The 120702-nt window shown below is 42.2% G+C and overlaps 2 protein-coding genes across 5 annotated transcripts in view; one reads left to right on the top strand and one right to left on the bottom strand.

The window, feature by feature from the left end:
* Positions 1-9620: 9620 nt before the first annotated feature.
* Positions 9621-75443, bottom strand: Map3k2 (mitogen-activated protein kinase kinase kinase 2). The gene is made up of 17 exons (XM_036205068.1): positions 74864-75443; positions 42584-42652; positions 40740-40858; positions 39194-39234; positions 38183-38282; positions 34562-34675; positions 33711-33798; positions 30467-30597; positions 29151-29230; positions 28159-28226; positions 27923-28015; positions 24167-24373; positions 19778-19926; positions 18891-19022; positions 17626-17755; positions 13600-13777; positions 9621-12366 (listed from the first exon to the last, which is right to left on the bottom strand). Exons 2-17 carry the CDS (start codon positions 42585-42587, stop codon positions 12141-12143), a joined length of 1860 nt encoding a protein of 619 aa, XP_036060961.1. The 5' UTR covers positions 42588-42652; positions 74864-75443; the 3' UTR covers positions 9621-12140.
* Positions 75444-107595: 32152 nt separating this feature from the next.
* Positions 107596-120702, top strand: part of Proc (protein C, inactivator of coagulation factors Va and VIIIa) — a 15265-nt gene continuing 2158 nt past the window's right edge. The window contains exons 1-7 of one of the 4 annotated variants that reach the window (XM_036205063.1): positions 107596-107672; positions 109719-109805; positions 110662-110825; positions 111507-111531; positions 111654-111791; positions 111895-112029; positions 119482-119627. In XM_036205063.1, coding sequence (XP_036060956.1) covers positions 107627-107672; positions 109719-109805; positions 110662-110825; positions 111507-111531; positions 111654-111791; positions 111895-112029; positions 119482-119627 — 741 coding nt within the window. In that variant the 5' untranslated portion in view covers positions 107596-107626. Of the gene's footprint in view, positions 107673-109714; positions 109806-110661; positions 110826-111506; positions 111532-111653; positions 111792-111894; positions 112030-119481; positions 119628-120702 lie in introns of those variants that run through there. The other 3 variants (XM_036205064.1, XM_036205065.1, XM_036205066.1) reach the window with 3 other exon arrangements.

The following is a 120702-nucleotide window of genomic DNA, read 5'->3' as shown; positions in this document are numbered from 1 at the left end:
CCTTGTCATTCTAAATGGAGTGGGCTTGGATGGGGGTGTGGCTCATAGGGTGTGCCTATACCAGAAACCAAAGAATAATCTTGGTGCCTCACCAAGGATGACACGAACAATAACTTTGCAAGGCAATTTTTTATTTAAAAGGGTCCACCAGAACCCAAAGGGGCTAACAAACACATCATAGCAGGCGATTCACGTGATTTTTGATTTGGTGACTGTCTTTTCCCCATTGGCTGGGGTCAGACCTCACAGCCGTTGACAGTTGTCCAATTTTTTGTTTTGTTTTGTTTTTCGAGACAGGGTTTCTGTGTAGCTTTGCGCCTTTCCTGGAACTCACTCTGTAGCCCAGGCTGGCCTCGAACTCACAGAGATCCGCTTGCCTCTGCCTCCCGTGTGCTGAGATTAAAGGCATGAGCCACCACCGCCCAGCTACAGTTGTCCAGTTTTTTTTGTTGCTGTTTGTCTTGTTTTGTCTTGTTTTTCGAGACAGGGTTTCTGTGTAGCTTTGCGCCTTTCCTGGAACTCACTTGGTAGCCCAGGCTGGCCTCGAACTCACAGAGATCCACCTGGCTCTGCCTTCCAAGTGCTGGGATTAAAGGCGTGCGCCGCCACCACCGCCAGGCCAGTTGTCTAGTTTTTAAAACAAGGCACAAAGGGAATGGAAGAAAAAGGGGAAAGGATCAGGTCAGCTGCTTGGAGCCATCTAATTCTGGTCAACTGCATATGTGTGTGACAGTTTTTTCCTAACATCTAGCAGATTTCAGCCTCAGCACCACATATCAAGTGGGGCAGCTCATGTCTGCTCTAATCCCATCACCAGCAAAGTGGAATCAAGAAAGCAGTTCAAAGCAGTACTTGGCTACCTTAATAGTTTCAGGCTAGCTTGAAATACCTGTTACATGTTTCCAAAAATAATAGTAGAGTGGTCCTGGAATAGTTCTAAGTAAAAGAAACGAAAACTGGTCTCACTGTTTATTTTGAAAGAGAAATAGATGAGATTTGCTGACTGAGATAATATGGGCAGTGTGGAGAAAGAAAAAGTAACACCCAAGATTTTTGGTTTCAACAACTACTAAAATGATGTACCTTGGGGTGTCAGCATTGCGGCTTGGATGGAAAGGGATTCTGGCAATCAGGAGTCAAGGAATACTAAGTGTTACAGCTCGGATCAAAAGTATTCTAGCAGTGGAAAGCCAAAGAATACCACAAATCACAGCAAACATAACCCTTGACATTCCTGCTCCAAGGAAAGGGTTCCCCAATGTAAACAGCTCTGCCTGGGCAGGGGAGGGCTTCCCCAGAGAAATTGTTACAGTTCTGCTTCCTAGGGGAAGCTTTCCCCAGCTAAAGTGTTACAGCCTTGCTCCACTCTGCTCCCGGGAAAGAAGGTCTCACCCAAACCTCTTTCAAGAGATTTTTTGGGAGGGAAGAATCCAGGAGGGGTGGCTGCCTCTATCATGGTGAAAAAAAAAGGCAGCAGCAAACTGAACAGGTGCAGGGCTTATATAGGGCTTCTTAGGGGTGGTGTTTTTCCAAGGAGAAATTTTTAAGAGTGGGAATTGGTCAGATTTCAGGCCTTGAGCTCAGATTGGCTAGATCTTGTGCTTAGAGATTGGTTGGTTTTCTGCTTAGTTGGTCGGGGGCCAGATTCGGCTCTGGTTTCAGGGCCGAAGTGTGTTTCTTTCACTGGCCCTTTTGAGCCTTTTGGCTCTAATTTCAGGGCCAGGGCATGTTTCTTTCACTGGTTCTGATTCTAGGGCCAAAGTATGTTTCTTTGGCACTGTTTTCAGGTCCTTGTTGAAAAATCAAGGAACTTGCACTTGGCATTGTATCTGTGGGAGCTCCTTTCAGGTTGTTTGAAGGTGCAGGAATTACCTGGCTAAACTAAATAGAGGGAAAATAAAAATGTCCTGGGCCTAGGGAAAGTGCTTCAGCCCTTGGAAGCTGGACCCCCTTGCAGCCATGAAAGGCTACATTCATTCTTAAGATGCCTCGGAGTCCTCTTTCCATGGATCTGTGTGAACCCACACACCCATGCAGCTACAAACAGCGACAGTCATGCTTTGATATTTTCCTCCCTCTTTCTGGTCCCCTTCTCACACTCTTCTACTTTCTTATCTAAGTTTTGCTGTTTAAATCTTGCCCCCTATGACATTCTATTATGAGCAGCAAACAGACTTACTACAGCCACCTACATCTGACTTGCTCCAAATCATCCTCCAAACCTGAACTTTCTCTATGTACAGTAAAAGGGCCAGTCAAATTCACCCTGGCCCTGAAACCAGAGCCAGTGAGAGAAACTGTGTATGAGAGCTGTCTCCTTAGTGGCCTTTTTCCTTCTTGGTGCCTCTGCTGGTCTCACCCAACTCTGCATTTTATAGGCTAAGCAGGTTCTCACCCTCTAGAGACTTTGCAGATCATACACTGGGGCGGGAGAGGGAAGGAGGGAATCCTACATTTATTGGGAGTGTGGAAGCAAGCACAGCACTGAGGTCAGTCCAGATGGAGGACTGTCTTCCTACTTTCAAGCCTCTTAAGTATTATTAATCACACTGCTGGAGGGATTCAGCTGTGGCTATCACATGCATCCCTGGAACCTCAGAGTTCTTTTGTTCTAGAAGAGTGCACCATAGATGGCTTCCAGAATTTGATTGTACCCACTGGCCTCAGGATGAGTTATCCAACTATAGGGTTCTTCTTACTTGAGATCTGTTCTCAGACAAGCATGGACAACACTGTCTCTCCCTGTGCATTTCCACACCTTAGTCAGCCCCCTGCTACCTGCACCCTTCAGTTTATCAGTATCCAGCCCCAGAACTCACCACAGCTGCCTCTCCGGACCTTCCCTTATGCCAAACAAATGGCCCCTAGAGCACCTCAGGTTTTAACAATAGAGTCCCTTCTCAAGATATTGTGACAAAATGGGAATTCTCTCTTCTGCTGGCCCATTTACCAGAGGAATCACTCTCTCACCAAACCCCACAACTGGAGTTGAGACTCATGAGGAATATAGGACTGTCCTAACAGGACTGCTTGGCTTCCATCTAGCTTTCCTTTTGAACTGGCATCTGAATCTCCGTCCCCTTCTGCTTTGCCCCTCCACCCCAGTATCTTTTTTGTGTCCTTCATGGCTTCCCCTCTATTTCTCTCCTTGGAATAACGTATTTTTCCTACTCTGAATCTCTTTCACCAGATGCCTTGGATGGTTTTTGTTGTTTTAAATTCTTAATGTAATCAGAGAACAACTCAGGGGTGGGTTCTCTACCTCCACCATGGGCTCTGAGGATTGGATTCAGGTCCCCAGGCTTGTGTGCCAAACACTTTAACCCACTGAACCATCCCCCGGCCCTGTGCTTGTTCTTAATCACTACTACATTCAACCTGGGCCATCATGTCCACACACATCTACTGAAGAGGCTTTATGGACATTATAGGTTTAGACATCGAGAGTTTCTAGGTAACTGCTAGGTGTCCAAAGAGAAAGCAAGCAAGAAGAAACTTCCGTAAACACACTGTCGAAGAACATATCTGTACACACAAATCACAGTGGGAATAAATACCAGCTTTATTAACACTCAAAGTGCCATCATTTATGTCCATCCTATAGTCCAGAAGATTACTGATAGTAAGCCTCTGTTCTACAATCCGTCCAAAGATGAACAGGAAAGAAAAAGTATGTCTTACTGTACTAAATATCGCAGGCCTTCATGCATGACAAATCTAAATAAAGATGTGTCAATAACAAATTGTCATATAAACAAACTCATAATCACTAACAAAATATAAACATGGTTTCTTTTATATTAAATTTTTAAAAAGCTATTTACCAGCAAGAGAAAAATACATAGAAATTATAAAACTCAAGAAATTTTACACATTTTTTACAATCACAATTTTGAATGAACAACAAACCCAAAAAAGTGTGTGAAATGTGGCACATACTACACTGTGTCTGGCTTCTGGTAGGTTCTAATCACATGGGTTCCTTTCAACCTAATAAGCTTAGTGATAGTCAACTTCAACTGTAGACTTTATTCCTAACACAAATCATTTATAACACCACATACTTGTAGAAGGCTTCCACTGAACATTGAATACAGTAACATTGTCAGACGGGAAACCTAATTTCCAACTCTTTTTCTGCCGGTTGCTTAAAACACACAGCACAGTATAAAGACACACTGTGTATTTGGAGATTCCTAACACAATGGTAGTCAACTGTGAAGAATCACAATGCCAATGCATTGTTTCACAAACTCAGTCTAACTTTGCTCAGTAAGAGAAAAATTAAAACTTGAAAACTTTGGAAATAAAGGAAATATTCAAAAATAATAGCCAGACAGGTTTAAAGTAATGGAAATATAAAAATCTTGACATGTCTTCAAGACAATTTAGTTGCTCACATTTTTTTAACAGCTCTGAGAAGTCAAATGCCATGTTAGTGGACAGTGTGGTTTGCTACTGTTTAACAATCCTGCATCCCACCCCCCAAAAAAGGATGTTAATTGCAAGAGTATTTTAACTGAGCTCTAAGCAAATTCTGTATCCAATTCTGGAACTACAAATGCTTAAATGGTTAAAACCAAAATTTTAAAAATAATTTTGACCAGCCAGATGAAAATATAGTATATTTATATATAGTAAATAATCTTTCAGAAAGCTTTTACATATATTTAATTATCATAAAGTTCTTTAAATTGTAGAAATGAAATGAAAATAAGAATTTACTAAGATATATACATGTACCTACACATGGAAAAGGACATCTCCACACAAACCCATAGCTCTTGATACAGAATACTTTCAACCTAGGAACTGATTCAGAATACAGGATAAACTTAGAATGCAACACTGAACTCCTGAGTTCTTCAACAAAGAAAGAACCACACAAGGTAACTCTGCAAGAGTAAGAAGGTCCTACTAAGTACTGTAGCAGCGTCGTAACTGAGGGCTACATCTGGAAGAAGTGCAAACACGAAGACAGTAGTTCAATGCACACACTCATGATTCGCAGACACTCAACATTATTGGTCATATAAATCAGTGTACAAATTAAATGTTTGGAAAATGTGCAAAAAAGTCAACATTGGTAAGAAACAAAAAAAATATTTATACATAATTATAAACTGCCCAGTATTCAACTGAGATTAAAAACATTTGCTGAAAATAATACATTAAATATAGAGAATTTAATGGATACATTTTAAATTTACATTAAGTCAAAGGGTAAATTTACAAATTGATAATCATAGTTTGTAAGATAAAAGTTTGTTTTCAAATTTATCCAAGTTTATTTACAATGAGTAAAAACAACCACATGAAATATAAGAGATGTTAGACATTAAAAGTATTTTTTGGTATTAACTTGGTTACAATATTTCAGAATGCAGGCTGAATTTAAAAACCAACAGCAATAGAAGAAATGTAAACCTTTCACTTACTAATTAAAAAAAAATAAATAAACCCACAACTGTTTGTCTTTAAAGAAGTATTCTCCTCCCTAGAGAATGTGGTTTTAATTCACGAGGGTTGGCCCACTTTCTTTTGCCCATGCGCCTTTCTGGCTTGTAGCTTCCCACTTGTCTACTCTCCTTACTGCAGGTGGGAAAAACAGTCTTTGGAAAAACGAGAACATGTCAAATATAGCCTGGAGTCAAAGCATCTACTAGAGTTTAACATATAATTACTTATCTTCCCTTCTAAGTAACGCTAATGCTAAAATCACTGATTACACTGGTTTTTGTTTTTGATTTTAGTTATAAAACATACAAATAATAAACACAAAAGTGCTTTTCAAAACAGTCATACACTTTTCTCAACTGGCATTACAAGATTCAGAAATCCTAAGCAGGGGACAGATTCTGTAAGCTTTGAAGAACTAGAGAGCAGATGCGTCTGTACGTTCCAAATGTCTATGGCACAAAGCAGACTGCAGTTCATGACCTACTTTTCTTCACAGCACTGTCTAATGTCCCTTAGTCAAACACAGCTCATAAATGTTAAGACACTAGAAAGAAAATAAGCCACCAATCTGAGGAATCAGATGTCAGTGTGAATCTACATACATCAGTGGTCAAAGACGTCAATAAGATTGGCACACATACAAACTGAAGTCTGCAGATCTATACAGCTCCACAGTAGTTGATGGAGATTTTGCATGTCTACATGCAAACACTGAGCACCTGTCCTTTTCCTTGAAGGATAGATTGGCATACAAATTCTACTAGCATCTGCTCTACCATTTATATACTCTTAGCTTACACATGGGCAGATTTAACAGGGCTAATCATTTTGGCTATATGTGCAGGGAATACAAAAGCTTTGGTTTAAAGTGATTCTGGTAATACAGACTGAGATACAAACAAACATCATCAGGCAGAAAGGACAGGAGTATTCTCTTATTTAATGTCTTTGCTGTTAGGAAACAATACCTTATGACTAATACTTTATGACTGTCTATTAAAATACACAAACACAAAAACCCATGAATTATATGAGACTGTATACAGGCAATGGACACAATGTATTCATTTCTGTACTATAGCTATGACTCCTCCCTTACCTTCCTGAAGCTCAACCTTGACCACTCTTAGTACCTCTGAGAAAAGAAATGTCTAGGTTCCCCTGAAACTTATCATCTCCAACTCTGCACAGTGAGAATGGAGAGAAGGATGGCCCTGGTATCTCCACAGCTCTTACGGCATCCTGTCTGGACAATGAGAGAAGTCAAAGTAACACGAGAGATGACTAAGAAGCAGGAACAGTGGCATCACAGCACACCTTCCTTAACCGACCAATAAGAGGTATAACGATATTTCCTTTTGATGACTTGGTAAGCTAAGGAAGTTGGTTAGGTTAGATAATGTCTGGCAGAATTTCTATTCCACAAAGTTCATGGAGAAATAGCTAAGATTGAATACTTTCTATTTAAGAATTATATATAAGCTAATTATTATACACACAAACACACAAATTGATTTTAACCTACTTTTAGCAACTAAGAGCTTGGCAATTTACAATAAATACCTTTATTAAACAATCATTTGTACTAGCTACTTACGGAAAATATACTGGCATGCCTACTTGAGGATGACCATTCTCACCCCACATTAGTAGATCATATATTTTCAATTGTTCTTCCAAGAACAGAGACAGATCTAACTGAACAACTACACTTTCCTTCCTACCCCTGCCCCAGCTCCAAACACAAATACACACACACACACACACACACACACACACACACACACACACTTCACAGAACAGTAAGCTAGAGTATTAGTCAACATGTTAAACACTAAGGATTAGAATTTGCTGTCCCTGGATTTCTTGCTCATTGCCTCAACATTTGTGAAAGGCGGTCTTTAGGGCAAGACAACAATCCTAGTTCTATGAAAGTCATAACCGAATAATAAGACACAAAGAACTTGGGACAGTGCCAATATGACTGAAAAATCAAGTAGTCAACCCAAAAATCAATTTACTATGTCTTTTAGAATAAGAATACCTTTCTATAGTTATTTTAGGACTTCACATCTAGTGGAGACTGCAATCAGAACTACTGTTTTTCTCCGAACTTTTAAAAAAGAGGTAGAGAGGGTAAGAGGAGGAAATAAGCAGTAAGAAACACATAGGGGCCAACACACAGTCCAATGAACTCTTGAGGCCCAGTGCTTTTGGAAAACTCTTCATTTTGTTAGGTAATTTGAATTACAAATATAAAATAAAATTAAGGCATACAGAGAAAAAGGCACTACTAAAAATTAACAAATTGCTTTTCATTAAAGTTTAACCAGTGTTAAAGTCAAATAAATATGAATGTAACATCTAAAAGTAAATGCCAAATTTAATGATTAAAACAATAGAGTCTCAAAAAACCTGATCTTAGCATAAGAAACACTTGGCGGGAGTTCAACCTCTGTCAAATATTTTGGGTATTTCAACACCTAAAAACTAAAATAAAGTTTGGGGTTATTTTCACCCTTAAAAACTAAACTAAAACAGTAACAACAGCTGGGTCAGGAAGAACCCCAAATGCTCCATTGTCAAAGAACAGTCTGGGGCTGTGCGGTGTAATAAGAACAGGTTCTGAGAAAGAGGTCGTCTAACCTGGGATATTGGGATAGTTATACTCTAATCCTTCTTGTTAATGTCTTTGGAGTCTACAATAGCCAACAATTGTCTAAAATTTCTTCCTTATTATTTCATATAAAAATCCTAGTATTTTAAACATCACTGCTAAACTTTCAGAGTTAGGGTATGCCATTAAGTAACTGTCTGCCCATACTCCTCAACTGTAAGTTCCTGAAGGATATTAATTTAATGTGACATAGCACATCACAATTATTGAGTAAGAAAATGAAAAAGATTGACCCTATTTTTTTTTTTAATGGACAAAGCTGGGTGTGGTGGCGCATGCCTGTTTTCCCAGCACCTGGAAAGCAAAGGCAGGAGCATTTAAGTTCCAGGCCAGCCTGAAACACATAGTGAGAACCCTGACTCCAAAAACACAAATTAAAATAAGACATATATTTGTGTACCTGGTTGACTCCAGCTGAATTGATATGAAGGTTCTCAAGACCCCAAATGAAACCTTTGGCGTGAACTCTGCCATTAGCCAAGGAGTCTGCATCATGCTGGAGCATCTGCCAATCTATTCAGGTTTGATTTTTATTTTCTTAGTGATTTCACACCTTTTATAACAACTTTATTTCAGAAGCAGTACAGATCAGACATGACCAATGTCAGAACTTAGTAGCAGAAAGCTACTCTAAAGATGTATTTTTACTTTTTATGTAATTTCTATTGGGACAAGGTAAGACTCAAATGAAAGCCAATTCAACTTATTCTGAAATAACAGTTTTAATTTCTCTTTTATAGTCCAGCATGTGCATTAATATTTGACTTCTCATATGTTGTAGATTGTGCCTCTTAATACTTTCTAAGGCAATAGTTATAGATGTTTTTAAAGTTAGAAATATATTTTTGTAAACAAGGAAAAGTGCTGAAATTTTTCAAGGCATTCATTCTGAAAACCTCAAAGTATGTATAACTTCAATACATTTAAATACCAATCCATCAAAAACTGTACTAGTTATGTTTTTTAGCTCTTTTGTTTGCACTGCAAAAGGTCTCCACTTGACTCACTCCTGTCCTCTCAGGGCCTGGGCAGAAGGTGCCTCCTGGAAGCACATCTGTCACTGCTAGTGGATCTAGCTCCAGCACCGGAAGTCTGCTACTGGCAATGCAGAATGCATGTAAAGGCACAAAGTCAGAAGTCTGGCCATTTCCCAGCCACAAAGAAACATTGCAGTACCAAAGAATCAGTTGTGCATTAAAAAAAAAAATACATTTAGAGTCATTTTTAAAAATTCAAACTTCATCTGTCAGACCATACTATTAGTCAGAAAAAAAAATGGAGTGTATTATTTTACTTCCTTTGACAAATTGTTTCCTTTCAAAAATTTCTTTTTTTTAAATTTACTATTGACCTTCCATGTCCCATACCCCTATCTACTTCAAGCTTTTTTGCTCTAGCAGGGTTTGCATTTTTATATATACACACATGTATATGTGTGTGTATACTTTTATACATATGTATGTGTATATACATATGTATGTATGTATGTATATATATATGTATGTATATAAACTTTTATTGTGTTTTTGGTACCTTCACAACTGGTCTGAAATAAATTCACATCATATTCAATATAATAACTCTGTAAACTATTAGTCTCTTTTTAAGTCTTTATAATTTTATTTTTCTTATAAAGCCAAAGTATTCTGATGTAGCTATTTACTACTGAATTTAGAAAAGAAATAGGAGACTGTTAAAAAGCTAATGACTGCTTTGAGTTCCAGTGTGCAAGTATCTTTTGGAAGAGTGTTTGTCTCTCTTCTGTACTGCACGTTACCCTGATGGACCAAATATGAGCCAAAGGGAAATCACAACCAGACTAGAGACAAACAACAAAACAAACAAACAAAATAAAACCCCAGCAATCCAGGTACCATAATTTTGCTCAAGTAGAAAAGATGCCCTCACTCATAAAAGATAAAGAAATTAGAACACACGAACACCTTAAGTTTCCAGCATAAGATTAGAGATTTGCTGAGGTGGGAGGCACCTAATGCTTGTTCTTTGTAAGGGGCTTCCTTTGCTTGACAGTGTACAGGAGAAGTGTTAACTAACATTTTGTGCGTTGACTCTTAGACTATTGGAATTTCAAAAATTATTACAGGGTATGCTGGATAGGATCTTGATACATTAAAGCCAGATCTACGTAACTTCAGAAGCCAAGTACTTAAAGAAATCTAAATAAACATACCTTGTAATAACAACAACAATTAAATCAGACTCTTTAGTCCCTTCTGATGAAAAGCATCCCATTCAGGGTCTCCTGGAAGACTGTTATTGTCTAGGTTTTTAAAAATAAACTACTTAGCACATGGTTTAATATGCTGAGAACTTTCAAGTGGCCAAATTACTGACACCTTCATGTTTTTCAAGTCTCATACTTCTAGAGGCAGCAGGGTCTTCCCCAGCTGAGTCTTTCCACTTAATGACATGGCTCTAAGTAGATGCTTACACTGAACTATCTGGCAGTGTTTTAACCTTCCCACTGCTAGCAAACACTCTGTTTTGGTATACTTTTCTGGGCCAAGAAGGATGAACTGACTTTTAAGGAAAGAATATACAGAGATGCAAAATTCAAATGGTTCAATACTCAAATTTATTATTTCTAAAGAGTTAGTGATTCAAGCACAACCAGCAGCTGTCAAAGGACCGACTGTTGCCTGCTGTATTGAGCTGTGCAACCCTGACTAATCATCATCTCTCAGGACCCTCATGGCCTGGCATCTTCCCTCTGAGATCTGTGTTTACTGCTTTGTGAATGGCTGCTTTCAGTTATAACTGGGTTTCATTCTAGGCACTTCTGCCTGGGAAGAGTCCTTGTGTACTAGTCTACTTAGCAGCACCCCAACCCTACCCACTAGATGCTCGTAGTACCTTGTCAGTTATGGCAACAAAGTGTCTCCAGGCACTGCCAATGTCAGGTGAAGTGGCATGACTCCCCACCACTAATCTCAGTTATACCTGATGTTTGTTCTTCTGAGGCCCCTCTGGCTTAGTACTCTGTGATCCCAGAACAAAGATTTTAGTTCATGACAGGAACTTTAACAAATGGGTATCTGAGCTAAAGACAGTTACCTATAGGAAACCAGGGGCTTGAAATAGGAAGATACTATATATACAATTTTTATTATTTCTTAGTTCCCTTCATTTTGGGACTTTCCCATCAAGTAAATAATGTTTAAAATATACTAAATGACACTTGGTTCTTTTTTCCATTATTTCTACTGACTGGCAAATGTGGTCTATTCTACTGCTCATACATCTAATGAGCAGTCGTCTGTGTTTTAGTTGAATTTACTCGTTGGCTTCACATAATCTGCTTTCAAATACAACAGTATTTTAAGCAGAAAGCTGTCTCTCAAGGCTTACAGATTCCAGTAACATGGATCCACTATAATGTATTTGCCTATTATACTGCTTAGGATTAATAAACATACCTCTTAGAGATTCGCATCTCCTAATCAAGATTCCTACTGAGCAAAAAAGCTTGATAGACAGAGGTTAGGATCTAAAGAATACAGATATAAGAAGGAACCTATATTCTTTAAGTTGAGTACCTACCCTAAACTCAAGTTTAGGGTTCCACCCCACAAATAAGGATCTATTTAAATACTATCACTAAAAACTACAAATTGTACATCACTTTTTCTTTGTCTTCCATGTCGGTGATACAGGGCAAGACTACAATCTTTATATATTCCAAATGATTTGTTTGTACTAAAAAGAGCAACTATGTACTAAAGTGCTTTATATCTCTGAACCACATCAGTACATTATAAAAATTTTAAAAAAAAAAGAAGTTTCAAGTTCTTGTAAAGAAAAAAAAGATTAAATATAAAAAATTTAGCTTACTATTATTAAACAAATTTAACCAAGAATCAAGAGAAATCTTTTCCCTCTTGTCTTTGTCTCCCCATCTCTCGTTTTTTATAAAAAGGAAAGTGCAGTAAGAGAGAAGGTGAACTTGAGGATGGAGCTGGTGGAGGTAGAGAAGCCGCGGCTGCTAGTGATAATGCACGAACATGTGCCGCAAGAGCTCCTCAGCTGATGGTCGCAATTTGGCCTCTACAAAAATCCGTTTCAGGAAGTCTCGAGTATAGTCTGAGACATGAGGTGGCAGCTTCGGGTTTGTTGGCTGAGTGGCAATCTTAAAGATGGCAGCCATTGCTTCAAATTCAGCCCAAGGTGGCTTTTCAGTTAGCATTTCTACCACAGTACATGCTACACTCCTAAAAAGAAATAAAAAGAAGCATTACCCAAGTAATAACTTTAGGAAAGAAAGCTGATTAGCCAGAAAATAAGAAACTAGGATAAAGACCGCATATAGTTTAATATTACTTATTTCAAAGATTCACTCAAAGGTTGATTAAATTAAAATGTAATTCAAACATGAAAATTAATGAAAGGCTGGAGCAATGTATACATTTCAATGAAAATATATCATAATTATCTATGATCACAAATGTATGGTTAGGCAAAGAACTTTATTATATTTGTTTTAGATCATTTTCTAACATGATGTTAATAATTTTGTCTCCATCATACAAAGAATACAAGTGTTATAAATTACTTGCCTTCAAGTTCCTAAAATCAATACATTTTTCCCCGGGTTGGAAAGTGGAAAATGGCCATTTTATGACCTAACTTATGTGACTGATTAATTCAGTTTTAAGATACTAACAACTAAACACACAGCCCCTGCCATGACAGAACCCCTGCCAGAGGTATAGGCACCAGCATAATTTCTCTTCTTCCTTACCTGGAAGACTTGCAGATACCTTAAATCATCCAGAATCCAATAATGTATTTTCCAAAAACAACAGAGCTAAGTATATTATGAAAATACCACATCACACCACCACCACAGCAACAGTTTTTATTTCTGTAAAGCAATTATCAATTTATTGTAAATAATTATATGATTGACATTCAAGATCCTTGGAAAATCTGATTTCGCAATCAAAACATAATTCAGCTATTAATGGAGATCTCCTTGTTCTTCAAACACATAAACAGAAATTACATGATGACCCATTCAGAACTGTAATGCTTCACTGTAAGGTTTTAAATTTCTAAGTAAATATCCTTGCAATGGAAAGTTTTCAAATGTTTATACATACCTTTGTGACTTAAAAAGAAAATCACTGATTCATTTTTTTTTTTAATTTTGTTGTTTTAAGACACTGACAGCCAAGAGTTCTTTAAAAGTTACTCAGGGGAATAAGAGCTTTCTAATGTTGAGGTTTGCTTAAGACAAAATCCTTCCTACAGAAGGAAAAATATTTCAAAGACTCAAGTATTTAGTCAAGTTAGCCTTGGTAAGGTATAACTGAAATGGAATTAATCATTACAATTCATATATCCTGCTTCCAAAGTACACAGGATAATTTAAATCTGGCAATTTCAAATGTGGGTGGAAATAGGAAGGTAAGTTTCCAGGCAAATCTGACATCCAAACTTACCAGATATCTGCTTTTCTGCCATAGCCTTCTCCGCTAATGACCTCAGGACTCATCCAGTATGGTGTGCCTGTGACAGACTTCATTCCTGTGCCTGAGAGACAGATGGTCTGAAGCCGTTTGCTAGCCCCAAAGTCTCCTAATTTGATATTGCCTGTGGAATCCCTTAAGATATTTGCTCCTAAAAATAAGAAATAGTCTTATTTTAAAGATTTTATTGGCATTCTAGAATGCATAATATTAAGTGGCAGAGAATTACTTTGCATATTCTAATCTGTCCCAAAATTAAGTTGCCTGTCTAGTCCCAGCAGTACCTGGCATGCCTCCATTAGAAAATCCTATTTACCTTGCATTAAGCATCTGCTTCTCCAGGTGTTTCAGAAACTAATGAGCTTCTCAGATAAAGGATGGGCAGGGCCAGGTGAGGTGAAAGAGAAAGGGGAAAGGGCTGAGAGTAAAGCTTAGCCAAGCACCAAGAAAGGCTCTGCTTCCATTTGTTTGCTGATTACAGATGGCTGTGAGCCACGATGTGGGTGCTGGGAATTGAACTCAGGAGCTCTAGAAGAGCAGCTAGTACTCTTAACCTCTGAGCCATCTCTCTAGCCCCCAAATGTGTAGCCCAGGCTGGCTTCAAACTGGTGATCCTCCTGCCTCCACCTCCTTCAGCAAATCTTATTGGCATGCGCCACCACAACCAAATTTGTTTGCTATAAAGCAAGAAGACCATGGCTGAAGATTATTTTCCTGGTAAGCCAGTTTCTCCTCAGGAACTTACAAAAGGACCTTCATAACCAAAACTTCTACCTACCCCATATTATTGAAGCATTAGTTACCTTGTATTTTAAGGTGTTCTTTTGTTGTTGCTGTTATTTTTAACTCAAGGCCTCAAACTTGAGATCTTCCTGACTCGGCACCCCAGCACTGGAATTACAGCTGTGCACCACCATGTTACACTTTTTTGTTTTAATGATTTCTATGGAGGAGGCTGAATAGTGCAGATAATCTACATTACAGACCATAGAGAATACAGACTCTCCACCTTCACCAGGAGCTAGCTTTATTCTCCCAGCCTTACCAGCAGTAATTCCACAGGAGAGTCTAGGATCCTTCTCAGCAAAACCTATTCTATTAAGCCTGTCTGACCCACCAGTAATTTTCTAATGTAGCTCTGCTTGCTTATGATCTCCTACCATCTAGTATATAAAAAAGGACTCAGAAAAACATCCAACTATCTCTAGACTATTTAATCACAAAGCAAAATAGACCTTTTTGTTTGCTTGAAATGTGGTCTTGCCATGTTGTTCAGGCAGGCAACTTGAACTCTTGGGCTCAAGTGAGCCTCACAATCCTCTCCTTTTCAGTTTTCCTAAGTAACCAAGACTACACATGTTTAATAAGCCAGATTTTACTGGCCTCAAGCAGAGGACACTTTCCCTACACAGACATGTGCATGTGCGCTGAGTCATCTTTTGGGAAGTGGCATCAATACTGAACTAATGCTCACCCACAGGAGGAGCTGAAGAAAAACTAGGCAGCCAGGTTCCTAACAGAGTTTTCTGGTTTTTAAACTGTATTTTAATAAATTTAAAATAAGGCTTTTCAAACATAGGCAAGGGTAGACAGAATTGCTTATGTTCCCATTACTCAGATCCACCATCCAACTAGACAGCTAAAAGCTAAAGCAAAACAAAACATATCCAGGATGGAGAGATGATTCAGTGGGTAAAGGTACTTTTTGTTCAAGCATGAGCACCTGAATTCAGATCCCCAACATACACATAAAAACTGGGTGCATCGACATGCACCGCTAATCTCAGCGCCAGGGCAAGGACATAAGAGGATGACTAGTACTCCTGGCCAGCCAACTTAGCTAGAAAATGGTGAGCTCAAGATCCGGTGAAAGACCCTGACCCAAGAAAACAAGATGGAGAGAGAGCAGGCATTCCCTGCCCTCTTCTGGTGTGTGCATATGCACACATAAACCATTAAGAAAATAAATCGTCCTCTTATTAACTATTTGGTATTCAATAGTATAGTTCCTTCCCCTGCCCCCAATATATAGACCAGGCTGGCTTTGAACTCAGAGATCCACATGCATCTGCCTCTGCTGCAATTAAAGGTATGCACCGCCAAACCTGTCAACAGTATAGTTCCCTGAAAGACAAAAGGAAAAAAGAATAGGGCCAGAGCCATGGCTCAGTGAGTAAAACCCGTGCTGTACATGGTAGACGAGAGAGCCAACTCCTTCACGTTGTTCTCTGCCCTTTGTACGTGGTCTGTGGCACTCGTATACACATGTACACACACACAAATACAAAAAATGGGATGAATTTAGAGGGAGGAGAGAGACAAGGAAGGAGAGGGAGAAAGAAAGAAGAGGGAGATGGGGAATAAACTTTGAAAATGAGTGGGTTTCCTAACAGTAATGATCTTCATCTTTGTTATGATCCCGAAAGGTCTGAAATTACATGAAATCAATTATCTTTACCTTTCCATTTGCCACTTATAAATTGTTCAAAAAAATAGAAGACACAGAACAAGTCAAAAGTATATTATAGAAAACAAATACCACTATGTTGCCATTTGGTGGCCACCATTTTCCTTCTGTCACACTTACATTTACAAATTTGAGACCCTATTTTTATATCTTATTTTTCTCTCTTATCAATATTTGTCCTGTAATATTTATATATCAGCTTGCTTCCACCTCCGTTCACTTGACCAAGGTGGTTCATCACACTTTCTGGTAAGATTAGAAGATTGATCCATACAGAAGACAGCTCCCTTTGTTTCTTTTCTTCATTTTGAGGGCCAAAGAGAAGTTGGCTTAACTAGGAATAGATATTCCTAATTGAATAATTTCTTTATGAAGTTCTTTAAGGTATCAGCTTTTATACTTAATAAGCCCCACTATAGTGCATGTAACCTGCCTCAGGAATTCTGCATACTAGACTCATGGTAGAAAGTACTGTTCAATTACCAGAAATGATTAGCAGTTTTCTTCTTGGCCTAATCTGGACATAGTCAAGATGTGCCCCCCACCATATGGAAAAGCAGAAATCTGGGAACTTGTAAGAGGGGCAACAAGATCAATGAGTAAATATTATACAGACACATTTTCTGTTTTTACTCAGTGATTTCTAAATTTTGGGTTATACTCCAGTTTTTAAAGACTCAGGTAGTCTCCCAAGTAAAGAGTTTTTAGTACTCTCAAATTTTACACATCTCTACCATTAACTCACTCCATGTACTCATTTCTATATCTGATCCCTGGGAGAAAGTGAATTTATCCTAGTTGAAATTCATCAAAGCTCAATTATGGGATCTTTCCTTCCTTCCTCTTTATTCTTTCATGACATCTATTCCCATGACTTTAAATACAATTACAACATAAAGCATGTCATCACAGTAGCTAAGTTTTAAGTGCTGAGCACCAGGCATTGTTTTAAACATTGTAACATGTTAACACATTTGATCCTTGAAAGAATCCTATAAATTGAGTACTATTATGACTCTAACTTAAGAATAATTAAAAGAGAGGGCAGTGGATGCCTCTCAGGAGTAGAGAAGCTGCCTAGTATATGCAATTTCCTAGGTTCCCTCTCCAGAAATTGGGGTGTACATCAGAGGGCGGATGAAAGAGAGGGGGGGATGGAGAGATTAATGAGGAATGAAGATACAGAAAGATTAACATGTCCAAGGTTACAGTTAGAGCAAATGAGGCCAAGTTTGTGATGGCAGAACCCCTGCTTACTGCCCTAATGCCCAGGCAGTACTCATACAAACCTGGTTATATTATTCTGGGGGTGTTTGAATGAAGCTGATCCTATGGATCTTACATCAAAGCTAATCATTCATGTAGGCCCAAGTTTCAGAACTAGTCTGACAGGACACTAACAGAGTCCATGAGAAAGCTGGAGAACTGTCCCCTCTGGGAGTTTACAGTTTAAATGTTCAATGCTTTAATGGTATTTCATTCACACTCAAACAAAACTGTGTATTTCAATTAAAAAGTAATTTATGACTTACCTTTGATATCTCTATGGACAATCATATTACTGTGCAAATAATGGACCCCCTCCAGAATCTGACGAGTGTATTTCCTAGTCACGTTCTCAGTAAGGGCTCCATATGCTTTTAGTTGGTCCTTAATTGAACCCTACAATAAAAGAAAACAACTAAACCTTCTGTTTAAACTAAAAAATGCTACTCAATCTTTATTTTTAAGAGAATCCTTAGTTCATGGCTGGGAGACTCTAAGTGGAAAAGGCAGAAATTCTCAGTAAGATAAATATGCACAATTTCTGTTCTTTCAGATTATTTATGTTGAACTAATCTCTTTGAAACTAACAAATTACAAGTCTTGCATATTTGTAGGCCTTTAATACGATAATACGACCCCAATGTGTTTTCCAAAAATAATATTTAAGCCAATTTACCCAGGAAACAGAATATTTGAAAACATAATAGCAGCAAATAAGGCCAGTGAGTAGCATGGTGTCAGGATAAAGAACTGTGCATAATGGAGAGTGTACTGCTGCTTGCACAACACTGGCGATGGTCACTGATCCGTAAGCTCAGGTGGCAACCTGTACCTTCAACATGTAACTCTAGCTACCTACTCCCACGAAGACCCATAATTCAAACTTCTTTTTCCTAACTTATGCTATTAAATTATGAGAATACCTTTTTTCTTCTTTTGTTGTTGTGTTTTGTTTTTTTGAGACAGGTTTTTCTGATTACCCTTGGCTACCCAGTCTGTAGACCAAACTGGTCTTGAACTCATAGAAATCCACCTGCCTTTGCTGGGATTAAAGACGTGTACCACATTTTTTTCTTTTTAAGGTTTTTTTTTGTTTTTGTTTTTGGTTTTTTTTTTGAAGTCACTTTGTCAAGTCTAAATTGGCCTTGAACTTGAAATCCTCCAAATCTACCTCCTGAGTACTGGGATCACAGGTATATGTTACCATGCCTGTCAGAAGGCACCTATCTCTTAATGAGTAACAATGCTAACTGCCATCTTGAAAAATGTTTTTAAATGAATTGAATATTCACAATATTGGCTACAGGAAAAACTAAAATTTTACTATAATGAGTCAGGCTATGATCATTCTCCTCTTGTGAGCAATCAGCATGGCTACAGTGGAATAACCAGACATCCTATGTCTCCTGACATCAGCCACATCAGGTTCAAAATTTCATCTATGACACAGCAGATCAAAAGGGCTGGATTGGAGTCTCCTCAACTTATTTTTAATAAGAATGTATTTTTTCAAAAAGGTGCATAAACTTACCCCTGGCATATACTCCATAAAGATGGAGAGTGTTTTCTCTTGGGGATCCCTCAAGCAGCCGTAATACTGAACAATTCGCTCGTGTAGCAAGTTTTTCAACAACTGAATTTCACACTCAAGTGCATTTACTTCCTGAAAGACAGAACTCCTGCTAAGTCTTCTTTTTAAAATACGTTATTGTATTTGTCTCTCTGTCTGTGTGCATGTCCATTCGTACTTGCAGGAGTTAGTTCTCTCCTTCTACCATGTGAGTCCCCAAGAGGTGGATTCTGGGTATTGACCTAAGCTTGAAGGCTTGGTGGCAAGCACCTTTTACTTGTTAAACAGTTTCACTGGCCCTACATAAAGTCTTTATAGCATCAAAGTAAACACAAAGTTCTCTTAGTTCATGGACCGTCATGGAAATGTTCACTCTACATAGAATATTTTAGTCTCTACTTTTTAATGTGTGTGAACTTGCCTGAATGTGTCTGGGACCACATGTGTGCAGTGCCCTCAGAGGCCAGAAGAGGGGGTTTGACCACCCCTGGAACTAGAGTGAGTGATAGGTGTACGCCTCAATGTGGGCGTTGCAAACTGAGCCTGGATTGTCCAACAGCATCAGATGCTCTGTCACCAAGTCATCTCTCCAGACCCCCGGCATTTTTTATTTAACAGCCCCTGGTTGTTTGCTAAGGGAACACCAAGTCCAACTAGGAACACAAATGAAGCACCTAAACAGCCGATCATTTCACCACAACCCACAAATTCCACCACTGTCTCTACCCTTATGTGGGTTCTGGGGACTGAATCAGGTCTCTAGTCCCATTTTTGCTTTTGGCTTTTTTCCCTCCAAGAAAAACCGCTTTTATGATGGCCAAGTAAGTAATCTGAATGATGACTTTTACCTTGCTGGTCTCCGGGCTGTCAGGGTTAAACTGAACTTGTTTAACAGCCAGTTCTCTTCCGGTATCAACATCATAACAGAGGTAGACCCTACCAAAAGCTCCTTGGCCAAGCAGTTTGCCCAATCTCCAGTTCGTTGGAGCTCGAGGTGCTGAAAAAGAATATTTTCTTAAAATGGAATAGTCAGGTGCTATTCAGTGACCTCCTAACTGAACATTCTAGATACAAGGGAAAATTATGACCATCCAAATTTATAATGGTCTCTATCTTTCAAAAATGTTCTCCCTATCAAGAATTCTAACTAAAAGTTTGTATCTCATGATGTATTTTTCCCAGTAAGATTGTCTTTTCCCAACTACAAAAGTGACAGCCATCTTTCACTTGATCTAAGATGTTACCAACTATAAGATACCCTATTTTCCAATTTTTATTGCAGCAAATTATAAATATCTGTAAATAGTTTTTCAGCCCATCTATAATACAGAAATCTGGAAAGAGTATCATTTCCCATCTCTATAGGTGAAATCAGGCAATCAATAAAATTACAGCCTTATGTATATGGTGTTTTCCCTGCATGTGTGTATGTGCACCACAAGCATACAGTGCTGGAAGCCAGAAAAGGGCATGGGATATCCTGGAACTGGAGTTACAGAAGGTTGTGAACTGTCTCCTGATGCTGAGAATCGAACCTGGGTCCTCTGGAAGAGCAGTCACTGCACTTAACCACTGAGCCATTTCTCCAGCCCTATAACTTCTTTTTTTTTTTTTTTTTTTTTTTTTTTTTTTTTGGTGGAGCTGAGGATTGAACCCAGGGCCTGAGCTAAATCCCCAACCCCTATAACTTTTTTTTAAATAAATAGTTGTGTGTGTGTGTGGTGGGGGGTGTTGTTTTGCTTGTTTGTTTTGAGACAGGGTTTCACTATGTAGACCTGATTGCCCTGTAACTTGTTATGTAGCTCAAGTTGGCCTTTAACTTCTGGTGCTTCTGCTCCCAAGTATTGGAATTACAGATGTGTACAACCCTACCTGGAAGAAATTATAACTTTTACTGAACATTTTGGAAAACAGATTACAGGGCACCCAACTAACCTAAAATCTAAGGAAAAGGTGGCACTCCAAGAAAAGAAAAGAAATTGTGAAGCACACAGAATAATGTGGTGATATTTTGTTTGCACTTTAACAATTAAATCTGCCTGAAGATTATAGAGGACAGATCTAGCCACTAGATTAAACAGAAGCCAGGCAGTGGTGGCACACACCTTTAATCCTAGCACTTAGGGAGGCAGAGATCTGTCTGGATCTCTGTGAGTTCGAGGCCAGCCTGGTCTACAAAGCCAAGTTCCAGGAAAAGGCGCAAAGCTACACAGAGAAACCCTGTCTCGAAAAACCAAAAATGAGAGAGAGTGAGTGAGTGAGTGAGTGAGTGAGAGAGAGAGAGAGAGAGAGAGAGAGAGAGAGAAACAGAGCCAGGAAGTATTGGCACACATCTTTAATCCCAGCACTTGGGATCGCATGCCTTTGCTCCCAGTATTTGGAAAGCACACACACCATTAATCCCAGCACTGGAAAGGTTGAGACAGGAAGTGAGACAGCTGGGCAGAGAAAGGCATATAAGGTGGGAGGAGACAGGAACTCAGTCCTTTCCGGTAAGGACTCAGAGGCATTCAGTCTGAGGATTTGTGGAGACAGGATCTTTCCCTTTCAGCTGAGGAGTTGGAGAGGTGAGATGTGGCTGTGGCTTGTTTCCTCTGATCTTTCAGCATTTACACCAGTATCTGGCTCCAGGGTTTTATTATAAGACCAATTAGGATTTGTGCAACACATCCAACAATCCATTCCAGCAAGTAAGGAAAGCTAAGCTCCATTGTGAACAAGTGTGGGCTGCCATGACAGCATCGAATCACAGGAAAAGCAAGACATACACGGGTCCAACTTGCCCAGCTTTTCTGTGTACCTCCTCCCTGTACTCATAGGAACCAGAGATGATGGTCTTGGTGGTCAAGGTTAGAGAATGGAATGGTCCTGTGATAGACAGACAGATGCCCTGAAAAGTAAGAGTCACTGCTGGACATGGTGACACACACCTTTAATCCTATCACTAAGGAAACAGAGACCCTGTCAGGGGTGGGGGTTAGATCTCACAAGAGAAAGCAATCAACATAACCAGACTCAAGATACATACAAGAACAGATGTAGAGTCAAATGAAAATGTTTCTTCAAAAAAAAGAAATGTTTCTTCAGTAAGATCCTAAACAGATAAGCCCTTAAATCCCAGACATGGGAAGTAGAGACAGAAGGATCAAGAGTTCAAGGTCATCTTCTAATACACAGGGAATCTGAGGCCAGTCTGGATGCATCTCCACATCCTGCACCATAAAACAAGAGAGATGCTCAATGGAGAGCAAGGGCGAGAATGAAGACGGGTGAGCAGCAGGAGTGCAGGACCGCGCACACTGTGCGGAGTGACGACAAATGAAAACGGAATTTCTCTTGGAAATATGTAGGCCAAAAGACGGGCGATCTGAAGGCACTGGCTCTTGTTTTTTTTTTAAGGAAATCTATATGCAGTAAAATATCTTTCAAAAAATGAAGGGAGGAAAAGGCCTTTTCAAACAAATAAACGTTAACTGAATGCATTATCAACAGAAAGGGGTTAAATTCTTCAATTCTTTAGGTGAGAAGAATTGTATACTTGACTTAATCTTGACTCCACATAAAGATCTACAGAAACAGATAAACAGGTCTATACAAAAGACCAGTCAAAGACTTGCCTTCCTTCATTCTTTCTTTCTTCTTTTTTTAAAATTTATTTTATGTGTATGAGTGTTTTGCCTGCAAGTGTGTGTCCACCATATGTTTGTCTAGTGTTCTCAGAGACCACAAGGGGGGCACTTGATCTGCTGAGACTGGAGTTACTGAGACTGTGGGCTGCCATGTGCTGGGAACTGAAGCCAGGTCCTCTGGAAAAGTAGTCAGTGTCTTAAATGCTGAGCCAACTCTCCAGACCCGTCCCCCTTATTTTCAATCTCTTTACAAGCAGCTGCCAAGAAGAGTGCACCAGCAATGTGGTGGGGTTGCCGGTGTAAAGGCAAAGAACGGCAGCACTAGGAAAAGGAGGCTCAGGTCAGGCAAGTTTTGCTGCAACATCTGACTCTGAGCTGGAGCAGGCAAAGAGACTGTGGACATAATAAAGTTCAAATACTTTGCACTTTGATCTCATTTACCACTGCAGTCCTAGTTCTACTACTTCAAGAAGATAACCCCATGTCAGTGAAAATGTCTGTGAGAGAGTTCCCAGAAAGGATTAGCTGAAGAAGGAAGACCCAACCTGCATGTGGGTGTCATTATCCCCTGGGCTGGGAACCCCAGCCCAAGAGAAAAGAACATGATGAACTCAGGACTGCCATTCTTCCTGTGTCCCGACTGCAGACTCAGCATGACCAGCCCTCCTCAGTGCTCCCACCACTGTGCCTGCCCTCTATGATGGACTTCATTCCCTCAACTCCTAAGTCAAAACAAACTTGAAGTTGTTTTCCTCAGGTATTTGTCAAGCAACAAGAAAACAAACTTTGTTACGGGTATAACAACCACCACCCAACTCCACACATGCACATGAATACGTGCGCACGCACACATGGCACACATGCCGATATACTCAAAGATAAAGAAAAAGGCCAGAGAGACGGTTACTCAGTACTGATGGAACCACTCTGGGAAGTTCTGAAAACTTCAGGAGACGGAGCCTTGCTAAAGGAAGTGTATCTCTAGGGAGGGAGTACCTCTGAAGGTTATATCTCATCTCCCTAAGCCTAACCTGAACCCTAACCCAGGTGAACTGAGTTCCACCCCTCTAGTCTTGTTCCTCATTTAGTATGAGGTAAGTACCCGTCACCAGTGTGTCCGTCACCATGGTACTCTGCCTCATCACAGAGCCAGAATCAATGGAGCCAAGGACTACAAACTACAATCTTGAGCCAAAATAAATCCTTCCTCCTTTAAGTTGTTTCAGTGATGAAAGTCTGACACATACAATTAGTAAATTTCTACACATTAGGATCTAACAAATGCTATACTGTAATTTTTTCTCCATAAACCAATCTCCTCACTAGGCTGTTTCTTAGAAGCTGCATAGTAAATCTCAGTGCTTAACATGGACAAGTAGAACAGAATGGATAAGAATAATTAGTAACAATTTTCCTAATAAAAGTGAAGAACAATTAGCTAAAGTAATTAGCCATCGTACCACCTTATACCTGAATGCTTAGGCACCTTTAAACATGGTGTGATCATCTCCTGGGAAGAGTGCTTTCCCTGAGCTCTGATCCGCCATTTCTTCCTGTTGACACGAAACTACTCAAACGGTCTTCTCCACATTTATTTCTATTACTTACAGCGGCTGGGTGGGCTGACGTCTGTGACCGTCAGAGTAGGGTTGTCCATGTCACTTCCCCTTCTTCTTAGTCGGCTGTCTTCATAGTCTGGGGTAAAGACACTGCTTCCACTGCTAGTGCTTAAGGAGTGATCCGTGGGACTGAAGCTCACAGGAGACCGGAAGCTGGTGCCCTGGGTCCTTCTAGCTCTTGGAAACGTCTTACGACCTACAGAGTGAAAAGAGAGTCCACTTAGTCCGTCTATTAATGTACTGCACTTTTAAGACATTCCAAACATCCATAGTGTGGAGCACAAATCGGCCTTGAGACGGAAGATGAAAAAGCTGAAGTAACAGTGGTGTGTGTGAGGAGTGGCAGTGAGCACGAATTCAAGTGCTCTGCTATGGGCAAATGCACACACACTCATGTGTACAAGAAAGCCATAGAAGAAACCCTTCACTTTCACAGAAGAAAAAAAAGTCATTTCCAATAATGGCTTTAAAATAAACATAAAACCAAACTGGAAAGTTACAGGTAGCAAAGAGATACAGTTTGTCCTGGTTGGTTTTTTTCTGTTTGCTTTGTACTTGACACAGGCTGGAGTCATCTGGAAAGAGGAAATCTCAATTGAAAAACTACCTCCATCATACTGGCCTGCTTATAAGAGGGTCTGTGGGACACTTTCTTGATTAATGATACAAGTGGGAGGGCCCAGCTTACTTGGGTGGTGCTACCCCTGGGCTGGGGTATAAGGTATCCTGGGTTGTATAAGAAAGCAGGCTGAGCAAGGCATGAGAGCAAGCCAGGAAGCAGAACTTTTCCATGGGTTCTGCTTCAGTTCCTTCCTGCACTGACTTCTCTTCATGATGGACTGTAACCTGCTAAGTGAAATAAACCCTTTCATCCCCAAGTTGGTTCTGGTCATGGTATTTATCATGGTAACAGAGAGCAAACTAAGATACTGATGTATTCTAATTTATTCACAAGAGCAAAGAAATGGAAATAGTCTAGGTATCTATCTAAAAGTAAATGGAGCCGGGCGGTGGTGGCACACGCTTTTAATCCCAGCACTTGGGAGGCAGAGCCAGGCGGATCTTTGTGAGTTCAAGGCCAGCCTGGGCTACCAAGTAAGTTCCAGGAGAGGCGCAAAGATACACAGGGAAACCCTGTCTCGAAAAACATGCATACATACATACATACATACATACATACATACATACATACATACATACATAAAATGAATGGAAAATGAAAATGTAATGCACATACTGTAGCGGTTTGAATAAGAATGGTCCCAAAAGACTTATATATCTGAAAGCTTGGACCCCAGTTGATGCACTGTTTGGAAACAATTAGGAGGTGTGTCACTGGGGGTGGGCTTTGAGGTTTCAAAAGCTCACAACAGGCTCATCTCTCTGCTGCCAGCAGATCCGTAGCTCTCAGCTACTGCTCCATCACCTTGCCTGCTTACCTGTCTACTGCTGTGCTCCCTGCCATGACCATGGACTAACCCTCTGAAACCACAAGCAAGTCCCCAGTTAAATGCTTTCTTTTATAAGCTGCTCTGGTCATGGTGTCTTTTCACAGCAATTGAACAGTAATTAAGACACATATATAATGAAATTTTTTTCTGCTGTAAAGAAAAATGAGATTTGTAAGAAAATGGATGGATCTAAAACTTTATTAAGATAACCCAGACTCAGAAAGACAAAAACCACATATTCTCTCCCACATGCAGATCTTAACTTTTAATGTTTATATGTATGCATATATGTGAGTATGAACATAGTTACAGATTATGAAACTAGACAGGAGATCACAAGAAGGAGGAAAAGGTATTGAAGAAATGGGGAAGGACAAAAGGGCAGGGAAGAAGGCTGAGGATGGACGCAACAAAAATAAGTTTTGCTTAAGAAATGCTATAATGAAACCTAATACCCTATATTTTGAATGCAACTTTTTAAAAGTTATAACATTTTAAAATTTATATAAATATCTATGTATATATATATATATAGAGAGAGAGAGAGAGAGACACACATATATACAGTTTATGTGTCGTATTATATATGTATATTGTGGTTGTTTGAATGCTTGGTCATTAAGGAATGACATTACTTGACAGAGATTAGGAGATGTGGCCTTGTTGGAGTAGGCGTGGCTTTGTTGGAAGAAGTGGGTCACTGGGGGTGGGCTTTGGTGTTTCACATGCTCGAGTCAGGCCCAGTGTCTCTCTCTTTCTGGGGACTGCTGATAGGAATATAGAACTCTCAGATACTGCTTTAGCATCATGTCTGCCTGTGTACCACTGTGCTTTCCATCATGACCACAATGAACTAAACCTCTGAAACTCTAAACCAGCCCCAATTAAATGTTTTCCTTTAGAAGAGGTGCTATAGTCACAGTATCTCTTCATAGCAGTAAAACATTGCCTAAGACAAGTTTGTTACACACACGTGTGCACATGCATGTGGAAATCCAAGGTCAACAATGGGTATCTTTTTCAATCATTCCCCACCTTTATTATCTTATGTATATATGTATGTATGTACGTATTTACTTATTTAAAACTAGGGTATAACCATTTTATTTATTTATTTATTTATTTATTTGGTTAATTTAAGACAGGTATAATTCTGTAATTCTCTAATTCTGGCTGGCCTGGAAGCCACTATGAAAACCAGGCTGGCCTCAAACTCACAGAGATCCACCTGCCTCTGCCTCCCAAGTGCTGGGATTAAAGGCATGGGCACCATGCCCAGCTGCCATCTTTATTGTTTGGAGTATTTATTTATTTGTTTTGTTTTGTTTTGTTTTGTTTTGTTTTGTTTTTTGAGACAGGGTTTCAATGTAGCTTTGGAGCCTGTCCTGGACTAGCTCTGTAGACCAGGCTGGCCTCAAACTCACAGAGATCCACCTGCTTCTGCCGCCCGAGTGCTGGGATTATAGGCATGCACCACCACCGCCCTGGAGTATTATTTTTGAGTCTCTCACTGAACCTGAAGTTCACTGGTTCAGCTAGGCTAGCCAACCATAAGCTTCAGGGATCCACTTGCTCCACATCCTCTCCTCCAAGCTCAGGTTAGCGGCACACACTGCTGTGCCCAGCTTTCCCATGGGTTCTGAGGATCTGAACTCAGGTTCTTGTGCTTGAGCAGCAGACACTTTACAGACTGAGCTACCTTCTCAGACCCAATTTACTTTCTTAAAGGAACAAAGCAAATATGAATTTCATCCTCAGGGAGTATATTTCTAACTTATACCATTCCCAATTACTCCTTTGCAGGAAAACATAAATATCACAAGTTGGCCAAAAACAAAAAACAAAAAACAAAAAACTACTATATTATTTTGCTTTACTTATAACCCAGTTTTCTCCAAAAAATGTTTTTTGGAGGGTCGACAGAGGTTAAATTTGGGGCCTTAGGCAAGTACTTTACCACTGAGCTGCATCCCCAGCAAAAAGGTTTGTTGTTTTATTTTTGTTTGAAACCTGGTCTTTCTATGTACCTTGCTGTCCTGGTACTCACTATGAAGACCAGGCTGGCCTTGAACTCATAGAGATCTGCCTGACACTGCCTCCTGAGTACTAAGACTAAAGGCATGTGCTACCATTCCTAGCAAAGGTTTTTCATTTTTTTTTAAACCAGAAAAGTAAATGACTCAAAAAAAGTTATTTAGTTATCATAAATATGAAGCTTTTTAAATATGCAGTCATTTTTTAAAAATAATTGCTAATGGTCATCTGTTCATGTAGTCTGATTGTTCAAAACTTACCATCATTATACTCTTGATGATGATATGAAACATGATACCTTCTTGGATATGTTCCTCCTTTCCCAAACTTCTCAAAGATAGGGTTATCATAGTCTGTTAAGACATAAGAATGCTATCATTAAAAAAGGCAAATATTTTTAATAATGAAAAGCATATTTATCATTTTTAATTTTTCAAAATATTTACCCCTCCCAGCCAAAGCATGACATTCAAGTATGTAGAATTTATAATCTAACCTGAAAACTCCTGATGATTATCTGGGTAGCTCTGTGCCCTAGGCATCCGTGATTTGGGATAGTTTTCTCTATAAATAGAAATATAAGATTAAATTAAAAGAGGGTATGTAATAAAACATTTTTCAAAATCTTTAAGCAATATCTATATTTGTATTTGTGTTCATACCGTGTGTGTGTGTGTGTGTGTGTGTGTGTGTGTGTAAAAGAGCTCACTTAAATACTAATTAAGTTTTTAAAAAGAGAAACTTGTTTGAAACACTCATTTAGTACACACATACAGAAAGCCAAGCTTGAAATCAGCTATATACAGGGGTAGGAAGATACATTTGGAAACATGGAGGTTTGAAGCACCTTCATTTCATATTAATGTTGAAAAATATTTTTTTTCTGAATCTATACAAAAGACATACAATTTTAACTTATCAAACATTAATGACAAATATTCAACTACAAAATTCCTTTCTTTTGGGGTAGGGTGGGTATGAGTAGACAGAGTAGGTTTCCCGAGGCAAACACTAACAGACAGGTTCCACAGGTATGGGTAGAGGAAAGTGTACATGAATTTCAAAATGTCTGTGTGGTCTCCTAAAGAAGCCCAGAGGAAATAAACAAGTGAATCATCTAATACTAATTCTGTGCCACAGAAGACTGCAAAGAGCAATGTACTTCTGAGAACAAGAGAGGGAACCTCACAAAGGCACATCATGCACACACGGAATAAACAAATTTTTAAAAAAAGAAACCACCAAAACCAAACATGAGAAATTTTATGAGAGTTTCAAGAGCTGCCGTAAAATAAACATATGTAAAGTCTAAGTGTGCACTTGCTTCAAACAGGTTTTTGACAAGTAGAAATAGTAGGAGAAAAAAACATAATGAGACAATTGACAATTATCAATCAGCTACATCCTTCCAAATATAGAATAAAAGAATTACTGATAACTCTACATGTACCAATATGTACTAAAAAGCAAAACTATAATCATCATTACCCATCCAAAGGGCTATCAAGTGATGGACAGCTTCCTGAGCCAGAATTTTCAGGGCTGCTTAAGGACAATGGATCCAGCATCTAAGAACATAAAGAGTTCCACAATGACTCTGTCTGATAATAACCAAGTTATTTTTTTTAAAAACTGCTTGACACATAATATAACATAAACCTCATTCATTTAAAGTATATGATTCAATGGCTTCTAGCATATCAAGAAATGTACATAACTTTCCCACAATTTTAGAATTCTTTTTAGGACCTTCAAAAGAAACTCTGTAACAAATAGCAATCACTTTCCAGAATTATTCATTTTTTAACATCCTAAATAAACAAACTGTGACTACAAAATTTTCTAAGGGAAAAATAAAATTTTTCTGTAGTCAAGTAATTGAAGCTAAAGTAATTTTGCTTATTGAAAACTGAACAATGACCCTGTTTTGTTGAGATGAACAATACAGTGACTGCTACATTAGGAGATGCAAAATGCTGCAGTTCTGTGGGCATTCGGTGCCATATAAGGACCTAGCAGCAACTCCACAGAAATACCTGACTACAAAAGCTGAAGCTTTTTTAAATGTTCTGAACAGTTCACAAACCTCAGCTTTATAAAGTTATAATTTTACTCTATCTTTAGAGTGTTCATTAAGTCAGGCAGTGGTGGTGCATGCATGTCTTCAGCCCTCCACAGACAGGTGGATCTCAGAGTTCCGGGCCAGTCTGATATACAGAGTGAGAGTTCCAGGAGAGCCAGAGCTACACAGAGAAACTCTGTCTCGAAAAACCAAAAAAATAATAAACAAAATAAAATGTTCATTTAAAAAAATCTGAATGTTAGTTAACCTAAGATTACAAGCCAAATGTGTCATGGATGATCAATATAAGAAAACTAGATAGTTCCAGTATTTTTTTAACATACTAATATGAAAAGGCATATATAATTAATGAGCAGTTTCTAATAATTTTTTTTTTCACTTAAGATAGAGGATTAGTGCCGGGCGGTGGTGGCGCATGCCTGTAATCCCAGCACTCAGGAGGCAGAAGCAGGTGGATCTCTGTGAGTTTGAGGCCAGCCTGGTCTACAGAGCTAGTCCAGGACAGGCTCCAAAAGGCTACAGAGAAACCCTGTCTTGAAACACACCCCCCCCCAAAAAAAAGAGGATAGAGGATTAGAGAAAATGTGTGTTTGTACACACACACACACACACACACACACACACACACACACATATCCCACCCTAGGTGCCTGCCAAATCACACTGGTCCTGACCAGAACCTCTTTACATATAGTGAAAACAGTATGCAGTTCCGGCTTACTTGGTCCATGCTCTCTGGAATGAACTCTCCTTCACTGTTGATGCTAGTGAATGACCCATTCCGGGCAATCTCGTGCAGTTCATCTGGAATGTATCCTGGGGGAGGGGAACTTCTATCTCTATTGGTGGGGCCTCAAAAAGAAAAATTATAAGTTTTATTACTGTCAGCAAGCAAACTAATTCTTATTTCAATTAAATAGGTTATATTTATAACCACATAAAAATAACTTTAGCAAAATGAAATTTAGTGTTTATAAAAACTTAATCAGAATATTTAGGTTCAGAGTTTTTTACAGCCTAAATTCATACTCTAAAACCTCATTAGAATATGCTAATTTGGGGGGGATTTATTTATTTATTATGTATACAGTGTTCTGTCTGCATGTGTGCCTGCAGGCCAGAAGAGGGCACCAGATCTCATTACAGATGGTTGTGAGCCACCATGTGGTTGCTGGGAGTTGAACTCAGGACCTCGGGAAGAGCAGTCAGTGCTCTTAACCTCTGAGCCACGTCTCCAGCCCGAATATGCTAATTTATACCCAAGTTTTTCTGGCTGTTGACAACTGTATCATGGGCTCATAACACACGGGAGAATCTTACAATAATACCACTGCTTTTGAATTTCCAAAGATAATTTGTATCCGCTAGTCTTAGTAAAAGAATAAGGGCTCTGGAATCAGGCATGGTCTAAATTCCAGTGCAAGTTACCATCTTGGTGTCTTTGGAAACTGGTCTGTTTTCACACCAGTGAACAATGTACTCCATCACTTCTTTGTAAGAATGCTGCTGATGGTAATTCATTTCTCACAAACACATTATACACATTGGGTCCCATGGCAGTCTTTCCATTCACTCTCATCTTTAGAAACCTGAAGTGAGGTTGCTTTTTAGTCATTTGGCTATTTTGTATTTAGTATCCTGGATCTCATTTTTTATTGCTTAAAACTATGCCTTTGTGGCAAGCTATATTCCTTGCATTTAAATCTCTTCAGGTGTGCTGGCAAATACCTTTAATCTGTGCACTCAAGAGGCAGAGGCAGGCAGATCTCTTGCATTCAAAGCCAGCCTTATCTACATAGAGAATTCCAAATGAGCCAGCCTATACAATAAGACCCTGTCCCACCCCCCAGAAAACCTTTGTACTTTAAGAAAAAATGGAGGCAAGCCTGGCATTCATTTAGATAGTTCACTTAATTACTCACAACTCTTATGAAACAATAATCTGCCTTATTTTTACCTGGTTCACAGGAAACAATACTTTATTAACAGAGTTATCTTCTCCCCTTGCAGTTTTTTTTTTAAGTGAATAGATATATAAGTGGTGTAAGCATTTAAATTCTATTTAAGTTTAAAGGAAAAAAGCATGTGTAAAGGGGTCCTTTGTTACGTAGAAGGAGCAAGAGAACACTTTTTAGATGTGCAGAGACCTCATCTGCTATCTGAAAAGGAGTGTGGGCTGAGTTTTGAGTCAGGGTTCATGTAGGCTGTAACGGTTATGGCACAGCCATCACTGCATCCTGACATTTTTACTCTATCTGGATACTCTTTAATACTCAACTACTAAGAGGAGACTGAGAAGGAAGGCAGCTATAAAAGTTCTTCTTCCTTCTTAAATTCATTGTTAAGAAATTCAGAAATTCTGCACAATTTTCAGTTTTCTTCTTATCCTGGCGCCAAAGTCAAACAATAAAAATACTTACTAGTAGGTTAATATTGAGGAATTCAAAATGGCAATTTAACTAGTGCATTTAAGCTTTTTCGTCTAACAACTGAAATGAAGTGGCTGTTTTCACTTTACTTCTACAAAGAAAGAAATGTAGTTAGTAGCAACTGTGCCTCCGGTTTGAGAGGTGAAGCACACTTCACAAGTGCTCTCTTTGTGGCTTTGGTCTCATTGTCCAAAGGCAAGAGCAAAGTTACTGGTTTCATGGTCAGAGTGCCAGAATCTGAATTCAGCTCAAGTAGTCTGTCACTGTTTTGTTTCGTTTTTTAGTAATATGACATGTATCTGAGTGAGGACAAGCGTGTCTATTATGTATCATCCTTGTGGGTTATATCTCTAGCTCTCTGAAACAGACTCATGTGAGACATTTAAAACAGAACGATCATAACACAGCTTGTCCTACAAAAGAACACTTGCTCTAGTCACTCACGTGCTAATTTCACCTTCTCATTCACTGTTACCACCCTTCTTCTAGGAGAGTCATTTCTAGATTTTCCCCAAACGCCTTACTTTCTCCTGCTCTCTTGCTTTCGCTTTTATTCTTCACCTGTCTCCTCTCTTCTGTCTTCCCTTTCAAATCTATGCCTCAATCCAAGAGCTCATGCTACCTGTAACGACTACATCCTTTGCCCTATCTGTTAAGAACATTTACATCAGCTGTAACACTTTTATCTTGTCAACTTTTTTATTTTTATTTTTGTATTTTTAATGATGCTTTAAGAATTTATTCTATTACCTTTATTTATGTGTATGTGTGCATCTACATGTATGCACACACATGTGAGTGCCAGAAGAGGCCAGAAGATGGTGTTGGATCCCCTAGACCAAGAGTCACAGGTGGTTGTGAGCCATCTGACACTGGTGCTGAGAATCCAACTCTGGTCCTTTGCAAGAACACTAAACATTCTTAACCACTGAGTCAGCTCTTCAGCAACTTGTCAATGTTTTTTTGTGGCAACAAGCATGGAGGGTTCAGAACAGCTCTGCCTACCCAGGCTCAATAAGGCCACCTCACAATATAGCACACAGGATCTTTATTTCTTTCTATCATAAGCTTAGGTATAAGGAATTCATTATTTGTGATAAATAAAACTGGATACTAAGAAAGCAAAAACAATACAATCTAGTTATTCATAGCCACTTTTATACTGTAGCATATTCTGGCAATATCTAAAACCCTAGAGAACTTAGAAACAAGAGTCCAGTCTACTCATTTCAATGTCTTAGTTACTTCCTCTCTTTACTTGTATCATTAAAACCTCTTCAAGATTTTATTTGAATTCTTGAATATTAAAATCTCTGTATAAACAAGAACTTTAAATTGGATATTGCTAGTCCTACAATATGTGAAATTAATTTCTCAGGAACAACAGTTAAGACAAAGTAGTTAAAGTATATAATTGCAGGAAGCATAGAGACAGGGTGCCATTTATCAGGGATATATTTCATGTTATCTTACATTAAAAGATGAGAAGGATTTGAGAAATCACTCATTTCCTTATTCAGACCCTGGTTTTCTCACCTACTACAGATAGACGCTTTTTCCTCTCTGCACCAAGTTGTGTATTATTCAAATCTTCTGATGACGGTGATGGTTCTAAATTAGTAACCTAGAAGAGAAAGGGGCAATTAATGCTATCTTCCCATTTGATGCTTTCAATGGAATCCTCCTCTTACTAAAACACAGCCTAGCTATTCTCCATTCTTGTTGGGCCTTTTCAAATCTACTCTTACAAATTTTAATTTACCAGAAGAGTGGCACAAGCCTACCATCCTAGCTAGCTGGAAGGAGAGAGCAAGAAGATCACTTGCAACCAGAAATGGAAAGCAAGAAAGGAAGAGAAGGAGGGAGGGAGAAAGGGAAGGAGGGAGGGAGGGAGAGAGGGAGGGAGGGAGGGAGGGAGGGAAGGAGGGAGGGAGGACGAAAGGAAAGTGAGTGGTTGAAGGGGAGAGGATGAACAAGATAAGATATTTCAGGGACAGTAAGATGGCTTAGCAGGTAAGCATGCTTGCTGTCAACTCTGATGACCCAAGTTCAAACCCTGGAACCCAACAAGTGGAAAGAAGAGAACTGATCTTCATACATGTGCCTGTGGCATGCACACACCTCACCCCAACCTCATGAAATAAATGTAAAAGGTAAAAATAAAAAATGGACATTTCAATTCTAACATAATTTTCCTAAGCTGCCAGTTTCTATTCATTTCACATGTATAATATATTCTTAATTGTAACTCTGACTATATAGTTTTGAGGAACAAGGATATTAAGCTATAGCAATGAAAAGTATATAAATTCACATTCTATAAATTAAAATATATTCAATGATTACGTCTTATAATTTTCAGTGAGAAATACAACCCCAATTCATACCTGTGTATTTCCATTTGTTACAAGTAATATCTTGAGACTCTTCATATGAATACTCCGGTCCAGCAGTTCCACAGCTTTGTCTAAGTCATCTTGAGTAGTTAACGGAATTACCAACTAAACAAAAAGAAACAGGAATCATGCAGACATCACCCCAGGTCAATCCCTTCCATTACTGGGGAACTGTCCATTTCACAACACCTTGTACTCTATTACTACAATGGAAGTCTAAGGAGTATACGCATCTCTATCCTTCATTCCAATACCACTAAAGTCTCAGAATGAATGTAAAGAATCAAATGGGCTCTCTTCTGCTTTTCCTCCCACAAGGTATGAACCCTTTCTCTCTCTCTCTTCTCTCTCTCTCCTCTTTCTCTTCATCTCTCTATTATAATACGCTCTCCATGTGGGGAAAAAAAGTCAAAATGGTTCCCTTATTGATCATTACCTTCTAGTAAATATATCTAAAAATTAATTTTCTGTGATATTTTATAACATTGCTAAATTTAAGATATAGTAAGTATATTCATGCTAAGAACACTGAAGGGTACATACACAAATTATTTCAAATAAGGTACTACTTTTCATCTGCACAAATAAAATTCTTAGTTCTTTTTCTAGTAGCAACCACAGATTTACACTCTACCTGGTGTGTGTGCTCACAATGTAACAAACCTTGAGTATCAGTGACAGCTGCCATGGGAAAGTATCATCAGCCACATATCTGCAATCTACAGTTCACCTGTCTTCACCTCTGGTCCTGGTAACTGACCACTACACTCTAGAACAAGTAAGCTAAACAAGTAGTCATCTCAGGGACTCCTCAGTGTGAGATCTACCTTCATTAGTACTCTCTCATGGCTAAGATGTTAGGAAGGACAGAAGCACCCAAGAGGCCGATGAAAAAAAGTATGATTCACATAATTAACAAAATCAAAATCTTTTCTTGTTTTAAATAAAAAATTTCTTGCAGCTTAAGAGGATTGTCAATGATAGAAAAGTATGTATCATTTCATTGGAAGAGGAACACAGTGAAAACAAACGGACATAGGCCGCCACACTTATTAACCATCTTTAAAAAGCAAAGCATGTGAAACCTATTTAAATGTAAAGTCTACTCAGCTGAGAGTCCTCTGCAGTATAAACCCCTGAAGATAGATATCCACAGCAGATAGGGTCCCTTCCAGCAGAAGAGCCAAGAGCAGGCAGGCCCTTGGCAAATGCTGTTTACTGAGCACTAGAGGTGCACCCAAACGCAGGAACTATTATGGTATGTCATCACACTCTGTAGAGTGTTTTATGAAAAGTGTCTTTTTTTTTTTTTTTTAAGATTGACAGAAGTTTAAGGCCATCCTAAGATATACAGTGAGTGCCAAGTCAACCAAGGTTACAAGACATGATTCTGTCTGGAAAAAAATTAATTAATAGAAAAAAGAAAAAAAGGTAAGCTGCCAAGTGTAAATAAATATAAACCAGGACTACTTTGAACTGTCTTATACTCTGCTTATATTTGTCTATTTTGTACTTAAAATTTTATTCCCAATTTCTATTTGCAGTTAATTTTATGTTAGGACACGTCATCTTAGTCTCACTTCTTACTGCTGATAAAATACCCTAGGAGTGAGGGGGAGGGGAAGAAGGAATGGGCAAAGGGGTCAGAAGGTAGGGTGTCTTTGTTTCTGAGAAAATCATGTTAGGAGATAATGGTCCAAGGTCAAGTTATTCATATGAAAAAGAGTCTAGGTAAGGGATTGGGGAATGGGGCTGGCCATGGAAAGTGCATTCATTCTCCAGAGCACTGCTCCTTTAGGACAAACAGTCCATCATCTGCCTCTCTGTGTGCTTCACCCGGGTCTACATCTAGCAAACCCAAAGAACCCCAGGCTGGCTGCTGAAAATCTGGCCAGTATGATACAGTACCCAGAAAAGACTGGGTAAGACTTTTCATATGCTTATGAGTAATTAAAACCCCAAATTAACTGAAAAGTAAAATGTCAAGATATTGCTATAGTACAATATAATTACTCTGTTCAGAGATCCTGTTTAAGATATAGATTTGTACTTATGAAAACATGTTCTTCTGCCTTCTTGGGACTCCTATGCAGGTCCTGCTGTGGCTCTGTGTCTGTCTGTAAGCTGATACAGGCAGAAGGGGCTGACACAGGTTGGCTGGTGTTGCTGCAGTCCCTGGAGCTCCCAACGCAATGGACTGTCTTGTATGCAGCAGAGAAAGTATTCCATGTTGTACAGAAGCATTCAGACTGTGCTGTTTGTCTTCCATGTTTAAAAGAGTATTTTCATCTCTGAGCTATTCTCAAGTATTTTATTTGCACGGATGAAGTTTTTCTAGGACTTCTCTTGTCACCCCATCCCACTGGGACACTTTCTAGTCACTGTTCTCAAGCTGATCCATCTTCCTCTTTTCCCTTGAAACTCTGTAGGGTCGCCGTGAAATACGAAATCTCTGCATAAATAGTACCTTGGCCAGTTTTTCCTAATAGCATCAAGAGGATACTCGCTGCCGATTTTGGTTTGGGATTTCTGAGACAGGGTCTCTACAGAGACCTGGCTGTCCTGGAACTCACCGTGCCTGGGTCCTACAACCTGCCTGCCTCCCAAGTGCTGGGATGAAAGCGTGCCCGCCACCCCCAGCTTTGGCTTCTCTTTGTTCACTGTCACAGACTACGCATCTCCTTCAAAACTCCTCAGCTTATCCACTGTCTGCCTCTTCCGCAAATCGGTAATGCCTACCCCATAGAAGGCCACAACTCATAAATCACTAACATTAGGTCAATAAAAAGTTTTTCCAAAGATTAAAAAAAATTAAAAATTTTAAGATCCCACAAACAGTAAGAACGCCCAGTTAACATCTAATACAATTCTAATCTCAAGATTAAAAGGGGTTTCCCACAAACACAGTGAGCCCTCAAGACCACATGTGCTGACCCCAAACATAAGTAAGATGGCTCAGTGGTTAAAAGCACTAGCTACTCTTCCACAGGACCAGGGTTCAATTCCCAGCACACAACTGGCAGCTCACAACTGACTGTAATTCCAGTTCCAGGAATCTGGTACTCTCACATCGATACACATGTAGACAAAACACCAACGCACATAAAAATAAATAAAAAATATTTTAAAAATATATAGAAGAATAAAAAACATCCTAAGGGTTTTTTTGTTTGTTTGCTTGTTTGTTTGGTTTTTTTTTTTTTTTTTTTTTAGCTGAGGATTGAACCCAGGGCCTTGCGCTTGCTAAGCACAAGCGCTCTACCACTGAGCTAAATCCCCAACCAATGATCCTAAGTTTTAATGAAGTTGTCTGACTCCCAGAGCTCTATGGGCCCCAGGAAAGTAAACTGACTGAGTACATAGAGTAAAAGGAAAAAATAAAAGCAGAAAACAGCAAGGTGATGCCCATTTCCTCCTACTGCATATTCTCACTCAATCATTTGCACAGTAGCACATCCACTTAATATGGTAAAATTTACAAATGTGTCTCATTTCTCCATCCAATGTACCACTCCTTTACTAACTAGCCACCAAATAAAAACACTATCTCTTATGCAAACATATTAATTTTACAAGCTAAAAACTACTAAAAGTGAAATGGCACACGTTTACCTCATTGTTGGTATAGTGCAGATCCATAGACTGTCCAAAGGCAACTTTAGACTTAGACCTCAGATCTTCTAGTTTAACTGGTCTGGTAACCTGCAGGATTCTACATGAAAATAATTTTGAAATATTTTACTTTGTTTGTCAGAAACAATATACTTACAACAGTTCTATTTTGTTATATGAAAAAATTAAGGGCTGAAGAGATGGCTCAGCAGGTAAGAGCACTGGCTGCTCTTCCACAGGTCCTGGGTTCAATCCCCAGCACCCACATGGCAGCTCACAATTGTCTGTAACTCCAGTTCCAGGGGATCCAACACCTTCACACAGACACACACGCAGACAAAACACCAGTGCACATAAAAATAATTTTTTTTAAAAAGCTGGGAGGTGATGGCACACGCCTTTAATCTGAGCACTCAGGAGGCAGAGGCAGGCAGATCTCTGAGTTCAAGGCCAGTCTGGTCTACAGAGGAAGTTCTAGGACAGTCAGGGCTACACAGAGAAACCCTGTCTTGAAAAAACAAAAACAACAACAAAGAAAGGAAAGAAGGAAGAAAAAAATTATAACACTTTTAATAAAATATAAAAATTTTCAATATAAAATTTAGAATAGAACCAGTAAAATTTGTTCTATGCTAATTATAATTTTTAAAGGAAAAGTTTTAAATTTATAATCACATAAATATTAAAGACCAGTGTAATGCATCCACTCAGTTAAAAATTTTACTCAGTAAAAATAAAAGTAAACAGTAAAATTTTAAAGTGTGTATTATAAGGTGATCTTATTTACTTCCCAATACTGCAAAGCAGCACATTCAGTATTTCCAATGGTTAGCAGGCATTTTGACATATTCTATTTCTCCTTAGTCTAGGTGAATGTGGCACATTACCAAAGACTATTCCATTCTTAATTTCAAACCCCAAACTTCACTCAAATCTAAAAAGATTCTTTAATAGCATAATTGGAATATACGTTTTAGTATATAATTTAATTGATGTGTAATGTTTCCTTACCTTTTTTCTCCTCTATGTTCAAATTTGACTCGGACATCATTCTATAATAAAATGAAGATATCAGTCATAATCGTGCAGAGACCAGATAAATTTATAATTCATTTTTTCTTTAGCCTATTCTTTAACACAGAGAAGAAGAAAGGGGGTTTCATTTTCAAGGTGTAACTCCAATTACCTGATATCTGCCAAAAAAAAAAAAAAAAACTGAGCTGAGAATTACTGTTAGATCTGACAACAGGAAAGAGCACCAATATCTCCTCGTGCTCAAAGGACCTGAACCTAAGGACAAACAGAAGGCTACACTGTAGACCTTCCTCCTCTGTATGTTTCAAGGCCTCTGAACATGTTTGTTGGTTTGCTTGTTTTCCCTTATTAAGTTCAGAACTTTCTCCTTTTCTCTTACAGGAAGAACTTGAAAGCTTCTTTTCTGCATAGTCAAATCGTCAGTATTTTTACTCTCACTTTTCAGTAGTCAATTCCCTAAGTTAAACAGCTTCTAGGTAACAAACAGACGGGTAGCATATACAACATGGACCAACACACACAGAGGTGTAATTCATGTCTGAAGCAAGTAGACAGGACGGTGTGAGATTTCATTATGCTACTTCAAACGGCACAGAATTTAAAACTTATGATTTGCACTGGGCGGTGGTGGCGCACACCTTTTAATCCCAGCACTCAGGAGGCAGAGGCAGGTGGACCTCTGTGAGTTCGAGGCCAGCCTGGGCTACAGACTGAGTTCCAGGAAAGGTGCAAAGCTACACAGAGAAACCCTGTCTCGAAAAAACCAAAAAACAAAACAAAAACAAAAACACAAAAAACAGAAACCAACGTATGATTTGCTTATGTCTAGAACATTACATCTGTTGTTTTCTGACCTAAGCTGACCATGAATAACTGAAACCACGAGAAGGAGACTCTAATATTTCTACTTTCCATGCTTGCTATCTCACACTAATCCTGTTTACAGCAATCAAAATCACCACATTTCTAAGTATCCAGAAGAGACTTATTACCTTAGATGCTTGAAGAATAGATGAAACAAACAGAAACTTAAGCACGTATCATATAGCTTTTTAAACATGTATTCATTTTTGTCACTATTCCTTCAGTACTCTACCTATACATAGCACTTATATTGTATCACATATTAAATATAAATACAAAATTTTAAATGCAAATGTACAAGACAGTGTACTAAACACAACGTTTGATTCAAAGTATAAAAGAAGTCCTTACAAGATCAGGCTATGAAAGTAATTCATAGAACAACAAAATACACTTATTAAAATATTACTGATATTGGGACTAGAAAAATGGCTCAGTGATTCAGAATACATACTGCTCAATTCCTAACACAAGTTCAATTCCTAACATCCATGTCAGGCAGCTCACAACCACCTCTAACTCTAGCTCTAGGGGGACCCAGTATTGCTGGTCTCCACAAGCACCTACAATTTCATCCACATACCCACACAGACACACAAATATACATAATTTAATATTAATAAAAATGAAATCTTTAAAGTATTACTAAAATAGATACCTGTTTTTTTGGTGATGAAGGTTTTGCTTTTCTGGTTTCCTGTAGAGATAATGCTGGCCGACTGGCCTTATGGAGGACAGCCAAATCTTGCATGATTGAATTCAAAGCTTGCTGATCATCTGGGTATTTTTAAAAGAACACATACACAAAACTGTAATTTCAACATATATTTATCATAGACATCAAGCAGAATTTATAATGGAAGTTAATTTAAAAGTGAGTTAGCGGGCTGGAGAGCAGGCTCAGCAGTTAAGAGTGCTTGCTGCTCCTCCAGAGGCCCCAAGTTTAGTCCCAGCACTCACACCGAGCAGCTCACAAGCACCTGTGACTCCAATTCCAGAGAATCCTGTGCACTCTCCTGGCCTTTATGGGCACCCACACACATATGGAACATACTCACAGATAAAATAAATCTGTTGTTGTTGTTGTTGCTGCTGCTGCTGCTGCTGCTGCTGTTGGAGACAGGGTCTCTCTATGTAGCCCTGGCTGTCCTGGAACTCACTATGTATATAAGGCTGGCTTTGAAATTACAGAGATCCACCTGCCTTTTTTATAAAATAAAATGTCGTGTGACAAGTAAATTTAAAAAAAAAAAAAAACACCTCTGGGGACAACTAACATCAAACTGCATAAGACTCAAGCTCAACATAAACTAAGTGTCCACACGAGACATTTATTTTTGTTTTAAATATTTTTATTTTATTTGTTATTTTTGTATTATTGTTATTATTTTTAATTGTGTGTATGTATGTGTTTGTGTGTGGATAAGTGTATATGAGTGCAGATGCCAGAGATGTCAGGTCCCCTAGAGCTGTAATTATAGGTGGTTGTGAGCCATCTAATATAGGTGCTGGGACAAGAACTCAGGTCTTCTTTCCGGAAGGGCAGTATGTGCTCTTCATGCTGAGCTCTCTTCCAGCCCTACATGAGGCATTTATAAGGGAAGTAAATGTCATTCTAATTCATTTAGTGATTTAACACTGAGTCAAGACAGCCCAGCTAGAACAAATGCTTTTCTATGACTCCCAAACAAAACATCAGATGTCAAAAACCTTAATAAAAATGAGGGAAAGAAATAAACCTTGTGTAAATATCAACTTCTGTTAGCATTTATATTCAAAATGCAGACTTCACTTTTGAGATGTGTTCCTGTTACTGATGCTTGGAGGAAGAAACAGAAAAGCTCCCTGTGTGGACACTGCCTACTAATACTCTAAAAGTTCTTCCAAAGACTACAAATATAAAAGTATTTATCAGGCTGGAGAGATGGCTCAGTGGTTCAGAGGACTGGCTACTCTTCCAGAGGACCTAGGCTCAATTCCCAACATCCACATGGCAGCTCACAACTGCCTGTGACTCCAGTTCCAGGGCTTCTGACAAACTTCACACAGACATATATGTAGACCAAGTATCAATGCACATAAAATAAATAAATGAATAATTAAAATAAGTAAATAGAAGTATTTATCATCAAAGACTAATAGCAATGTAAAAACAACAATGTGGAGCTGGAAAGATGGATCAGCAGTAAGAGCACTGGCAAATGGTCATTCCAAACCTATAACAACATAAAAAGTACTTCAACTCAAAACTGCTTTGCCTACCTTTGGTTCTGGTGACACCTGTGACTGAACACAGGGCCTCACATATGCTAACTATTCAAGCATTCTACTTCTCCCTGAGCCTTAAAATCCATTAAGCAAAACATTAGCTAAATCTCCTATATCACATATATAAATATATTGTATCACAAATTCTAAATAGAAAGTTTATTATAAGATATTTCTCCCTCATCCTATTCCCTAGTTATAAATATTTTTAAAATGCTTTTAGCTTAAACTTACCCATTATGACAACCAGCTCAATAATTTGGGCAAAAGGAAAATGGTTCTCTCATCAACATTCTTTATTGCCTTAAAAGGAAAGAAGACAAACACATTAACTAATAAAAACCAGAAGAGGCAACCACAAAAGGGAAAATAATGGTATAACTGACAATAATGAAAGATGTGTGTGTATACACTAGCAATAATTTGAGTTTTTCAGAATACCTAACATTAGGACTTGATTTTGTAGGTACCCTTCCCTAACACACTAAGCTTCCAGGATCTAAGGAAAGCAAATGACCAGCAGCAAACATACTGTTTGGATAAACAGCTTTGATACAACAAGCCTTTATCACTACCCTCCCCACATCTCAGCTCAGGTGCCGTTTGTAATCAGGACTTTCTAACAGCATGCATTATTTCTGCCACCTTCTTGTCTATGAAAACAGTAGCCTCTACATTAAGTTATGATCCACCTATTTAGGCACTTAGCAGAAACACTGAAAATGCACTTAGTACTTTAATCAACTGACCTTCCCTGAAACCATACTGTTCTGAGTTACATCTTTAAGTGTACTACTGAGCCAAAACCTTACCAATACATACAAAATTTAGAAAGATAGGTACCAAAACACCAGCACAATACTTGTATATTTTTAGCATCATACAGAACCAAAGTTCCAGGAACTGAACACCCCAGAGCTTCTGTGTTCTATTCCTTCAGTCATTTCAAACACTGCAGGGCTGTTCTTCATTACCACTCTATGTTTACATCTCCCACACGCACACACATATACACACCAGGTTTGTTCAGCCACTGATTATATATACATATGTGTGTGTGTGTGTGTGTGTGTGTGTGTGTGTGTGTGTGTACCAAGTCTTAGGATGATTATTTAATGACTTTCTATATCTTCTTCTGTGCTGTTATGGGAAACCTCCATTCTGAAAATCTACTTTATTACAGAAGCACATATCTTCAATAATGTCTCCAAACAAACAAACAAACAAAAAAGCCTATATAGTTCTGGGCATGGTAGTACATGCCTTTAATTCCAGCACTTAAGAGGCAGAGGTAGGCAGATCTTTATAAAGTGGAGGCCAACCTTGTCTACAAAGAGTTCCATACTATCAGAAGTTGTTTTCCAACTTCTTAGTTGTTTGAATTATGATTTTCCCCTTCTTTCCCAACCTCTCTTAAAAGAAAGGAGGGATGGAGGGAGGGAAGAAGGGAGGGAAGGAGGGACAGTTGGACTGATGGAGAAGGTTCTGCAAATGAACTGAAGCAAATATCTAATAGCTACATAACTTAGTAATAGGGTACTTGATAATTTGTTTTCTTATATAATAAGTAAAATAGCAATGTGTATTTTTCAACCCTATTATTTATATTGCCTGGGAATGTATGATTATAGCTCTGTGAGAGAAATAATTTCTCAATATTCACCAGCTTGTAAAACTAAGTTTAAGAGCTTACACATATAAACAAACAATGAAATGTTGTTTCATATTAGTAAAAGGAAACAAAATATCCATTAGCACTTCATCATCACTCTCCACATTGCACCCTAGTCTGCTTCAGAATCTAATCTCCTGCATGGCTGTGACATGGGCATGCCATTTCAAGTTTCACTTCACACTACTGCTCTTTTCATCCTATTGGACTTGGAGAAGCATCCTTTCCTATAACAGCCACTACTGACAAGCAAACTGACAATCCCCAAATATACCTTTGGTGTCTAGATGGCACTCAGCTTTCCATTACCTAAGTATTACCAATGTCAGCCACCTGCCGAGGATGCCAAAAAGTCCAGGATGGCTGCTCTGAGTCTCCAGATTAATTATGTGAAAAGGCTGATTTATTTAACATCTAATTTATTATACAATTATAATCTCTGATACAGCAATATGCTGAAAAGATGAGGTTCTTGGTCATTAATTTTATCTCTTATTTATAGGATTTCCTTACAAGATTGTCAGATTATCAAAATGGAAAACCTCATAATCACAGGACACTGAAGCAAGTACTCAGAAGCATTTGGGGGCAATTTTGCACAAAAACAAATAAATGCTGTTTTGGTTCTACCTAACAATCTTAAAATTCTTAAAGAGAAGCGATATCAACAGGTCCAAAAGTGACACAGTGGAGAAATAGTATACAATGTCATGAATCCTTCTGCCATAGCTTATATTCAAGGAGATGAAAGAGAGGTGTTAAGTGGCTTAGAAGTTGGTTTTATGTTTTGGGTTTTGTATTGATACACTTTGTTTTGTCACCCTGGAGATTGAACATAGGGCCTTGCAAATGCTAAGGAAGAAGAGATCTACTACTGAGCTATATCACTCATGCTTCAAAAAAATTAACAAGGTCTACATATGAACACCACACACAAATAAGTAAATGTGATACAAAATTGAAAAAAAAATCATATATAAAGGAACAGAAGCAAGGATGAACGGTAGAAATATCTTTAAACCACCTAAAAAACTACCAACCCCAAGCACCCTTCCCAAAGACAACAAGGGAAAAGAAACAAGACAAAACCCTGCCAACCTGGAAGTCTAGGTTTTACAGAAAGGGTAGAGGTGCAAGAGCACACATACCGAGGTAACAGTGCATGGGTGCAGGCTGGAGGGCAGCCTGCAGGAGCTGGTTCCTCTTTGCACCTTGTATAATCCTAGAACCTAGAAATAACCTTTTCAAAAATAAGGGAGAATAACTTTTAAAAATAAGAGAAAAATAAAGACATCCAGACACTAAAAATAAAACAAAACAACCTAAAGGAACTTACAACCAGCAAACCTCCAATGAAGAACAAAAAAGTCAAGGGGTTCATGAGCAGAAGGAAAGCTGAAGCAATGGCTCAGCAGGTAAGGCCATGTGTCCTTGCGAACACTCTGGTTCATAGTTTTAATGAGACTGCCCCTCAGAGGCTTGTGTGAATGCTTAGTCCTTAGCTGATACAAATCTGGGGAAAGGGTTAGGTGTGGCCTTATTGGAGGAGGTGTGTCACTGGGAGTGAGGTTCAAAAGCCCAAGTCATTCCTAGTTAGTCTCTCACTGGCTTGCTCTCCCCTCCCCCATCTCTCTCTCTCTCTCTCTCTCTCTCTCTCTCTCTCTCTCTCTCTCTCTCTGTGTGTGTGTGTGTGTGTGTGTGTGTGTGTCTGTGTGTGTGTGTGTCTCCTGTGGCTCAGATGTAAGCTCTCACCTACTGCTCCGGCACCATGCCTGCCTGCTGCCATGGCTCTCCACCATGATGGTTAAGGACTTGCCCTATGAAACTATAAAAAAAAAATCAGCAGTAATCAAAAAAAAAAAATCAGCAGTAAGCATGTGTGTGTGTGTGTGTGTATAGACACACATATAATAAAAGGGAAGATGGACTCTTAGGCATTTAAGACAAGATACAAGAAATGGATAACTTGGTCAAAGAAAATTTTAAATATAAAAAAATCCAGGCACAAAATGTCCAGGAAATCCGGAAACCCATGAAAAGACAAAAATTAAAGAATAATAGGAATAGAGGAAGGAGAAAAGCACAGGTTAAAGATGCGGAAATTATTTTCAACAAAATCATAGAAGAAAATTTTCCTGACCTAAGAAGGTGTTTATCAAGGTACAAGAAGCACACAGAACACCAAACAGACTGGACCAGAAAAGAAATTCCCCATGATACATAATAATCAAAACACAAAATGTACAGAACAAAGAAGAACATTAAGAACTGGAAGGGGAAAAGACCAAATAACATAAAGGCTAACCTATTAGAATAACACCTGACTTCTCAATGAGACTCTAACAGCCAGAAGGGTCTGAGCAGATGCTCTCAAACTCTGAGAGATCACAAATGCCAGCCCAGACTCCTGCATCCAGCAAAACTTTCCATTATGATAGATGGAGAAAGAAAAGCATTCCACAATAAAACCAAATTTAAGCAGCTCTATCTATAAATCCTACAGAAGCTTCTAGAAGGAAAACTTCAACCTGAAGAAGCTAACCACACCCAAGAAAACACAAAGAATAAATAATCTCAGACTAGTTAATCAAAAGAAGGGGAGAAAAAAAAAAACCCACACTACCACAACAAAATAATGTGAATCAACACTGTTCATTTATAATTCTCAACATCAGTGGTTTCAATTCCCCAATAAAAAGACACAGACTAATAGACTGGTTTAGAAAACAGGATTCATCATGCTGCTGCATCCAATAAACACACCTTAACATCAAGGATAGACAATACCTCAGAGTCAAAAGATGGAAAAAGATATTCCAAGCAAATGGACCTAAGAAGCAAGCCATTTTACTATCTGACAAATCAAACTTCAAACCAAAACTAATCAGAAGAGACAGGGAAGGTCACTACATACTACTCATCAGAAGAAAATCCAACAAGAAGATGTTGCAGGTCTTTTTTTTTTTTTTTTGGGAGGGGGGGGGTTCTGAGACAGGGTTTCTCTGTATAGCTTTGGAGCCTGTCCTGGATCTCACTCTGTAGCCCAGGCTGGCCTCGTACTCACGGAGATCCGCCTGCCTCTGCCTCCCAAGTGCTGGGATTAAAGGCATGCACTACCACCACCTGGCCGATATTGCAGTTCTTAAAATCTATGCACCAAACACACAAGAACACCCAAATTCATAAAAGAAACACTACTACAGCTTAAAACACATATCGACCTTCACACAGTAAAGCGTGTGACTTCAATAACCCACTCTCCCCAATAGACAGGTCATTTAGACAAAAACTAAACAGAAAAATGCTGGAGCTAACTGACATCAAAAGCCAAATGGACCTAATATATTTATAGAACATTTCACCCAAACACAAAAGAATATAACTTCGTCTCAGCAGCACATAGAACTTTCTGCAATATTGAACACATACTTGGACACAAAGAAAGTCTCAACAGATTAAAAGACTGAAATGACACCATGCATCCTATCTGACCACCATGGTATAAAGCTGGATATCAACACAACAGAAACAATACAAAGTTTACAAACTCATGGAAACTGAACAACTCACTACTAAATCAAAAATAAGTCAAGACAAAAATTAGGGAAGAAATTTAAAAGCTTCCTAGAATTGAATGAAAATGAAACCACAACATATCCAAACTTATGGGACAAGATGAAGGTAGTTTTAAGAGGCAAGTTCATAGCACTGAGTGTCTATATTAAAAAAAAAAAAAAAAAAAAAAATGGAGATCTCACACTACTAACTTAACAGTATACCTGAAAACTCCAGAAGTTATGAAGAAATAATACCCCAAAGGAGTAGAAAGCAAGAAATAATCAAACTCAAGGCTGAAATCAATAAAATAGAAACAAACAAACAAATAGTACAAAGAATCAATGAAACAAGGATTTGTATCTTTGAGGAAAACAACAGGAACAACAAACCTTTAGCCAAATTAACTCAAAGGCAGAGAGAAAATATTCAAATTAGCAAAATTGAAGGTAAAAGGGGGTACAAAACAATTGACACTGAGGAAATCCAGAGAATTATAAGGACATACTTTAAAAACCTGCATTCAACCTAATTGGAACATCTAACAGAAATGAGTACTTTTCTCTATACATGCCACCTACCAAAGTTAAATCAAGATCAGATAAGCAATTTAAACAAGCCTATAATCCCTACTAATGAAATAGAAGCAGTAATTAGAAGTCTCCCAAACAAACAAACCCCAGGGCCAGAATGGTTTTAGAGCAGAATTCTACCACACTTTCAAGGAAGAGTTAACTCGCAATACCCCTCAAATGATTCCACAAAATAGAAACTGAAGGAACACTGCCAAATTCTTTTTACAAGGCCACAGTTACTCTTATACCTAAACCACATAAAGACTCAACACAGAAAGAGAATTACAGACCAATTTCCCTTATGAACATAGATGTAAAAATTCTCAGTAAAATACTTGCAAACCAAATCCAAGAATACATCAATAAGATCATCCACGATGATCAAGTAGGCTTCATCCCAGAGATAGTTCAAGACACACAGATCAATAAATGTAATCCACCATATAAACAGACTGAAAGACAAAACCACATGATCATCTCATTAGATGCAGAAAAGGCCTTTGACAAAATCCAACACCCCTTCATGATTAAAGTCCTGGACAGATTAGAGATACGACAGACATACATCAACATAATAATAGTGACTGACAGCAAGCTCACAATCAACATCAACTTAAATGGAGAGAAACTCAAAACATTTTCATTAAAATCAGGAACAAGACAAGTTGTCCACTCCCTCCATACTTACTAATTACAGTACATGAAGTCTCAGCTAGAGCAATAAGACAACTGAAGGAGACCAAGGGAATGCAATTAGGAGGGGAAGAAGTCAAGGCATCTTTATTTGCAGATGTTATGACTGTATACATGTTACCCTAAAAATTCCACCAGGAAACTCCTATAGCTGATAAGCACTTTCAGCAAAGTAGCAGGATACAAAATTAATACCCCCAAATCAGTAACCTTCCTATACACTAGTGGTTCTCAACCTTCCTAATGTGGCAATCCTTTAATACAGTTTCTCTAGTTGTGGTGACCCCCAACCACGAAATTATTTTCACTGCTACTTCATAACTATAATTCTGCTACTGTTATGAATGGTAATGTAAATATCTGGTGTGTAGGATGTTCTTAGGCGACCCCTGTGAAAGAGTCTCAACCCACAGGTTGAGAACCACTGCTATACACATCTGTCAAACAGACTGAGAAAGAAATCAGGAAAACAATACTTTTCACAATACCCTCAAATATATATATATATATATATATCTTGGAGTAACTCTAACCAAGCAAGTAAGAAACTTGTGTGACAGAAGCTTTAAGACATAGAAAGAAACTGAAGACATCAAAAGATGGAAAGATCTCCCATGCTCATGGATTGGTAGGATTAACATAGTAAAAATGTCCATCCTACCAAAAGCAATCTACAGATTGAATGCAATCCCCATCAAAAGTCCAACACAATTCTTCACAGATCTTCAAAGGGCAATTTTCAGTTTCATATACAAACATAAAATACAAAAGATAACTAAAACAATCCTCAATAATAGAAGAACTGCTGGAGTTATCACTATCCCTGATGCCAAGCTGTATTACAGAGATAATAAAAACAGCATGGTATTGGCATGAAAACAGACAGACTGGTCAATGGAATTTAACTGAAGATCCAGGAATAAGTCTACACTCCTACAGACTCCTGAATTCTTTATAAGAAGCCAGAAAGACACACTAGAAATAATACACACCAGAAAGACACACTAGGAAAAATACACACTAGGAAAAATACACACTAGAAAGACACACTAGAAAAAAGCATCTCAATAAGTGGTGCTAGTAAAACTGAGCGACTGCACAGAGAAGAGTGCAGATTCCTACTTCCCATCCTGCACAGAGAAGAGTGCAGATTCCTACTTCCCATCCTGCACAGAACTCAACTCCAAAGGATCATTGGCCTCATAAGGACAAATACGTAACACCACATATACTTAACCTGGTAGAAAAGAAAGTGGGGGCTAGTCTTGAACTCACTGGACAGGAAAGGACTTCCTGAATAGAACACAGATAACACAAGCACTAAGATCGACAATCAATACATGGGACCTCATGAAACTGAAAGTGTCTGTATGGGAAAGGACATTTCCCATATATTTGGACATTTGGACAATGTGGCAGGCTACAGAATGGAAAAAGATTTTCACCAACTACACATCCAATAGAAGGCTAATATCTAAAATAGGTAAAGAACTAAAGAAACTGAACATCAAGAAAACAATCCAATTTAAAAATGGGATAAGATCTGAACAGAGAATTCTCAAAAGATGAAACACAAATGGCTGAGAAGCACTTAAATAAATTTTCAACATCTCTAGTCATCGGAGAAATGTCAAGTAAAACTACTTTGAGATTTCATTTTAAAGCAGTCAGAATGGCCAAGATCAATAAAACAAACGACAGCTCATTGCTGTGGAATATCCTTCTGTATGCTGTGAATATATGTCTCTCTCCTTGGTTGATAATAAAGTTTTGGCAGAATAAAGCTGGGCTGGAAGGCCAGAGAAACAGGGAGAAGGGCAGAGTCTGGGCAGAGTCTGTGAAAGAACCAGTAAGCCATGGGCCACGTGGCAATACATAGATTAATAGAAATGGGTTAATTTAAATGTAAGAGCTAGCTAGTAATAAGCCTGAGCCATTGGCCAAACATTTATATTAATACAAGCCTTTAGGTGATTATTTGGAAGTGGTTACAGAATGGGGCAGGACAGAGAAATTCTGTTTACAGATCATACAGTCGAGGATGTGTAGCAAGGAAAACACTCAACCAATTGCTTGTGGTAGCGCAAACTTGTACCGTCACTATAGAAATCAGTGTGGTGGTTCCTTAAAAAGCTGAGAATAAATTTATCTCAAGACTCAGCTATACCACTCCTGGACACAGGTCCAAATGATTTTCTACATCCTACTACAGAGACTATTGTTCAACCACATTCATTGCTGCTCTAATCATTTATAACCAGAAATTGGAAACAGACTAGATGTCTGTCAATGGATAAATGGCTAAAGAAAATATGTTATATTTACACAGTGGAATATTACTCAGCTATTAAAGAAAAAACAAAATTTGCAAGTAAATGGATGGAGCTTAAAAAAAATCTCCAGTGAGGTAACTCAGATCTAAAAAGACAAATGTGGTATGTATTCACTTACATGTGAATGCTGGCTGTTAAGTCTTCGATACCCAGGATATAATCCATACAACCACAGAGGTTAGGTACAGAGTAAGGGATTATGGTGAACAGAAGAATCTCGAGGGAGGAGAAATAGAATATATAGCTTTGGATGGATGGCAGACTGGAAAGGAAGATTAAACAGAGGGGTGGAGTGGGAGGGAACAAGAGGTGAGAGAGAGAACACAGAGGTGTACAGCTAAAACTAAGGGCTATTTGAGGGTCTTATGGAACCTTACTATAGTAGAAGCTTCTTAAAATATATACATATAAGAAAGAAACTGAAGTGGAGTCACCAAGTAACAGGAGAGACAAAGTCCCAGCTGGACATCTCTCACCAACAAGTACCAGGAATGGGTTACATTGCTAGCCAAAGTGGCACCATGGAAACCCAAAACAACCTAGGCATTGCCAAGGCTACTGGTTGCTTTTCACAAACTGATAGTTAGGTCCCAAAACACATAATTAAAAAATATTTTTTAAAAGCATAGATCATCTAAAAGCAGACTTTTAAGATACAGTCAACCTGATGGGCGGTGGTGGCACATGCCTTTAATCCCAGTACTCGAGAGGCAGAGCCAGGCGGATCTTTGTGAGTTTGAGGCCAGCCTGGTCTCCAAAGCGAGTACCAGGAAAGGCACAAAGCTACACAGAGAAACCCTGCCTCAAAAAACCAAAAAAAATAAATAAATAAAATAAATAAATACAGTCAACTGCTCTTTGTAAAGGTGCTAGAATGATACGATTGGGAAAGGATAATGTTTCTATACATGGTGGTAGAACAACAGGCTCTTGGGGGAATAGGGTTTGGGGGTTATTCTTGGTTCTGTTTTTTGGTTTGGGGGGGGTTGTTTGTATGAGGCATGGTCTCACTGTATAGTTCCAGCTGACCTAGAACACACAATATACTCACAGTACTCACATAATACTCATAAAACTCACTATGTAGACTACATAGGCCTTGAACCCACAGAGATCTGCCTCTGCCTCCAGGGTGCTAGGATTTAAGGTTTGTGTCACCATGCCCAATGGACATACAATGTATAAAACATAATTCAGGACTATTTGTAAACCCGAATGAGCAAAAGACATAGAATTCTAAGGGAAAAAAAATTTGTGACCTTGAGTTTGGCAAAGATTTCTGTTTAGTTCCGTAATAATATCCTTTCTAAAAGCAGTATTTATTTATTCATTGAGTGTGTATGTGTATGTGGGCTCATGTACTACTCCATGCATGTGGAAAACAACTTATAGCATATAAGTCCCAGGAATTGAACTCAAATGATGAGGAAAGGCAGCAAGTGCCTTTACCTCCTTAGCTATCCAATTGGTCCAGTACTATTTTTTGAATAACAAAAATACCAGTCTTAAAAATATGCACTGAACTTCATCAAAATTAAAAACATGTGCTCTCCGAAACACACTAGAGTAAGACAGTAAACACAGGCCATGGGACTGGGCAGATGGCTCAGTGATTAAGAGCAATGGTTGGTCTTCCAGAGGACAAGAGTTCGATTCCCAGCACCAACATGGTTGCTCACAACTACCTTTAACTCCAATCCCAGGGGATCTGATGCCCTTCTTCTAGCCTCTGACAACACAGGCACACAGACATACATGCAGACAAAACACCCATATACATAAAAATAAAAAGGCCACTGATAAGGAGAAAATAAGCACATGCACAAACCTAAGTATGCCAAAGCACTTGCCTCTAGAAAGCATAACTCTTACAGCCCACAAAGACAAATCTGTGGGAATTTGAGTAGGAGAGGTCAATAGGTTTGCATTTGTCTCCAGTTGGTGCAACTGTCTGGGAAGGATCAGGAGGCATAGCCTTGTTGGAGTAGGTATGCCACTGAGGGTCGCTTTGAGGTTTCAAGACTCATGCCATTCCCAGTGTGCTCTCCACCTCCTGCTTACTGTTTGAGATGTGACCTCTTAGCTATCCCTGATGCCATGCCTTCACTCCACCCTCATGGAACACTTTCTTTCCTAAGTTTCCTTGATCATAGTGTTTTATCATAGCAATAGAAAAGTAACCAATACATAATCAATAAAGACTTGATATACAAAAGATAATTATACATAACAACTATATATAGATATCAAAACATGTAAGATATGTTACTTTTAGCCATTATAGAAAAGCAAATGTAAATATAAATCAAAGTCATAAGATTCCAAAAGACTGAAGACCCAAACCAAATGTTGGGAGGATTCTGCATAAGTGGCCTGGAGACATAGTTCAGTAGTGGAACACTTGACTAGCATGGATGAATGAGATCCTAAATTTAATCCCCAGAATCACTTCCAAAAAATAAGAAAGAACCAGACATGGTGGTGCATAACTTTAATCTCAGTACTCACGAGGCAGAGGCAAGAGGATCTCTGGGTTTGAGGCCAACCTGATCTACACAGCAAGTTCCAGGACAACCAGGACTACATAGAGACCCCCTATCTCAAAAAAAGAATTTTAAAAAAGTGCAGGGGTGGGGCTTTTATTGACATGGTGGTGCATATCTGCAATCCCACCACGAAAGAGGCTCAGGATTGCCACAAGTTTAAAAGTTTGAGGCTGGTCTAGGCCAGGGATACACAGCAAGACCCTGTCTCAAACTTAATACATGAACAAAAACAATTTTAATTTTAAAATTAGGGACTGGAAAGAAGGCTCAGAGGTTAAGAGCATGAGTTGCTCTTCCAAAGGACTCAGGCTCAATTCTCAACCATCCGTAACTCCACTCCCAAGGGATCTGCCACCTTCTGGTCTCTGCAGGCACTGCATGCATATGACACACAGAGACATATACGGGCACTCATACACAAAAATAAAATAAATTTGTAAAAAAAAAAAACAAAAAAAACAATTACATTTAAAGAATGTAATCTTTAAACCAGGTGGTGGTGGTGCACGCCTTTAATCCCAGCACTTGGGAGGCAGAGCCAGGTGGATCTCTGTGAGTTCGAGGCCAGTCTGGGCTACCAAGTGAGTTCCAGGAAAGGCGCAAAGCTACACAGAGAAACCCTGTCTTGAAAAACAAAAAAACAAAATGTAATCTTTGAGTGAAACAAAAAGTAACTGTAGCACATCATACAATGGATTAGTGATAATTAATCTGTTAATCTTAACAGAATCTAGAATCACTTAAGAGACAAGCCTCAGTGGGCATCTATAAGAGATTATCTAAATTAGGTTAGCTTCTAGTATACCTGTGAGGAATTCTTTATTAGGTTAACTGAAGGGATATGGTGATTTGAATAGTTATAGCCCCCATAGACTCATGTGTTTGAATGCTTGGCCATAGGGAGTGGCACTTTTAGGAGGTGTGGCTTTGTTGGAGGAACTGTGTCATTGTGGGGACGGGCTTTGAGGTGTCATATGCTCAAGATACACCCAATGTGGCAGACAGTCTGCTGCTGCCTGTGAATCAAATGTAGAACTCTCAGCTCCTTCTCCAGCACCATGTCTGCCTGCACACTGCCATGGCTTCCCGCCATGATGATAATGAACTAAACCTCTGAACTATAAGCCAGCCCCAATTAAGCGTTTTCCTTTATAAGAGTTGCCATGGTCATCTAGGTGGTACCATTCCACAGGCTGGGGTCCCAAAATGCGTAGAAAGAACAAGGCTGTGCTAACATTCATCAGTCTCTGCTTCTTGACTGTAGATGCAAAATAACCAAGCTGTCTCCTCTATAGCCTGCCACCATAACTCCCCACCATGATGGACAATGACCCGGAACTGTGAACCAAGATAAATCTTTTCTCCCTTATGTCGTTTTTGTCAGTGTGTTTTACCATAGCAACTGGAAAAGTAACTAATACAGGAGTATTACTTAGAAAATAATAAAAAAAAAATGAGACATAAATAATGCCACAAAAAGACAGGAGGAACCTTTAATGTAGATTGCTAAGTAAAAGAAACTAATCTGAAAAGGTTATATACTGCATGATTCCAATTATGTATAGTAAGAAATACAGATCAATCAATGGCAGAACTAGTGATGAGGGTTAGTGGTTGGTTTAGCAATCCCTAGCATTGTAAAAACAGTAATAGCAACAATCATGATAATAAAATACCTGTAAAAAAAAAGGAGGGCTTTTAACAACTTTAGCTAGCCATGGGTAAGACTGTTAAACCGTGAAAGCAGTATTACTCACACAAATATTTAAAGAAAACTGTTAGCAGATTTATTTGTAATCGCCAACTAGAAAGTAGAAACCCAATGTCGATCATCAGACAAGTCTGTGGTAATTATACACGATGGAATAAATAATATTCATCAATATATAAGAATGAGGACTGGAGAGATGGCTCAGAGGTTAAGAGCACTGACTGCTTTTCCAAAGGTCCTGAGTTCAATTCCCAGCAACCACATGGTGGCTCACAACCATCTGTAATGAGATCTGGTGCCCTCTTCTGGCCTGTAGTCATACATGCTGTATACATAATAAATAAATAAATCATATATATATATATATATAAATGAACTACTGACAGAAGTGAACAATATGAATGAATCAAAAGTAATTATTATACTTAGCATGGAGTCTAACTGTCTGTCTGCCTCAACCTCCCAAGAAGTAGGAGTACAGGCATGCATCACCATGCTTGGCCCATCATTTTAATCTACAACATGCTTTTTCAGTCATCTACATTTCCTCTCTGAATGGCCATGATACCTTCCAAAGTAAAGACAGAAAGCAGGGTAGTAAAGAGCTTAGACTGTGGGCCCAAACTGTCTGATTTTGAAACTGAATCTGTTACTTAACAAGTATACAACCGTAGGCAAATGACTTAACATTTCTTTGTTTAGTTTCCACATTTGTAAATATGGAAACTGTGATATGATACCATAACCAAATTGCAGTGGAAATGAAATAAGTAAATGTTTCTTTGTGGCTTGTTTTTTGCTTTAATTTTCTCTCAGATCCAACCTAGGTTCTTGTGCATAGGTTAACAACTATACCTGTGAGTTACAGTTCCAGCCCAACAAGTAAATATTTGTAAAGTACTTAATTGAAGCTTGACTAGCTAGTAATAATTATGCTAATAAGTGTTAAAGCAAAATCAACTTGATATACTGCTATGGCTTAAATGTGTCTTTGAAAAACCATGTTGTTGAGCTTTTCCCAACAGGTCAATATTAAAATATAGAACCTTAGAGAGGTGATTATGCCAGGAGGCTTGGCCTTCCTGCATAGATTACTGCTGATAATAAGAGGGCTAGAGGTTCTATCTTTGATCTATTGCTCTACCCACCCATAAAATGTATTCTACCATGTTATGTATGCCACATCGAGATGGTCCTCTCACCGGCCATAACCTCCTGATTCTGGATTTCAACCTCTAAGAAATCAATCTTTGCTCTATGTGACTTATAGTCTGTGGCGATCATAGATGCACAAAACCAGCTATGAGGTATATACTTACAAGTTCTTCCCACTTCTGTTTTTGAGCCACAGTGAGAATGTATGTGTCTACATATATTTCTTTTCTGTATTTATAAGATAGTCTTTTAAAAAATTTGTATTATTTTATTTGTATGGGTGTTGTGCCTGTATGTATGTCTGTGAACCATGTACACTCGTGTAGTGTCCAGAGGCCAGAGGGGTCAGAAGGAAGTGTTAGATCTCCTGAAACTGGAGTCACAGATGGCGTGAGCCATCATCTGGGTGCTGGGCATCGAGCCTGGGTTCTCTAGAAGGGCAGACAGTGCCCTTAACCACTGAGTCATCTCTCCTTAAAGCCCTACTATAAAACAGTCTTAAAGGAAATCAAAGATAGCATTTAAATTAGTACTCTAACAAATTTAGGCTTTGGTCAAACCCCCAAGTCACTTTGGACATATGTACAGAGTATATAAACTCCAACTGTTGTCTAGGGGTATTTTTGTGAGGTATTAAAAGAAAGGAATACTTCATAAATGAGTTACCAAACATATTACTCAATGTTCACTGACAGTAATTACAATAATGGCTCTCAGTGTCTCTCATATGGAAAATGGGAACAGGAACTGTATCCACTTATGATGTTGTAAGAATTAAAGGAAATACTATGTATAAAATATTTAAAATATCAGATCATCATGCATATATAAGCATCTGAGTTATTAAGTTCAGCTTTGACTCTAATCTTGTTCAAAATCCAAACATACACACTACTGCCTTTAGTTCATTTATGTGCTCTAGAAATATATGTCTTTGGTACACCATCATACTGACCCAAACACTCTCCCATATTGAAAAGTGACCAAATAAAGCCAGGCCTGGTGGCACACACCATTAATCCCTGTACTTGGAAGGCAGAGGCAGGCGATCTCTGAGTTCAAGGCCAGCCTGGTCTACAGAGCAAGTTCCAGGACAGCCAAGGAAGGATACACAGAGAAAACCTGTCTTTAAAAAGCAAACAAAGAAATTAATAAAAATTTTAAAAGCTAAATTATAAAATTTAATAATATCTTTTTAAAATTCTAAAATCAGGCCAATATAAAGGCCCGATTCAGTAGTTAGAGGCGCTTGCCATCAAGTATTAAGACCTGAGTTCAATCCCTAGAATCTACCTGATGGAAGGAGAGAAGCAATCCCCTCAAGTGATCTTCTGATCTACAGACACACATAGATAGGCACGCAAGCACACACTGCTAAGGCCATGGAGTGGACACACCAACACACATATGTACATACGTACGTGTATACATACACACAGTAAATTTTTTAATTAAAAAATAATAAAATCTTTCCAAAGCATAAAAGTAATATTTACAGAACCAATAAGATGGCTCAGTAATTAGAAGTGCTTAGGACCTCAGTTCAATCCCCAGAACCCACATAAAGGTGGAAGAAGAGAACTGATTCCATCAAAATGTCCTGACCTCCGTATGTACCAGGGCACATGCATTCACACATACATCATACATATACACAATCGTAATAAACAAATCCTTTTCAAAATAATATCTACACCTTAACACTGGTCTAATAAAACAATTCCTGGGCCCATTATGAAAATTTGCTTAATGTTGAGAATACTCTTACTTTGCTGGTAGGAGTAATACTTTCTGCTTATTATTGATATCCATTTATCATACATGTTCTATGCACCACATGCATTCCTAGTGCCCAGGCAGCAAAAGTCACTGGATCCTCTGGTACTGGGGTTACAGATGATTATGAGCTACTATGTAGGTGCTGGGAACCAAACCCAGGTCCTCTACAAGAACAAAGTGTTCTTAACTACTCCAGCCCCCTTTCTGCTACTTATTATATAATTCAAAAGTCCCAAGTAATACCAAAGGCTGCACTGTTCCACCAAAACTCAGAAGACACGTTACTAAAACCTCAACCTCCAACAGAAACCCTATGACAAACCAATAACACGCTGCCTGGTTTTCCCCCAAAAGGACTTGCCAGAACCTACTTCCTGGGCCTACTTTTCTACCATCCCAAGTGCCTATTTCCCTCTCTTCTTTAGTAATCCTTACTCCTAGACACATAACAATGCATGCAAGAAATGGCTTCCCTGAATATGAGAAAACAGACAATGTTTGTCTAAGTCAAGCTTATTTCTTATTTCACTTAACATGAGTCCATTTACTGCAAATGGTGTAATTTTCTTTATGGATGAACAAATAAAACACTGTTGTGTACATACTCTACCACTACTCCCCCCAAAAGGAAAAGTTCTCAGTTAACTTTACTGCCACTCTGCGCACTTCTGCACCCCATTTTAGGGCTTGGGGTATGCTCTCCCAGTATGGAATTTATTTTTTTTTTTTTTTGGCCAAACTGAGGTTTTTGTCCATTTACATCTTATTTCCTTCCATTAGGTAAGGTTGATATTTAAGCAGACTTCATTTCCAAAATGCCAATATTACTGACATCATAATTATATATATTTAAATGCTTACGTTTTTTTGCTATGAGCTTTTGGAATAGAGTTTTATATTAAAGATTCCCATGGTACTTTGTAAATATTTCATTGCATCACATTCATTTTAACATATGCAGGGAAACCATACATTCCAGATGGATAGTGGTTGTTCCAGTTTATTTTTGTTAAATAAGGACAATTCTCTTAACATTTATCTATCAGTGTGCCACGGCATATGGGGGTCAGATATCTATAAATGATAGTCTGTATTTGATCATATCTATAAGCAGTGGAAAGAATTACCACCTGGAAACCCCAGGCAGTATGTTAAGGAGTTCACACACTGTCACTCAACACCCAGCACTCTCCTCAATGACAGCACTTGCTATCTCTCTAGCCCATGTGACCAAGTGTTCTTACAGTTAGATTGCAATATCCTCAAATATATGGACTTCATATTACATTCTTATCTCCACTCATCTCTCCATCTCTCCCTCCAAAGTGTGCCCTATTTCTTTCTTGCCATTACTACTGTAATTACTACTGGTAACAAAACCTACTAAGTACCATAGTTTGTATTGTGCTTGTAGGGTAAAATGTCCAAGCTCACTTATCGGTTTTGAAAACCCACCAAACTCTGAGTTTAAAACTCCACCAATCAGTTCCACCCTGGAAAGCTCCACCCTGGAAAGCTCCACCCCTCAAAACCCCTACATAAACCTCAGCCCTCTGCTGTACTCTGCAGAGGCAACCCCACCATGTGTCTTTCCCAATACATCTCTTGTGTGAGGTTGCTGTGCCGTGTCACTTTGTGGTACTCCTTGGCTCCCAACTGCCAGGACACTGTTCCCCTCAGAGCTGAAACACTTCCCTTGGAGAAACCTTTCCCTCAGAGATACAACACTTACAATGCTGACACTGCTAAATGCTTTCACAACAATCCCATAAAGTAGATAAGGAACCAGGTGTGGAGAAGTGCAGCAACTGGCTTTATCAGACTGGCATGTGGGTAGACTGCAGACACCCACAACTTCAACATCCTCCTTCGTGGAGTTTCCCCCCTCCCTTAACTGTTATTCTAGTTGTACTAAGGCAACTTGATTAATTCAAACTACATTTCCCAGAATCCTATTCCAGGTTACAGTTGGCCAAAAGGGCAAATTACTCTCAAAAACATGATTAGACAAAGGTAAGTGCTATCACCAGATTCCACCATATCTCTGGTTTCCCTGCTCCACATGTATCTGTTCTTCCAAATCCAGGTCCACCAGTAAAACCTTGATAGAGAGCAAATGAAGAGGAGGCTGTGTCGAAATGTCATCTTGCAGACTCCACCAGCTCCACTCTGTGGCCCATAGGTGCACCTATCATCTGCACTGAACCACTGCTTCAGACAAGCTGGTGAGTGGCTTTTCTCGAATCTGCAGATGGGGCTTCTGAGTCTCTCACAACAACACCTGCTTCTGCTCCTTCCCTCCATCTCTTATTCCATATACACAGTAGCTGTACGTCTTTGATAAAGCTCTCACATAGAGCAAGCACTGCCTCTCCTCCCAAGACCAAGTCCAAGAAATGTCTGAAACTTTCCCTTCTGAGATTTTTGCACAACCAAACTTAGGTACTTGGCCCTCCCTTTGCCTCCAATCAAATCACTTCTGCAATACTCAGTTTTGCTTCCAAAGAAGCCACTTCTCCCTACTTGCTCCTCTCATTAAAAAAGGGGAGGACTTAGTGGGGAGAATACCAGTTAGTGTAGCCACCAGATTAACAAACATCAATAAAAGCAAGATCAACAATAAAAGCAAGGGGCACTTTTGCATCTTGGTTAAGATAGAAAGACAGAAAAGGGATAAAAAAAAAAAATCTAAGAAAAAAAATGTTGGTAAATAATTGCCTCAAAAATGACTTTTTATGTAGTAATGTTGAACTTATCAAAGTATCTCCCTAAAATTTTAAATTTCTACTGAACATAAAAGATTGCATATACTTTTCCAATACTTTTCTTTCAAGATCCCTCGCTTTTGGCTGAAGTATTTCACTAGTTTGGTTTCTCCAGTCATAAAATGAGAATAATCCAATTCTGTGTGATTTCCTGGGACCCAGTACTTCTTGGTTGCCTCACAAGTAACTATGACTTCTGGCTTACTCTTTTAAGAATCCACTGAGAGCTTAAAGTTCTGCGCTACCAAGCACAGTAAAGCATCTGGGTATAAAATCTTTTTAAGAAACTTCATTCAGATCAATTAATTACATTAAATAAAGCCATCTGTCCTGTTCCCAAGTGCTGTCTTGAAACAAATCTACCCTCATACTACTGTCATGTTCAGTAACCTCACAAGCAAAAGAAAAGAAAAGTTAACTTTCTTCTACCTCTCTTCTATTTCTTTTAAGCTGTGGGTCTCAGAATCATACACTCGACAGGTCTTTTATACAAGAACGCCCAGGCAAATGCACTTTTATGAATCCGGAAGTCAGGGCTGGGGACATAGCTCTGTGGTAAAAGACTAACACAGCAAGGCACTGAGTGTGGTCCCTTGTGTTGAAGCATTCTGTCACAGTTCTCCAGATAAGACTGCATGCAAGTTTCCTACCAGCAGTTGTATAGCAGTTTTCTGAGGGATTCAAACATTCCACCTCCCAGGGAAGCTACTTAAGACAGAAGGTAAATAACTCCAATAGCTTCAGGAAGTACCTGAAATGGACTAGATTCACTAGGTGCTTTCATCCCTCAGTAAGCAACAAAGACTGCCGAGGGGTCACTCTCAGCCAAAGATGACTCTGAGATCAGACCAGGGCCCTGGAAGAAGTTTACACCTACTGAGTCACTTATAAAGGACACTCTCTAACCTGCTGAGCTGCCTGCAGGCTGTGCAGTGTGCTCCAGCTTTTGTGAACTGGCACACAGGGCTGGGTGGACTTAGGTGATGCATCTGTCTTTGAGTCTTTTCTGTTCCTCTAAGTAACCTCTTCACTCATATTCCTGTAAGTAATCCCAATAAATAAAACTCAATGGTTCACCAAGTTGGACTCTGGTCTGTCATGGGCTCCCTATCTTGGGTGAGTAGACATGTATGCTGTGTCTCCCCATGAAGTCATGTCACACACCTGTCTAGCCTCTAACCATCAGATAATAGAGAACATCTGAGGTTTTTTGTTTGCTTTATTTGGTTTAATCTAATAAGAAAATGAGATTAGTGTCACATGTTTCGATCTAAAACAGAAATCAATTAATTCATATCAGAGCATCTTAAACCTTTTCCACTCACAGCCTTTTTCACTTGAGAATTTTAAACAACCAGGTATAGAAAATAGATACATAAACATCTACTGGTAACTGTGAAGAATTGTATTTTAAATGGATTTTTAAATTATTTTCATTATTATTTTATGTAGGAGAGAACGTGTGGGTAGGCACATACATACCTTGGCATGATTGTGGAGGTCAACAGACTCTGTGGAGTCTGTTCTCTCTTTCCACTTATACAAGGGTTCCAGGAATCAAACATGGACCATCAGGCTTACACAGAGCAAAACACCTTTACTTGATGAACTGTCTTGCCTCCTGGGTTTTTATTTTAAAATATTCTTTGGAAGAAATGTAATTTTAACATTTAATAAAGATGAAAACAAATATACATTTGGTGAAATGGTTGCACTTGATCATTTTTACACTTTATATTTATAAAATACTTTTAAGAATTAAGTGAGCTGGGAGGTGGTGGCGCACACCTTTAATCTCAGCACCTAGGAAGCAGAGGCAGGCAGATCTCTGTGAGTTCAAGACCAGCCTGGTCTACAAATTGAGTTCCAGGACAGGCTCCAAAGCTACAGAAAACCCTGTCTAAAAAAAATAAAAATAAAAAAAAAAAGAATTGATTTGAGTATTTCATGCTGCAGGATGAAAAGGAAAAGTATCTTCAAATTTTTCAGAGTTGACCAATATTTGATTTTGTGATCATCAATATTCAGAATGCCACTTCATATAAACATGTAGTACAAAATGGCAGTAGTGCATTTAGAGCCCTTTCAGAAATTGCTAGAAATATTGCCTTAATCCCAAAATTCATTCAACAATTTTTTTAATGAAACTCAAGCCAGCAAATCAAACAGTGTGTGTGATTTAACATTCCTCAGGAGCCATCCACCTTATTTCTAAGGCAGGATCTCACACGGGTCTAGAACTTCAAGCAGTTCAGGCTAGCTGGCCAAGAGCCTCAGAGGTCTACTTAGCTATATCTCCCCAGGACTCCCCAGTGCCACCACACCAAATCTTTAACAAGGTTCCAGGGTCTGACTCAGGTCTTCATGCTTATGCAGCAAGTACTTACTTTACTGAAAGAGCTGTCTCCTCAATCCTCAAACAGCATTTAAAAATCAAACATTCTAACACAACCAAAACTATACTAATTTATTTAGATCCTGAGAAATGTAGTTTTAAAAAAAAGTACTGTCTTTGTTTTCCATAATTGAATCATACACTTCTATAAGAGAAATTTTATATGTACAGTTAAAATCACTACAACTCTTAATATACAATTATCTAGAATCTAAAAGTAGGCAGTGTTCACCAGTATTGCATCGTGTGACAGCACATGTTGTATGTGCAGAAACAAGGTTGTAATGTGGTCTCTCCAAATGCATTAAGGACAGCAGCACTGTCAGAAACACTTTGGATGTGTTACATGCTAGATTTTGAATTTATTTTATTACTTAATTCAGGAACCTTTTACTGTTGCCAAAAATGAAATTAGGTCTGTGTATCTCTCACCCTGCACAAAAATTAATTCCAATGGATCAAAGACCTTAATGTAAGACCTGAAGATTTGAAACTGCTATAGAAAAACATTTCAAGACATAGCTACATGTAGTAGCTTTCTGAAAAGGACTTCAATAGCACAGAAAGTAATCCAAAGAGTTGTCAAATGTAGTTTACAAGACATTAGAAAATTTCAGCAAAGCAAAGCAAACAATCATCACAGTGTGTGTGTGTGTGTGTGTGTGTGTGTGTGTGTGTGTGTGTGTACACGTGCACACAGTCAGCAGTATGAAGAAAGTTTTTGCCAACTACTCATTGGACAGGGGTCTAATACCTAGACTATATAAAGAACTGTAACAAACATCAAAACCCTCCTATCAACCATCCAATAAATTAAATTAACAGATAGCTCTCTAAAGAAAAAACACAAACAACCAATAAATATTTGAAAGTGTTCAACATCCTTAGTCACTGTAAAATGTAGATGTAAAATGAGATTCCATTTTACGTTAGCCAGAAAAATTATCAACCAAAAAAAGAGACGGTGGGAACTGACACCCAGTGATGGCAAGGATGTGTGGGTTGAGAGGAATCCTTACATACTGCTAATGGGAATGTAAATGTGTAGCCACTGTGGAAATTAATATGAGGTTTCTCAAGAAACTAAAAACAGCACCACCAAATAACCCAGCTATATCACTCCTAGGCATATACCTGAAAGATTCTGTATTAGTTACTTTCTGTTGCTGGGATAAACACCATGACCAAGGCAACTTAAAGAAGGAAGAGTTTATTTGGGCTTATGGTACCAGAAGTGGGAAAGCATGGTAGAAGCAGCAGGAATGGCAAGCAGTAGAAGAAATTGAGAGCTCACATCGTCAACTACAAGCAAAAAGCAGAGAGGACAAAGCAGAAGTAGGATGAGGCCTTGAACTCTCAAAGCCCACTCCAGTTACAGACTTCCTCCAGCAAAGCTCCCAAACAGCACCATCAACCATCATCAACCATTAGAAGACTCAAGACTGTAAGGGACATTTCTCACTCAAATCACCATACCCCTTCCCGAACCCAACAGTCTCATGGCTATACCATAAGCCAAAATGCATTTAGTCCAACTTCAAAAGAACCTATAGTCTTTCACAATCTTGTGATCCCTACTGCTGGTTCTCAACTTGACTACATCTGGAACCAACTAAAACCCAGGCAGCTGGGGCACACCTGCAAGGGAAGGGATTTTCCTGATGGGATCATCTGAGGTGAGACATCAAATAGGACCACACCTTCTAGTGGCAGCCCACATAAAAGGACACACCGAAAAAGGAGGCTTTTGCTTTTTGCGTGCTTGTCTTCACTCTACCTGGCAAATGCATCCATCATGTTCTGAGGCATTCCTTTGCTGGTTTAGAACCTACTTCTTCCAGATTCCACCCCAGACTTAAGACCAACAACTCCCTAAGAATTCCCTAGGACTCCAGCACCAGATCAAGACTGCTGAGACACACAATCTCCTGGACTGGATTCTTTGCCTTTCCATCAGGAGACCACCATCTTGAACTAGCCATACAGCAGCCTGTAAGTCACTCTAAGAAATCCCCTTTATATGTACACATATTTTTTTTTCAGTCCATCAGTGCTGTTCCTTTAGAGAACCCTGAAGAATATACAGTCTTAACACTGTTTAAAAACCCAAAGTCTCAAGTCTCCAGTGGGACTCAAGACCAGTAGTTCTCAACTTGTGGCTCACGACCCCTTGGAGTGGGGGTGGGGTTAACCCTTTCACCTAAGATCATCCTGCATATCAGATATTTACATTACTGTGGTGGTCCGAATAAGAATGGTCCCCATAGGCCCATAAGAAGTAGCACTATTAGACATGGCCTTGCTGGAAGAAGTGTGTCATTTGGGGAGAACTTTGAGGTCTCAGATGCTCAAGCAATGCCCAATGTGGCATTCACTTCCTGTTGCCTGCTGATCTGGATATAGAACTCTCACCTCCTCCAACACCATGTCTGCCTGCACACTGCCATGCTTCCCTCCATGACACTAATGGACTAAACCTCTGAAACTGTAAGCTAGCCCCAATTAAATGTTTTCCTTTATAAGAGTTGCCATAGTCATGATGTCTCTTCACAGCAATAGAAACCCTAACTAAGACAATTATGATTCATAATAGTAGCAAAATTAGGTATGAAATAACAACAAAAATAATTTTATGGTTGTGGGTCACCATAACAGAAGGAACTGTATTAAAGGGTCACAGCATTAAGAAGGTTGAGAACCACTGCTCAAGGCAATCTCTTAATTGTAACTGTCTGTAAAATCAGAAGGCAGATCACATACTTCCAACATACAACGGCACAGAATACACATTACTACTCCAAAAGAGAAGAAAGGAGAGCAGTAAGGAGATACTAAACCGAAGCAAGGCCAGAACCCTGCAGGACAGACATCAACAGAAAACTTAAATGGTAACATCTTCCCCCTTGAGCCACTTCCACCTCCTATATGAAGCTCTCCTTCATAGAAATCTCATGACTCTGATATCTCCAAGGTCTTGAGTTCTCCACAGCAAGCCAGGCTTCATTTTCACAGCTTAAAACAATGGCCTCTCACAGCCTCTTGCCCTTCTAATGGCCTTCAAGCAGTGACCCTGCTAGAACTCCTAGCCACTCCCCCAGCTACATGACCGCACATGTGCTGTCCAGTAGCCAGGCAAGATGCTTAGTCATCCCAGGACCTTAAGTCCTATGTAATCCATGCACTTCGTGATCACGTAATCTATGCGCATGCATGGCATAGCTACGTAAGCCCATATGCACATATGCGGGTGGAACCTATAAAAGTGGGTCCCACTTATCCCTTTACCCTTTTTTCCTGCACGATCATTCCCATAGGCCTTTGCACATCCCTTCTGTTCCCTCTCCATACACTGCCTAGCCTCAGCAGCTCTCTGAAACAGAGGAAGAACCTACAACCCTTTCACTCTAGCATCCTTCATGTCTCCAAAGCCAGCAGCACATGGATAACACTGCCAAATTCTGCTGCCAGCCTGGGATGGAGCCTGGGCCCCTTGAACCACATTAACAGCAGATTTTTAGGATGCTTTCTAGGCTCAACTAATGTCTTAGATTCTCTTCCACAAGTTTAAAGCTGGGGAGAGGGTCTTGCCCGAAGGGGCTCCCTCCTTTTATTCCAATGCACAGGATTCTCCTGAATCCTGATCTTAATCTCCATATCTCTTTCAGCAAAGCCTTGGCACAAAATTCAGTTTAGTGGTACTCTTTCTCATAAACTGAACTTTTTTGTTTCTTTCTTCCCCACTTGCTCTTTTTTCTGAAGATCTACATAACAGTCATTAATAACAACCCTGCCAGATTCAATATCACACTGCCTTAAAATTCCCTCTGCCAGAGACATTAGCTCATTACTTTTTCATTTAGCCTTGGGCAAGTTCTTAGATTAAGGGCAGAAGGCAGCTAGACTCTTTGCCCAAATATCATAGGAATGGCCTCTAGCCTGGTGGCTAATATTGTTTCTCTCTGAAACCACTTGAGCTGGATCTCCATAGTTCAAATACTCTCAGCAATACTGTCTTCAAAGTTTCTACCAGGACAACTCTTTAAGCTCTGATTATAGCATTCAACTGCTTTTCTAATCCAAAATTCCGAAGTCTTCCATATTCTCAAAAAAAAAAAAAAAGTCAGATTCCTTATAGCAACAGACCACTCTCTGGTATCAATTTCTGTATTAGTTACTTTCTGTTGCTGTAATAAAACACCATGACCAAGACACCTTACAGAAGAGTTGATTTGGCTTAAGGTTCCAGAGGATAAGAGTCTGTCACAGCAAGAAAGCATGGCAGCAAGCAGCAGGTATGGAAGCCAGAGCAGGAAACTAAGCACTAATATTCTCAACTGGTATCAAGAAGGAGAGAGATCCTGAGAATTAGGACCAGGCTTTACAATGTCACCAACTGGTGACCAAGTGTTCAAATGCCCAAGACTATGGAAGCATCTCTCATCCAAGCCACCACAGACTCTTAAGTCAACACACCATTTTTGAGAATTTCATACATGCATTTATGTATTTTGATCAAAGTCATCCCCTCTATCCCCATCATCACATTTCCCTCCCGACTTCATGTGTTTTGTTTTGCTTTTAACTACTGAGTTCACACAGAACTGCCTGTACCTACATGGCTGTAGAACCATCTACAGGGCACAGTTAACCTCTCAGGAACCACATCCCTAGAGAAAATGGACTCCTCCTCCCTCAGCGGCCATCAGCTGCCAACAGCTACTTGACTGGGGGTAGACCTTCACGAGCTGGGGTTTGGGCTGGCTTGATTTCAGCAGGTCTGTGCAAGCAGTTCCAGCCTCTGCAAGTTCATGAGCACAGTGGCTGCCACATGCAGCAAGTATTGTTTTGCTGCCCATGTCCACTACCTTTAGTCTCTTAAAATCTTCCTTACTCAACCTTAACAAACAAATGTAACAAATTCACTGTCTCTATTCTCTCTATAAAGCCTTTTAATAAATCCTCAGTATGCACCACTAGTTCTACAGTTTTTAATCAACCAATACTTTTATTTCTGTTCCCATCAATTTACTGAGAATTAGATATGGTTATGTAGTTGCAATAATTAGTTAATTAAAATCACATAAACCAGTAAGAGTTACGGAAGTCAGGCTGGGCATGATGACCAATGCCTTTAATCCCAGCATTCAGGAGGCAGAGCCAGGCAGATCTCTGTGAGTTAGAGGCCAGCCTGAACTACAGAATGAGTTCCGGGACAACCAGGGCTATGATACAGAGAAAACCGGGGGGGGGGGGGTGTTAAGGAAGTTGAAACTATGAAAATGAAGTCAAATAACTAGATTCAAAGGCTAGTTACGAAAAAAAAAACTTTAATATGGATAAATAAAATGGAAAAGACTAGTGGGGGGAGGGAATCAAGCAACTATAGGTGGGCCATGTACTCAGAATGCTTTACATTTACCTTATAATGTAATATAAATGCAAAATAAAATACCTAGGATAAAACAGATCATTTTTATTTCCCTCATATTATTTTTATTGAAATGAATATTATCAACCCTAATAATATTAATATTGTTTCATTGTACATAAATAGACAATGATCCACATAGCTGTAGGTTTCATAACTGATATATACATGTTACACATATATATTGAATGTGTGTGTATGCACACATGCATGTGTACAGGCACAAGTATGATAGGAATTGTCCTGAACATGCTATCCCATTTACACCTGGTAACAAATCTGTGTGTTAGGCTCTATAATCCCTATCTTACAGATAAGGCAAGTCAAGCTTGGAGCAATTAAAGAGACGCACTAGCACTCACTTAAGTCCGACTGCCAAGCTCCTACTTACAGCCTTTATCGGTGGTTCTCAACCTTTCCAATACTGCCACCCTTGAATCCAGCGCCTCATGTTGTGGTAAGGTGTGAATTATTTTCATTGCCTTCCATAACTGCAATTTTGCTACTGTTATGAATCATAATGTAAATACCTGTGTTCTCTGATTATCTTAGGCGACCCCTGTGAAAGAGTCATTTAACCCAAGGGGTCTCGACCCATAGGTTGAGAACCACCGATCTTTACTTTGTCTTCTGTATTTTTAAATATTTTAGTGGGTATTATAAGCAGTAGTTCATATAATACCTACTGTGTCTCCAGTAGGTATTATAAGCAGTCAGTTCACATCGAGAGTTTATCCATTTGGTTCCTACTGTCATCTACTTTTCAAGGCTTGGAAGACACCCTCCCCAGGCTTAGTATATGCTCAATGACTGGATAAGACCTACTCTTTGGTAAAGCAACTCAGAGAGGCAATGTGTGAAAGCAGGGATTCTGGAGGCAGACAGTCTTAATTCAGGTCCCAGCTCCACTACAACAAGAGAGTCTAAACATGGGCAAATTACCTATTATCCCTCATCTACAGTCTGCATGTAGTAACAGTTACTAGCTCACTGAGCTACTGTAGGGACTAATTGAATTCAGTTACTTAAAGTAGTTCTTACATCAGCACCTACAACAGAAAATTATGCTTTAAGTCAGCTACATAAAATCAAATAAACGGCACAAGAGAAAAAGGAAACTCAGAAAATTAGACCAAAACTACTGTATACTACAATGATTTGGGGTATTCATGCCTTTTAAGTAGTCTTAAACATTGTAAGAGGAAGCCTCTACTGTTTACTTGTACTAGATTTGGGGGTACCCAAATCAACAAAACACTACTTCTGTCCTGGAAGAGCTAACATCCCCATGGAGGACAAAAACAATTACAGTGTATCTGGTTAGAATGATGGCAGAAGCAGGTGTGTAGAGTGCTAGAGGGACACTGTGTTCAGGGTGGAATGATCTTTAGAAAAAACCCAAAATGTCTGAGCTATGTACTGCTTTTTACATTTATGGTACTATGAATTTCAAACAGACAACTGATAAGCACATATAAGAAAACAGTCTGGCCAGACCCTGGTGGTTCACACCTTTAATCCCAGCACTTGAGAAGCAGAGGCAAGTGATCTATCTCTGAGTTCACAGTGAGCCTGATCTACAGATCAAGTTCTAGAACAGCCAGGGCTACACAGAGAAATCCTGTCTTGAAAAAGAAAGTCAGTCTGATAAGTATAACAAGGATGATTAAAGAAGAGGCTGTAAATGGTGTGGGGGTGAACATGGGAGGAGGAGAGGGAAGAGAGAAAAGATGTACAAATATTTTAAATTAAAAAACAAAAAGGAAGGAAGAAAAGCAGTCTGCCAGTTATAATAGGGAATCTAACAGCTCAGATACAAGAGCAAGCACCATTCTTGCAGAGAACTTGACTTGGTCCCAGCACCCACATCAAGAGCCCCGAACTGCCTGGTACTCCAGCTTCAGAGGGTCTGAACTGCACTGTGCACATATACATAATTTTTAAAGTAATAATAAAACAACAACCTAAGTTAAGTAACAACAAAAGCAATAATCACTAGATATCACAATGCAAATATGTGATTACCACCATGAGGAACATAGTCAGCCAATGTTCAAAATAAATCCAAGACAAAATTATATTAGTTGTTTTTTTGAAGCATGCATGTATAGGTGTGTAGATATATAGATATACTACAAAAGCATTTTAAAGATAACAGTTAAGCTCTGTATTTCTGTGTACATGAGCCATCTTGATCTACAAAAATACATGTAAAATATCTTCAAAACTGTTTCAAGAGTTAAATATTTTAATGAAAGAATGTGCTACTTATAGAAACCATTAAAACAATCAAATACTAAATTCATTGAAAAATAAATTTGATTTTATATTACATATTTATATCTAGCTTAATAAAAATGAGGCCCAAATCTAAATGTAGTTAATATGCCTCATTATCAGAAGTCCATTCATCCTTTATTCACAAATGCTTACTTATACAATCATTATGGAATGAGAATACAGAAGCAAAGTACAAAACCACATTTTTTTTTATTTTTATTTTTTAGTGGTAGTAGTAGGGTTTAAACCCAGGGCCCTGTACACTCAAAGCATTTTCCCAACCAGTGAGATACACAGATTGCTCCTCCCAGCCCACAATTTACAGTGCTTCAACCCAGAGCTCCATATTTCTGGATACTCCCGTGCTACAAATATTGACTGCATAAAATTCAAACAAATTTCTTTACTAAGTATTCGTTACAGGAAAAGGCAGTCATTGAATTCTTCCAGTTTTTCTCACGCCAAGTTTCTTTTCCAGTTCAAACAGGTGATACTTTGAACTCATCACTAAAAATCTTTAAAAAACAATCCACAAAATCAGATTTTAATTAATATAGCACCTACCCAGGATACTTTACAATTTTCATAATCTTATTTCCATCTATTGACAGACACAAGATTATTACAATGAATTCACAAGTGAGCTTGCAAGGATTATCACACTACAAAAATTTGTATGTGAAAAGAGCGTAGGAGCTGATGAGATGGCTCCATGGTTATGAGCATTGGCTGCTCCACCCGTGGACCAGATTAGATTCCCAGCACCTATACAATGGCTTTCAAAGAATACAACACCTTCTTCTGGCTTCTGCAGGCACCAAGAGCCTATATGATGCAGAGACATGCATGCAAGTAAAACATCCAAACACATAAAATAAAAAACTGTAGAAGATGACTGGACACAGACTAGCACCGCCACTGTGCTCAGATGTCTTTTCTTTATCTTTTCTTTTCTTTTCTTTTCTTTTCAAGGAGAACAGGCCTCTCTAGTTAGTCCTGGAACTCCTATGTAGACCAAGCTGGCCTCGAACTCACAAGATCCACCTGCCAGTCTCCCAAGAACTGGAATAAGGGAGTGTGCCACCCATGCCCAGACAGATATCTTGGTAACTGGTAGGAAACAGGTCTTACTACATCTCCCTCAACCCTATGATCAAATAGCATCAAGAAGTAAAGGGACTAGACAGTGTGAAGCTCCTGATGGGAAGCAATACTAAGTACGTAGCATCATTTACCGGGTAGTCTTGTCCTTGGACTCTTTAAAACTAGTTTACAATCAACAGCTAGTTTAAGTGGGACAGAGAAAAGAGCTTGTAGTTGACTCCACTGAAAGGAAATTTTCTGACAAATTCAGAATGTGAGTCATTCTCTCTCTCTCTCTCTCTCTCTCTCTCTCTCCAATGTCATTTTATAAGAAGGAGTTGGGTAGTCTAAATGAGAAGAAATCAAAAAGAGTTAAACAAAAACCAAGAAATAATCTCTGATGAAATCCTGGTTGGGTAAGAAAGGCTGTGTACAATGTTCTAGAAGACCTTTCAGGACAATTGGAGAGATTAAAAACATTAGATTACTCTGAGGAGAGACTGGAGAGATGGGTCATCAGTTAAAAGCACCGGCTGCTTTGCAGAGGACCCAGATTTGGTTCCCAGCACCCACATGGTGGCTCACAACTACCTGTAACTTTAGTTCTAGGAGATCTTTTGACCTCCATGGGCACCAGCCCATGCACACAAGCATAAAAGTTTGTTTTTAAGATTACACTAAGGAATTACCATGTTAAAGAAAATGAACAATAACAGTATTTTATACATGGAAAAAGTGCCCTAATCACTAACATATCAAGGGTAAAGTGTCATAAGTCAACAGCTTAGTTTCAAATGGTTCAACAAAATATACATTTATAAACAAAGTGAATACAGCAAGCTATCAACAAATGTGAAGGGAGAGTCACCACATGGCTGTTTACCACTGACGGATTTTCTTTATGCTTAAACTGCTTTCATGATAGAAAGCTAGAGAAAGGGGGCCTAGAGAGCTCCTTTTCCAGAGTGGGAAAGAAGCAACCTAAAAGTCCACATGCAAAAAGCATAACACACTACCACAGTGCAGTGCCTAATATACGTTTGTCCCTTTGGCAGCATCAAGTAGGGAGCAACAGTCCACCAAAAATATCACTTGAATGATTCAATCTTAATATGTACTTATTTCCGATAAGCCTCTGACAGCTAGTTCCCTCAAAACAGACACAGCAGGAGCATGAGTAGACAACTACTCCACAATAATACCAAATTCAACCTGCTTCAACATGTTTGTATTCTAATCAAATAACAAAGCAGTCTGTAATTCACCTGTTAACTCTGTACATGTGACCTCTTCCCTATCAGTTATTACAAAGACAGTCAACTACAAGTTTCCTTCAAGGTGTAATACACTAGTAAAATCTGAGTACTATAACTGAGCATTTGTAGTTACACGATTACTCGAAAGGAATTTATCAGCACTTTCTTCTGTAAAGGGCTCGAGCCCTGCTTATTCACTAATCAAACACTACAGTGTTAAATGGTGCTAAAATGAGAACTTTCTGTCAGCTTATTAATTGGTTAGTAACATTTTGCGTAGATACATAAATCACGACAACAAATGATCACTTTCTGTAATATTCTACACACTGACTTTTAACATTAAACTATGAAATATTGCATAAGACACTAAGTATTGACACACAATCCAACAACAAAGTTTGGAATAAGGAATTCTCAAACAAATAAAACAACCTGTGAATTCCCTGTATATCAACAGCAAAATGCAAAAATTAAACATAACCTCAAGAAATATGAAAGTTTCATCAAGTATATTTCTTCTGTCCAATAAGATGGTAAATTGTTTTCTGTACAGCCCTAGCACATAAAAGGATGCTCAGAGCCACTTTTCACAAGCAATGTCTTTGAAAATTAAAATGACTGGGGACAAGGCTGCAATCAAATGCATCCAACAATGTAAGTCAAAAAGTGTAAACGCTAGCTAGCTAGGTGTTTAGAATTTACAACCAGGGGCAAACTCTCCAGCCAATCTCATTCTCTAACGTACTTATTTTTGCAAGACTGAAAAGCACAGTCCTCGCAGAAACATTATCTGCGTATGTGAACTTCCTCGATGACCACTTGCATGACCTTGGGAAGTTAAACCATTATCTCGCTGAGCCTCAATTTTTCATCTGTAAAGCTGACAGACTGCATACTCGTCTTGCGGGGGTTGGGAAGACGAGGCGAGTTGACATACAAGTATGTGCACCTCGAGAGCTGGCCGACCGCTCCAAGATAAGGGGAAATAACCTTCATCAACAGCCTACCACCACCGACAACCCAAAGCAAGCACTTTTCTGGCAAAAAAAAAAAAAAAAAAAAAAGCACGTCGGTCCCAGCTTCCCTGCGATCAGCTGGTTGCAACCTTCCGGTTAGAATAAAATTCCCGCGGAGTACGAGTCTGACAGTTTCCCGGCCCCCGTCGCACCGACCTGGAGGTTCTGAGGTCAGCCCCAGCCTAGCAGGACTATCCCCCACCCCCGAGCCCCCTGCAGTGGAATTCCCGTCCCTGGGCCCAGCCGTGCGCTGAGCCAGAAGCACTTACCGGCCGCTGGGCGGGGATCGCGGAGCCGAGGGCCGAGAGGAGGCCACCGAGCTGGCCCCTCCGCCCCCGCACGGCCTGTCACCGCGCCCCCCAGGAGCGGCGCCTCCCTGGGCCCCCGAGGCCCGAAGGGCCGCAGCAGAAACCGGGCGCGGGCCGGGGACCAGGCCCAACCTGCTTCACATGGGGCGGCGGGCGCGCGGCCCGGGGCCTCGTTACGGCTTCAGGAGAGCTGCAGCCCCGGGGCCGGCGGGGTAAGCGGGGCCGATGAGGAGGAAGCCACGGGCCCGCGTCGCCGGTGGCCGGAGAAGCAGCGAAGCGGAAGCGGCGACTCTTGCCAACGGGATCGTCGTCCGCCGCGGGTCGTCTTTGTGGCCGGCTGCACGACCCGCGATCGCCGCGCCACCCTCGCCAGGCGATGCGGCTGAGAACAGCCGGGCTGCCACTCCACGGAGCCCCGTGATGTCTGGCGTAGCACGGCAGAGCACGTCACGGCGGCTCGCTCGTGTGCGCGCAACCCCTCGGCCCGCCGGGAGCGGAACCCGCCGCATCCGCGCGCCCGGCCGAGGCGAGGGAGCAGGCGCGCCTGCGCACTGTCTGCTCGCCGCCGCCGCCGCACTCCCGGCTCCGCCCACTCAGGCTGGGCTCACCGACGGCGCGACGTTCCCAGGCTTCAGACGGGGTGCGCACGCAGCGGAGACCCTGAGCTTTGAGCATGCGCAAAGTGTTCGCTGTCCGACAGGCGCCCAAAGGGTTTCCCCCACCGACGGCGAGAAGCCGCGTCGCGGAGAGGCAGGGGACCGTCTCCCCATCCTGGCAACCGTCTGCCTCGACAGATTTCACAAGTTTTTAAAGGACTTAAAAAAAAAAAAAAATCACTGCCCGGACCTTAAACCACCGCCTGAGTCGCAAGCTAAATTTTAAGCGTTTTCTGGTTGGCCTGGTACGTTATTACTTTCCCAGTTTACCGGAGATGACTTGATATCACACCCCGGGACCAAAAGATAGTGAAATCCCTTTCACCAAAGCCTTTCCTTGCCCTCCTTGGCCCAAGAGATAAAATACAGATTAACCTGCACCCTGAGGTTTTTGCAGGACTCAGACCCGCAAAGCACCCTCCCCGCCCCATTTCCTCCTTGCCTCCACTCCAGTACCCCTTACAATTTCCTGTGCCATTCCTCCTTGCTTATCAGAAGAGTCTGATCCCCTCTCCCGCTTGCGGCAGACCACGGTTCCACTTCAGCATCTGACGGGAGAGAGACGGTAGCTGGCCCACGGAAGCCTGGGGATAAGAAGAGACCCCCCCAACTGTCAAGGGAGCTAGCCTGACCACAGGCTCAAGGAAGCAAATGTCGAGTACTATCAGAAAGTCTGCATCTCCTTCCAGGGGTGTCAGCCACAGAAAAAAAACAAGGATGTTTGGCCCAAATATGTAGAGCAAAGTGGGAAATCAGTTTAATTCCATTTGCTTAAAAAGTAGGGCTTTCCAATTTATGTATGCATAAAACTAAGGAAGTCTTTTTGTGGACCAGAGGGATGGCTCGGTGGTTAAAAGTCATGCCAGCCTGACAACCTGAATTCGATCCCCAGATCCACGGTAGGTTGTTTGTTTGTTTTTTATTGGTGACTTTTCTTCTTAGGTATTAAATCTTGAATTCTTTGGTTATTTTAGTATATATGATTACAACTTGAGATCAGGTGTGGCGGCACACGCTCAGCGTTCCCCCATTATAGAGGCTGAAGTGGCAGGATCCTTCGGAATTGAAGTCCAACCTATGTTAGGTAACAAGTTTCAGGCTGGCCTGTGTTGAATGGTAAGATCCTATCTCAGAAAAAAAAAACGAAATTTGTTGGGGCTGGAGAGATGGCTCAGTGGTTAAGAGCGCTGGCTGCTCTTGCACAGGACCCAGTATCAGTTCCCTGTACCCACATGGTGGCTCACAACTGCCTGTAACTGCAGTCCTAGGTGATGCCACACCTCCTTCTGATCTCTGTGAGAACCATGCATGCACATGGTGCACAGACGCACAGACTGGCAGACATCCACACTCATAAAAACAACTTTAAGAAAAAGAGAAGATGAGGTCATTGTAACACTGGATGACTTGCACTGTGGCAGAGTAGCCTGTGACATAGTAGAAAGGAAGATGTCACAGGTGTGCCTGAAGAAGTAGAGGAAGGTTTCAGACAAAACACGTCACACCTGATTCTTCTGCTGCTGCATGACAAGTTACCACAGACTGCCACAGGTGGTGTCATATACCTATATCCCAGCTACACTCAAAACGAGTTCAAAACCAGCCGAGGCTACATGAAGAGATCACATTTTAAAAGTGAGAGAGAATAGGAAAGAGAAAACAGACTTGATAACTTCATTTAATACCTGTTAATTAGCTCACAGAGTTGAGGTGAGAATTTTCTAACAGGAATGTCCCAGTTGCTCCTCAAGGTGTCACAGGCTGAAATTAAGAGATCAACTGGACTGAATTCTCATTTGAAAGCCCTGTAGGAAGTCCTCATCCCTTATCAATGCTGTCGGCAGGACTGAGGACACACACACACACACACACACACACACACACACACACACACACACACTTACTTCCTGGGATTGCTTTTGGCTTCATGAGGCCACTTACATTCCTACCGCCCTCTTCCCTAGCTAGCAACAGAGACTGCTGTGTGTTGAATCTCTTTCTGACCCCCTCATTTGCTAATAAGCAAAGGAAACCCTGTGTGTTAATTACTTTACCATTATTGGGATAAAATACTGTGCCCAAGGCAACTTATAAAAGGAAAAGTTTATTTGGGCTTCCAGCTGCAGGGGATTGAGTCCACCACCATCACAGCCAGGAAGTGCGGCAGCGTGGAAGTCTGGAGGCTGGAGCAGCAACAGAGAGCTCACCCCTTAAACGGCAAGCACAAAGCAGACACAACAAGTTCAAAGACATGAGAGTCTTTCAGCTCTCAAAACCCTCTCCCAGGGACACTCCTCCAGCAAGGCCACATCTGGGAATCAAATGATAATGATCAAAAAGCCAGAACCCACGGAGGATGTTCCCATTCAAGCCACCCCAGTGTGCTTTTAAAGGGTTAATATATCCGGGGTATGGTTGATTGATAAAGCCCTTTGCCTAGCATCTGCAAGGCCCTAGATTTGACCCCCGGTGTTGCTAAATACTAATAAAATTAAAAACAGGGTTTTTAATCATTAGGCTATGCTTATCTAAATAATATTCTATTAAAGACAACTTAGTTACAGAACTTCATCAGATTACTATGCATTATGTTCACAGTACTAAGGGTTATATGGGGTAAGTACATCAGTAGACAGGAGCTTCAGATTCTGTCCTTGGAAGGGCAGAGGCTGGATTCGGAGAGACTGACTAGGACTGTCACAGGCTGTGATGGTTAAATGTCCCACAGCAAATCTATTATGATTATGGTACCTGCTTAATTGTCACAAAATATTAGTAGAGTGAGTCTTATTTTAAACAAACAAAAAGACTAAGGTGCTCCCTAGAGGGAGATTTGCCTACAATTACTTTAACCTAAAAATCCAATAATTTCAATAAGCAAGTAAATTAAATTTAAATCAATATTTACATCGTTCCCTCTCCCTCTCTAGAAGCCATCTGAGAGGACCACCCACTGTGATTCTGTCTACTCCATCAACTATCAAAGTGCCTGAAAAGCAGATGCTGGGTTCGCCATTGAGTCCAGCCTCTCAGGAAAACAGGAAAATGAGAAGGGTAGCCCAGTAGATGGATTTGGACACATCTCCTTTTCTGTCTTCTGAGGAATCTCAGATAAGCTAATAACTCTTGCCTTTACTTCCTTCTTACATCTTTTTCCAGACACCAGGCAAGGACTTCCTTTCCTCTCTACATCTGACAGTTTAGATACACTCTTTAGAGAGATACCCCAAAACTGCCACACTAAACACCCCTGGAAGAAGCCAGATCAGCCATTCCCGGATTCTGTAATGACTCTTGCAGGGCATAAGAAGAACAAGAGGTAGAAACTGGGTAGACAACTGAGACAGTTCAAGACAAGCAGCCAGTTTCTTTGTTAGGTCTCATCCTCGCCAGAGACCAGATATGCCAAAAGCGTTTGGGGGGGCCTGGGCTCTGATCTGGTTCCTAAATGACTCTAAGATGAAGGCAAGTTCACCTTAAACCATGCTTAGGTCAACACTCATCATAACAAAAATTTACTCTGGGGCTGGAGAGGTTGCTCCAAGGTTAAGAGAACTGGACACTTTTCCAGAATTCAGCTCTCAGTATCTTCATGGCAGCTCATAACTGTGTATAACCTCAGGTCCAGAGAATTTGAGGTCTTCTTCTGGTCTCCACTACCACCAAGCATGCAAGTGATTCACAGACACACAGGCAAAACACCCATCAACATAAAATTTAATGTTTTTAAAATAATAAATTTATTCTTTCTAGAAACTTCAAATAATCAACATATGCTGGCTAAGTTTGAAAAAAACTGTAAAGAAAAGGGAAATTTTAGAGAAAGTCTTTTCCTATTAAAGTTATGGTTTGTTTGTTGTTTTTTTTTTCTATCAAAGGTACTTGGCCTTGGCCTGGCAATGACTCATATTTCCTGGACCTCTCTTCCTCTTTGTGCCAATTAACCAATTTTGTAAGATTACAAAGTCAAGCTCTGACCAATGGAGGATGAGTCATCACCTATGTCAGGGATAAAAGACTGAAGCCATCTTGACCAAGTGTGTTTGCCGGCTGTGCTTGGTTTCTGTGGTGTTTTGAATGAGAATCCCCCCAATAAGCTCATATGTTTGAATACTGGATCCCCAGTTTGGAGGAACTGTTTGAGAAAGATCAGAAGGTATGGCCTTGTTGAAGTAGATGTGTCTGTAGTGGGTAGCCATTCCAGCCTTGGCCTGGAAGTTCCAACTCCCATTGAGGCTTCAGTAATGGTCATGCCTACAAGGCGGGGCTGAGAGAGGATGCTGAAGACCCAGGATCATGATCTGAGGGATCTCATTGGTGCCTAGACCCTGGATGCTGGAGGTAGACTGAGCAGAGTTCTCCAGAGAACACAGCCGGACTGTGCTATACCTTTTCCAGACCCTACAACCTACCCCTTCATTTGTAAGTTAGCCCACAAAATAAACCTCCCTTTTAACTACGTGGCGTGGCCTTAATAATTTCACCAATATGTGTCACTAAGGGTGGCTTTGAGGTTTCAAAGACTTAGTGATCCCCAATGTGCTCTCTGCCTCCTGCTTATTATTTGAGATATGAACCCTCAACTTCTCCTACTGTTATGCCTTCCCTCTGTTGTCATGGACTTCAGCCCCCTGAAAATGTAAGTACATTTGTAAGTTGCCTTGGTCATAGTGTTTTACCATGGCAATAGAAGAGAAACCAACATGGAAGTTGGTACCAGGAGTGGGGTGTTGCTGTGACAAGCCTGACCGTGCAGGTTTTTGGAAGAATATGGTAGAGTTTGAGGACTTTGGACTAGAAAAGTAATTGAATTCTGTAAGCAGGGCTTAATGGGCCATCCTAGTAGGAGCTTGGAAGACGTAGGACTGAGCAGTATAGACTATAGAAGCCCAGCTCAACAGGTTTCAGTGGGGAGCAATATTAAAAACTGGGATGGAAACCATTCTTGTGACATTTTGGTAAAGACTGTGGCTGATTTCTGCATTTGTCCTAAGATTTTGCCTGAGACTACACTGGAAAATAGTGAACTAATTTCTTTCTTTCTTTTCTTTTTTTTTTGGGGGGGGGGAGCTGAGGATGGAACCCAGGGCCTTGCACTTGCTAGACAAGCGCTCTACCACTGAGCTAAATTCCCAACCCCGGACTAATTGCCTTGGCAGAGAAGATTTCAAGATACCCTAACATCAATCCTATTTCACAATTATAAATAATCAATCTTATGCATTGCTACTGAAAGGAGAAAAAAAAGGGCAAGTACAGTTTGAAGAGAAAAGGAGCATCAGAAAATGTAATGCTGGATCCAAGGCTTGTGCTGAAAGAGCTAAGGAGATTAATGAGAGACCAGATCTGAAATGGAATTGGGGGATAGGGTGTTGCCCTCATGGAAGATTCTACCTAGATCATCATCCAACTTGTGGAAGGAGAAGGACTAAGGAATTTTCAGTTCTGTGTGATTCAAGAGAGCTAAGCAGACAGCCAGATGCGGGAATGCTGTTCACATGGTTCTGGCTTCAGAGTCATGAAGGGTACAGGAGTAAAGAGGCTGTGGAATCTGCCTCCGAGGTGAAGGTGTGAGGCCCTGCAACATGTGGCAGACTAGCCTCTACATGGCATCCCTGAGAGGCTGTTTTGTAAAGCTATAAAAGCAAAGCCTGGATTGCAATGGAGCCCCCCAAGATGTTAGAGGTGCCAGAGGCATGGGATATCTGCCGAGGAAAGCTGCAGCCAAAGGGCCTGAGAGAAAGGAGGATGTTACAGGCTGGAAGTCTGGGGAGGCAGAGCCACCTAAGCCCTTTGATATCAGCCATGAAATGACAGGTTTTGGAATTTGCTCTTCTGGGTTTTGGTTTTTCTTTGAGCCTGTATTTCTCAATATACCTTTATTCTTCCCTTTTGCAATGGTAATGTATATCCTATGCCATGTTAGAAGTATGTAATTTGCCTTTTGTTTTCACAGGTTGTTCGTTACAATTAATAGATTGTCTTAAATTTCAGAAGGGACTTTGGATTTTAAACTATGTGGGGACTGTGAAAGTCTCCAGTGACTTTTGGAGTTGGACTAAATGCATTTTGCATTATGATATGGTCAGGAGCTCAAGGGAACTAGGGAGTGCAGTGTGGGGGTTGAATGAGAATGACCTCCTTAGGCTCCCACGTTTGAATACTTGGCTCCGATTGGTGGTTGGGAAGGATGAGGAAGCCTTGTTGGAAGAGGTGTTTCCTTTGGGGCAGGCTTTCAGGCTGCAGAAGACTCATACCATCCCACCGTTCTCTCCGGCTCCTGCTTGCTCTTTCTGCCACCATGCCTTTGCTCTGCTCTCACGGAGTTCAGCCCTCTGCAACCAGCAGCCCAATTAAACACTGCCATTTATAAAGCCGGGCAGCAGTGGAGCACGCCTTTAATCCCAGCACTCGGGAGGCAGAGGCAGGCGGATCTCTGTGAGTTCGAGGCCAGCCTGGGCTACAGAGTGAGTTCCAGGAAAGGCTCCAAAGCTACACAGAGGAAGCCCTGTCTCTGGGGAAAAAAAAATTGCCTTGGTGTTTTATCACAACAACAGAAAAGTAGCTCATGTGTTCTAATGTACTCTTCATACACACACACACACACACACACACACATATACACACACATATACACACACATACAATACATGAACACACACACACATAGACACACACAATACATGAACACACACACACAATACATGAACACACACACACACACACACACACACACACACACACACACACACACACACACACACAATTGCCTTGCCAAACAACTTTTGTTTTGTCAAGGTTTCCTTTGTGCAACAAGATTATTCTTTGTTACAAACAGTAGAATAATTGCTAGAGTTCTGGAAATCTTGAGGAGCGACGAAATGAACAGGTGTGACGGGGAGCATTTGGAGCTCTCCCAAGCAGTTTATTTCGATGGTTACAACCAGAACGCCGAGAGAAAAGGGGAAAGCAGGAAACATCCTGACGATGTGACAAATGGAAATAATGAATAACTGGCCAGAAATAGACATTCAACTCTCCCTTGTTAAATAGGAACAAGAATGTGTTGCCTCATGTGCCCTGTGTCTTTACGGAAGCTAGAACAAGGATTTCTGGTGGAATAAACTTGTGAGCAAAATATGGGAGGGCTACACAGTACTTTGGTCAGGGTAATATATGTGTACACGCAAGTACACATATATGTGGGTTGGTACATGTGTGGTGGTGCATGTGAAGACCAGAGGACAACCTCAAGTTTCATTTCTCAGACACCATCCATGTGGTTTGGTTTTTGTTTCTATGCAGGAGAGGTGGGGGGGGGGTGGGGAGACACGACCTCTCACTTGAGCTCCCCAAACAGGCTAGAGTAGCTGTCCAGTGAGCCCCAGGAGTCTGCCCAACGCCTCCTTTCTAGTGACAGAGTTACAAGGCCAGCCCCCTCCTCCTTTTTCCTTCTTCCTTTTTAATTTGCATGTTTATGTGGGTTCTGAAGACCAGGTCTTCAGACCTGGTTATCTCACAGAGTTGTCTCCCCAACCCTGTGCAGTTGCTTTTGAATCACTTAAATTGGGATACAAGAACAAAAGAATGACCTAAAGATGGCATTTACAAGTAAAAGGAAAATGTTAAAATTTTCAAAACTTTGCAGACTGGCATGCAAGGAGTGAGAAAGCATGTTCAATGAAGAATTCTGAGTATGGCCGTGCTACCCTTTATTTAAGAGCTAAGTATCAATTCAAAAGTCAGCTTTTCTTCTTGCGGGGCGTTTACCCACCAACCCCACAGCTCCACAGAGTTTTCTTGAGTGAGAGCAGCAGGAAATATTAGATAGAAAGATTTAGATTGTGAAGATGAACAGATAGAAAATAAAGGATAGCCTCAAGAGGGCCTGGAATCTATTCCAACAGGCCCTGACTGTCTCTGCCCCAGGGTATTCTTAGAGATGCCAAGGGATGGAGCAAAAGACCTCCCACCAGCACAGCGAAGTGCAGACCATCTCAGACACCTGCACTCAGGTCCTAATCATCCTCTCTATGTAGACAGGCTGGTTAAAGCCATGAGGAACCTGAAAACAAACAGGCTCCCACATCTTCTTCATCAGAAGAGATGCTCAAAACAGTCCAGACATCAAGGCTTCTCTTCCCGTATCAAATTCAGAATGACAGAGCCATAAGGGCAGAAGTGCCCACTGCCTCCAAGCTACTTTGAGGCTCAGCTCATCAAATTCCAGTGGAGAGCTGAGCTGCTCCAATCATGGCTCAGGCAGCTGACATGAAGAAGCAGGCAGACCTTGCTGGTGTTACACCAACAGGATGCTAATTCTGCAGGGTGTGCCAAACACAAAAGCTCAGAGGGCATGGTGGCCGCCATCTAGACTTCAAAGATGCACTAAATAGCTTGGGAGCACAGGGGCCAGAGCCACCACATAAAAATCTTAACAAATATCCTAGGTATCACACAAAGAAATACATCAACAAAGGGAAAGTAATTGGGCATGGCAATTTTGGGGTAATATATTGTGTACCCCAACATATTGTGTACCCTAATAAACTTATCTGGGGATCAGAGGACAGAGCCAGCCACTAGATTAGACACAGAGGCCAGACAGTGGTGGCACACAATCCTTTAATCCTATCACTCGGGAGGCAGAGATCCGTCTGGATGTCTGTGAGTTCAAGGCCACACTGGGCTACATGAGAGAAACAGAGCCAGGCAGTGGTGGCACACAGCTTTAATCCCAGCACTTGAGATCTCATGCCTTTGCTTGGAAAGCACACGTGCCTTTAATCCCAGGAAGTGATGTCTGGGCAGAGAAAGGTATATAAGGCATGAGGAAACAGGAACTCATGCTCTTTAGACTGAGGATTTTGTAGAGGTAAGAACTTGTGGCTGGCTGTTCTGCTTCTCTGATCTTTCAGCTTTCAGCCCAATATCTGGCTCTTGGTTTTTTTTATTATTATTATTATTATAAGACCATTTAAGATTCGTGTTACACAATTTCTTTTTGGAAAAAAAAAATATATATATATATATATACCAAGACCCAAACCAAGCTAGCAAGGATGCCAGGGTAGGAAGTTCACTTAGATTTTACTCTAACTCAGGTGGTGACTCCATCTTTCCCCTTTGGCTGTACTTCAACTCAGTCTTTTGCCATTGGCTAGTTGTCTTGTCTTGCTTATTCATTGAGGCAAAGGAAATGAAAGAAAGGGGTTGGGGTTGGCCAGCCCAGGCCCTCAAGTTCTCAGAATACAGTGGGGCCTTACACAAAAGTTTTACTAGATGGGGGAGATTAAAATATTTTCATTAAAGTTTTATAAGGCAGGGGAGATTAAAATATTTGAACCCCTTCTCGTGAAAGTTTTGCAGGGTGGGGGAGATTTATGGAATGTCAGCACTCAGAGGGTTAGCTCTCTTTGATAGAAAAAAAAATCTCATTGTATGATCACTGCTGTGGTGCCGATACCTCAGAACCATAGTGCTACTAATGGGGTGCTGTTGGTTGGTTGGTTTTGCTCTTTTGGGGGGCCCACCACCCAGCTCCCAAATAATTCACACACGGAGAGGCTTATTTTTAAATATAAATGTCCAGTCTTAGCTTGGCTTGTTGCTAGCCAGCTTTTCTCAACTTTAAATTATCCTGTCTATCTTTAGCCTCTGGGCTTTTACCTTTCTCTATTCCTGTATAACTTTTCTTTCCTTCCTACTCCATGTCTGGCTGTGTAACTGGGTGGCTGGGTGGCTGGCCCCTGAAATCCTTCTCCTCCTTCTTCTTTTGTTCTTTTTTCTTCCCAGATTTCTCCTTCTATATATTCTCACTGCCTTCCAGCCCTGCCTATCCTTTCTCCTGCCTCACTATTGGCTGTTCAGTTCTTTATTAGACCATCAGGTGTTTTAGACTGGCACAGTAACACAGCTTTGCAGAGTTAAACAAATGCAACATAAACAAAAGTAACATCACACCTTAAACTAATATTCCCCAAGAAGGTACAGTGCCTACCTGGGAAAGCTGCACACTCCAGTGTGCAGTGTCAACCCCAGAGAGCAGCCATGAGAAGGAGCCGAGCAAAGTCCTTGCAGTGGGCTTGCCTGATACCTTAGAGGCTCAGCCCTCACCCTGTAAGGAAGAACTACATTCCAGCTTCATGACTCATGCTTTCTCTACTGAGTTCCACACTTGCTCTGGGTCACTTACTCCTTTCTCCTGCCTTTTGGATGAGAAATGGCCACCATCACTATCCAATTGTTGGTACAGAAACAGATCATTTGATTTGGATCAACAGGCTCGAACTGAGAATGTGGAGTTAGTGCTGGAACGGGTTGAAGACTTTGGAACTATAGAGATGGTATAATCAAATTTTGCATTGTGATAAGGACATGCATTTAGAGGACGCAGGAATGGGTGTTATAGTTGGGTTATTGTCCTTAACAAATTTATTTTTATTTTATTTTTTTGTTTTGTTTTGTCTTCTTTTTTCAAGACAGGTTTCTCTGTGTAGCCCTGCCTGTCCTGGAACTTGCTCCGTAGACCTCCTCCTGCCTCTGTCTTCCATGTGCTGAGATTAAAGGTGCCCAGCTTTTTAATTTATTTTGGTTTCTTTAACAAAGGCAATTGCTCATGTGTGGGTGCTTAAAATGAGAATGGCCCCCATAGGCTCCTATGTTTGAGTGCTTGGCCCCCAGTTTGAGGAGCTGCATGGAAAGGATCAGAAGATGTGACATCAGGACTGGGCTTTAAAGTTTCAAAGCCCATACCATTCTGAGTCACTCTTTTTGCCACACGCTTGTGGATCAGATGTAGAGCTCAGCTACTGATTGCCCCAGTGCCATGCCTCCCTACCTGTTCCCATCATGATAGTCACGGCCATCCTCTGAAACTGTAAATGAGCCGGCAGCCAAATGCTTTCTTTTACAGGTTTCTTTGGTCATGGTGTCACTGTAATAGAAAAGGAACTACACACCAGTAATGGTACTGAGAGGTGGGGGATCATTAGGACTCTGGGTTTTGTTGGTGGTGGTGTGTGTGTGCGTGTGTGCATGTGTGCGCTGTATATGTGATGTGTATATATACATGCTGTATGTGGGATGTGTGTATATGCATGTTGCATTGTGTTATGTGTATATGTGTTTATATATGTGCAAGTGAGTATGCATGAACACATATGTGGAGGCCAGAGGTCAAGTGCTTCCTTTATTACTTTTCACCTTTAAAAGAATTATTTTTATTACATTTTTAATTTACAAGTGTGTGCACACACATGCATTCACACACTTGAATGCACATGTACATACCTACAATCCCAGCACCTGGGTGGGGGCTGGAGGAGACAAGTGCATCCCTGGAGTTCACTTTCCGGCCAGCCTAGACCAGTCAGAGCTCCAGGTTCAGTGAAAGACGCTGTCTCAAAAACCAAGGTACAGGGAAATTGAGGAAATATCTAAAGGGTAAAAATATCTCAGTCTGGCAAAGCTTTCCTGGAAACCCCCCCATGCTCAAGTGTAACAGCCTTTTTCTTTTGAGCCACCAGCCAGCTCCCAAATTATGACACGGAGATCTATTATTAGTTACGAATGCTCAGCCTTAGCTCATGCTCGTTTCTGGCTAGCTTCTTTTTCTTTAACTTAAATTAACCTGTTTCTCTTCATCTGTTTGGCCTCAGGGCTTTTCACTTTTCTTCCCTTCTGTGTATCTCACTTTCACTGCTTCTCACGGCTGGCTGGCAGCCGCCTGGCTTCCGGCCCCAGGCATGTCTCTCTCTTTCTCCCTCATTCTCTCCTCTCTCCTCCTCCTCCTCTCTCTCTCCCTCCCTCCCTCTCTCGACTAGATTTCTCCTCCTACTTATTATCTCTGCCTGTCAGCCCTGCCTATCCCTCTCCTAGCTATTGGCTGTTCAGCTGTTTATTAGACCAATCAGGTGCTTTAAGCAGGCAAGGTGAAAAGCCACACATCTTTACATAATTGAACAAAGGCAACATAAACAAGTGCAACACATCTTTGCCTAGTTAAAATAACATTCCACAAACTCAGAAATAACCACCATAACAAATGGTTCCTATCTGAAACGTCAGAGGCAGAACTCAGGCCAGAAAATTAGCACTAGCCCACCCCGATATCCTTCCTCACTTCAAGTCCCTCATGCCAGAGCACAGCCTCCACTTCCTCTAAAAGACTGCGGCTCTTCAGTTCTGATCAAAAGAGCAGTCCTGCTTCTGGAGATGCCTGTCTTGTATCTGTTACTTCTACATCACCTCCATCATCCCAATCTAACAATACCCAATGCCAACCTCTAACCCGAACACATGTGCACTCATGTGCACCCAAGGCACATGAGCACACATCCACACTAACAAGTACATACACCCCTCACTAACAATATAAAATACACATTTTTATTTTGGTTTTTCGAGACAGGGTTTCTCTGTGTAGCTTTGGAGTCTGTCTTGGAACTCGCTTTGTAGATCAGGCTGGCCTCGAATTCACAGAGATCCGCCTGCCTCTGCCTCCCGAGTGCTGGGATTAAAGGCGTGTGCCACCACCACCCAGCGACACACACAATTTTTAAAAATCAATTTAAAATTGTTAATGGTGATGACCTGTGTCTTAGACATTGCCTGTGTGCTGTAGGCTTCCTGGCATCCTCTGGGAACCAATGCAGCTTTTTCTCTTAGGGGTCTGATGGTTTGTACTTCACTTCCAGTTTCTATGTTTCAATAGTAAAATGAGGATTGTCTCTTTCTTCCTTTTCCACAGTTTGTAGGGTTATCATTGTTGTGATGAAACACCATAACCAAAAGTAAATTAGGGATAGAAAGATTTATTTGGCTTATGCTTCCAAATCACTGTTCAGTATTGGAAGAAGTCAGGACAGGAACTCAAGCAGGGCAGGAACCTGGATGCAGGAGCTGATGCTGAGGCCATGGAGGGGTGCTGCTTACTTGCTTGCTCCCCATGCTCAGCCTGCTTTCTTCTTCTTCTTCTTCTTCTTCTTCTTCTTCTTCTTCTTCTTCTTCTTCTTCTTCCTCCTCCTCCTCCTCCTCCTCCTCCTCCTCCTCCTCCTCCTCTTCCTTTTTCTCCTCCTCCTCCTCCTCCTTCTTTAATTTAACTTTTATTGATTCTTTGTGGATTTTACATTGTGCATCCGGATCCCACTTATCTTCCTGTCCTCTCGAATCCACCCCTTGCCCATACAACCCTCCCCCCAAAAAAATCCCAAAATTTAAAGGAAAAACACAAACAAACAAATAAATGAATGAATAAATAAGAAGGAGAAGAGTCTCATCGTGGAAGCTGTAGTGTGGCCGTTGAGTCACACAGTTTACCCTTTAGTCCATTCATCATTATCTGTTAAGTGTTCATTGCTATGAGTCATTGTCTGGTTCAAGGCCTCTGGCTTCTGCTACACTGTCGAGAATGGGCTCTCTTGGATATTTTTTGTCCTGTGTCATGGAGATCCTGCAGTTTTGGAACTGTAGGTCTGTCTCATTCACATGCTCCAACAGTTCATGGATGCCGTGGGTTGGGATGGGCCAACTCATAGCCCTGGTTCTAGGCCTGGGTGGTAGCTGAGTTGGTCAGCCTGTCAGCTTTCCCTCATCGCCACTACCTGGCAAGTTCTCTTAACACTGCCTCAGCTAGCTCACCCAATGCTAGCTCACCCAATGCGGCCTACAGTGAGGAACGAGGCCAGTTCTCCTGCTAAGAGGTCCTCAGATCATGTTCACCCACGCTCACACCAGCTCTACTGTTTTGCCCAGGGGAGGTATAGGGCCCTCTCTTTCAATTGCTGTAGGGAACATATGAGTTGGGAAGCAGGGTCAGCTCTGCCACTCTCTTGCCCTCCAGGCTGGCTCTCCTACATCCCCAACAACAGTGTTACTTACCTCTAGTGTGCTGTCCACATGGGGTGCAGAGCCTGCTTTCTGATGGGCTGCAACCCGTGAGGGGCAGGGCTAGTTCTCCCACTCTCGTGACCACAGGGCAAGCTCTCTCACCTGCTGCGGGTGGCAGTGGGTGAGCGGGGGAAAGGGTGGGGCGTCTTTCTCTCACCCATGACACCACATGGCAGACGAGGCGGGACAGGCTCAGCTCTCCAGCTCTCACACCCACAGAGTCAGCTCACCTGTGTTTGGGAGGGGGCCGGGAGGATTCTCCCCTTTCAGGGCCAGTTCTCCTGCAGTATCCAGCAAGGGACAGGATCAACTGTCCCAGGGCCAGTGAAGGGAGGGGATGGTTCAGCTTAGTTCTTGAATTTCTACACGTGTGGTTCCTCCAACACCCTGTGCTAACATTGGCGGTGGATATCATCATAGACGCCAGCTGCAGCAGGACTATGGACCCAGACATGGGCCTCAGCAGCAGCTTGGGCCCGGATGTCCCCCATGGCCCCGGTAGCAGCACAGGCCACTCAGATCAGTACTGCCCTGGTGGCAGCATGGCCCTTGGACACCAACACAGTCTCAGGAGGCTGACCATACCCTGGGCATCTGCAGAGCCCTTGGTGATAACAGGAGCCATGGCCATCACCCCAGACCCTGGCTGCTGCAACTCCATAGACCCAAACGTGGCTCTAGGCAGCGGCCCTGGCTGGGATGTAGCTCAGTTGATAGAATGCTTGCTAGCATGCCCAAAGTCCTGGGTTTGAATCCCAGCACCACATAAACCAGGTGTGGTGGCTTGTGCCTATAATTCCAGCACTTGAGAGATGAAAGTAGGAAGATGAGATGTTTAAGGTTAGCCTCAGCTAAACATTGACTTTGAAGCCAACCTGGGCTACATGAGACCTTAACAAAAACAAACAAACAAACAAATAGGGCTCAAACCAATGGTGGTTCATAACCACCATAACTCCAGTTCCAGGGGGTCCAACACCCTCTTCTGTACTGGCTCTTGCACTCACTTGATGCACATAAACACATGCGAGCACACACACACACAGAGAGACACATAACAGATGTTTTGCTTTGTTTTAAAGTGGAGAAGCAACTAAGGAAGACACCCAAATTTGACCTCTGACCTCCACCAGCACAAATGCATGAACATGAGTATAGAGAGATTGGAGTTAGCATTGTACTGTGGTATCTGCCCTATTATAATGCAGTAAGAAGTCCCTTACCAGATACCAACTAAACATTGGCAGTAGACAAGTTCTGGGGCCCTCCTAGATTCCAAACTGTGAGTCAAATAAATTTATATTCTTTATCAATTACCCGGTACCAGATAGTTTGTTATAGCCATGCAAAACCAGACTAAGACGCTCTTCCTAACAAAAGAATATAACTAACACCATCTTTACAAAACTAACTTTAAAAAAAAAATCCGGCCCCTATAGCTCTCCAGCTCAGGTTTTTATTCATTACCTTCAGACTTGTCCTCAGACCATGCACTTCCTGAGATTGTAACCTGTATTCAAGGACAGTCAGGGCATGCAAGGTACACACTCGAATTCAGCTGATGTGTAGTCATTATTTACCTAAAAGAGCCTTTCACACTCACAAAGCTACCTGTTTTATTATATTGGTGGGGTGAACTCCTGGTGAAGAGGTTGGTAATTGCTTTGAACTTCTGGCAGCTGCTCTGCCTTGCTGAGATGGCACCATTCATCTACAGAATAGAGATTTCTGTGTACACCTGCTGAATGAACCAGCGTTTCCTCTCATAGGTATTTCCACAGGAGAAACGAAGCTATGTGTCCAAAGATTCGTATCTGTGTGCTCCATCCTGTCTGTGCAGCTCCAAGCGATTTGAATATCCATAAGTGGATTAATAAAGAAAGGAGGGGTTGGGGATTTAGCTCAGTGGTAGAGCGCTTGCCTAGCAAGGCCCTGGGTTCCGTCCTCAGCTCTGGAAACAACAACAACAACAAAGAAAAAAAAAAGCAAAGAAAGAAAGAAAGAAATCAATGAGAACGTGAATAGAGTTGAACCACAATGTGGCTGGTGAGATGGCTCAGTGGGTAAAGGTGCTTGCCTCCAAGCCTGAGGACCTAAGTTCAATCCCAAGTACTCACATGAGGGAAGGAGAGACTGACTTCTGAAAGTCAACTTCTGACCTGGAGCACACACACACACACACACACACACACACACACACACACACCACACACACACACACACACACACACACACGTATACACATACACACACACACACCAAGCAGTCATTTTAAAAATTAAGCCAACAAATGCATTATGCTAAGTGAAAGAAAGCAGATAAAATATTACATCGTGTACGATTTCATTTATACTAAATTATCTTAAGAACAAGACCTATCTAGAGGCCACTGGTGGGCTGTCTAGGAAGGGCAACAGGGGAAACTCTCTGTGAAAGCAACAATGCTCTGTGTCTCAAAGGCTTTGGTGTCAAATTTGTGCACCTAAAATAATCTCAAAGGTATAAACTAAGTCATAGCAATGTTGACCCCCCACCCAAAAGAATGTTACAGAGTCATTGTAAAGAATAATGAAATGATGTGTGTGTGTGTGTGTATGTCTGTGTGTGTATGTGAGAGATATGGGAATGGAATACATATTTATATTTATATATTTATATTTATCCCCAAGTTCAGTGCTGTCCCGGAAAGGCTCCTGAACTAATGGTTGTGTCCATGTGCATACGTGACTGGGGCACTAACTTTCGGGTACTGTCCATCCAGGGATCCTCATTACCAGATGTTCTGCATCTAAATAAAATGAGTCACCAGTGAAAAGCACAGGTTCCAGCTCAGGCTATTCCGGCTGTCAGGTACTTCCATGGTAGCCTAAGTCCCACCCATGCCTGGGAAATGCACACCACTTCCCTGCAGAAGCCTGGGGCACCTCCTGCCCTTCTGATTCAGTGTCAGGCACTCATGTCCAGCCAAACCGCCCTCACCCAGTCACCCAGGAGGTAAAGTCCAGTGTGCCTGCCAAGCCTATCCCCTTCTGCACCACCCTGAGGCAACTTGATCTAAATGGGTGCTCGCAGAACCCAGCACCCACAATTAGGAATCTACCACTGGTTGCTGTAGTGTGGCTTTTAAGCATTGAATCAATGAACTTGGGCAAGCCAGTAGCGGGGGACGAATGGACAGAAGCAAGAAGACATCAGGCCTCCCTCCTGAAGCAAGAAGCTGCATTTTATTTATATATATTATGTCTCATTGCTGGGCAACCAGACTTTGGCCCAAGTGACAGGGAGGAGGGGTCTCCGGCTGCTGCAGTGAGCCAGGGTGACTCAGCCCTGTGCTGTTAGTTCCTCTGGGCCTGGTGCACACATTCAAGTCAGGCTTGGAGACCAGACCCACCTGCCTGAGGAATTCCCAGATGGAACAGAGCCAGTTCCCAGCTTCTCACCTGCTTGCCAAGAGCTAAAGTAAGCATGTGCACCAGGCTCCTGGCTCAGCCTGCAACGGGTCGAACTCTAGAGGCCGTTTAACACTAACTTGCTGAAAGGAGACTGTGAGATGACATTTCAAAGGCTTCAAGCAGACTTGGAGTGTCCTGGTGGATTCACCCAGCTGCCGACTTCTCCCTCGGACAATCAGGAAATTACAGTTCCAGGGAAAGTTAATTTTCTCAGTTATGCAAAATTATCCAAAGAAGCAGGACCCAAAGCTCCATCTCCATGAGTCAGAGCTGTATACCTGTACCATAACAGATATCTTCAGCTCTGTGGCTGAGGTTCTCCAGGGCAGTCTCTCAGAGGGAGGATGAAAACCTATAGAATTCTCCTTGATATCAGGCTAGAAAGATCCCAGCTGCCTTCCTACATCAGCCTGCCTGCCCACTGTAGGCCACTGGCTGGAAATGCCAGCCCCCTGCCAGATGCCTGAGTCACCCAACAGATGTCTTACAAGAACTTCACAATGTCCAATTTTGACTACGTCTGGCTACACAAACTGTGTTTAGGTCAGTGGAGGCTCTGAGACTGACTGTCACGCCTCTTCCGTCCTGGAAACATTTCCCCTGGTGCCCTACTGTTCAAGGGGGTGGACCCAAGAGCCACTGAGCCACATGCTCACCCTAAAGCTGAATTTAAGCAAGCGCGCACAAACACACACATGCATGTATACAGACAAATATAATAATAACAAATATAATAAAACTTAAAAAAAAATAAACTCGGGCTGGAGAGATGGCTCAGTGGTTAAGAGCACCGACTGCTCTTCCAGAGGTCCTGAGTTCAATTCCCAGCAACCACATGGTGGCTCACAACCATGTGTAATGAGATCTGGTGCCCTCTTCTGGCCTGTAGGGACACATGCAGACAGAGCACTGTATGCATAATAAATACATAAATAAAGCTTTAAAAAAAAATCAACTCAGCCCAAGATGGATGGTGCACTCCTGTAAGCATAGCACTTGGGAGGCTAAAACAGAAGGATAGCAAGTTCAAAGCTATCCGAGGTCTACATAGCAAGACCCTGTCTCAAAACAATAGATTGTGAACACAGCTCAGGGGTGGACACTTGCTTAATGTGCCTGTATTCTAGCTCTGATAACATATACACATCCACAAATAAATGATCCTAATAATTTAAGCCTAGCCCACCCTCAATAACACTAAGAATATAACACTGTTTTCAAGGTCTTTAGAAAATGTGTCTTGAAAACTCAGGTACATCAACTACTCACTCCCCTTGCTGGGGCTTCAGTTTTCCATTTAGACAATAAGCGCTCACCCGAGCTTTTTCAAACTGAAGATACTGACTCTTTCACTGTAGGTTGTGAAATGAAACCTATCAGGAAATAAGCTGTGTAGAACTGAAACTCGAATGCCACACTTGATAACAAGACTGAACAATGTGTTGTGAAATCTTGTTTTAGTTGAATATGTTTCCGTGGTGTGACCTGAACCAGCAAGCCCATTCTTCGGTCCTGAGGGAGAGGACCAGAGATGAGAAAATAAAAACAATATGGAAGTTGGGATCAGGAGGTGTTGCATATGCGGATAGCTTGTGCTGAGTCAGTTTATTAGGAAGTACTGCATCTTAGACACAGTTTACAGTGGGGAAATGGGACAGAGTCAGCAGGAATCTCATCAAGTGATATTGCACAAAGGGAACACAGGATATCTCAAGTGTGCCACAGACCAAGCACATATTGGCCTTGGAACTGACAACTCCCGTCACTTCACGGGGGGAGTATCAGGGTAGTCCTGGCTGTTTGTGAGATCACTATGTAGGTAAGACTGGCCTCGAACTCACAGAGATCCTCCTGCCTCTGCCTCCTGAGTGCTGGGTTTAAAGGCATGAGACACCACACTTGGCTTTGTAAATGTTTTACTCTCTCTCTCTCTCTCTCTCTCTCTCTCTCTCTTTGGGTTTTTTGAGATAGGGTTTCTTTGTAGCTTTGGAGCCTGTCCTAGACTAGCTCTGTAGCCCAGGCTGGCCTCGATCTCACAGAGATCTGCCTGCCTCTGCCTCCCAAGTGCTGGGATTACAGGCGTGCACCACCACCGCCCCGCTACCTCATTTTTATTTAGATTCATCATAGCTTAATGGAGTAACACAGACATACCTAAAGCAGAACACTTTAAAGTTAACTGATGTTGTATAGTTTGTACTGCCTCTCCTAAGTGCAACACCACAGTTCCTAAGCATTTAACTTGGAGACTTTTTGTGTTGCCAAAAAAGCTGATTAGCAAAATGGGCAGTTTGCACTTGCTGGGTAAGGACCACTATGGAAGTGTGAGAGCTAATGTGTTTTAAGTTTAAGCTACTGTGCTTAAAAGATTTATAAATACACACACAAAAAAACCCCTCTAACCTGTAAGCCCATCTTGCCCAAGGACAGATTACTTCCTGGAATGCTGGGGCTGTTGTTCCTGTAAGATAACAACCCACATGTTTTCACTTCTGTAAACAAACTTGGTTGCCCCAACTGCACAGGATGTGCCTGATCACACCTAGGCTGGAGCTATGTAGGCAGAAAGTATGTCAGGATGTCTGCTGGGCCCCTGATTGGATGAAGGCAGGAAGAACGTAGCCTTGTGGGTTTTGCTTTTCTAAACCCCTAGCTAACATAATTCAGTGCCATACTCTGGGAACCTCGGGTATGGACCTGGCCAGTGTCCATTGTCCTGACCAGTATTTCACAAAGCTTGCTTCAAATTTGGCTCAAAAATGGTGGTGGTGGTCTTCTTCTCTCCCAGTAGGATTAACAGAAGCAGCTGCAAAAGTGCTAGCTAAAATCTGACCTAAAAATCTCTGCTTTCTAGTAAGAGCCTGATGCAGTTGTATCACATATCATAAAGGTGCCCAGCAGCCATAACAAAGGACGTCTGCCAAAGCAAGAGAAGCTCCCAGAAGCAGAGGAAGAGCTTACACAATCAGAGAGGATACAATCCGTATGAGTCGTTTCAAAGTATCCCCCATTCTCTGGCATTGAGGGAATCCCATCTAGTAGCATATGGGGGGGGGGGGTAAACGCAGGCAGTGAGCCCAAATGTAGAAGGATGCCATAGGTTGTTCATCATCTCCAAAAGTCCCGTAGACGATTACATTGTTCAGCCCTGTGGCTAACGGCCAAAGGTATGGTTGAGCCTTTTCTTTTGGAGATAATATAACAGGACATAACCAATGAGGGAATCCTAGGAAGTTGACTTCATCTAGACCAGGTGGGTGCCTCCGGGACAGGTCCACCAGCACCTCAGGTTCTCCATTCAGAGGCACACTTCTTTAGAACCAGGGAGCATGACCCAAAGGGGAATTCAATTCTGAAACCAGGGTGCCAGATTTCTATTACGTAGTGGGAAGCACCCATCCAAGGAGGTTACCCATGAGCGAGTAGAGACCGGAAAACTCAAGCAATGAATTGATGGATAATGTCGTGGGGTGCATTGTTTCCAGCTTCTCTTTGTAGGTTTGAAATGCCTTTTAACCTAAATGCTTGGGCAATGAATGTGTAGCTAACATTCAGGCAGCAGTGAAGTGTATAAAAACGAAGTCCTCCTTCAAGCCCCACCCACCGGGATTCCCTATGCTTTAAACTAGTACAAACAAATTCATGGATTCTGTGGGTCTGGGGTCCATCTCAGGGTCCACGGAGTCCAAGTAAATCCTGGAAACTGGAATTCAGACAGCCTCAGCAGGCTGGCCAGCAGTGAGGTCTTTCCCACCGCTGCACATAAGGACAGGGCTGGAGATGTAGCTGAATTAACAGAATTTGTGAAGCCCCGGGTCCCACCCCAGCATGGCATAAAGCCAGGCAGGACTGTGCATGCCTGTAGTGCCAAGACTTAGAAGGTGGAGCCCGGAGGCTCTGAAGTTCAAGGTCATCCCTTGGCAACCTAGGAAGTTAGGCCGGCTTGGGCTGAGAGCAGGAGGAGGAAACAGGGGATGGCCTTGTAGACCCAATTCTACAGGTTACAGCCTATTAATAGGTCATCAAGTCATAACTTAGGGTTCACGATGATTAAAAAGAAGAACCAGAACTAAAGACGGTTTTGTGAAACTTTGGTTGCATTGTAAAACGCGTTTCTTACTGCCAGCTGAAGATTCAAAGGAACGTCTGAAGGACACTGCCAGACGCCAGTGTGGACTCTAAACACAGCCGCAACCTGGGTCACCAGAGCTGTCTGCCCGGCTCTGCGCATGAGGGCTCACGGCTCATTCCTGCAATAAATGTGCAGGCCTGACTTCCGAGAAGGTTGCTGGGGCGACCAGCTGGTTAATGGGTAACTCTGCTGCTCCATCCGCTCCTTTCCAGCCCTCTGTGTACCCCCTGGAGCAGGACGTGGCGCGGTCAGGGGACACTGACTCACAGCTGACTCAGCGCAAGGCGAGCAGCCAGGGGGCGCCTGGCGGTGCCGGCTTTGCCCGCCGCTCTAGGAGGGGCCTGGGTGCAGAGGGTGGTGTTCTAGGGCCCTACCAGGGGAGCTCAGATCGCACCTAGTACCAAAGCATGGCCTGCGCACACCGTGGTGCAACTTTCACTACCCAGTGAGGCCAAAGGCTTGGTTCCCTCCTCCTGTAGCCTGCTCCCTAGAGCACAGCCACCCGGCTGTGCAGCCCAGGCTGCTCCTCCAGGACTCCTTGGAGAACTATAGCACACCTTGCACCTTCGACCTGGGCTGATTTATCTCTGACCTCTTCACCAGGCAAAGCCCAGTGAGAGGAACAACAGCGTCTTTGCTTGCTCTGTAACCCCCCAGGTTTCCCAAGGCTGTGACAGAGGCCATGGGATACAAGTTTGGGTGGGCAGCGTTCAAGATTCAACCCCAGGCACACAGCCAGCTACTCAGACCAACCCTCACCTCTATAATACATAGTATTATATAATATATTACATACATTGTACATGATATATAATGTAATAGTAAATAGTATCATATAATGTATTTTATATAATATCTAAGGCTATATATTATATGTACAGTATGTGTTTGTATATAATTAATATAATATATTTAAAATTTTGTATATGAACAGCATACAGTGGCCCATGCCTGTAATTCTGGCACTGGGCAGGCTGAGGCAGGAGGATGGTGAGTTTGAGGATGTTGTGGACTACATACTGACACCCTAGTTTCATGTTTCCTCCTGTCTTCTGTTATAGTAGTTTATTTAACTCATTATTGGCTACTTATTACGTAATTAAAATGTACGTAGCCAGGTGTGGTGGCGCACACCTTTAATCCCAGCCCTCAGCAGGCAGAGGCAGATGGATCTCTGTGAGTTCAAAGCCAGCCTGGTCTACGGAGTGAGATAGTGAGTTCCAGGACAGCCAGAACTACATTGTGAGACCCCGTCTAAAAAAAAAAAATTATATATACATACCTATATATGAATATACACAAACACACATGAGATGGGGGAGGAGAAAGGAAAGAATATCGGGAGGGAGAAAAGAAGGAGAGAACGCATATTTTAAAGAGTGAAGGAAAATACAGACTTAACTGACCCTTGTGATGGTGAATACTGCCCGTCAACAGAATCTAGAATCAGCTACAAGACAAGCCTCAAGGTGTGCCTGTGAGCGACTCTCTAGATTGAGTTCACTGAGATGAGAGATGACCTACCTTAATTCCCTGTATTGGGGTCCTGGAGTGAATAAAAATGAAAAAGTCAGCTAGATACCAGCCTTCATCTCTCTCTGCCTCCTGACTGTGGACACGATGTGACCAGCTGCCTCAGGCCCCCGCCTCCATGCCTGCCCCACCATCACGACATGTTCACTGGAGGTGTGAGCCAAAATCAACCTTCCTATGAGCTGCTTTGTCACAGGAACGAGAAGAGGAACCAACGCGCTGGTATCACCATGATCACGAACGTCAATCTGTCCATGATACAACGGTAGGGCATTCTTCTTCAGGACAGCTGTGATGGCTAGTTTTAATTGTCAACCTGACATAATCTAGACTCATTTGCGAAGGGGGTCTCAGCGAGGGATTGTCCAGGTTGTCCTCTAGCCATGTCTGGAGGGGACTGTCTTGATTGGGTTGATTTATGTGGCAAGACACAGTCTATAAATGGATAACATCATTCTCTGGGTTTGGGCCCTGGGCCATGTAACAGAGGGGAAAGGAAGCAGAGTGTAAATATGCTTTTGTTCATCTATTTCTCAGTGCTCTTATCTGTGGGTGTGGTGTGACAAGCTGCCTCGGGTTCTTGCTGCCTTGATTTCCCCACAGCAGTGGACTCTAGCCTGGAGTTGTGAGCCCGGGGAACCCTTTCTTCCTCAAGTTACTTTTGTCTGGGATTGTTTAGTTTTGTTTTATTTTGTTTTTTAATCCCAGCCACAGGAAACAAAACTAACACAGAAGCCATCTAACTGAAGGCAGTGATTGCCAACGTTCTCTGACAAGAAGTTACCTCCCCTAGTAAGCCCACATGGTGATGGCCCCCCGGTACCAGCCCAGTGTGGGGGCCCTTTCCCCTGAGAAGAGTGTCCTGGAGAAGAGGCTGTGGGCACAGCCCCACTTAGAATGTTGTGATGGTGGCTTAGGTCTGTGGTGCCAGTCTCCAGGCCTTTTGAACCAAGTATTCATCCCAGGCAGGTAAACAGCCTTGACTGTCCTTCACAGTGTCACTCTGTCCTTTAGGGCTCGTCCAAGATCCTCTGGTGGCTTTGGAGGAACAGCTTAACATATTTGAACTTGACTGTGCTGAGTCCGTTTTCTGTTGCTATAATAAAATACCTGGAACGGAACTGGCTAATTTACAAACAGTGGTGGCTAACCCGTGTATTAGCTAATTGTTTTATTGCTGTGACAAAAATATTTGACAAAAGAAACTTAAAGAAGAAAAGACTCACTTTGGCTTAGTTTTTTTCCCCCTAAGTTTTATTTTACTATTTTATGTGTATGAGTGTTTTGCCTGCATGTATGTCTGTGCACCCCTTGAGTCCCTGGTACCTGAAGACATCAGATTCCTTGGAACTGGAGTTACAGATGGCTGTGAGCCACCACGTGAGTGCTGGGAATCAAACCCAGGTCCTCGGCAGGAGCAGACAGTGCTCCTAACCACTGAGCTATCAGCCCTGTTAGCTCAGTTTTGAGGGTGCAGTTCAGCATGGAAGGGAAGGCATGGGGGAAAGAGCCCGAGACACTGGTCGTATTGTACCCACAGTTAGGAAGCAAAGAAAGATGAAGGCTGATGAGTGACTTACTTTTTCCTTCCTGTTCAGTCCAGGACCCAGGCAATGGAATGATGGTGCACACGCATAAGATGGGTCTTCCCACCTAATTAACCTATCTAGAAACTTCTTCATAGACATGCCCAGAGGTTTGTCTCATAGCTGATTCTAGATCCTGTTAAGCTGAAAACCAGTATTAACCATCTGGTTTATGGTTCTGGCAGTTGGTAAGTCCCAGAGCACAGTGCGGACGTTTGGTGAGAGACCTCGTGATGCCCTGTAATATGGACAGACAGAGCAAGTGTGCTGGAAAAGGCTCACTTTTAAGACAAAGCCAGTCTCTCAGCAGCCCTTTCATCTAGTAGTCCTTGGAAGCTCATGATGCAGTTACTCCTTAGAGATCCCACCTCTAAGTGTCGTTTACCAAAAGGGAAAGTTAGGAGAGATGCAAAGAGAGATTGAAAGAAAAGGGGGAGAGATGGAGAGGCTTCTTGGTCTGGCAATAATGATAGCTACCTCAGAGGATGTGTTTAAAGAAAACTATTCCTTTCCCTTTCTGAGACTTGAAACCCCCCATTAAATACTTCTGCACGCTCTAAGGAAGCTGGGAAATAGCTCAAACTTTCTATCTGAACGCTTCAGTGTCAGCAGGAGTCAAGACCCCTGTCAGGAGAGTTGTGTCTAAGGTGAGCCAGACACACAATGCCTCATGTCTTTCTGTTTTCCTTACTAAGAAAATCACAGGTAGGATGGGATTTGTCAATTTTATATCTGTACTATTTGCCACATATGCATGCAGATGGGTTGGCTGTCTCTCAGTATCTGGACAAGTTATCTGTATTACTTCATTCTACAGTTTCACTAAAGTCTTAATAGAATTTGATATATTTAATCAAAAGTCTTAAGAGATAAGAAATTGTCTTAGTTAGGGTTTCTATTGCTGTGACCACAGCAACTAATACAAAGGAAAACATTTAATTGGGGTGGCCCACTTACAGTTCAGAATTTCAGTCCATTATCATCATGGTGGAACATGGCAGTGTGTAGGCAGGCGTGGTGCTGGAGAAGAAGCTGAGAGTCCTACATCTTGCAGGCAACAGGAAGTGGTCTGTCTCACTGGGTGTGGCTTGAATATATATGAGACCTCAAAGCCCACCTCCACAGTGACACACTTCCTCCAACAAGGCCACACTCCAACAAAGCCATATCTCCTAATAGTGCCACTCCTTTTGGGGGCCGTTTTCTTTCAAACCACCACAGAGATATTTTCATGTCAGCATGACTCTTGGGAGGACCTGACAGAATCGGCTTTGTGGTGTAAAGGGCGAGAGCAGCTACCATGTGCCTCCCCTCATTTATTCAGGCTATTTCAGTTATAGCTTTTGTTATTGTTGCTTGCTTGATAGAAGGGTTACATTAACCTTTATTGTAATATCAAGTGTATAGATGTTTAGTTTGCATGCACATATATACATCTCATGAGTGCAGTACCTGAATGTACCAGAAGAGGGCCCTGCATCCCATATAACTGGAGTTACAGATGGCTGTGAACCACCATATGGGTGCTGGGAATTAAACTGTATTCTTAACTGATGAGCCATCTCTCTAGCCCCTGTTTAGGAGGAGGATTTTTGTGACAAGATCTCACTGTATATTGGAGCTAGGGAGATGCCTCCATCAGTAATGATCTTGCTTTGCAAGCATGATGACCTGAGTTCCCCAGAACCCATGTTGTAAAACTGGCTGGGTGGGGGTGGCATGCACATGTTATCCCAGAGCTGGGTGATGTTCACAGAGTTCACTAGCCAGTCAGCCTAGCCAAAGCGGTGAGTTCCAAACCAATGAGAGACCCTATCTCAAAAATTAAAAATAAATAAATAAAAAGAGACGAACTGTGTCCATTGTTGTCCTCTGTTGGCTAAGGGTGTCCTTGGGCTTCTACACACAGGCACTTGCACGCTCGCGCACGAGCACACACACACACACACACACGCTCAATAATAATGATGAAATAAAAAATGAAAATAAATGACGACATCTAAAGCTGGTGAAAATAAAAGATAAAGAGAACAGCTGTGTATCTCTGCAGGCAGGTTTTTGTGTATCCATCTGGCAAACAATCTGACCTTTAAATAATGGCATGAACGTAAACATGAAATCACTGCATGATTCATCAAACCCTTTCCGAAGTATTTACCTAAGAGAAACAAAAATTCATGCCTACACAAAGACCTCCACACCAATGCTCTAGAATCTATCTTTAATAGGAGCCAAGAACTAGTGAATGGATAATGAACTATGCTGCATTCATGCAATGGAAAAACTCAGCAATAAAAAGAGAGGGGACCGGCATGAGAGAAGGAGGCCAGTGAAAATGGTATCTCCCAAGAAGTCCACTTATGCCATAAACCACAGGGGTGGAAGTCCGATCAATGGTGGTCAGGAACAGGGCATGGCCCAAAGAACTGAGAATGACAGAAATATGCAATACCCTGATTGTAGACTTTGTCAAAGCAGATTGAATTTAACATTCAAAAAGCTGATATTGGGGCCGGAGAGATGGTCATCAGTTAAGAGTACTCTTGCAGAGGACCCGAGTTCAGTTCCCAGTATCTATGTGCAGCGGCTTAAGACTGTCTATAACTCCAGTTCCAAGGTATCTGACATCCTTTTCTGGAATCCTTGGGCACCTACATTCACTGGCATATTAGCTCACATAGACATACATGCATACAGATAATTCAAAAATACATATAAAACAAAAGAAAACAAATAAAAATCAGTGATTAAAAGGGGTGATTTTATTGCATATAAGCTATAACTCAATGAATCTGACTTTAAAAATAGTTTTTATGCCACTGAAATTGGCTCCATTCACCACTACTTCTTTTCTGTTTTTCAGACAGTGTCCCAGGGTCTCATATAGCCCAAACAGTCCCCAAACTTACTAGTAGCCAAGGATGAGCTTTGATTTCTGATCCTCTTGCTTCTACAGCCTGAGTGCTGGGATTACAGGTGTCCTGTGCAACATCCTTCCTGACTTAGGCAGTTTGAGACATAGATCCCAAGAGGGCTTTCTTGCACGCTGGGACAAGCACTCTATCAACTGAACCGCATCTCCAGCCTCCACTTCCAGTTATTAACTGGATTCTGTCTGGGTTCTCTCCCTCCCTGCCTTCTCCACAGAAGCGCCAGGGATAATGCACTCAGGGGAGCAGACACTGGCTGTTCAAGAACTTGGGTTAAGAGAGACTCAGTGGGTCAGCTGACCCTCCACAGACAGCCCACTCTGCCCACCCTGCAAAGGCGAGATTCTGGTGCAACCAGCAGAGGGAGAGTGTCCGAGGTGTGAAGAGTATATTGCAATCCATCATGATGGTGCACATCTGTCATCCCAGCACCTAGCAGGCCATGGCATGAGAACTGTTGAGTGTTGAGACCAGCCTGGGCTACATAGTGAAACCTTGCTTCACAATATAAAACCAAACAAACCACAACCCGCCCCGGCACACACATGCCTGAGGCATGGATGAAGTTAAGGGTGACTGGCTGGCTACTTGAAGATGGGAGATGCTAAGGTGGGACACAAGTCAGCTGTCCTTCACCCTGTCCCTGACCTTGATGGGACACAAGTCAGCTGTCCTTCACCCTGTCCCTGACCTTGATGGGACACAAGTCAGCTGTCCTTCACCCTGTCCCTGACCTTGATGGGACACAAGTCAGCTGTCCTTCACCCTGTCCCTGACCTTGATGGGACACAAGTCAGCTGTCCTTCACCCTGTCCCTGATCTTGATAGGCACTCAAGACACTTGACAGTTGTCTTTCTTTGTTGTTTTTGTTTTTGTTTTTTGTTGTTTTTCTAGACAGGGTTTCTCTGTGTAGTTTTGGAACCTGTTCTGGATCTCGCTCTGTAGCCCAGGCTGGCCTCGAACTCACAAATATCCACCTGCCTCTGCCTCTCAAGTGCTGGGATTAAAGGCATGCACTACCACCGCCCGGCTGACAGTGTCTGTTATAAAAAGAGATTTTCAGTGTTTTTAGTTAACATGCAGCATTATGATATTTTCATACATGTATGTCATTGTTTGATCATACCTGCCCTGCTACCCTTCCTTACTCCTCCTGCTTCACCCTACCCCCTTCTTCCTCGCTCACAGTCCCCATTCCACTTTCATATTATCCAGCTATGGATGTATCATATATATATGTGTGTGTGTGTGTGTGTGTGTGTGTGTGTGTGTGTGTGTGTGTACCGCATACTGAGAGGAGACAGGTAGTGTTTATCTTCTTCTCTCTCCATTATTTATTATTTAATTTTTGAGACAGGGTCTCTCATTGGTTTGGAACTCACCACTTTGGCTAGGCTGACTGGCTAGTGAATCCTGTAGATGAACAGTCTTATTAAATAAGAAACACAGAGCCAAATGCAGAGTTAAAAGCCCAAGAGGTCAGAGCAGTAGCTTAAAACTGCCTTCTTACCCTTCCCACCGCTACTGTCCTTCCCCTCAGAAAGAGACCTACTTCCTGTGTATCTGTCTTTTTATTGACTTTCTGTTCTGCCTTCTCATTGGTTGTAAACTCAACCACATGACCTCCTTATCACTGCCTGTCCATACAGACCTCCAGGTCTTCTATGGTTGGTATTGAGATTAAAGGCGTGTGTCTCCATGCTGGCTGTGTCCTTGAACACACAGAGATCTGTCTGTCATGTGTTCTGGATTAAAGGTGTGCACCACCACTGCCCGGCTTCTGCTATGGCTTGCTATTAGCTCTGACCCCCAGGCAACTTTATTTATTAACATACAAATAAAATCACATTCCAGTACAAATAAAGTATCACCATAGGATCCTGTGAGTCTGCTTGTCTCCACATCACCAGCTCTGGGATAACATGTGCATGCCACCCCCACGCAACCAAGTTTTATAACTTGGGTTCTGAGGATTGAGTGACATAATCTCACTCCTCTTATGACTGAATAAAACTCCACCGTATGCATGTGTGTCACTTTCTTTTTTTACGCACACCTCTGTTGATGGACACATGGTTGGCTTCACATCTGGGCTGTTGTGAGCTGGGCTCAAGAAACCTGGATGTGCAGATGTCAGTGCTGACACAGCTTCCTTCTGCTTACACCCAGGAGAGTCACTTGACTTTTATACCCACAGATAACTTGAGATGAGAATTGTCCGCAGATCATTTGAGTCCAATATTTACTTTGTATAAAACATTTCGTTACAACTTGTAGGTGCTGATGAGGTGACTCAGTGAGTCTGCACCTATAGACACTCGTTGACACGCCCAAAGATCTGAGTTCAATCCTTGAAACCTACGTGATGGAATGAGGACTCAATTCTCTAAGTTGTCCTCTGACCTACACACACACACACACACACACACACACACACACACACACACATGAATGCACACACATGAATGCACACATACACACACACACACACACACACACACACACACGAATGCACACACATGAATGCACACATATACACACACACCTATGTGCATGCATGTAAATATCCATCTGAGGTGGATACTCTTATTGATCCAGTGTTATAGACGTGTAGCTGAGGCTCCGGAGAAGTTAAGCAATGCAGTCAGTAAGGAGCCATACTGCACTTTGACACTGGGATTCTGAACCTAAGCTGAAAGGTTTCAGACAACCTCATCGCTCACGGCCTTCCAAATGTTTCCTTTCCCTTTAGTATGCCTTTCTTCCATAAGGTGAGTTCAAGGCTGTGCTCTGGAAATCATGAGTGCCTTGTCCCCCACCCCCCAAAGCCCTGCTGAGATATTTGCAGTAGACCTGACTGAACTGGGGTGCACTTGAGAGAGACACTCTCATCAAGGTGCATCAGAGACTGACTCCACCAGGACCTCCACCTGTTGCAGCTTAGTGTAGTGGTGGCGGTGGGGTGGCACAGTGTCCCCTGCAGGAAACCTGCAAAGGGGCTCAAAGCTCCTGAATGGCTGGTGGCTGGTAAGGCAGAGCACTGTGCAGAGTCCCCAGGAAGTCTGAAGTCCTGAGGAGCTCTGCTGAGGAAGTGCAAGGATCATCTGCAGGCAGTCTGCCCGGCCTACGTGACTCCCAGGCAATGGATACACATCATCAATATTGCAACTCCCAGTCTCTGGGTTTGGACTTTGCCACCTTGGGCAGAGTCCATCCTGCAGGCTGGGGTCAGTGTGTGCAGGACTTGCCATGCAATTGACCTTTTGAGTGAAGTCGGAAGTGGTGGGAGCGAGGAAGCCGCTGACACCGGCTTGGTAGGCTGGGAGAAAGGCAGCGGACTTGTGGGGCGGCCACACAAGAGCAAGAGCACACGCAGCAAGCGTTTGTTTCCGGTTAGATAGAACTGTAGCATAGAAACCAAACAAGCAGTTCTCCAGGGTGCACAAGCAGACCCTTGTGTGGTCTTGCATTTGGCCTTTAAGGCCTGGGTGACCAGGAACTCAGCTCTTCTTCTCCAAGAAGCCGCCACAGCCCGCTCACCAACAGCCACGCTGGCTCTCCACTTCCGATACTTCTTCTAAGTACCTCACACCTCACACTCCATCTCGCCTCTGCTTCACCCATCCCAGTACTTTCCTGCTGCCTGTCTTAGGAGCACACAGCCCTCCCCCACCACCTCACCTCCAGTGGGGAAAAACTTGGGCGACTGTCACCAGCCCCCCCCCCCTCTTCAAATTTCTGAATCCAGCCCCACACCTGATCAGCTCACTGAGCTCTTATTCCTCGGGACTGGGATGGAAAATCTTATGGGCTCCCTGGGTCAGACAACTTCCCCGCGGGCCCAAGACAGATGGACCACTTGGAGCCGAGCTCCCCGTTCAGAGCAAAGACTTCGTGGAGGAGAAGGGTCAAGTCACCGAGGGCGTTAGGGCAGGGAAAAGACGGTAGGTCCCCTGGAACAGCCAGGGCTACACCCACCTCTCTCCTTCCCAGCCATCTTAGTGGGGAGCTCCTGCAGTTTCCCTGCTTGTCACCCTTTTTCTCGATAGCCCACAAAGCAGCCCGGTGAACCAGAGCCTTGTTCTAGGGCAGCCTGCCTCCCACCAACTCTGTCTCTATTTAGGCAAGTAATGCAGACTTCTGAGAGTCCCCTCTGTAAAACAGAGGGGGCAGTAAGAGCATCTTAGCACTTATGGCGTCCTAGATTTGCTGAAATACGGAATCACTTTCGAGTGCGCTGCCCATGAGCAAGCTGTAATATATTTGTTTGTTCTTAAAGAGTCCATCCCCTCTCTCAACCAGTCACTACAAGGCTAAAATGAGACCACGCTTGCCAGTCTGTTCAAGCATGCTCAACCCTCGCTTCTCCCATGCCTCTCTTCCAGACAACTTCTTTGGTAGACAGAGGTGAGCACTGGACACATGGCGGCTTGCAGACTCAGGATCAGAAAACCCTTGTTTGTTTGTCTGAGGAGGGGGAGGTTCAACACCAAGGGCTAAAGCAAATATTTGTGGTTATGGATTAACCTGACTCCCAGACTGACATGGCGTTACCGGGACGAAATTGCAGTTGCTCCTCGGCCCACCCCTGTAAGTCCCCCTCAAGGCAAAACTGTGAAGGGCTGTGGAGGAAGAGGGTGGGGAGGAGAGACAGGCTGTGAGGAAGGTAAAAACCTCGAGCCAAGGTTCTCCAGGCTGACTGAAGCTTGGGGCCGAGGGAAATGGGGCCCAGACTCTATCTAGACCAATGGGTCGGCATTTCCTATAATCCAAGTGGCCCTCTCGACACATCACATTATGTGGATCAAGCTCAGCTCAGCTGAGGGGTTTTCTGTGATCCAGAGCTGTCCTCGGAGGCATCTCAATACCCAAATCCCCACTTCTCCACTCTACCCAGTCCTCTAAGATGGAACGAACCTACAAACCAGGAAGTCAGCAAAGGAGGACTGTAAGCCAGGAGGGGCTGTGTGGCTGGGACAGGGGGGCCTGCCCACCCCATCTTGGGGACACCAGAGGCTTTGCAGGTTGACAGGTGGTTTGGGACAGGGGCTAAGGTTCCAGAGCTAGGGCCACATAGGCTTGGCCTTGAAGCCCAGCTCTGCCCTCCTCCTAGGTGTAGGTTTCAAATAAGCGACTCAACTCCTCTATGCTTCTGGGTTCCTTCTCACGAAATGGGGGAGAAAACATAAATGTCCACCTCTTGGGTGGTTGTACCCTAGACTACGCCAGTAACAGTGAATAGTGACAGACAGTGTGTGTGAGTGTGTGTGTGTTAGTGTTGGGGATTGAACCCAGAGTCTTAAACATGCTAAATATGTTCTCTTCTACTGAGCTGAGCTTCAACCCCCTCCCCACCAGTATCCAATACTTGTTTAGCAGCTTGGAGGAGGGTGGGGAGGCTGGGAAGGTGGCTAAGTTGAAAAAGTGCTTGCTTTAAGTGTGAGGACCTGAGTTTGATTCCTAGAACACATGTTTAAAAAAAGAAAAAAGTCGTGTGCGCCGGCACACACTTAACAATCCCAGTGCTAGGGAAGAGAAACAAGTAGATCCTTGGGCTTGCTGGCTAGCCAGCCTACTTGATGAATTCCAGGCTGTGAGAGACCTTATCTCAAAAAAGAAGGTGGAAGCCAGGCATGGTGATGCACCCCTTGAGTTCCAGCACTCAGGAGGCAGAAGCAGGTGGATGTCTATGAGTTCAAGGCCAGCCTGGTCTACATAGCAAGTTGCAGGACAGCCATAGCTACCCATACACAAACAAACAAAAACCTGGGGGGAAAAACATGGACAAGGCCTGGGGAAGGACAGCCAAGATTATGCCCTGGTCTCCACACGTGCTGCACACACGAGAGGCCTTATGTGCGTTACTATTTTTTTCCAGCAACTCTTTATAGAAGAAATGTATTTTATCCACTTTACAAATGAGGAAAATGGGGCATGGAGAGTGTAAACAACTTGTCAAATACTGCATGCTGTTCTCTCTCTCTCTCTCTCTCTCTCTCTCTCTCTCTCTCTCTCTCTCTCTCTCTTCAGAATGAACTGGAATTTGCCCCCAGGCAGTGACTTTTCTGCTTTCAGGTAGCTAGAGTATGCCTAGCTCTAAAGGCCAAATGTCTGCCTGTGTGTCTGTGAACAGTGTAACCCACTCGCAGCCCCAGCTTCCACACAGACAATAAGCACACAGATATGTCCTTCCCTCCCTCCTTTTCTTCCTTTTTCTTTCATTCGTGTGTGTGTGTGTGTGTGTGTGTGTGTGTGTGTGTGTGTGTGCGTGTAGATAAACCTCCAGCATTTTCTTCAGGAGCTATTTACCTTGTTTTTTGAGACAGGGCCTCCTGCTGGCCTGGAGCTGGTCGGGCAGGCTAGCAATCCTGGCTGGACGGCAGCAATCCACAGGGACCTGCTTGTCTCAGCCTCCCCAAGACTGGGATTGCAAGAACGTGCCGTGACACCTAGATTTTTGTTTGAATGTTATGTGGGTTCTGGGGAGCAGACTTCAGCCTTCATGTCTGCACAGCAAGTGCTTTATTGACAGCGACATCTCCCCTGCTCAGGGGTGACCCCTTCATTCCATTTTCGGGGGGTTGGGGGCAGAGCAGCTGTGGGTGTCCTTGGAGCTTAGAGGTTCTCCTCAGACAGGTGTCAGCAGCTCCAGGATGTGGCGAGTGAGAATCTTCCTGCTGTTCGTGTTCACCAGGGGAATTTCTAGCATACCGGCCCCTTTGGGTAAGATTGCCTCCATCCCCCACCCTCCCCATCCCTGCACCCTCCACCCCCCAAACCCCAACCTGTACAAGACCCTCAGAACCTCTACACTGGCTTCCCATGGCACCAGCATAAACGGGCTTCTCTAGAGTTGCCTTGGCTTCCTGAACGTGCGTCCTCCTCTGAATGCCCCATCTACCTACCAAGTCCTTTTCTAGCCTGCCCTGCCCATGCCAGCTCTCTGCCCCCTCTGCCCCCTCGGCTCAGGGGGGCACATCCTCCTCTACACTCATTGCTCAAGTCCCTCCCTCTTAGCTTTTCTCCTGCCCGAGACAGGTGTCTCTCAGAACTGAGTGGCAGGTCTCTGTTCTCCGGGTGTCTCTGCTCAAGGGGACGAGATGGGGACTGTACGACAGAGGGCGTTGGGAATCAAGACAAGAAGGGTTCACTCAGCTATGCTGGGAGAAGTGTGAGACCGATGTCACTTTGTTCTTTTATGACTATTTAGTATTAAACAACATTTATATAAGGCTATTTTTTTTTTTCGTGTACACACAACTGCAGTTTTAACAGCAGCAGGGTCTGGCATTGCCCCTAAGCACTTCATTCTGCACAAGACCTTGTTGAGTGTTCCAGGCGTGTTCTCAAAGGAAGATCTGTCTGGTTCAGAGTACCTGCTCTGCAAGATCCATGCTGCTGTTCTCCCAGGGGGACCTGGGAACAGAGCAGAAAAGCAGGGCACAGCATCCTTCCTGCGATGCTCTGAACACTAAGGCCAGAGGGACCAGGGTGAGGTCTTCCCAGGCTCTCTCTAGCTGGGGTTCTTCAGATCCCTTTTGGTCCCATCTCTGCCACATTGACTCCCATCCCAAAGCAGACCCAGTGTTCTCCAGCAGTGAGCGTGCCCACCAGGTGCTGCGGGTCAAACGCGCCAACAGCTTCCTAGAGGAGATGTGGCCGGGCAACCTGGAACGGGAGTGTATGGAGGAGATCTGTGACTTTGAGGAGGCCAAGGAGATTTTCCAAAATGTGGATGACACAGTAAGACCACAAGGCTAGGTCCTGAGGGTGGGGCTTGGGGGGGAGGGGGGAACTGATGGCTGGATGGGACGTGACAGCCACCATTGGGGAGCCCTTTTTGGAGTCATAAGAATTAGTTGGTCATGTGGATGCCGACCTTATTCAAAGGCTTGGTCAGGGCACAGGGAACTATAGGAACCAGGACCCTGAGATGCAGCTCAGGGAAAAGGCAATCTGGGCAGCCCACCATGGCCATTGGCCACTACTGCCTATCTTCCCTGTCTCTCCCTCCCTGTGACCAGGTGATCTTCCTCTTCTCCACACTACCCTGCACCTTAGGGTTAGGTGCGTGACTAAGACTTTCTAATGCCTGTCCTCATGGGCACTCTGAGCCTCGGTCAGTTGAGGCCTAGTTAGAAACAGACTCAGAGCCAGCCAGTCGTGTCTCCAGCCCGGTCCAAAGGCAGCTGAGGAATGATGGGGCTGAAGGAGGCAGAACAGACTGTAGGGATTTAGACACTTTCCACTGAGGAGGCAGTGGGCAGACTCCAGCTGCATGCTGAGGGTGTAGTGGGGTGGGCAGCTGTTTGTCTGGAAGCCCTTTCCACCCCCTGGACAGCTCATATCCAGGAGGCGGCAGTGTCTTGTGGGCTTCCCCAAGGTAGTGGTGCCGGGCCCTGACACTCTTCTCTCCTGCCATAGCTGGCCTTCTGGATCAAGTACTTCGGTGAGTGAGTCCTAGACACCTGCATGAAGGATAGTCGATGCTTGCTCCAGGGTCGCGGAGGTTGGAGAGGAAAATGGAGGTACCCACCATCCTCTACTGCCCCATCGCGCTGTCTTTCACAGATGGCGACCAGTGCGCGGCTCCGCCCTCGGACCACCAGTGCGACAGCCCGTGCTGCGGGCATGGCACATGCATCGACAGCCTGGGCAGTTACAGCTGCTTCTGCCATAAAGGCTGGGAGGGCAGGTTCTGCCAGCAGGGTGAGGGGACCTCGGTGGTGGCAGCGAGGCAGCGAGGTGGGCTGAGGTGGGATCTGGAACCAGTAGGGCCACCGTGAGCTATCTGCACTCTCCTGTCGCACAGAGCAGGGCTTCTACAACTGCCAGGTGAACAACGGAGGCTGTTTGCATTACTGCCTAGAGGAGGGTGGCAGTCGGCGCTGCACCTGCGCTCCAGGCTACGAGCTGGCAGATGACCACATGCACTGCAAGTCCACCGGTGAGCCAAGGCAGGCCTGCAGAGAGCACCCGGCCAACACAGGCCGGGAGGGAGCGTGCTCCCAGAAATCAAGCATATCTTGGGGACCCTAGACAGGTGGACATACCCCCTCCCCCCCCCCCCCAACCCTGTGTGTAGACTCTTGCCTGTTTGCCAGCCTGGACATACCCTAGAGCACAACTGTCGTCTGCCTCTGTCACACACACACACACACACACACACACACACACACACACACACACACAGTATGAGGGGACCTAGGAACCAGGTCATCAGTATCCTACCCTTTTAGATGTGTTACTTCCTGGCAGAACCCTGGTTCTGCCTAACTTTTAGATTTTCCTTGAATTTTTCTTTCGTTTTTCTTTTGAATAAGTTTACTTACGTATGTAGTTTAAAAAGTCAGGGTAGCCCAGCAGTGGTGGCGCACGCCTTTAATCCCAGCACTCAGGAGGCAGAAGCAGGTGGATCTCTGTGAGTTCGAGGCCAGAGCGAGTTCTAGGACAGCCAATGCTACACACAAAGAAACTCCATCTCAAAAACACCAAAAAAAAAAAAAAAACCAAAAAAAAAAAACAAAACAAAAAACAAAAAAACAAGTAAGATTAAAAAAGAAAAAAGAATATTGTTTAAAAAATAGATTTTCCCCCATAAAACCTTAGTAAAGTGTTATAAATGATTAGCATTTAAATATCAAGAGTTTTTTTTAAAAAAATTTTTGTTTTATTTTCAGACAGGGTTTCTCTGTGTATCCTTGACTGTCCTGGAACTCATTCTGTAGACCAGGCTGGCCTCAAACTCACAGAGATATGCCTGCCTCTGCCTTCTGAGTGCTGGCATTAAAGGTGTGCGCCACCACCACCTGGCTGAGTTTAAAATTTTTTAATTAAAAATGTTTCACATATAATCTGTATGTATAAGATAAATACATGAACATGGAACCTGTAAAAAATAATTTTTATACAAATATGATTGCATGCCCCCCCCCACTCTTCCCAGTTCACTCCCACCTCCCTTCCCATCCTGATCCACATCCTTTCTTTCCCTCCTTAGAAAACAGGTATCTAAGGAATAATAACTAATTAAAATAAGATAAATTTTAAAAATTGAAATATGACAAAACAGATGAGAAAAAGAGCCAAAGGAAATGCACGTAGATGCACACACACACACACACACACACACACACACACACACATTTGCACACACAGGAGTCCCATAAAAACCGAAAACTGAAGGCCATGATATATATGCTGAGGATCTGTAAGGTTTTAAAAACAGCCCTGACTTAGCATTATGAAAGAATCTCCAGTTGACTTCCTTCTGTGTTGGCCATCTGCTGCTGGGCATGGGGCCAATGCTTAAGAGCGGTTTGTTTCCCCAGTAAGGTTCCCTTGGGGATAACTTACTTTTCATTTGCAAGTGGCTATCAATTGGAGCTAGCTTCTGGGTTAGGGATGGGGCATGTGTCCACTTCTCTCAGCTCAGGGCCCATCCGGTGCAGACCCGAGCAGGCCCCATGCACGCTGGCAGTCTCTGTGAGTTCATATGCTGTGTCTAGAAGGCCTTGATTCCTCGGGGTCCTCCATCCCCTCTGGCTCTTACACTCTTTCTGCCTCCTCTGCCAGAGTTCCCTGAGTCCTGGGGGGAGGGATTTGGTGGATTCATCCCTTTTAGGGCTGAATATTCCAAGGCCTCTCATTCTCTGCATGTTGTCTGGCTGTGGGTCTATTTGTCTCATCTGCTGCAGGAGGAAGCTTCTCTGATGATGGTGGAGCAAGGCACTGATCTATGAGTACAGCAGATGTCATTAGGAGTCATTGGATTGCCGTGTTCCTTTAGCAGAGCAGTGGTATTTGGCTTCCCCCTTGTCTCTGGCCTATCTACTCTCAGGTTCTTGGCGACCCAAGCAGCGTTAGGTGTGGGTTCTGTCTCATGAAATGGGCCTTAAGTCAAATCAGACATTGGTTGGTTACTCCCACAAGCTTTGTGCCACAGCTGCCCCAGTGTGCCTTGCGGGCAGGCCACTCTTATAGATGGAAGGGTCTGTAGCTGGGTTGGTTTTTAGCCTTCTCCTTGGGCAGCATGCAGAGTACCTTCCAGTACCATGAATACTAGTCCACGGGACGAAGGCTCTGGGGAGGCACCAGCTGTAATTCTCCATGCTCAGTGAGTTTTGTGGGGTGTTGTCAGCAGCAACAGGGCCTTAATTTACTGTCCGTTTGTGGAGAATCACCAATATCCTTGGCATGAGGCTGGGTTGTTCGGAGGCCCCCATGGGACATCATTGGCAAAGAACTCAATTAGATGTAATCCATTCCTGGTACTGGAAGCTTCCTTTGGTGACAAGAAACATCCAGTTGTCCCTCTGTCTCCCTTATTATTTGGTAATTTCATTTAGATGGCCTTCATATATGTGTATACTCTAAGAAGCTTCTACTGTGCTAGGTTTCCATATGACCCCTCAAATGGCCCTTAGTTTTAGCCATCCTTCCCCATGTTCCCCAAGTCACCCCATCTTCCCTCCCATCCCTGTTCGGTCCCCCCATTCCAGGCCCTCCTCTAGTCCATCCATGACTGTTTATTCTACTTCCCCTTCCTAGGGAGACCCATCCCTCCTCCATAGTCGCTTACTCTCTACTTAACCTCTGTGGCTATATGGACTGTAGCTTGCTTATCAGTGACTTAACAACTAACATCCACATATAAGAGAAGACAGACCATGTTTGTCTTTCTGGGTCTGAGTTAGCTCACTCAGGATGATTTTTTTTTTCTAGTTCCATCCATTTACTTGTGAATTTTATGATTTTATTCATTTACTTACTTTAGAACTGAGTAATATTTCATTGTGTAAACATACCACATTATTTTCATCCATTCATTTACTGACAAATATGTAAGTTGTTTCCAGTTTCTGGCATTATGAATATGGTTGAGCAGGGGTCTCTGTAGTAGGACGAAGCATCCTTAGGGTATATGCCCAAGAGTGGTATAGCTGGATCTTGAGGGAGATGATTCCCGTCTTCCTGAGGGACTGCCACACTGATTTCCATAGTGACTGTACACGTTTGCACTCCCACCAGCAATGGGTGCACGTCCTCCTGACTTCACATCCTCAACAGAATGCGCTGTCGTTTGTTTTATTGATCTTGGCCATTCTGATTAGTGTGAGACAAAATTCAAAGTAGTTTGATTTACATTTCCCTCCTGACTAAGGGTGCTGAAAATTTCTTTCAGTGCTTCGACAGCCATTTGTGTGAATCCCTTGCTTGAGAATTCTGTTTAGATCCATATGCAATTTTTAAATTGGGTTGTTTGTTTTCTTGATGTCCAATTTTTTTAGTTCTTTACACATTTTAAGTATCAACCCTCTATCAGATGTGTACTTGGTAAAGACCTTTTCTATAGCCTGCCTCTTTGTCTGAATAGTGGTGTCCTTTGCCTTACAAAAGCTTTTCTGTTTCATGAGGTCCCGTTTATTAATGTTGATCTTCGTGCCTGTAATATTGGTGCTCCGTTCAGAAAGTCTTTGCCTGCATGAGTGAGTTCAAGGCTATTCCCTGCTTTCTCTTCTGTCGGGTTCAGTGTGTCTGTCCTTAGGTTAAGGTCTTTGACCCATTTGCCGTTGAGTTTTGTGCGGAGCGCTAAATATAGATCTATTTGCATTCTTCTACATACAACCGTCCCGTTTGACCAGCACCACTTGCCTTTCTTTCTCTGTCTATTGTGATGGAAAGCTTTGCTGATATAGTAGTCTGGGCTGGCATGTGTGGTCTCTTAGAGTTTGTAGAGCATCTGTCCAGGACCTGCTGGTTTTTAGAGTCTCCGTGGAGAAGCCTGGTGTGATTCTTACAAGTTTGCCGTTGTTATTTGCCCTTCCCCCCTTTTCCTTTGCAGCTTTTAATATTTTTTTGTTCTGTATGTTTATTGTTTTGATTATCGTGTGAGGAGGGGAATTCATTTTTCTGGTCCACTCTGTTTGGTATTCTGTGTACTTCTTGTACCTTAATAGTTATCTCCTTTTTGAGGTTGGGGAAATTTTCTTCTATGATTTTGTGGGAAATATTTTCTGTGTCTTTGGCCTGTGTTCCTTCTCCTTCCTCTATTCTTATTATTCCTAGACTTGGTCTTTTCATAGTGTCCCAGATTTCCTGGATGTTTTGTGCCTGGATTTTTTAAAGAATTTATTTAACGTTTACTTTGACCGAGGTGTCTGTTTCTTCTATCTATCTTCAATGCCTGAGGTTCTCTCTTCCATCTCTTGTGTTTTGTTGGTGAGGGTTGCCTCTGAGTTTCCTGCTCAAGTTCCTACATTTTTCACTTTCAGTTTTCCCTCAGTCTGAATTGTATTTTTTGATTCTATTTGTGCTTGTAAGTCTTGAACTGCTTTCTTCCTCTCCTTACACTGTTTTTGTTCTCACGGATTTCTTTAATGGATTTGTCCATTTCCTCTCTAAGGAAATGAACAGAGTGTATTCATAAAGGCCATTTTTGAAGTCCTTGTCTGGTGCTTCAACTACATTACATTGCTGTGGTAGGGTTGCTGGGCTTTAGTGGAGATATATTGTCCTGGCTGCTGTTGATTGTGTTTTTACACTGGCGTCTAAGCATCTGGGTTTGGGATGATTGTAATTTTAGGAGCTGATGGTGCTCTTGTCTTTGGTTTCTGTTGCCCTTTCTGGTTCTTAAGGAGTGCCATGACTAGGGGTTGCCTGGTAGGGAGCACGTCTGGGATCCTGCCAGGTATGGCCACTGGGTATTCAGGAAGTACCTGTGGAAGTTGGAGGCTGAGACAGCAGGATGGGGTGCTGAGGGAGCCTGTAGGAGAAGATCCTCGTCATCTGCCCGGAGGTGGGGCTTGGAGGAAGGGGGACGTTACAATCAGCAGTGTGCTACAGAGATGTGGATGAGCGGGAGGATTGGACTTGGAAAAGAGGAGGAGACTGAAAGCCTGAAGGTCGCCTACCTGCTTCCCTGCGTTTTGATGTTGTTGATGCTCTCCCTGTGCTCTCTCTGTTGTGTCTTTCTGGATCTCTTACAACATTCATACTTAGTGCCTCTTCTAATTCCCATGTCTCACTATTTTTCTGAAACAGTCTGCTCATGTATCCCACGCTGGCACTGAACTCATTGTGTTGTTGGGGATGGCTGATTTTCCTATTCTCCTGCCTTTACCTCCAGAGTGCTGGGACTTTGGCCGTGCACACCTGATTGTATTTGGTGCTCGGGGTGAAACTCGGAGCTTTAACCATGCCAGGCAACACTCTACCAACCAAGCTTTGTCTCCAGCCCTGACTTTGCATTTTTTTCAGGAAACTATTTACAGCTCTATCTCCTAGTCCCTGAATGGAAGCACACCTTTAAACTCTAGTTATTTTGGAGATTCCTTTATTTTATGTGTATGGATGTTTTGCCTGTGTGTATATATATGTGTACCACATACATTCCTGTTGCCATGGACCCTGGAACTGGAGTTACAGACAGTTGAGAGCCACCAAGTGGTTGCTGGGAATTGAACCTGGGTCTTTCAGAGGAGCAGTCAGTGCTCCCAAAGGCTGAACCATTTCTCCAGGTCCTCAACTTGGTATTTTGTATTTGCATACAAAATACAATACTGGTTGTTTATTGACAGGAAGTTTCTTGAAGTCCCCACGGACATGCCTTCCTGCAGGCTTTCCTGAAGGCTAGAGTTATTGGCAGAAACTCGGCTCAGGTCTTACCACTGTGGCAGGGTTTGGGAAGGGTGCCTACAAGGCTGGCTGGTGCTCTCAGTTGCCTTCCGGCACCCAGGAGCAGGTCGGGCAGAGACACTGTCATCTTTGCAGCCTGTGGCCCTCCAGCCATGCCACTCTTTGCTATCCAGCTATCTGAAGTCCCTTTCTCACAGCCTCTGGTTCACCTTCTGCATGGATGGGCTCTGGAGGTGAGAAAAGGGGAGTCCAGCCACAAGGAGGGCCCTCTGACCCCCTCTTGTCAGCTCACACCATGCCCCACGTGCAGTCATAGCTAAACTGTCCCCACCCCAGGGGCTTGGAGGACTCCTAAAGGGCACCGTGTATGAACTCCCAGTCTCTGGGAACTTTGCTATTAGGAGGGACTTTTGCTTCTCAGTTTGCCAAGTCGGGTACTGTGTCTACTTACTGACCGGCTTCTGCTTTCCATTCTGTCACTCCTTACTTGCCCAGGGGATGGTGTCCCTCTACTTCACCAGTTTAGATTTCCCCCAACTAGCCTTCAGAACTCATAGGAGCAGATCTTGGAGATCATCGGCCCCCGGATTTCCATGATGTGCCCACTGCTATGGGAAGAGAGGCTTCAAAATGATGCTTTCCAAGAATCACCCAGAGCTGGAGACAGCTCGGTTGATAAAGAGCTTCCATGCAAGCACGAGTTTGGACCCCAGCATCTGCATAAAAAAGCCAAACGTGGTTGTGTGCACCTGTAACCTCAGAATGCTGGCAGGGAGGGCAGAGACAGTCAGATCCCTAGGAGTCATGGGTCAATCTAGCTCTACACTCAGTGAGAGCTTGTCTCAAAACTAAGGCATAAAAACAAGAAAAACACGCAGTGTTGATCTCCGGCTTCTACATGCATGTGCAACTGTACATGCATGTACACACACACACACACACACACACACACACACACACACACACCCTTCTGGGGCTGGTAAAATGGCTCAGCAGTTTAGAATACTTGCTGTTCTTGCAGAGGACCCTACTTTGGTTCCCATCACCTACGTGACAGCTCACAACTGTTCTTAGCTCCAGTTTCAGAGGATCTGACGACCTCTTCCTGCCTCTGAGGGCACCAAACACACACAGTGTACTTAAATACAGTGTATTTTCATACACGCAAGCCAAACACTTATAAACACCTGGGGGGGGGGGGAATACTTGGCTCTTTCTCTATAATATGTGCCCCCTACTTTTAGAGAGGGTCACATGTATAACCCAGGCTGACCTAAAACTCACTATGTAGCCCAGGCTGACCTAAAACTCACTATGTAGCCTAGGATGATCTTGGACTTCAGATCCTTCTGCTCTACTTCTCCAGGGCTGTGGTTACAGATGTGCGTTACTCTGGGATCTAACTCTAACCCAGGGACTTATGTGTGCTAGGCAAGCATTCTAGAAACTGAGTTCTATTCCCCAGACCCGCCCATGTAATTTATTATCCCCCTAGGAGCTCGGTAGCATCCAAAGAGGAAGAGCCTTCCCTTATGTATCTGGGGGATGATCACCCATAGCCCTGGAGTATGAGTCTGGGATATCTTTCCTCATCAGTTCAGGGACACTAGGTAGTAATAGTGCTTGGCCAGTTCTCGCCAGCAGGTGGCACTATGTGATTGTGAGTCCCAAGCTGCAGTTCTTGAATCCTCCATGGATTCAAGGACAGATGGGCCTGGAGAGCCTTGCCTGGAAGGCCCTTTACTATCTCTTTTACTTTTAGTGAATTTCCCATGCGGGAAGCTGGGGAGGCGGATGGAGAAGAAACGGAAGAACTTCAAACGGGACACAGACCCAGAAGATGAACTAGAAGTAGACCCAAGGATCGTCAACGGAACACTGACCAAGCAGGGAGACAGTCCTTGGCAGGTGAGGGGGAGACAGTCTTCTGGGACCCCTGCTGGCACGAGACAAGTGTTGCTGCTTGAGGGGACGGGGTGAGAGCTGGTAAGGCTAGGAGCTGGCATGTGCCAGGAAAGGCATGTGTCTTAGTTAAAGTTACTGGTGCTGTGACGAAACACCACGACCAAACAAACTTGGGAAGAGTTTGTCGGGCTTACATTTCTACATTACAGTCCACACGCAAAGGAAATCAGGACAGGGATTCAGCAGGGCAGGGACCTGGGGGCAGAAACTGATGCAGAGGCCATGGAGGGGTGCTGCTCACTGGCTTGCTCTCCATGTTTGCTCAGCCTGCTTTTTTATAAGAACCCAGGACACCAGCCCAGGTGTTGCCGCCCCCGCAATGGGCGGGGCCATCCTCCGTCAATCACAACTTAAGAAGGTGCCTTCCAACGGGATCTTACAGAGAGAGGCATTTTCTCAATTGAGCATCCCTCCTTTCGGATGACTCCAACTTGTGTCAAGGTGACATAAAACTAGCCAGCACAGTATAGACGGGGGCAAGCAGGAGGAAGAGTTCCACTGTTGAAGAACAGGTGGAGAGACAGCTTTTGTGGCTGGGAACCCAGGCGGGGACTACGTTTCTGGAGCAGGGTCTTGTAGAGGAGAGTGCTACAAGAGAGTGCTGACCCCGAGCATCCCCAGCTTGACATTTGCCTGTTTCTCACCTTCGCCAGGCTCTGGATGAGGAGTATAGTAGTGGTTCACTGATTTGGGGAGCTTAGAAAACTCTGGAAGTAGCTCAGTAGGATGAGAACCAGGATGGCCATCAGGACAGGGGCAGAGGGAAGCCCAAGAGAGATACCTCAAGCAGCCTGAGTACCACAAAGGTTTCCCTGAGGATGCAAGGCCTGGCCCAAGCCCCAGCAGGACAGCACTTTGACACTGGTCAGCAGAAGGTGATGATAGGGACTGCAGAGGCTTTGTCAGGGAGCTGCCCCGACGCCGGCCAACAGCAGACCGTGTAACAAAGAGAAAACACCAGGGAAAGACCTTAAGTCTATGTGTGCCAGTGGGACCGGGAACCCAGGCTTGAGAACTA

The sequence above is a fragment of the Onychomys torridus genome, chromosome 13 (genome assembly GCF_903995425.1).
Source record: "Onychomys torridus chromosome 13, mOncTor1.1, whole genome shotgun sequence".
Taxonomy (NCBI): Eukaryota; Metazoa; Chordata; class Mammalia; order Rodentia; family Cricetidae; genus Onychomys; species Onychomys torridus.
The sequence above is the reverse complement of the archived record's forward strand: the minus strand, read 5'-3'. Positions and strand labels throughout refer to the sequence as shown.

Coding starts and splice junctions, on each gene's coding strand:
- Map3k2 (XM_036205068.1), bottom strand. Junction 30,598..33,710: donor AAAGCGTCTATCTGTAGTAG/GTGAGAAAACCA, acceptor TTTCTTTTTGAG/GCCCCACCAATAGAGATAGA. Junction 29,231..30,466: donor TTCCAGAGAGCATGGACCAA/GTAAGCCGGAAC, acceptor TTATGTTCTTAG/ATGCTGGATCCATTGTCCTT.